This window comes from Stegodyphus dumicola, chromosome 4 (genome assembly GCF_044657685.1).
Source record: "Stegodyphus dumicola isolate Sdum_Otavi_A_Nest chromosome 4, ASM4465768v1".
Classification (NCBI taxonomy): domain Eukaryota; kingdom Metazoa; phylum Arthropoda; class Arachnida; order Araneae; family Eresidae; genus Stegodyphus; species Stegodyphus dumicola.
The window spans coordinates 262,766,169-262,910,347 of record NC_140771.1 but is presented as its reverse complement, the minus strand read 5'-3'; the positions used below and the strand labels follow the sequence as shown (position 1 = coordinate 262,910,347).

General features: G+C 35.4%; 1 long non-coding RNA gene across 4 annotated transcripts; it reads left to right on the top strand.

Moving 5' to 3' along the window:
* The first annotated feature begins 54,478 nt into the window (after positions 1–54,478).
* LOC146997882 (uncharacterized) lies at positions 54,479–124,414 on the top strand. Of its 4 annotated transcripts, none has more exons than XR_015040558.1 (6): positions 54,479–54,639; positions 62,215–62,333; positions 63,254–63,375; positions 78,687–78,974; positions 123,646–123,974; positions 124,113–124,414. It is a non-coding gene; the product is annotated as an uncharacterized LOC146997882 (long non-coding RNA). The 4 variants fall into 4 exon arrangements; XR_015040561.1 differs by having other exon boundaries at positions 124,107–124,414; XR_015040560.1 differs by lacking the exon at positions 63,254–63,375 and having other exon boundaries at positions 54,482–54,639.
* The last annotated feature ends 19,765 nt before the right edge of the window (positions 124,415–144,179 follow it).

Here is a 144,179-nt window from a genome sequence, read left to right as displayed (position 1 = left end):
CTTTGACCCTCATATCTCGGGCCCTAATTGTCCGATCGACTTGAAATTTGAAACGTGGCCTAACAGGGTTTCGGCCTTCCTCCCCATGCTCGCCAATCGCGGCTCACCATGGGGGGTCCGGGCTTTTTCGCCGTAATGTTAAAACAAAAACTCGCGAATATCTCCGAAAGGGTTCGATAGAATGTCGGAAATTTTGGTGTGAGAGGGCTCCCTATTTTTACCTACAAACCCTCCAAATTTGGTGGTCCTAGCTTCCATAGTTTTTTTATGGCGAATTTTTGAAGGTTTAAAAAATAGCCCAAAAATCGAACGGAAATTCCCTACAGAAACTCCATTCGCGAATTTTAAAAATCCGAGATAGCCAAAATGTTGCTCTCGAAGAGTACATCAATTTAAAAAAAAACGTTTCTCTCTAGGCCCATTAGGACCCGACTTTCATAGGGTCAAAATTCACGAATTTGACACATTTCGGCCGCGACAATTCCCTATAACCGTTGCACCGAATTTCAAACCGCTCACACAGTGATTGTGACACATGAACAATCCCCCGCAAGCGTTTTCTCGTAGCTCACTTTTTGACCCCGGCGCAAGCGTCCGAAATTTCGATGGGGTCACGGAAATGGGCCAGACTTTGACCCCCCATATCTCGGGCCCTAATTGTCCGATCGACTTGAAATTTGAAACCTGGCCTAACAGGGTTTCGGCCTTCCTCTCCATGCTCGCCAATCGCGGCTCACCATGGGGGGTCCGGGCCTTTTCGCCGTAATTTTAAAACAAAAACTCGCGAATATCTCCGAAACGGTTCGATAGAATATCGCAACTTTTGGTGTGAAAGGGCTCCCTATTTTTACCTACAAACCATCCAAATTTGGTTGTCCTAGCTTCCATAGTTTTTTTATGGCGAATTTTTGAAGGTTTAAAAAATAGCCCAAAAATCGAACGGAAATTCCCTACAGAAACTCCATTCGCGAATTTTAAAAATCCGAGATAGCCAAAATGTTGCTCTCGAAGAGTACATCAATTTTAAAAAAAAGTTTCTCTCTAGGCACAATAGGACCCGACTTTCATAGGGTCAAATTTCACGAATTTGACACATTTCGGCCGCGACAATTCCCTATAACCGTTGCACCGAATTTCAAACCGCTCACACAGTACTTCCCATTGAGACACATGAACAATCCCCCGCAAGCGTTTTCTCGTAGCTCAATTTTTGACCCCGGCGCAAGCGTCCGAAATTTCGATGGGGTCACGGAAAGGGGCCAAATTTTGACCCCCCATATCTCGGGCCCTAATTGTCCGATCGACTTGAAATTTGAAACCTGGCCTAACAGGGTTTCGGCCTTCCTCCCCATGCTCGCCAATCGCGGCTCACCATGGGGTCCGGGCATTTTCGCCGTAATTTTAAAACAAAAACTCGCGAATATCTCCGAAACGGTTTGATAGAATGTCGCAACTTTTAATGTGAAAGGGCTCCCAATTTTTACCTACAAACCCTCCAAATTTGGTGGTCCTAGCTTCCATAGTTTTTTAATGGCGAATTTTTGAATGTTTAAAAAATAGCCCAAAAATCGAACGGAAATTCCCTACAGAAACTCCATTCGGGAATTTTAAAAATCCGAGATAGCCAAAATGTTGCTCTCGAAGAGTACATCAATTTAAAAAAAAAAGTTTCTCTCTAGGCCCATTAGGACCCGACTTTCATAGGGTCAAAATTCACGAATTTGACACCTTTCGGCCGCGACAATTCCCTATAACCGTTGCACCGAATTTCAAACCGCTCACACAGTACTTCCCATTGAGACACATCAACAATCCTCCGCAAGCGTTTTCTCGTAGCTTAATTTTTGACCCCGGCGCAATCGTCCGAAATTTCGATGGTGTCGCGGAAATGGGCCAAACTTTGACCCTCATATCTCGGGCCCTAATTGTCCGATCGACTTGAAATTTGAAACGTGGCCTGACAGTGTTCGGCCTTCCTCCCCATGCTCGCCAATCGCGGCTCACCATGGGGGGTCCGGGCCTTTTCGCCGTAATTTTAAAACAGAAACTCGCGAATATCTCCGAAACGGTTTGATAGAATGTCGCAAATTTTGGTGTGAAAGGTCTCCCTATTTTTACCTACAAACCCTCCAAATTTGGTGGTCCTAGCTTCCATAGATTTTTATGGCGAATTTATGAATGTTTAAAAAATAGCCCAAAAATCGAACGGAAATTCCCTACAGAAACTCCATTCGCGAATTTTAAAAATCCGAAATAGCCAAAATGTTGCTCACGAAGAGTACATCAATTTAAAAAAAAAGTTTCTCTCTAGGCACAATAGGACGCGACTTTCATAGGGTCAAAATTCATTTGACACATTTCGGCCGCGACATTTCCCTATAACCGTTGCACCGAATTTCAAACCGCTCACACAGTACTTCCCATTGAGACACATGAAGAATCCCTCGCAAGCGTTTTCTCGTAGCTCAATTTTTGACCCCGGCGCAAGCGTCAGAAATTTCGATGGGGTCACGGAAATGGGCCAAAATTTGACCCCCCATATCTCGGGCCCTAATTGTCCGATCGACTTGAAATTTGAAACGTGGCCTAACAGGGTTTCGGCCTTCTTCCCCATGCTCGCCAATCGCGGCTCACCATGGGGGGTCCGGGCCTTTTCGCTGTAATTTTTAAACAAAAACTCGCGAATATCTCCGAAACGGTTCGATAGAATGTCGCAAATTTTGGTGTGAACGGGCTCCCTATTTTTACCTACAAACCCTCCGAATTTGGTGGTCCTAGCTTCGATAGTTTTTTTATGGCGAATTTTTGAATGTTTAAAAAATAGCCCAAAAATCGAACGGAAATTCCCTACAGAAACGCCATTCGCGAATTTTAAAAATCCGAGATAGCCAAAATGTTGCTCGCGAAGAGTACATCAATTTTAAAAAAAAGTTTCTCTCTAGGTCCAATAGGACCCGACTTTCATAGGGTCAAAATTCACGAATTTGACACATTTCTGACGCGACAATTCGCTATAACCGTTGCACCGAATTTCAAACCGCTCACACAGTACTTCCCATTGAGACACATCAACAATCCTCCGCAAGCGTTTTCTCGTAGCTCAATTTTTGACCCCGGCGCAAGCGTCCGAAATTTCGATGGGTTCACTGAAATGGGCCAAACTTTGACCCCCCATATCTCGGGCCCTAATTGTCCGATCGACTTGAAATTTGAAATGTGGCCTAACAGGGTTTCGGCCTTCCTCCCCATGCTCGCCAATCGCGGCTCACCATGCGGGGTCCGGGCCTTTTCGCCGTAATTTTAAAACAAAAACTCGCGAATATCTCCGAAAGGGTTCGATAGAATGTCGCAAATTTTGGTGTGAGAGGGCTCCCTATTTTTACCTACAAACCCTCCAAATTTGGTGATCCTAGCTTCCATAGTTTTTTTATGGCGAATTTTTGAAAGTTTAAAAAATAGCCCAAAAATCGAACGGAAATTCCCTACAGAAACTCCATTCGCGAATTTTAAAAATCCGAGATACCCAAAATGTTGCTCTCGAAGAGTACATCAATTTAAAAAAAAAGTTTCTAGGCCCAATAGGACCCGACTTGACTTTCATAGGGTCAAAATTCACGAATTTGACACATTTCGGCCGCGACAATTCCCTATAACTGTTGCACCGAATTTCAAACCGCTCACACAGTACTTCCCATTGAGACACATGAACAATCTCCCGCAAGCGTTTTCTCGTAGCTCAATTTTTGACCCCGGCGCAAGCAACTGAAATTTCGATGGGGCGCCCCAATGGTCACGGAAATTGGCCAAACTTTGACCCCCCCATATCTCGGGCCCTAATTCTCAGATCGACTTGAAATTTGAAACGTGGCCTAACAGGGTTTCGGCCTTCCTCCCCATGCTCGCCAATCGCGGCTCACCATGGGGGGTCCGGGCCTTTTCGCCGTAATTTTAAAACAAAAACTCGCGAATATCTCCGAAACGGTTCGATAGAATATCGCAACTTTTGGTGTGAAAGGGCTCCCTATTTTTACCTACAAACCATCCAAATTTGGTTGTCCTAGCTTCCATAGTTTTTTTATGGCGAATTTTTGAAGGTTTAAAAAATAGCCCAAAAATCGAACGGAAATTCCCTACAGAAACTCCATTCGCGAATTTTAAAAATCCGAGATAGCCAAAATGTTGCTCTCGAAGAGTACATCAATTTTAAAAAAAAGTTTCTCTCTAGGCACAATAGGACCCGACTTTCATAGGGTCAAAGTTCACAAATTTGACACATTTCGGCCGTGACAATTCCCTATAACCGTTGCACCGAATTTCAAACCGCTCACACAGTACTTCCCATTGAGACACATGAACAATCCCCCGCGAGCGTTTTCTCGTAGCTCAAATTTGACCCCGGGTCAAAGTTCACGAATTTGACACATTTCGGCCGCGACAATTCACTATAACCGTTGCACCGAATTTCAAACCGCTCACACAGTACTTCCCATTGAGACACATGAACAATCCCCCGCAAGCGTTTTCTCGTAGCTCAAATTTGACCCCGGCGCAAGCGTCCGAAATTTCGATGGGGTCACGGAAATGGTCACAAAATCAGGACAAACTTTGACCCCCCATATCTCGGGCCCTAATTGTCCGATCGACTTGAAATTTGAAACGTGGCCTAACAGGGTTTCCGCCTTCCTGCCCATGCTCGCCAATCGCTGGTCACCATGGGGGGTCCGAGCCTTTTCGCCGTAATGTTAAAACAAAAACTCGCGAATATCTCCGAAACGGTTCGACAGAATGTCGCAAATTTTGGTGTGAAAGGGCTCCTTATTTTTACCTACAAACCCTCCAAATTTGGTGGTCCTAGCTTCCATAGTTTTATTATGGCGAATTTTTGAATGTTTAAAAAATAGCCCAAAAATCGAACGGAAATTCCCTACAGAAACTCCATTCACGAATTTTAAAAATCCGAGATAGCCAAAATGTTACTCTCGAAGAGTACATCAATTTTAAAAAAAGTTTCTCTCTAGGCACAATAGGCCCCGACTTTCATAGGGTCAAAATTCACGAATTTGACACATTTCGGCCGCGACAATTCGCTGTAACCGTTGCACCGAATTTCAAACCGCTCACACAGTACTTCCCATTGAGATACATGAACAATCACCCGCAAGCTTTTTCTCGTAGCTCAATTTTTGACCCCGGCGCAAGCGTCCGAAATTTCGATGGGGTCACGGAAAAGGTCACGAAAACGGGACAAATTCGACCCCCCATATCTCGGGCCCTAATTGTCCGATCGACTTGAAATTTGAAAGGTGGCCTAACAGGGTTTCGGCCTTCGTCCCCATGTTCGCCAGTCGCGGCTCACCATGGGGGGTCCAGGCCTTTTCGCCGTAATGTAAAAACAAAAACTCGCGAATATCTCCGAAACGGTTCGATAGAATGTCGCAAATTTTGGTGTGAGAGGGCTCCCTATTTTTACCTACAAACCCTCCAAATTTGGTGGTCCTAGCTTCCATAGTTTTTTTATGGCGAATTTTTGAATGTTTAAAAAATAGCCCAAAAATCGAACGGAAATTCCCTACAGAAACTCCATTCGCGAATTTTAAATATCCGAGATAGCCAAAATGTTGCTCTCGAAGAGTACATCAATTTTAAAAAAAAAGTTTTTAGGCCCAATAGGACGCGACTTGACTTTCATAGGGTCAAAATTCACAAATTTGACACATTTCGGCCGCGACAATTCCCTATAACCGTTGCACCGAATTTCAAACCGCTCACACAGTACTTCCCATTGAGGTACATGAACAATCTCCCGCAAGCGTTTTCTCGTAGCTCAATTTTTGACCCCGGCGCAAGCGACCGAAATTTCGATGGGATGCCCCAATGGTCACGGAAATGGGCCAAACATTGACCCCCCCCCATATCTCGGGCCCTAATTGCCAGATCGACTTGAAATTTGAAACGTGGCCTAACAGGGTTTCGGCCTTCCTCCCCATGCTCGCCAATCGCGGCTCACCATGGGGGGTCCGGGCTTTTTCGCCGTAATGTTAAAACAAATACTCGCGAATATCTCCGAAACGGTTCGATAGAATGTCGTAAATTTTTGTGTGAGAGGGCTCCCTATTTTTACCTACAAACCCTCCAAATTTGATAGTCCTAGCTTCCATAGTTTTTTATGGCGAATTTTTGAAGTTTTAAAAAATAGCCCAAAAATCGAACGGAAATTCCCTACAGAAATTCCATTCGCGAATTTTAAAAATCCGAGATAGCCAAAATGTTGCTCTCGAAGAGTACATCAATTGAAAAAAAAAGTTTCTCTCTAGGCACAATAGGACCCGACTTTCATAGGGTCAAAATTCACGAATTTGACACATTTCGGCCGCGACAATTCCCTATAACCGTTGCACCGAATTTCAAACCGCTCACACAGTCCTTCCTATTGAGACACATGAACAATCCCCCGCAAGCGTTTTCTCGTAGCTCAATTTTTGACCCCGGCGCAAGCGTCCGAAATTTCGATGGGGTCACGGAAATGGGCCAAATTTTGACCCCCCATATCTCGGGCCCTAATTGTCCGATCTACTTGAAATTTGAAACGTGGCCTAACAGGGTTTCGGCCTTCCTCCCCATGCTCGCCAATCGCGGCTCACCATGGGGGTCCGGGCCTTTTCGCCGTAATGTTAAAACAAAAACTCGCGAATATCTCCGAAAGGGTTCGATAGAATGTCGCAAATTTTGGTGTGAGAGGGCTCCCTATTTTTACCTACAAACCCTCCAAATTTGGTGGTCCTAGCTTCCATAGATTTTTATGGCGAATTTATGAATTTTTAAAAAATAGCCCAAAAATCGAACGGAAATTACCTACAGAAACTCCATTCGCGAATTTTAAAAATCCGAAATAGCCAAAATGTTGCTCACGAAGCGTGCATCAATTTAAAAAAAACGTTTCTCTCTAGGCCCATTAGGACCCGACTTTCATAGGGTCAAAGTTCACGAATTTGACATATTTCGGCCGCGACAATTCCATATAACCGTTGCACCGAATTTCAAACCGTTCACACAGTACTTCCCATTGAGACACATGAACAATCCCCCGCAAGCGTTTTCTCGTAGCTCAATTTTTGACCCCGGCGCAAGCAACCGAAATTTCGATGGGGCGCCCCAATGGTCACGGAAATGGGCCAAAATTTGACCCCCCCATATCTCGTGCCCTAATTGTCAGATCGACTTGAAATTTGAAACGTGGCCTAACAGGGTTTCGGCCTTCCTCTCCATGCTCGCCAATCGCGGCTCACCATGGGGGGTCCGGGCCTTTTCGCCGTAATGTTAAAACAAAAACTCGCGAATATCTCCGAAAGGGTTCGATAGAATGTCGTAAATTTTGGTGTGAGAGGGCTCCCTATTTTTACCTACAAACCCTCCAAATTTGGTGGTCCTAGCTTCCATAGTTTTTTATGGCGAATTTTTGAAGGTTTAAAAAATAGCCCAAAAATCGAACGGAAATTCCCTACAGAAACTCCATTCGCGAATTTTAAAAATCCGAGATAGCCAAAATGTTGCTCTCGAAGAGTACATCAATTTTAAAAAAAAGTTTCTCTCTAGCCACAATAGGACCCGACTTTCATAGGGTCAAATTTCACGAATTTGACACATTTCGGCCGCGACAATTCCCTATAACCGTTGCACCGAATTTCAAACCGCTCACACAGTACTTCCCATTGAGACACATGAACAATCCCCCGCAAGCGTTTTCTCGTAGCTCAATTTTTGACCCCGGCGCAAGCGTCCGAAATTTCGATGGGGTCACGGAAATGGGCCAAATTTTGACCCCCCATATCTCGGGCCCTAATTGTCCGATCGACTTGAAATTTGAAACCTGGCCTAACAGGGTTTCGGCCTTCCTCCCCATGCTCGCCAATCGCGGCTCACCATGGGGGGTCTGGGCCTTTTCGCCGTAATTTTAAAACAAAAACTCGCGAATATCTCCGAAACGGTTTGATAGAATGTCGCAACTTTTGGTGTGAAAGGGCTCCCAATTTTTACCTACAAACCCTCCAAATTTGGTGGTCCTAGCTTCCATAGTTTTTTAATGGCGAATTTTTGAATGTTTAAAAAATAGCCCAAAAATCGAACGGAAATTCCCTACAGAAACTCCATTCGCGAATTTTAAAAATCCGAGATACCCAAAATGTTGCTCTCGAAGAGTACATCAATTTTAAAAAAAGTTTCTCTCTAGGCACAATAGGACCCGACTTTCATAGGGTCAAAGTTCACAAATTTGACACATTTCGGCCGTGACAATTCCCTATAACCGTTGCACCGAATTTCAAACCGCTCACGCAGAACTTCCCATTGAGACACATGAACAATCTCCCGCAAGCGTTTTCTCGTAGCTCAATTTTTGACCCCGGCGCAAGCAACCGAAATTTCGATGGGGCGCCCCAATGGTCACGGAAATGGGCCAAAATTTGACCCCCCCATATCTCGTGCCCTAAAATTCAGATCGACTTGAAATTTGAAACGTGGCCTAACAGGGTTTCGGCCTTCCTCTCCATGCTCGCCAATCGCGGCTCACCATGGGGGGTCCGCGCCTTTTCGCCGTAATGTTAAAACAAAAACTCGCGAATATCTCCGAAAGGGTTCGATAGAATGTCGTAAATTTTGGTGTGAGAGGGCTCCCTATTTTTACCTACAAACCCTCCAAATTTGGTGGTCCTAGCTTCCATAGTTTTTTTATGGCGAATTTTTGAAGGTTTAAAAAATAGCCCAAAAATCGAACGGAAATTCCCTACAGAAACTCCATTCGCGAATTTTAAAAATCCGAGATAGCCAAAATGTTGCTCTCGAAGAGTACATCAATTTTAAAAAAAAGTTTCTCTCTAGGCACAATAAGACCCGACTTTCATAGGGTCAAATTTCACGAATTTGACACATTTCGGCCGCGACAATTCCCTATAACCGTTGCACCGAATTTCAAACCGCTCACACAGTACTTCCCATTGAGATACATGAACAATCTCCCGCAAGCGTTTTCTCTTAGCTCAATTTTTGACCCCGGCGCAAGCGACCGAAATTTCGATGGGATGCCCCAATGGTCAAGGAAATGGGCCAAACATTGACCCCCCCATATCTCGGGCCCTAATTGTCAGATCGACTTGAAATTTGAAACGTGGCCTAACAGGGTTTCGGCCTTCCTCCCCATGCTCGCCAATCGCGGCTCACCATGGGGGGTCCGGGCTTTTACGCCGTAATGTTAAAACAAAAACTCGCGAATATCTCCGAAACGGTTCGATAGAATGTCGGAAATTTTGGTGTGAGAGGGCTCCCTATTTTTACCTACAAACCCTCCAAATTTGGTGGTCCTAGCTTCCATAGTTTTTTTATGGCAAATTTTTGAAGGTTTAAAAAATAGCCCAAAAATCGAACGGAAATTCCCTACAGAAACTCCATTCGCGAATTTTAAAAATCCGAGATAGCCAAAATGTTGCTCTCGAAGAGTACATCAATTTAAAAAAAAACGTTTCTCTCTAGGCCCATTAGGACCCGACTTTCATAGGGTCAAAATTCACGAATTTGACACATTTCGGCCGCGACAATTCCGTATAACCGTTGCACCGAATTTCAAACCGCTCACACAGTACTTCCCATTGAGACACATGAACAATTCCCCGCAAGCGTTTTCTCGTAGCTTAATTTTTGACCCCGGCGCAATCGTCCGAAATTTCGATGGTGTCGCGGAAATGGGCCAAACTTTGACCCTCATATCTCGGGCCCTAATTGTCCGATCGACTTGAAATTTGAAACGTGGCCTAACAGGGTTTCGGCCTTCCTCCCCATGCTCGCCAATCGCGGCTCACCATGGGGGGTCCGGGCTTTTTCGCCGTAATGTTAAAACAAAAACTCGCGAATATCTCCGAAAGGGTTCGATAGAATGTCGGAAATTTTGGTGTGAGAGGGCTCCCTATTTTTACCTACAAACCTTCCAAATTTGGTGGTCCTAGCTTCCATAGTTTTTTTATGGCGAATTTTTGAAGGTTTAAAAAATAGCCCAAAAATCGAACGGAAATTCCCTACAGAAACTCCATTCGCGAATTTTAAAAATCCGAGATAGCCAAAATGTTGCTCTCGAAGAGTACATCAATTTAAAAAAAAACGTTTCTCTCTAGGCCCATTAGGACCCGACTTTCATAGGGTCAAAATTCACGAATTTGACACATTTCGGCCGCGACAATTCCCTATAACCGTTGCACCGAATTTCAAACCGCTCACACAGTGATTGTGACACATGAACAATCCCCCGCAAGCGTTTTCTCGTAGCTCACTTTTTGACCCCGGCGCAAGCGTCCGAAATTTCGATGGGGTCACGGAAATGGGCCAGACTTTGACCCCCCATATCTCGGGCCCTAATTGTCCGATCGACTTGAAATTTGAAACCTGGCCTAACAGGGTTTCGGCCTTCCTCTCCATGCTCGCCAATCGCGGCTCACCATGGGGGGTCCGGGCCTTTTCGCCGTAATTTTAAAACAAAAACTCGCGAATATCTCCGAAACGGTTCGATAGAATATCGCAACTTTTGGTGTGAAAGGGCTCCCTATTTTTACCTACAAACCATCCAAATTTGGTTGTCCTAGCTTCCATAGTTTTTTTATGGCGAATTTTTGAAGGTTTAAAAAATAGCCCAAAAATCGAACGGAAATTCCCTACAGAAACTCCATTCGCGAATTTTAAAAATCCGAGATAGCCAAAATGTTGCTCTCGAAGAGTACATCAATTTTAAAAAAAAGTTTCTCTCTAGGCACAATAGGACCCGACTTTCATAGGGTCAAATTTCACGAATTTGACACATTTCGGCCGCGACAATTCCCTATAACCGTTGCACCGAATTTCAAACCGCTCACACAGTACTTCCCATTGAGACACATGAACAATCCCCCGCAAGCGTTTTCTCGTAGCTCAATTTTTGACCCCGGCGCAAGCGTCCGAAATTTCGATGGGGTCACGGAAAGGGGCCAAATTTTGACCCCCCATATCTCGGGCCCTAATTGTCCGATCGACTTGAAATTTGAAACCTGGCCTAACAGGGTTTCGGCCTTCCTCCCCATGCTCGCCAATCGCGGCTCACCATGGGGTCCGGGCATTTTCGCCGTAATTTTAAAACAAAAACTCGCGAATATCTCCGAAACGGTTTGATAGAATGTCGCAACTTTTAATGTGAAAGGGCTCCCAATTTTTACCTACAAACCCTCCAAATTTGGTGGTCCTAGCTTCCATAGTTTTTTAATGGCGAATTTTTGAATGTTTAAAAAATAGCCCAAAAATCGAACGGAAATTCCCTACAGAAACTCCATTCGGGAATTTTAAAAATCCGAGATAGCCAAAATGTTGCTCTCGAAGAGTACATCAATTTAAAAAAAAAAGTTTCTCTCTAGGCCCATTAGGACCCGACTTTCATAGGGTCAAAATTCACGAATTTGACACCTTTCGGCCGCGACAATTCCCTATAACCGTTGCACCGAATTTCAAACCGCTCACACAGTACTTCCCATTGAGACACATCAACAATCCTCCGCAAGCGTTTTCTCGTAGCTTAATTTTTGACCCCGGCGCAATCGTCCGAAATTTCGATGGTGTCGCGGAAATGGGCCAAACTTTGACCCTCATATCTCGGGCCCTAATTGTCCGATCGACTTGAAATTTGAAACGTGGCCTGACAGTGTTCGGCCTTCCTCCCCATGCTCGCCAATCGCGGCTCACCATGGGGGGTCCGGGCCTTTTCGCCGTAATTTTAAAACAGAAACTCGCGAATATCTCCGAAACGGTTTGATAGAATGTCGCAAATTTTGGTGTGAAAGGTCTCCCTATTTTTACCTACAAACCCTCCAAATTTGGTGGTCCTAGCTTCCATAGATTTTTATGGCGAATTTATGAATGTTTAAAAAATAGCCCAAAAATCGAACGGAAATTCCCTACAGAAACTCCATTCGCGAATTTTAAAAATCCGAAATAGCCAAAATGTTGCTCACGAAGAGTACATCAATTTAAAAAAAAAGTTTCTCTCTAGGCACAATAGGACGCGACTTTCATAGGGTCAAAATTCATTTGACACATTTCGGCCGCGACATTTCCCTATAACCGTTGCACCGAATTTCAAACCGCTCACACAGTACTTCCCATTGAGACACATGAAGAATCCCTCGCAAGCGTTTTCTCGTAGCTCAATTTTTGACCCCGGCGCAAGCGTCAGAAATTTCGATGGGGTCACGGAAATGGGCCAAAATTTGACCCCCCATATCTCGGGCCCTAATTGTCCGATCGACTTGAAATTTGAAACGTGGCCTAACAGGGTTTCGGCCTTCTTCCCCATGCTCGCCAATCGCGGCTCACCATGGGGGGTCCGGGCCTTTTCGCTGTAATTTTTAAACAAAAACTCGCGAATATCTCCGAAACGGTTCGATAGAATGTCGCAAATTTTGGTGTGAACGGGCTCCCTATTTTTACCTACAAACCCTCCGAATTTGGTGGTCCTAGCTTCGATAGTTTTTTTATGGCGAATTTTTGAATGTTTAAAAAATAGCCCAAAAATCGAACGGAAATTCCCTACAGAAACGCCATTCGCGAATTTTAAAAATCCGAGATAGCCAAAATGTTGCTCGCGAAGAGTACATCAATTTTAAAAAAAAGTTTCTCTCTAGGTCCAATAGGACCCGACTTTCATAGGGTCAAAATTCACGAATTTGACACATTTCTGACGCGACAATTCGCTATAACCGTTGCACCGAATTTCAAACCGCTCACACAGTACTTCCCATTGAGACACATCAACAATCCTCCGCAAGCGTTTTCTCGTAGCTCAATTTTTGACCCCGGCGCAAGCGTCCGAAATTTCGATGGGTTCACTGAAATGGGCCAAACTTTGACCCCCCATATCTCGGGCCCTAATTGTCCGATCGACTTGAAATTTGAAATGTGGCCTAACAGGGTTTCGGCCTTCCTCCCCATGCTCGCCAATCGCGGCTCACCATGCGGGGTCCGGGCCTTTTCGCCGTAATTTTAAAACAAAAACTCGCGAAAATCTCCGAAAGGGTTCGATAGAATGTCGCAAATTTTGGTGTGAGAGGGCTCCCTATTTTTACCTACAAACCCTCCAAATTTGGTGATCCTAGCTTCCATAGTTTTTTTATGGCGAATTTTTGAAAGTTTAAAAAATAGCCCAAAAATCGAACGGAAATTCCCTACAGAAACTCCATTCGCGAATTTTAAAAATCCGAGATACCCAAAATGTTGCTCTCGAAGAGTACATCAATTTAAAAAAAAAGTTTCTAGGCCCAATAGGACCCGACTTGACTTTCATAGGGTCAAAATTCACGAATTTGACACATTTCGGCCGCGACAATTCCCTATAACTGTTGCACCGAATTTCAAACCGCTCACACAGTACTTCCCATTGAGACACATGAACAATCTCCCGCAAGCGTTTTCTCGTAGCTCAATTTTTGACCCCGGCGCAAGCAACTGAAATTTCGATGGGGCGCCCCAATGGTCACGGAAATTGGCCAAACTTTGACCCCCCCATATCTCGGGCCCTAATTCTCAGATCGACTTGAAATTTGAAACGTGGCCTAACAGGGTTTCGGCCTTCCTCCCCATGCTCGCCAATCGCGGCTCACCATGGGGGGTCCGGGCCTTTTCGCCGTAATTTTAAAACAAAAACTCGCGAATATCTCCGAAACGGTTCGATAGAATATCGCAACTTTTGGTGTGAAAGGGCTCCCTATTTTTACCTACAAACCATCCAAATTTGGTTGTCCTAGCTTCCATAGTTTTTTTATGGCGAATTTTTGAAGGTTTAAAAAATAGCCCAAAAATCGAACGGAAATTCCCTACAGAAACTCCATTCGCGAATTTTAAAAATCCGAGATAGCCAAAATGTTGCTCTCGAAGAGTACATCAATTTTAAAAAAAAGTTTCTCTCTAGGCACAATAGGACCCGACTTTCATAGGGTCAAATTTCACGAATTTGACACATTTCGGCCGCGACAATTCCCTATAACCGTTGCACCGAATTTCAAACCGCTCACACAGTACTTCCCATTGAGACACATGAACAATCCCCCGCAAGCGTTTTCTCGTAGCTCAATTTTTGACCCCGGCGCAAGCGTCCGAAATTTCGATGGGGTCACGGAAATGGGCCAAATTTTGACCCCCCATATCTCGGGCCCTAATTGTCCGATCGACTTGAAATTTGAAACGTGGCCTAACAGGGTTTCGGCCTTCCTCCCCATGATCGCCAATCGCGGCTCACCATGGGGGTCCGGGCCTTTTCGCCGTAATTTTAAAACAAAAACTCGCGAATATCTCCGAAACGGTTCGATAGAATGTCGCAACGTTTGGTGTGAAAGGGCTCCCTATTTTTATCTACAAACCCTCTAAATTTGGTGGTCCTAGCTTCCATAGTTTTTAAATGGATAATTTTTGAACATTTAAAAATTAGCCCAAAAATCGAACGGAAATTTCCTACAGAAACTCCATTCGCGAATTTTAAAAATCCGAGATAGCCAAAATGTTGCTCTCGAAGAGTACATCAATTTAAAAAAAACGTTTCTAGGCCCAATAGGACCTGACTTTCATAGGGTCAAATTTCACGAATTTGACACATTTCGGCCGCGACAATTCCCTATAACCGTTGCACCGAATTTCAAACCGCTCACACAGTACTTCCCATTGAGACACATGAACAATCTCCCGCAAGCGTTTTCTCGTAGCTCTATTTTTGACCCCGGCGCAAGCGACCGAAATTTCGATGGGGCGCCCCAATAGTCACGGAAATGGGCCAAACTTTGACCCCCCATATCTCGGGCCCTAATTGTCCGATCGACTTGAAATTTGAAACGTGGCTTAACAGGGTTTCGGCTTTCCTCCCCATGCTCGCCAATCGCGGCTCACCATGGGGTGTCCGGGCCTTTTCGCCGTAATATTAACCCCCCGAGTGTTAAGGGTTTTTTCAGGAAACGACGTAAAAATAATCGTGTTTTCTTACCAGGACTGTCGCAAAAGTGGCAAGCATTTTTACTCAAACTGCTTCAAAAGCGGGCCCCCCTTACCATGTGGATATAATTAAGCTAATTCTCCTGACCGTTGAATTCAGCGAGTGAAATTAGTTTTTCTCCCTATGGTATCTTCGTCACGAGACTGGTTGCTAAAATAGTATTTTATCTCCTATTTGGCTACTTTATAATTTGCACACTAACACATATGCTGTATATTACTCGTACCTTAAATCAAGATGTGTGCCGAATACAGAAAGTTAGTCAATATACATCAGTAAGAGAAACTACGTAAAATGCTTTAAATTTTCAGTTTCTTTAATGAATTGCTTCGATAATGGTGAAAAATTAATCTTGCATTTTTTTATCCTTATTTTCTGAGGAAATACTTTTTAATATACAAAGGGAATTTGTGAGAATTTTTTTCTCTCGTGTTCCAATTTTTCGAATACAAATTATTCGCAACTTATTTTAGTATTATGTTTATATTTAATTTTCAAATATTATAAGTTTATTCCAGTTTAAAGTGTTAGATTTAAATAATTCTTTAGATTGCATCATAAATTTATTAGTAGTTAGTTATTTATGACACCGTTTTGACTTGTGAGAAACAAATAAAGTATTGTAATCGCGAAACATTTCTATTTTCATATTTCAAAGGAAATTTCCATTTTGAATAGCTCCATCATGACGTTTACACGTACGTATGTCGCATAACTTAACATAAAATGATGAAATTTTATATTTGGGACTTATGACTAGTTTTAGCGCGACATATGTCTGTACGTATGTATGCATGTATATCGCATAATTCAAAAACGTTAACCGTAGAATGTTGAAAGTTTCTGTATGGGGCATCTGTATAACATCTAATTGTGCACCTCCCTTTTTATTGCTTTCGGCAGTGCCAAAGGGGCATTTTGAAATGGAAGATCATATCTCATTTTCAAACGAAATAGGTTTAAATGAAGTTTAGCAAAATTTGCGTTTCATTTATTTGTCGTACAAGGAAGTCATGTGGTGTCCGCGTCAGATTTTTTAAGATGTTACAAAATAAATAAATATATGGTTTGAATATCAAATGATCTCAAATGTATCAGCTTTATTTGTTTGTAAATATTCTACAAGGAAGTCAAGAAATAATCTAAATAGCATACCTTGAGAAGAAACACATTAAATACATTTTCTTTTCAAGGAAAGTTGAAATTTTAAAGAATAACTGATTAAATTTTCTTTAAATCCTTTTATAAAATATTATATATAAAACCAGTTACGGTTTTCAGAAAGACAATTTAAGGAGGAAAATATTATTTTAGAATGCATATCGCACAATATTTCCACCTTAAATTGTTTTTCTGAAAAATATTTGTGTAATATTCATTCTAAAGTAATATTTTTACTCATAAATTTGGTATGCTTAAATTTATGTTATCTACCTGTATATAATATAAGCAGTCAGTTCAACCACAATTTAACAATGATACAAGCTCTGTGTAAAGATCGATTTCTATCATCTATGTCCATCTGTTCTATAATCTATTTCTAACTCTATAATCAGCCAAAGTGTTATAATTATCCTTTTGAATATTGGAACGGGTAAAATATATCAATATGAAATATGCGATCAAGTAAAATTATCTCATTGCTGTTACAGGAGGATGTTGTGTGTAAAACGTCCTTTAAAAGGTGGCAAAAAAACATAAGTGTTTTAGGTTTTGTTTTATTTATTTGATTGCGGCAAAACAAGTATTCATATGTATTATCTGTCTAATGAAGGCATGCTTTCGTGGAGAACTGCTTAAGGAAAACTAGCTGGCACTGACGTTAACACATAAGGAAAACCATGAAAGCCTCCATGGAGTCAGCCTGTTCGCCAAAACTAGACACTGGCTCGAAGTACTAGTGTTCAGAGATATTACCGCTGTACTATGTTAGAATATTAAATCTATGTCATCTTTAAGTTATTTAGCAGATACTATGTAACAACAAATTATTAAATTCTCAATGACTTGATTCAAGTAATTTTCTATAAAACTGGGCCTTCTGATAGGCGATTGGATAAGCCCAAAGAATTTGAGTTTTCGACCTGGGCCAGAATCATGGCACCTGGCTGCATTTGTGGATTTCTCCATAGGGAGTACAAATGTGAGGTAGGTTTCCTTACAGAATCCTTCACGAAAGCATTACGCTCTTTAGGCAGATAACCTTAGTATTTTTCATCGATTACTGTTAAATCAAATGAGCTTCCGATAAAGTGCGGTGTAAAAGTAGGACCGAGGAAGTACGACAGTCCTCTATATACATATATCGTTCTGAGAAAGTACGATATACATACACAGAGAAAGTATGACATAAAAAAAGGCAGTAAATACATTTGAAGTGTTGAAACGTTTTTTGAAGGAGAATAAAATGCAAACAATATTTTGCTTCTAGACACACTTTCCAAACTGGGATAAATCAGAGTGCAGAATGCACTTAAAACAAATTAGCTTGAATAATTTTATCAAAAAACTTATTCATGAATGAGAAATCATAAACACAATTTTTGTTATTTTTTACGTTGTAGAGACGTTAGGTATTTTGGAAGCAGAAAAATGAAAAATAAGCAATGCCGGGAAGCGAACCATGGGCCTTTCAATTATGCCCTGAGCGTGCAGACTACCACACCACGAAGGCATACCAAGAAGGTGGGATTTGGCAACTGGGTTTTTAGGTCGCCAAATCCAGGGGGAGGAGAATCGTCATCCAACACCCTTTTAGTTCGGGTGCCACTGTAGAGAAATTAGGTAATTTTTGGAAAGCAGGAGTGATGAAAAATATGCAACGCCTTTGCCGGGAATCGAACCCCGGACCTCTCAATTACGCGCTGAGCGTGCAGACCACCACACCACGAAGGCGGGAGAAATACCTTATAATGTAATGAAATTTATAAGTATTAAAAATTTTAATACAGCTAAATTAAAACTGTATATAAAATTAACTGCGATAATTCGATTCTTCGGTTATCGCCGTTTCAATTATGCAATTTTAATGTAATAACATAATTACAAAATATTTTTGCCGGTTTTTCAGCCACCTTATAAAAAAGGAGCATATGATATGACGTGATTTTCTTCACTGCTTAGTTGTTCGATATATTGCTCATTAGCTGTTTATTTATCTGATGTCTCACTATATATGTTATTATATTAAGCAGAACTTTATGTATAATGCAACTTAATATTTGCCTATAGCAGTTCTGTAACAGATCGGACATACGTACATATTATTTATCTCATCGGTATATCATATACCTGGGAGTCTAAATTCCCTTTTCTCATTACTTAAAATCTGATAAAATTATTACCTTTAAGCTGAGGTAATCTGGAATACCTTGTCACGCAAGGAAATTTCCCTTAAATTGTGCATTTTACATCCATTCGGTCTTCTTTTTTAAGTCCAAAAGTGCAGGTTGGCTCTGAAGGACTATTAATTTCGTTTTGGCATTTTGCTAAGAGGCTGAATCACTTTTGAAATCGTTGCCACCATGTATTATCTCCCTTTCTTATATTTAAAGAAATTAAACAATGAAGAATCTCAATAAATGTAGGTATGTTTCTCGCATTGTGATAAAACAACGGTACTTAGAGCCACCCAAATTTGAATAACATAATTTTCCATAGAATATAGGCACGTGGAAGCCCTAATTTGAATTTGAAATTTATTTTATTATCGATTTCAGATTTTGTAACCCTTCAACGAATTTTTGATTAAAAAAACGAAACGATTTCAAAGCGAGCAATAGCAACACTGTACGGGAAAAAAAAATATCTCCAGCGCGAGGCTCTGTATCGGAAATTCTAAAGATATGTAATTTGAGATATTGCTGTTGAACTGAATTTTATAGTTTGAGTATGTTTTCCCCTGTATAATATGCTAGTTTCTCTCAGAATGTCCTCCACGAAGGCATCCTTCCTCATAGGCAGGTAGCCCTCGCAGCTTTGCTTATTTAAATAACTGAATCGATCATGATTTTGATCCTTCCAAGGACGTTTTGAGTTTACCTGTTTCATGGCTTTACTATTATTAATGAATTCCTCTCATGTTATCCAAAAATTATGTTATCCAAATGTTATCCAAAAATATATTAACAACTCAGATTATTCGAGAATTTTTTTTTCTATCCGAATACCCAGTAAAACACCTTTGTTATGCATGAAAACTACTATGTGAGCTTTAGTATGGAAGAAGAAAGATACTAGGATGCTGAAACAATGAAATTTTTATTAATTACATAAGAATAAACTGGCGGTTCTAGCTTCATTAATCGTTCACATTATGCTATTTGTAATTATTCAACTTAGAGTGGATCACTTAATTTTAAAAAAACAAGTGATTTATGCATTTACAATTACCAGACAAGGCATTTTTTAAAGCATAAAGATAATTAAATGTATTTTAAAAATTGAGTTTGTAATCAAGCTTCGCTATCTAGGAATAAGATATAGCGCTGCAGTTAAGTTATATTCTTTCTTAAAAAATATTTCTTTTGTTCACCTATTAAAAATAACAATCAGCAGCGTGTGTTTTTGAAAATATCCCTAAATGCAACATAAATACAAGTCAGATTTCTTTAGGGAATCCTTTACGAAGACATTTTACCACTTAGGTAGAAAACGTTTTGCTAAATTAAACTCTAAATTTACAAAGGCGATTTTATGAGAAAACAGAAGGAGGACTCTACATTGGACTAATAATTAGCAAGTTGCTCATCAGGGAAAAATAATGGCAATCTTGGATAAAATAAAAATCAGAACGATATTATTGCAAATTCTTCAATAAAGCATCTAACATATTGCAAATTAAAAATTTAAAAAAGCGTTCTTTATTTTGTGAGTTTATTTGTGAAACTATGTGAGAAATAACTTCATTTTATCTTGTAATATTGGGAAATGTTTTCAGCTGTCATTATCTATCACAAATTAAATACTTTGGATTCATTTTAAGCTGTTTAAAATATTATTTGTGTTCGTGCTTAGGGTGAAGAAATGTTTGTGTGCTGTGTTCATTCATAAGTGTATGTATTTCGCCAGGATTTTGATTTTGTACTTCCCAGTTTTTATCAAATAACATAAAATTAGCATTTCATGGGGAGGAAAAAACAACATTTTTTGTTTATCTTTAATTTAAACAGCAAAGGGATTAGAATTTTTGTTACTTTGCAAAAAGTACTTAGTAAAAAGATGGATTTCGAATTTGAAATGTTTTTGCTATTTGGTTAGTAAATTAATTAATATAATGTAGTATACTACTTAGTTAACTATGTTTTTATTGGGAACCGTTTAAGGACATTTTATAACAGTGGAAATTACTTTTGCTCCTTTTGAAGTTCCTCTATACATTATAAAATTAACCAATTGATCAAAATTTGCATTATACAATAAAATAAGTACTGTAACACAACAACAACGATAAATAGCCTTCTTATATAACAGCCCCAATTAAAATTGCTAACTAACTAAAAACAACGAACGTGGAGACATTTCTATTATGTAGTAAAGTAAGCTTTAAAATATTTTGGAAGAACTGGTCATAAATTATGTGAAAGAAAGTGAATCCAATTTTCATTTAAAAAATTTTTCTTATAATGTGTCAGCTTATTTTAAGCCATTTTATCTAGTAATAACAACATGATATTGTTTCAGATTAAAAATAATGAATGCTATATCATCCATATTTCGAAATGGGCTTATTTAGTTATGCTGTTATAACTACTAATAACTGTTGATGAAACATTTCCACAGCAACATGATTTTGATCTGCTATGCAAGTTTATTTATGTGTTTATTTTTTTGAATAAATATTGAATCTCCGAATGTAAAAGAAAGCATTAATAAAATCTTTAAATGCCTGTCTTTGAGTCTGAGTTCGAGCACAGCATATTTAAAACGAGAGACTATTACAAGACTTTGCTCGGATCCTGCTAGCCGCGCAAGACGCTTTGTTAGAAGGAAACAACTGATTGAAAGCATGTGTTCAAATATCACATCTGTCATTTATCTGTCGAAGAAAAGGTAGGACTTTTGTATGAGTATGTTTCAAAGCTTGTTTTTCCGTTCCCTAAGTACGCCAATCCCCAGGGGTGTAATTAGTCTTTTACGACAAATCTGAACTACTGCAGTTCTTAGAATATACTTATGATGACATTACTGAATGATCTGAAAGCCATCTGCTACTCTGAACTATTTTGTACTTTCTTTAAAAATGCAGAAGTTATAAGTACAGGTTTTTTGCGCATCTACAGTTATTGTTTTCTAATTACTGTCATGTAACATAAATGCAAAAGCATTTAATATTTATTTAGTCTTTCACAAAATATGTCAAAAAAAATTTCTCTTAAGTCATCTGTTTATGGCTGAAGTTGCTATCTGTATTTCTTTAATTTATGCTATGGAAGTTAAAAATACAGCGATCAATAAAAAATATAAAAATTCTGCACATGTGAAAATAAAATTATGGTAAAATGCTTGAACACCATCTCCAAAACAAGAGACTAAATTAAAAAAAAATCATGTTTGAGCTAAAATATTAATGTCTTGCAAAATCTTTTCTAACATACGTGACAATTTTCTATAGAGGGACAAGCTTTTTTTTACTGCTTAGACCTAGAGTACTATTTTTTTACTTCTTACTAAACAATCATAGATCCTTTCCCAGATTTTACTAATCAAGTCTTGCTGGCCTAAGATGTAATACTTTGATAAAGAAATTCTAAAAAGTTTAGCTTTTTTTATTTCAGTAATTCTGAATACTTATAAAAATTCGGAATACTACAAATTTTATTAAAACTCATCCTATGATTCAAAAAGGTGCTTCAGACCGCTGACGAAGTTTTTAAATTAAAAAGAAACTGTATTTGATATGGTAATGAAGTTAAAATATCATTGCACCTGCTTAGACAATATTCAATCTAAGAATGCTACTATTTTAGAGAATTCTATGCATTTCAAATAAAAAATAGCACAAATAATTATTATATATTCAGATTATACACGACTACTGCGTCATTCGCCAACAACACACATTCAAAAAACAATAAAAAAATTTTAAAAAAATCTGACAGGTTTCAGATTTTAAATTACGTCCAAAAGGACATTTCTTTAACGTTTTGTATGGTACCTTTATTTATTAAATATCATGTTCTTTGCACTTACACCATAAAATTCAGTTCAATAGGAATGTCGATAATTAATTTTAAAACGAACATATATTTAGAATTTTCGGTACACAATTCCGCGCGCTGGAGATAAAAAGGTTTCCACCCCCGTAGAGTGCTGCTATTGCTTGCTTTGAAATCGTTGAGTTTGTTACTCAAAAATTCGTTAAAGTTTCACAAAATATGAAATAGATAATAAAACAAATTCCAAATTTCAAATTTGATCTTCCACATGCCCATATTCGTAGGAGGATTACGTCATTCAAACTTGGATGGCCTTTTTTCAAACCTTTTTTTTATCACAATGCGAGAAATATACACACATTTACGCAGATTTTCATTATTTAATTACTTCAAATGTAATGCGGGACTCTAACATTTGGTGGCAACAGTCTGAAAAGTGATTCGCCGTTTATAGTGATTCAACGCAAAATTGCAAAAACGAAAACAGTATTAGTACTTAAAACAATAGTCTCTCAAGGATTATTGTTTTAAATACTAATACGCCCTTTTGAACTAATAAATAAAAATATGAAAGGTTTCAGATTTTAAACTATGTCCAAAGGAGTGTTTTTAACGTTTTGTGTGTTACATCATTAAATATCATGTTCTACGTACTCAAACCATAAAGTTCAGTTCAACAGCAATATCTCAAAATTATTTTAAAATGAGAGTATCTTAGAGTCTCTCGCGCTGGAGATAAAAATGGGATTTTTTCGTACGGTGTTGACATTACTCGCTTTGAAATCGTTTAGTTTTTTAATCAAAAATTCGTTGAAGTGTTATAAAATATGAAATCGATAATAAAACAAATTTCAAATTCAAATTAGGGCTTCCACATGCCCATATTGTATGGAAGATTACGTTATTTAAATTTTGATAGCTCTAGGTACCGTTGTTTTATCACAATGCGAGAAACATGCGTACATTCTTGCAGATTCTTCAATATTTAATTTTTTTAAGTATAATACAGAGCGATAATATTTAGCGGCAACAATTTGAAAAGTGATTCGCCGTTTATAGTTTTCAATGAAAAATGCCAAAGCGAAATTAAAAGTCCTTCAGGGCAAATTACCCCTTTGGACTAAAAATAAAGTAAGTAAATATAAAAAAATAAATTTTCGTGCTTCTTTTCTTAATAGTATTTCGTTTTATTTGTTTATTGCGGCTTTTTTTAACTGAAATTTGTTACTTTTAGAAAAGTTGCGGGTTATATTTCGGACATTCAGTTGTTAGGCTGTAGGTTGGTTATTTTAATAATTTATATAGCAAAATACAGAAATTTTAACACATCCTTGCCTTTCTGCTTGTAGTTATTTTGCGTTGAACAATGTAATTACAATTATGTAAGAAAATCAAACTCATTGAATTTTTTTCTAATAAAAATCGCATTGAAATCAATGTATAAATTCATTTCAAATAATGGAATATTTGAAATGAATTTGAACAGAACTTCATCAAACCAGTATAAGCCACGAATATTGTTCCAAAATGAATAAATAATTCGCCATTATTATTTTTACTATCAAATTAGATTATGCTTCATAAACCCGTTCAAAATACGCTTATTATAAATTACTGTTGATGGCTAATTTTTATTTGAATTATTGCTTAATTATGTTATTCTTTACATGTAATTATATATAATTCATATTAAATGCAGTATTAAATTAAATGCAGTAATTAAATGCGCTATTCGCTTAGCTCGAATAATTAAAACTTATAACTTGTCGGTTTTAATTATGTATCTATATATCCATAAGTAAATTTGTTTAAATATTTCCTAATGCTATTTTTTAATTGAATTCACGAGCATTTCGCATATTTCTGAACATTCAATTTAAAAACTAAAGGATATTTTATGAAAATGTTATCTGTTTAAAGAGAGTATTGAAAAAACATGCTTACATGCTACTTTTTTATTTCGCGAAGAATGTCCACGTTTGTTTGTTGTTTATAAACCACTACATGCTCAAGCGTTTTCTTGGCGATTAAACATATCGGTCTAAAACGAAAAAGAGCAACCCTCTTTCCCTCCTACTGAGAACTGTCATTTAGAGATCTCCAGGGTTCCAGAAATAAGGGGGGCAGGAGACATCTGCACGGCCGCTTTAAGGCGGTCATAACGCTTTCGAGGTCTTCACCACTGACCGCCTAGAACCGTCAGTAACGCTTTTGAACAGTTTTCGAGTGACCGCCTAGAAGCGTCCGTAACGCTTTCGAGGTAGGTCGTCTTGACCGCCTAAACCCGGTCATAACGCTCAGAGGGTTAACTGACTAATAATCCTGCATATTGGGCAGGGGGTATTATACCGATATTGATAATAACTCCAATAAAAGCCCAAAACTCATCCTCTTCCACCGCACGCCACGTTTTCCAAATAGAATTACTAGATATTTCTTTATTCTTTAGAACATTTTCTGCGTCATTGTTGGTTTCTTTTATAATTTCATTTACCAGTTCGTTTGTGAAAAATAATTTGAAATATTGTGTCGGCTGTACAATATTTGTAGGAATTTGTGGTCCAATGACCTTTGGCGATACACTAAAATTTATTCTATCCGGAATATCTAATACTTCCGTGACATCAAGCCGTTCATCTAAGTCTTCCGGCGACTCTTCGCTTTCACTTTCAATAACTACCATTCGTCTTCTCTTTGGTAGTATAATTTCTGAACCACTACTTGAAGTGTCAGAATTATAAACAACATTGTCTTCCACAATATCTTCTAACGATGAAAAATCAAACACATCTTCACTATCACTCAACTCTATATTCTCACCCCAATAATTATTTTTCTCCATGTTGCTAACCATAAAATGGGTCAAATAATGTTTCAATGGTAACAGTAGCGAGACTGACCACGTTTTAACTACAGATAACAATTTCCAATGCCGACGATTCCGTAACATCTTAAGCCTAATCATGCTAAAAACATTGGGCTCCGCAGTGGAGCATACCGAGTTACGGAACAAATGACGCACGGCCCCGTAACGGAGAGCTTATGGTTAAGTTCTCCAGAATCTCTCCAATTCTGCGTATCTGTTAAAAAGCATATTTCTTTCACTCAATGATTATGTCTGTTGACCACTACTAAGATCGGAGGTGGTGGCCACATTTTGCGGACCTAACAGGCACCTAACAGGTGGGCCACTGTTATCTCCTATAAAAGGACAGAGAATTATAGACATGCTTTCTCAGTGGTCCGAACCCGGGCCCTTCGGTACAGCATTAGGCTCCCTTAACCACTTAGGAGGGTAATCCAGATCCTTTTGTGTTCCCCTGCGCAAACACAGCACTTAACAGCCTCAAGCAACCAGGAGCCAGATTCTGGCAAAGTTAGTTCCAGAATCTACAAAGTAACAGAGTTGCCCAGCGGAAACTGAAAACAATAATTGACTACTATACTATCAATTACTCTTCTGACACTGGAAGATAGTAGTCATAAAAGTCTGTATAAACTAGTTCAATATGTCAGCAACAGAGTATGCGATATGTATGTTCAATATGTAATTTGTGTTTATGCTGTGCCATGTTCTTGGAGATGTAGTCTATATAAGGTTTATGCTGTGCCAGGTTCTCATATATAAAGTTCGTACTGTATCTGAATGCTGTAATGTATCTGTACATGTTTATATCTTTTATTTATGGTACCTAATTTATATTAAGGATCACGCGTACCTCAATGGCATGCTTCTTGCAAACTTTAACTATCATGATAACGTATATGTATGGGTGCATATATCAATATGAGTGAGAGTATGTATACTTTTATTTGTTTCGGAATATCTATGTATGTAAGTGTGTATATATATCTATATATGAGCTTGTATTTATATGTATATACATATATTTTGATTGTCTTCTTCAAGTGCCTTGTATGCCACATGTATATATTTCTTTGTACATTGTTGTACTCTTCTTCAAGTGCCTTGTATGCACATGTATATCCATCTCTTTTTCGCATTTTATAAATGTCGTCTGCTCAGCCGGGGCTGCCCAGGGCTGCGGCCTGGTAGCTAGTGGTTAACTCCCGCCGAGTTGGTAACCAATTCTGCATGGATATATCTATACCTGGGTCGGAAGCCAACTCAGCGGTTTACCTCCCTTAAACACTATACCGTCTGAACGGCAAACTTTCCCGTATAATCAACTTAATAATGTTGAAATAAACGAAATGTTAACGTTAAAATAAACCAAATTACATTTTTCCATAAATGTTGTTAAATATGGCTTTATCGGAAAGAGAAATCCAAACGTATAAAACAGCTCAAGTAACACACACGAACAAAGATATATAATAATAATAAAAAAAAAAAGAACAGACATTTAAAGTGAGAATCAGAATAAATGAATATGGGAACAAAAGGAAAAGCTTAACAATTTAAGCAACAACGAAAGGAACATAAGAGATGTAGTCTTTATAAGGTGTTCATGAAAGCTCTGGAATTCCAGTATCTCACCACGTTTCTGAGACTCTTTTTCTTCCATTAATAAAAAGACCAACAATAAACTATGATAGAATTTCCAAATTAAAAAAATAAAAGAGATTAATATTAGTTAATTTTTTGCGCTTACAATTATTTTTTGATTTATATTAAGTAAATAGTAAATCAAAAAATAATTGTAAGAATTAATGCCAAAACTGTCATATTTGTTTTGCTATACAAAATTACATGTTTGAAAACTATTTTTTTTAAACTGCAACTACATTTTTGAAACTTTAAACTATCGTCTGCTACTTGACAGTTTAGTTTTCATGAAAAACGTCGCTTTTAAAGAAGCAATGGATGGAAGGTTATATTAATTCAGAAATCAAACAACACAAATTAGCGCCTTATTTGCAAATTTCATAGTGAAAATTTGCTGATTTTTGTTGTTTGACTTCTAAAGTAATATTTGTTCGGGGTGTTATTTTAGCCTAAACTGAAGGAAGATTACGTTTGTGCTTTTTCCGAAGAACATGATTCGCATCTAGTTGTTGAAAAACGCTGTGAAAGCCACGGTTTTTCGATATCTAAAGCTACGATTGGTACTATTCTCAAAAAAAAAAAAAAAAAAAAAAAAAAGGAACAAATGTCACAGTTTGGCTTCAAGTAGAAAAAATGTTCCAAATACATATCCAAGGATAAAACAAAATGCTCAAAACCTTGCAAAGATAATTTTAACGTTATAAAAACCGCCAAGGGCAGATGCAAAATCATTAAAATGCTCCCAGTCAACTGTAAACAAGGCGATTAATGCCGATTTAAAACGCGAAAGAACATAATGCACATCGTCGTTTTGCACGACATATCGAAGAACGCAGAATGCGCAGCAGGATTCTTTATGAGAAACATCTATCCAGACAAAAACTATAAAATATTGTCACAATAGACGAATCTTTGTATTTAAATGACCGCAATACAAAAAGATCCATTTATTACCATCAAAAGGGAGAAAAATCAAAATGTTTTCAAATGGATTTAGGATTGCTGCTGGTTTTTCAAATAACAGCAGACTAAAAATAAAGAAAGTGGAGTAAAATGTTAAGATCAACTCTACATATTATCAGGAACCTATTTTAAATGCAAAATACCTTCTGTTCATCCACAGTGCCACACATTAGTAGAACCGCATCAAGCCCAAGCAAGCAGCCGCTCCGCAAAAAATTTATCACGAAAGGAACATCAAGGCGGTAACCTACACACATATCCTTACTGGGTTTTCTCCCAGTCTATCCAATCTATTTTTGCTTTTTGGACTTTTAAAAAGCGGGTTGCCCAAACTTGCTTGGACTTTGAAAATGGGATCAAATATATTTTTCACAAAGGCTTTAATTTCTTGAAAATTACCGTGTATAAAGATAGTGAAGAATAAGGATTATTCTATAGAACGTTTAAAACACAAAAGTTCTAAGCAACGTATTTCTGTCAATACAACGAAAATCATCTAAAAATGTGCAAACAGCGTCTGCGTATCTAAAGATATTTTTTAACTACTTTTTATATCAAAATAGTAGACCGGGTTAACCATCATACAAATTAAGAGCATAAAAGTATATAAGATGCACTATTTTAACATTATATTAATGAAACAAAGCTTTAAATATGAAGCAAGTGCATTAAAGACACGTTTACATTACTTGGACTATTGAAAACGAGCAGTTCCCACATCTGAAATCTGCTGTCGTGTATTTTATATGATATGTGAAGAATTTCGACATTTATGTGTATGTTGCGGTGAAACACCGAAATCTGGAGAATGTCGACTTTCACCGGTGAATATCAACATTCACATAGTCGCTTGGTGTACGTCCGAAATATTTTCCAAATACTCTTATTTCTGACTTACACCGGTAAACGTCAACATTCACCATGTACTAATGGTGAATGTTGAACATATAAGAATAATATATTTTCTTCTCTGTAATTCAGTTGCAAAGAAACGCATTTGAAACTTAAAATAAGAACTTAAGAATATAAGAACTTAAAACACACAGTACATTCAAAATGAGAAAGGAAAATAATAGAAGTTAAAAGCTTACTAATTTATGTGATTCAGATCTTATTTATTGCAACAGCTATTATAGCACTTTGGATTGCACAAGAGGCCCTTGCTTTTACAACTGCATTTATTTGTGGAACACTTCCTTTTGCAATGACAGCGTGTACATATACTCCTCTCTTTTTGACGTACACCAAAGCATACTATCTGTGATTGTCGACATACACCGGTGAGGGTCCGAATGTACAAGAATGTAATGCAATATTCGATCTTTCACCGACGTATTTGGTGAATGTTGATATTCTTTGGTGAAAGTCGACATTCTCCAATTTCAGTCTTTCACGGTAACATATGTAAATAAAAAAACGTCCTTTTGAGCGTAAAGCTTTCAGATTATTATTATTATTAATGTATGATTTCATTCTGTACGTTCAAGATTTTCCGCTGCGGAATCAAACTACATTTAAATATTTACGATTTAGGTGGCTATATTCTAAATTAGATGTTTAGGGTTCAACACGAGCTGCGACAGGGGAATACAGCGGAGAAGAATTTATTTTGTGACATTTTAAATAAATTCGTTCATCAAAGAATGATTTATTGTTGAATATACCAAGTTACAAATTTAATAATCTATAATACTTGTAGCTCCACTAAAAGACTTTCTTTGTTTAGTTCGCTTATAGTTTCCCAAGAGATAATTATTTTTGTTACATTCCCAAGTATTGCAGTGCTAAGCTCAAAAGCGTCTGTTTTGTTACAAAAATATTTTACTCATAAGAATTAATGCTCTCACACGTACAAGGCTTGAAAATGAAAAAATTTTAAAGATAACAGATACCACTTACGATCTAAAATGTAATATTGTAGTTTAAATTCGATCGGTAAGGGAATATTGTGACGCAACACCCACATGCAGTTTCCAAGTTCCTTCACTGCTGCCCTTTTCCAAGTTAAAATATTGTCTTATTACTAATCATATTATTGCTTATTATTACTACTTATTATACTACTTGTATGTATATTTTTATTCAAGCATACTATCTGTGATTGTCGACATATACCGGTGAGGGTCCGAATGTACAAGAATGTAATGCAATATTCGATCTTTCACCGACGTATTTGGTGAATGTTGACATTCTCCGATGAAAGTCTACATTCTCCAATTTCGGTCTTTCACGGTAACATATATAAACTTCTAATCATAAGTTTAATTTCTTAACGGTTTTGGTTTACGTGACAACTTGAAAACCTCGAGAGCTATCTGCCTAAAGGCCTATAATTACATATTGTATAGGTTATAATTCAAAATATTTTTCGAAAATTTTATAAAAATTATTTAAAAATACAAATTTTAAAAATAAACCATAAAAAATGGGCGACTTTTATTCGGAATGAACCTATGAATAATGAATGTGAAAGGAAGAATCAGATATGTTTAGTAAAAAAAGACAGATTAATAAATATATACCAAATTCAATTAACATGGAGCAGCTAAAATTTTGAGAGCTAATTTTTTAAAAACTACTCGTACGATTTTTACAAAACTTGGTAATTTGAGCCGTAGAATTGAAATATGGAAAAACATTGGTATATTACATTTATAGAAACGGGAGACTTAAAACTTTTTTTTTTTTTTTTTCCCAGTGTACATATTTATTTTGCTCCCTTTTTGCCAGGTACCGTATATTCCCGCTCATAACGGGCACCTGTAATTTCAGATTACATTTTTTTTTTTATTTGTAGGTATATTCGCTGCATAATGCTCTGTAGAGTTGTTGGGATTTTTGAAGAAGGATACATATGAAAAATGAGCGGTGCCCTCTCCCGGAGGCGTAGCTAGGATTTTGAGCGCTCGGGGACAACTGAAGATTTTGCGCTTCTTTCTATGTGCAAGAATGAAACAAATTTCATTCTAAAATTTGGTAACATCAATTTGGAGCTCCCTGGTTCCTGCGCCCGGTGACAGATGTCTCTCCTTGCCCCATCCTAGCTACGCCACTGCCGTCGCCGGGATTCGAACCTGAACCTCTAGATTACGCACTCAGTAATTCAGAGCCTCTAGGCCAGTAATCTAGGACCTCTACGTAAACTTCATACTACAAAAGGAAAAAAGAAAATTTGACATTGTATGTTAATTAGCACAAGTCACAAAATGCGTTCTAAACCAGTGTTTCTCAAACGCCGGTCCGCAGGAAATATTTGCCGTCCGCGAAATATCCAGCTATCTGTCCAAAAATTGTGCCAATGGGTCGAACTATTAAACTTACCTGTCCGCGAGAACGTACCGAAATGTTCTTCCGGTCCTTGGAGTAAATCCAGTTGAGAAACACTGTTCTAAACTACATGTAGATATTATTTTTATTATCTTACTTCTGCAAATAAATCTTTCCTTTTATGTAAATTAGGTTCAGAAATTCGATGAATTTCAACAGGCTGGTCTATTTAACATGAAATTAACGGTATATGTCTTTAAACAGATTTTATTCAGCGAAATGTTCGGTAAAAATTTGCATTAAGTTCATGTTTATTATATTCATACAAGTGTTTGTGGCTGCAATATCCCTTAAAATTCATAGCTTTACTTCTTGAAAATTGTTAATTCCTCTTTTTAATTCAGATGTTTTTTCCTTAAACTCTCATTTAAGAAAAGTTAATTTTTTAAAAGAAGAACTGGGTCTATCTCTAATGTTTTATGATAGAAAATTAAACTGTAATCATATAACTGAAAACTATTACCGAAAAAAAAAATAATAATAATAATCTCCAGCGCACGAGACTTTCTATCGGAAATTCCAAAGATATGCTCTTTTAAACATTTTGTGATACTGCTATAATGAATTGATTTTTATGGTTTCAGTAAGAAGAACATGATATTTAATAAAGAGTAAAGGTAATGCCAAAAACGTTAAGAAACGCCCCTCTGGGCGTAATATAAAATCTGAAAACTTTTCAGATTTTTTTTTTATTTGAGGCCAAAGGGCATTAGCCCAGAAGGGCTATTAACTTCGTTTGGCATTTCGCGTCGAAAACTTTAAATGTCCGTTTGACTTTTCAAGTTGTTGGCACAAAATGTTATCGCCTTGTGTTACATTTAAATAAATTATATAATGAAGAATTTACATAAATGTATGTATGTTTCTTGCACTGTCTTAAAACAACGGTACCTAGAGCCATCCAATTTTGAATAACGTAATCCTCCACCGAATATGGGCATCTAGAAGCCCTAATTTGGGATTTAGAATTCATTTTATTATCGATTTCATATTTTGTAAAACTTTAACGAATTTTTGATTAATAACTGAACGATTTCAAAGCGAGCAATAGCAACAATACGGAGGGGGGGAAGCATTTTTATCTCCATCGCGCGAGACTGTGTATGGGAAATTCTAAAGATATGCTCATTTTAAAATTATTTTGCTATATTGCTGTTGAAATGAATTTTATGTTTTAAGTGCGAAGAACATGATATTTAATAAATAACGGTGACAAACAAAACTTAAAAAAAAAAAAAAAAAAAAAAAAAAAAAAACCTTAGGGCGCAATGTAAAATCTAAAGGCTTTTAGATTTTTAATTTAAAAAAAAAAAAAATTTCCAAAAATATTTTTGTTTGCCTGATTCCTAGAAATCAAATCAGGAGTAATAATCAGTATTTGAAACAGTACTTGAAAATAATCAGTACTTGAAACAGTACTTGAAAATGCTGTTTTCCTTTTACGAAATCATTTATATTTAGCGTATCTAAAAACAAAAAATTTTAATTTAAAAAGTTAAACATTATTGATGCTATAAATTTTCAAATAGTTTTATAAGGTAAGCTTCGTTAAAAAGTATGATGTCAAGCAGAATGTAATTGTTTAGTTCTTTAAAATAACCGCACTTCGAGTTATTTATTCATCCTCAAGAACTAATAACTTTAGAAAATATTTTAGGAATATAATGATAACAAATTGCCATTTCCTTTATCAGACTGGTGTGGAAAACAAAAAAAGTTCTAGAAATACAATTTCGGAACAGGTTTTTTATATTCAGAGGCTTTATTCTCACGTCAATATATAAGGCATAACTGCTTTTGATGAAGTAAAACATGTTAGATAGAGTATTAATAATAAAATGCTGTGTAAGAATTTTTTGCAAGCCCTTTTTTATTCCGTAAGAAAGAGAAACTGTAATAATAAAAAATCTGAAAGCTCTCAGAATTTACATTGCGGCCAAACGGTCGTTTTTTTAATGTTTTGTGTGTTACCTTTATTTATTAAATATTATGTTCTTCGCACTCAAACGATAAAATTCAATTCAACGGCAATATCGCAAAATAATTTTTTAAATGAGCCTGTCTTTAGATTTGCGATACACAGTCTCGCGCGCTGGAGACAATTAATCCATAGGGGCCAATTTATTCCCTGAAGGACTATTGTTTGCGTTTTGCGATTTTGCGTTGGTTCACTATAAATGTCCGTTTCACTTTTCAAACTGTTGCCACTAAATGTTAAAGTCCTGCATTATATTTGAATAAATTAAATAATGAAAAATCTGCATAAATGTATGTATATTTCTCGCGTTGTGATAAAAGAACAGTGCATAGAACCATCGGATTTTGAATGATGTAATCCTCCTACGAATATGGGCATGTGGAAGCCCGAATTTTAAATTTGTTTTATTACCGATTTCATATTTTGCAAAATTTTAACGAATTTTTGATTAACAAACTCAAGGGTTTCAAAGCGAGCCATGGCAACGTTCTACAGAAAAAAGACATTTTATCTCCAGCACGCGAGACTGTGTATCGGAAATTCTAAAGATAGGTTCAATTTAAAATTATTTTGCGATATTGTTCTTGTGCTGAATTTTATGGTTTAAATGCAAAGAACGTGATATTGAATAAATAAAGGTAATAGATAAAATGTTAAAAAAGGCCCCTTTGGACATAATTTAAAATGTGAAGCCTTTTAGATTTTTTTTTTTTTTTTTTTCTCTGTGCAGTGTTACCCTTTCTTTGAAGTCGATGAGTTTATTAATCAAAAATTCGTTAAAATGTTAGAAAATATGAAATCCATAATAAAACAAATTCCAAGTTTAGGCCTTTCACAGCCCACCAGCGGCCGAGCGGTAAAGACGCTGAACACTGGTAGTTCGGTCCGAGGTTCGAATCCCGCGAACGGGCTGGCTGCATGGGTGTTTTCGTGGTTTTGCCCATGTGTAACGTGTATACGAGCCAGTTTCCCTTAGAAAGTCCTCCACGAAGGCATCCCTCCCTTTAGGCAGATAGCCCTCGTGTGCTTTGCCATAACTGAATAATCCAATCCACTCTAGGCCTTTCAGATGCCCATATTCGCAGTAGGATGACGTCATTCAAAATTGTATGGCTCTAGATACCGTTGTTTTATAACAATGCGAGAAAGACATATACATTTATGCAGATTCTTCATTATTTAACTTCTTTAAATTTAACACAGGGTGATAATATTTGGCAAGAATTTGAAAAGTAAAACGGACTTTTGAAGTTTTCGACGCAAAATGACAAAACAAAATTAACGCCCTTTGGGCTAAAAATTCAATTAATTCGGCACCTCTGAAAAATGCATCTGTTATAGATGATATTAAATGAATCTGACGAGAATTATTTTCAGTACCACACTGACGTGTATTCAGACAAATTTCTTATCCTGCAGTTGTAAGTTAAAATTGCTCCATTTAAGACTTCTTGACCGAAAGGGAAATTCACCCCACCTCATAAATTATTCACTTCCGGGGTTGGGTCGTATTGCTATGTGGGTCCAAGCTTTGTGCTTCCCAGCGTGGTTAGTTTTTACAGCAGATTCGCTGCTTCTGACGTAAAGGGAGGTGCATCACTCGTTTTCCGCTGATTCCATCCCTGACTATAGTTTTCTTGAGAAGAGTGATAGATCATGCGTTTTGAGCCTAAATCTTCAAGGTAAGTTCAAATTTTAAATTCTGAGAAATTTTTTCTTTTTTTTGTTTTCAGATGTACAGGAATATTAATTAAAAATACTGACAAAAGTGTAAAATATCGAATATTAACGGTACTCTTCTATTATCGGGACTGGCTTCAGAAGTGTATATATGCTTCGAAGTATCTGCATCACCATGTAGTATGTGTGGACGTATATGTGTATATGTATGTGTGGACGTATGTATGTATGTGTTTATATATGTATATGTACGTGTGGACATATGTATGTATGTATGTGTTTATATGTGTATATGTATGTGTGGACGTATGTATGTATGTGTTTATATGTGTATATGTATGTATGTGTGGACTTATGTATGTGCTGCATGTGTTCGTGTATACACAGACATGCATACGTTTTTACACTGCACAAAAAAAGGGGGGACAGGTCTTTATACCCCGTTCTACTGGGCCGATTGACGAAATTCAGCTTGGCGTTTTTCATGTCTCGAAAGCGCGACTTAGGATGTACACTGCTCAAAAAAAAAAAAAAAAAGGACAGTCCCATATCTCCCGATCTACTGGGCCGATTGACAAAATTCAAATTGCGTTCTTCGTGTCTCGAAAGCGCGACTTAGGATATATATTAGATTTATATATAGCACTATTCTAACATAGGTATTTTGACACAAAATCGGACTTTTTCTGAAGTAACATACCAATGTTTTTACATGTTTCGATTCTACGACTCAAATTACGCCTAAATATGAAATTTCGTAAAATTTGGAGCGAAATTTACGGAGAAATTCACAAATTTATGTTGGCACTTTTTTGTCAGTTTGCGCCAAGAATACTTCACTTGGCGAACTTCTTAATATATGGCAACCTAGTTTCCTTAGGAAAAAAAGTCACCATCGTTCCTTTTTTCCAAATAATATTCTTTATATTATATTTTTAATTATAACTTATTATTTTAAGTAATTTTTTCTTTTTCGAATTTCATTTTAATTGTTTAAGTTGCACTTTTTTTTTTTTTTTTTTTTTTCGAATAACTGTTTTAAAAATTTCTATTTACCTATTCGAACTGCGTAAATAAAAGTGCAGCGTTTATTTATTTATTTTTTTTTTCAAATAGTTTTCTTTATATATATTTTTCGTCATAGCTATTATTTTAGGTCATTTTTAAATTTTTATACTTTTATTTTAATTGTTTGTGTTGCATTGTCTCTTCAGATAATTGTTTTAAAATTTTCTATTTATTCCTTCGAACTGAGCATTTTAAATATATTTATTAATATCAATTTTCCAGAATTTGATTTTATTTATTTGAACTGCGTTTTTTTCGGAAGAATACTTTGTAACCCAGACTACGGATGCGTTTGAAAACTGCATACTATATTAAAAGAGAAAATACAGTAAAGCACAGTTTTACACGCCTTTCAATGTTCCGTTCAGAAAAATATATATATATAAATAAGAGAGATGTATAGCCGATATTTTAACTTAGGATGACTTGCATAGACTGCTTTAAACAGTTTTATCATTGTGCCCATTGCTTTACACAATTTTATCCTACATTTGGTTTCTTAAAATGTTATTCATATTTTAGTCAAATATTTTATTTTTGAAATCGCAAGAATCAAATATCATAAGATTGAAAAGTTTTCAATTTAAAAAAATACGAATACTAAATTTTACAAAAAAATTTATTTTTCTTCTCTGTTTCTTTAAGCATTCTGAAAGTATATTGAAAAGTATCCAACTTTTCGAAACATTTTGGTATTTCTGACAATCATTTTAAATAAAGTTATCGCCTTCCATTTCATAAAGGCCCACAAACGGCCGAGCGGTAAAGTTTCTGAACACTGGTAGTTCACTCCGGGGTTCGAACCCCGGTAAACGGGCTGGTTGCACGGGCGTTTTCGTGGATTTTCTCATGTGTACCGCGTATGACAGCTGGTTTCCCTTAGAAAGTTCTTCACGAAGTATTTCGTCAGAGCCTTTATCAGTCTTTAGAGGCTAAACATTTTGAAGCTGTGAGATGAAAGGAAAGACTGGTTTCATCAAAAGGTTTTGGTTTATTTTATTATGACAAAGCACACTACGGCTATCTGCCTAAGGGGAGGGATGCCTTCCTGGAGGACTTTCTAAGGGAAACTGGCTCGCATACACGTTACACATGGGGAAAACCACGAAAACGCCCATGCAGCCAGCCCGTTCGCGGGATTCGAACCTCGGACCGAACTACCAGTGTTCAGCGACTTTACCGCTCGGCCGTTGTTTCATCAGGAAGGGAAAAAAAACATCTTTAAGTGACATCCACATACATCACTGGATAAACTCCTGAATCTTCAAATAATTCGACTGAGGAAATCATGGGATTTACCATTTATGATACGATATGATGTTCTATAACGTAATTTACACAACCATATAGTTTAAAACCAGTCGCTCTTCACTTTAATCTGCAATGATATCGTTTTGTCTTTTCTATTAACACAAGCTCAATTGATGGTATTTGCTGGTGTACTCGTCCAAGTGTTTTCGCTTTGAACACCTAAATTCTTTGAAGTATCCTGAAAGTATATTCGAAAGCGTCCAACTTTTTGAACATCTTGGTACGTCTGACAGCCAAATTTCCCTGCAAATTTTTGCTTACTTTTCTCCCTAATTTTCTTTTTTCCTTCTACAGTTATTTTCAGTGCTCACCCAAGAAAATTAAGATTTTTCGACTGCTAGACTTCCATACATTTTGCATTCTTGTCAATTTTTTAAAATATCAATTATATGAATTGCGTTTCAGCTAAAGACAGCTTTTCATTTTCTAGTCATTTTAGCTATAAATAAAGTTTAAAGCGAAGTCCAAAGGATAAATATTTTAATTAAAAGATTTTTGCTAAATGACAAAGAAATAAAACAGTCCAGCAGGGTTTATTCTGTACCACAGAGTAACCCGATTCTTATATCGGCTGAAACAATCTAAATCATATTAAAGATCATGTTTTTTTTTTTATACAATCTATAACGCGAGAGAAAAATTAGCTTCTTAAAACATGCTTTCTAAGAGAATTAATATAAAAATTTATATTTATATATATATTTTTTAAAGTTGGGACTTGAACCAAACTGTCAGACTTTTAAAGCTTATTTTACATGGTGGTTATTATTAAAGTTCCACTTTAAAATGGTCATAAAAGGAAAACTACCGGACCAAATGTTATCAAACTTGGGAATCGTGTGAGGGAGGTTATGAGAATTTATTTTCGGCGGAAAAAAAAAGAGTTCAAAAACTCACCATCAGGGGGAAAATGGCGCTGTATACAATATTGTTAAATGAAATAAGACACGAAAACATCTGTTTAAAATGTGTTTAATATTTTCCGAAACGTGTTACAAAGCATGTTCAGTGTAGCATCCAGCATTTTCCGAAAGCAAGTTAAATCATGTTACTGCATTCTCAACAGCAGCTCTTAGCATATCAGGTTTGGTTTTGATTTGGTTTATTAGATTACGGCAAAGCACTCGAGGGCTATCTGCCTTAAGGGAGGGATGCCTTCGTGGAGGACTTTTTAAGGGAAACTGGCTCGTATACACGTTACACATAGCATATCAGGAGGAATGTTATCAGTGTATCACATTTTTCATTTCTGCCAAATTGTTTAGATTATCACCATAAACAGTGCTTTTGAGATAACCTCATAGACAAAAGTCACAGAGGTTGAGGTCTGGTGGGAAGAGGGGAAGTGTTGGCCTATAAGACGTTCATTCGTGAAATGTTGCCTAAGTAACTATGCGACACTCTTGAGGTGCACAGCCCTGCATAAAAATCGTAGTATCTAAAATGCCACGTTACTGCAGTTCATGTATCACGAAACATTTTAATACTGGCTCAAAGTGAGCTGCAATCGCAGTGATCCAGCTGTCGACTGCTCTTCAGAAAAAATGGTTCAGTTATAAAACTAGCTGTCATTCAACAGTAAACGGTGTGAAATGACTGTTATGCAATCGAATGCAGTAGGAGGATGCTATGGAACTAGATAGATAACATGAGAGATTTCTTTGGCCCAAATCGATTAAAAGCGTTTTGAATCAGTATCTTCATGTTTTAGTGCCGAATTCAGGCTTAAAAAATTACAAATTAGCGATCTGTAAGAAAACGATTTCCAGATTGTACGCACTTGTGAGAGTGATTTGCGATCTCACATTTTCTAATCGCTAATTCGTGGTTTTCACGGACGAAATTCTCACTTACAGGGATGGCGCTCTCGACATTTATCGAATTTAACGTCTTTAAATAATAATTTGCCTACTTCAAAGTTTCTTAAGGGTATAAAACATATTAAACCCGTTTAACAAAAGGTTAAGTTAGATTCCGACCCATATTTCGTTTAACAATATTGCATACAGCGCCATTTTCCCACCTGGTGGTGAGGTTTCGAACTTCCTTTTTTTCGCGGAAAATAAATTCCCATGACCTCCTTTACACGATTTCCAAGTTTGATAACATTTGATCCAGTAGTTTTCCTTTTATGACCGTTTCAATGTGGAACTTTAATTATAACCACTCTGTATATTATTAAATTTTAATTTGAAGCTATGCGTTATATGTATACCATGCGTAAAATTTTCGCTTTTATGGAAAAATAAAAAATCGAAGCAAATATACTTAGTATAATGGACCAAAACTGAAAACATTTCCCCTCCCTCCGAAAATAAAATATTGAAATTTCGAACTTGAATTTACTGGGTTATCGAACTATTTAATTTGACCTATCTTCTAAAACCTAGTTCCGACAACAATTCCGTCAAAAATTCCGAATTACTTAAGCTAAAGTTAAAGATTTAGTATATATTCACTGTATGTTAATAAAGTAATCAGAGTGTAATAAAAATAGATTATAGAATTTACGCTGATGTAACTTTTTGTCTGACTGCACAACATGTAATGGAAGAGAAGGTTTGTAGAGATCTGTTTTTCACATGCCTCTAAAAGTAGATGTCATATTAATTTTGTCTCTTCAATGTCAAAAAAACTTTCCTTTGAGAGGCAACTTTAGTTTTTGAGAAAGAAAAAAAATCACAAGAAGACAAATTTGAAGAACATGCAGGACGATTGAATATACATACTTATTTTCCGAACACAAGCGGTTCTCCGACTGGTTATTGAATAATGAAAAGATGCATTGTCATGCAATACAAAACATTTGGAATACGTTTTCTGGCTGAATAACGTAAGATTAAAAGTCATCTGCTTAATTCACATCCATTTACAAGTCAACTACTCGGGCAATTGCAGAATCGTTTTGATCCTGAGCTTGTAAGACAAACTTAATATCACTGGATTTAAACACTTCTTTAATCTTCCGAGAACGTTCCTTCTTTAGCTCATATTCCAAGAATATTAAGTGAATACAATTATTGCCAAAGAAATTTAATATTCATTTGCACTACGGCTTGGTAGTTTACTAACGAGTTAACAAAATTTAAATTCTGCTTTTTATGTCAAAGAATACAACAATATTTTAAATATTTACAAATAAAATATTAAATTGGAGATTTAATTGGAGCCTCATCAGTTGCCTAGCATTTGAAAAAGAAAAGATTGTTAAATACTAATTGTTTGTTGCGAAGTCTAACTCAGGCTGCATGGTTGGTTTTCGTAGTTTTCTAGGTTCTCTTTACAAAGGTTCTCTATGAAAGCATCTTAAAATAGCTCCCATGTTCTTTCTATGTTCAAATAACCAACTAACCTAATTTAAGCGCGATTTCCAAGTGAAGTTACTAGTAAAATCCGAATACTCATTAAAAATCATGTAGCTAGCCAATCGGGAGTAACATGAAAGATACGGAACCAATAATTGAAATGTTGTTACGGTACGCTGTTTCTTAACTTAGATGGTCGTTCCTTAATTAAATAGCCCACCAACAGCCGAGCGGTAAAGACGCTGAACACTGGTAGTTCGGTTCGAGTTTCGAATCCCGCGAACGGGCTGGCCGCATGGGCGGTTTCGTGGTTTTCCCCATGTGTAACGTGTATACGAGCCAGTTTCCCTTAGAAAGTCCTCCACGAAGGCATCCCTCCCTTTAGGCAGATAGCCCTCGTGTGCTTTGCCATAATTAAATAATCCAATTCAATCCTTAATTAAATATAATTGATTTGTAAATTCTCCTAGAACTGACGGTAAGAATTGAAGTGGAAATAAGTAATATGGTGTGCAATCTTGATTAATATAAAATTAAAAATATTAAACATAGAAAAATGTTTGCATTCAGACAGAAAGTTTTTTGAAATATTTGCAATTACTTTATAAGAAGGATTTATTAATAACAGTAATAATTACTTATTATATTACTGATGATTAGGATTCAGTTCTTGACAATTACATTCTAAATTAGAATTTTAAGGATATAATGAAAATACGCTACGCACAAAAATACATTTTAGGAAAAAAATGAGTTGATTTTTTATGTTTTAAAACTTCTTAAATTCATTTAGTAAACATCGTATCCTCGTTGTTTATTGAATCCAGAATGTTGGTGTCGTTTATATAATTATTCTTACTTGTCCACAGAATCTACTGACTTATCTAGCCATTAAGTAGCTGCAGATCATTTCTACATAACCATTGAACTTCCATTAATTCAGTCTCTAGAGGGTTGTATGTTTATATCATAATTTGACTTTTATAAAAATGATTATTCTAAATATTATGTTTCTATAAAAATATATTGTGCTTTAAAAATATGGATAATAGTATCAGCCGCTCTTTCAGCCACTTCAAAAGCAACAGTTTGTTTAGAAATAAATTATGCAGTTAATGTCATAAAATTCAAATAAATATCAAACGAAAATTCTCAGTTTTAGACAATTCGATTTAAACGAAGTAAAGTAGCAGACGATAAAACGCCGAAGGTAAAAATTTACTCTTACAAAAACTTACTCTTAAATTTAAAAAAAAAAAAAAAAAAAAAAAAAAAAAGGAAAGATACGAGAGAAATTAAAAAAAAAAAAATAGTTAAAAATTTGAATAATATCATCTATAATTTAAAAAAATAGCCTTTCATATAGTATTAATAAATATTTATTACGAATCATTGAGGGAAAAAATGTCATATAATTAATTCTCCATAAAATTTTACTTGAAGTTTAAGGTTAAAAATAGCTGTGGCAGTTCAGTATAACAAAAATCCATAGACCACATTTGGCGTTATTATCGCTCAAAAAAAAGGTGCCAAATTTCAAAACGCGAAATTATGTAAATTCGTGTATATCTTAGAAAATTTTGAGTAAAAAAGTCTAATTTTTTGCAGATATGCTTAAAAATACACCTACTTTAAGATGATGGTAAAAATTTTGTAGGTTATAATTCAAAATATTTTTCGAAAAATCTATAGAAATTATTTAAAAATAAAAATTTTAAAAATAAAACGCAAAAAATGGGTAAATTTTATTTGGAATGAACCAAAATTTCGAAATGTGAGAGAAAAAATAAAAAATGTTTAATAAAAAAAGAGATATTAATAAATATTTGCCAAATTCAATTAACATTGAGGAGCTAAAATTTTGAGAGCTAATATTTTAAAAACTATTCGTACGATTTTTACAAAACTTGGTATTCTGGCATAATTTGAGTCGTAGAATCGAAATATGTAAAAAAATTGGTATGTTATTTCAGAAAAAGTCCGATTTTGTGTCAAAATACCTATGTTAGAATAGTACTATATATAAATCTAATATATATCCTAAGTCGCGCTTTCGAGACATGAAAAACGTACTTTGAATTTTGTCAATCGCCCCAGTAGAACGGGAGATATAGCACTGTCCCTTTTTTTTTTTTTTTTTTTTTTTTTTTGAGCAGTGTACATAGTGCGTGAGCGGAAAAAAAGACCCAATCGTTCCTTCTTTTAAATAATGTTCTTTATCTTATATTTTTAATTATAATTGTTATAAACTTTAAGCAATTTTTTTTTTCTTTTTCGAATTTTTATTTAAATTGTTTACGTTGCATAGTTTCTTTCGAATAACTGTTTTAAAAATTTCTATTTACTCATTCGAACTGCGTAGTTTAAATCAAAGGTGTACCATTTATCTTTTCAAATAGTTTTCTTTATACTACATTTTTAGTCATAGTTACTATTTTAGGTTTAATTGTCTTGTAAAAACTTTCAATTACTTTTGTAAAATTCATACCCACGTAAAAATTACTACACCTAAATCAATTGATTTCACAGTGAAACTTTCCTAAAACAATCAACTCCACAGTTCTAGATAATGCCAGTTTCCTGTAGCCTGATAAAACTATGACTGATTTTAAGTACTATTATTTAATTATCCTGACAAATGTGTCACTGTCAGAGGTGGTCATTTAAGAAAATAACCACTATATGAGGTTTCACTTAATGTAAATTTTTTCAAATAAATAATTCACTTTTTATACTCCCAAGACTAGTACATTTAATATTACATAAATCTTATTCACAAATCTATTTCAAAAGACATTTATGGAAAACACATTTGAAATTTTCTTCATCAAACTAATAATAATGAAAATTAAAGTATGCATAAAAATGATTATATGTGTTTTAACAAAATAGCACAAAATATTTAATGTAAAAATGTGGTTCTAGTCTCATACTTGTAAAGAAAAATAGACCCAAAAAAAAAAAAAAAAAAAAAAAAAAAAAAAAAAACAATGTAAGCTACTATGATCATCTAAATTTTCACATCATTTTAGTAATAGAAAAAGGTTCCTTAAGCTTGTATGTCTTGTCTACCCTATCCTAATAAACACATTAAATATTTCAGTGTTTACTTCATGAATAAAACTTACGTTTTTTGCTCGCGAAATAAATTAGTAGATTTTTTAAGACATATAGAAACATTCTTTTTGCTCAGCCACATCACATTACTCGAAAAATTGAAAATTGAATCATGCAAGATCATTTTTAAGTAAGGTATGCTCAAATTTATTAGCACATAATATTCCAAATGATAAAGCAGCTACATGAACAAGCTTTAAAAAGTATTTCTAAACTGTAATAAATTTTTTTTTTTTTTAAATTTCAAAAATACAATTTCAGTAGAATGCAAAAATTATAGTATTTGTGCATCTGATCTAAACACACTGAACCAAATTATCACTTTTCAGACTTTAAGCACTGCTTTTCAGGATAAAAGTAAAGATAAAAAATCAATTTCACGCACAGAAACTCCATTTCACAACTAATCAGCTATCCGCAAAGTTCTCTCAAACATTAAACACGATTACACGTGCATGGCTTAGTGGTATTATTTGCTTTCATATTCATAGTCAGTGCTGGTATTTTATTATTTATTACTAATTTCTAAACAGTAAAGCATAGTAAAATTTTTAATATAGTAAATTATATATTGCATTACTACATCCACGAAGAAAATAACACTACCACCGCACAACAATAACTAGAACGGCGCCATATCAAAGAATTTGCCATATTGCTTGTTTGAGGAACTTCTGAAAGTAGGGGAATTTTTTTTTTTTCCTCACATTAACGTTAACACGGAGAAAATAGTTTTGCGATTGTGAATGAACTTGTTCGCGTTAAAGAGATGTTGGTTGATACAGGTGTTTATTTGTAATATCAGAAATGTAAGTGCTTTGTGTGTGTGTGTGTGTGTGTGTATTCAGAGAACCAACTCGTAGCAAAAAACCACCTCCCTAAGACGACCGCCTCTGAAAGAGACCAGTATTTCCGAAAACATAAGTATACTTTGGTATTTAATATTCCCTCTGTAAGGCTACCATTCACAAAGAAAGTTCTGCAAGTGTGGCTGGTCACCTTAAAGGGATTCATTCCGTAGATGCAATCTCCCTAAGACGACCACCTCTAAAAGATAAACGTATCTCTGAGAATGTGAGTATATATAGGTATTGAGCATCACCTTTCTAAGGCGACCACTTGCAAAGATTAAATTTATTTGCGGCTGGTCGCCTTAGAGAGACCTCGTTGTGTGTGGTGTATATGATTACTGTCATTGTTTCCGGAAAAAAAATGTTAATCAAATAAATAAGCATATTTAGTAAAAACCCTCTCTAAAACGACCACCTGCGTTTCCAGGTTATTCTGATGGTCTTAAAGAGATCATATTTTCATTCTGTTAATTTTATTGTTTACAAGAAGTCTATTAATGTCAGATAAAAAAATAGCATAAACCCATATAAACCAACAGAAGATTTATTATTTTATTCATACCAGTAAGAAAACCAGTAAAAGTCAATATAAACCTATACAAACCAGTACAAAGTTCTGCCATTGAAAAAAATGTTGGTTGTATGGGTGTCAATTGATACCAGTAAGAAAAAACTACAGAGATCAATAGAAACCAGTAAAAGGCAGTAGAGACCATCAAAAATTCTACAGGTGCCAGTAGAACGTTTTACTGGTTTCTATGGATCATTTTGAAACCAGTAAGAAAAATCCACAGAGACCAACAAAAACCAGTAAAAGTCAATAGAAACCCATAAAATCTTATGGGTACCCATAAAAAGTTTTACTGGTTTCTATGGGGCATATTTAGAAGGGATCACTTTTCCTTTTTAATGTAATGTCGTTTCGTGGGAAATAGGCAAATCTACCGATATCTAGCATTTAATTAGTTAAAAAAAATCAGTATAATTGAGTGTCGTTTTTTACTTCCTTGTATCATCCGTGTAACCTTTAGGTTCCTTTCGAAGGGCTCCCGGACTGAAGAGTCCTATCCCTATCGATGCTGAATCGCTTTTCGAACGTTGGAAGCATTAAGTGCGTTCCGGCAGAGTGTCAATAAGCAGAAAATATGTCAGTAAACAGAAAATATAGCAGTCGATGATGAGATGGCGATACTTGCACTTGGGGAGAAGTAACCGGAGGCTATTTCCCAGGAATCAGGTCGATGCGTTGAGAAACAGAGTTGAAGGCGGTGTCGGTGGGCGGAGAGAAGGCTGGAGGTGGTGGAGAATCATCAGGTCAGGTGGTATGGAGTAGCCAATGGTTGAGAAAGTGATTTTTTTTTGTAAGAGAGCTGAGAGAGCTCATGCAAACAGTGTATATATTTTCAATATTATGATATATATATATATATATATATATATATATATATATTTTTAATTAAAGATATTTGCTTCTTCACACATGTTAAATAAAATGAGTAGTTTTTCCATGGGTGTATCAGCTGATTTAAGTTGGTCTATATTATTTTTAAGAATGGAGAAGAATTTAAAGATGTTGCTGTTTCCGAAAATGTTGTTTAGTTCTTTTAACGTGGAAAATATGTCTGTGAAAGTGTTGGTGTTAGGTGTAGTGTTGGTATTCTGGTTTCTAGTGCCTTGTGTGTTGTTTGATGTAACTTGTGCGTAGGTTCTGCCTTGTGTATATGTAGGTGCGTGTGAAGTGGTGTTTTTTGGGGTGAAAGTGTAATTTGGTGAGCTGTTGGTGTTTCTGTTTCTAAGTAATTTCTCGCAGCCGCGATAAGAAGCTGGGTGATTTTTGTGGCAGTTAGCACAGATGGGATTGTCAATTTTTCCTTGTGTAGGGCAGTCTGTGGTTTTATGTTGTTGTGCGCATTTAACACACCTAGGTAGAAAGAAGCAATTCTCTAATGAGTGGTTAAAGCGTTGACAGTTGTGGCATTGTGGTGTAATGTTTTTGTTTATGTATTTTTCAACTGTAATGATGAACATACCTAGGTGTGTTTCACTGTAGATTTTGTCAATGTTGGGTGTTTGCATAAGTTGTATTTGAAATAGTGTCATGGGTTGTTTAGTTTTAAATCTTGTGAGCTGAACTACTTTATGTACTGTGTATCCTAGGTTTGTAAGTTCAGTGGATATTTCATGTGTGTCTGTGGTGATGGGTAGGCCTCTAATGACTACTTTAACTGGACGTTTATGTTTAGGTGTAATGACATAGTGTTCGATGTTATGTTTTTGTAGGTCTGGGGTGAGTTGTCTGTGGTCGTCTGTTGTTGAGGGTAGTAATTTTAAGTATTCGCCGCTGATTTTGCCATAGAAAGTAGCTTGTGTAAGTGTTGTGAGTTTTTTGATGTATTGGTTGTGTGTGGCGCCATCTGTCGGCTTAACCATAATCGGTGTAGGTGTACGGTAGTTTGGGAGTCTTGCATCTGGTGATTGTGTGCTGTTAATTTGTTGTGTAGGTTGAGTGGAGTGAGTGTTAGGTTGCGAGAGTGCTATGAAGCTGTTTTGGGTGGGAATAGTGTTGGGTGGAATATCTTTAGGAACCTCTGCGGTTTTAGTTGGTTTTTGAAATCCATCCGAATCGTCTTCGCTGTCTGAGTTATCACGTGGTTTGCGTTTATGTTGTGCTATTGGCTGTGTAATGCTTGCATGAGTAAGAACAATATTTAACTTACCCCTCAGCTTATCCAGTAGAATCTTCTTCGCTTCTATCTCCTTTTCCATGATATCCGAATGATAGTCTCTGTCCGTAACTGGTCTTTTGGCCGATAATTCCTGAATTATTCCGTTGAGGCTTGAAATAGCAATTTCTAGGTCGGCGATTTCCGTTCGTAGAGTAGCGATTTCATGTTCCGTGAGAGCGTGATCAGTACCCTGGTCCATATGAGTGGCCGCCGCCGTATTCGAGCTGTCCGAGACCGGATCCGTGCCTTTATCAGGTGGAACCGCTTCATTACGAGGAGTCTGCTTAGTACGTGCCATGACGACGACGACAAGTCACGCTTTCATTAAAAAGAAAAAATGTACTTCGTACTTCCTTGTACGAAGTAAAAAGGAAGGGTATTATTCGGTTTCGAGGGCCGTAAAATATCGCCAAACTATTGTTGATGCCAATGCTGCCAAAAATAATTGCGGCAACCCTAACGCAAGAAAGGAAGTATAATAGCGAATAACTATTTAAGATTGATGTTTTAATTTAGATGAAAAGTTCCTTTCATATAGTACTATTTTATTATTATAATTTATATAAAAAAGGCTAAACATGACTGAATGGAAGCATAAGAGTAAATAACTGTTTCAGATTATTATTTTAATTTAGATAAAAAGGTTAATTTCACATCATACAATTTATTATTATTATTATTTATATAAAAAAGGCTAAAATAACTGAATGGAAACATATTCATTACAGGTTTCTTTCCTGCACCGCCATTTTGCTTCCGAGTTATCGATAGAGCATAATTTCATCTCATGATTGTTCAAACATAATTTTCTATCATGAATGATGCCTTTCTTTTTTTTTTTTTTTTTTTTTTTTTGAAAAAATTCTATTGTAGACTTTTCTTCACTCGGCAATTCCCAAATTGTAAAATCCATAGCTTTATCATAAAGAGAATTAAAAAATTAAACTAGTATTTCAATGGCGACTTACAAATATAGAACTATCTAAAACTTACGCAATTTGAAATCAGCGCGTTCGCGAGATTTGGCGCGCTGTTTAATGGGCGAGTTTGCTAGATTTGGCGCTTTTGCGCATGCATTTTCGCTGCAATTTTTTACGGTCTCCGAAACCGAATTGTACCAAAGGAAGTATTGTAATCGCGAAAACTTTCAGGCAGCATATTTCAAAGAAAATATCCATTTTGACAGCTATCGAATGCAATTTAACGATGTTTTTGCATGATATCTGTACGTAAGGACAGAATAAAAGACTCTTTTCCTCCAAAAAAATTAAAAAACTGCTTTAAAATGAATTCTGAAGAGAATTTTTCGTGGCGTCTGTACGAACGTATGTACGTATCTCGCATAACTCAAAAACGAGTAGCTTCAGAACGTTGAAATTTTGTATATAGGACTGCAATAACATGCAGATGTGCACCTCGTATTTTGGTTTCAATCGACCGCAGCAAACGTATATAAATATATTTATATATACATCCACTCTGATACCCAGCTCAGTGATCTCAGTTTCTTTACTGTATATGTTTGTAAATTGTACGTTTTTTGCTTTAAAAATGATTGAATTATGTTGTTTTTATCTTCCGGTTAAGGTTTTTATGCGTTTAGTAAATCTGTATGCAATAGTTTTAGAATTATCAACAATTTTAAAGTTGTTTAAGTGCCGCTAAGACTTTTTTTTATGGCGACCATTGATTGTTTACATTTGAAACAGCAGACTAGTGGATTTGTTGCCAATCTAGAGAAACTTAGCTTCGCAACAAAAAAGAAAACGCCTTCATTTATTATTGCCAATTAAATCATGCTTAGTCCTTTCTGGAATTTTTTCGAGGAAATAAGTGTTTAAGGTTTACTTCGTAATTTTTAATACAGATATTTTGAGTTTTTATGTATTTTTGCCTTGTCGCGAAGTAAGAACTGAATTAATTGAATGAAAAATACTCAATCGTCTGTGAAAACTTTCTTTTTTGTTTTGTTTGCTTAATTTCTTTTATACATTGTTCTAGTTTTATTATAGTATTTGAATAGAACATGTGGCAACGATTAGATAATTCTTTAAATGATATAAATTTTGTGCATTCTGAATTATAATATGAACGAAATATAATACTGTTAAGTGAATCTAGCGCCAGTGTATCGCTATGGTATGGTAAACAAATATCTTGAATTTTAAAGAATGCCTTTATTCTATTGTGGTTTATGCGCTGTCGGCGAAGTAGATTTAATTCAATCCAATAAGTTTAAATGAAATGCAAGAAAAAATGCGTATAATGTAATATTCCGTATAAGGAAGTCATGTGGTGTACACATCAGATTTTTTTATTACAGTCTTCTGACCGCGTTTCTCGCTTCGTGAACATTTTCCAAATCTTCGAAAAAAGTCTGTTATTTTTTCAAGTTTTTTGTAACCCATCATTGGCAACGGAAGAAAATTTTTCCTTGTATATATCACGTAGCCAAACTTCTACGTCTTTTCCTGTAGGAGTCATTCTCAACTTTAGTGCAAAATACTGTCTCCGTAATAGGTGAAGGAGTATTAAATACAGTAATAAAAAGGCGTAGCGTATTCGGGTGGTAGTAAAGAATTCGCCATGGCCCTAACCGTAACTGAATAAGTGCGTGGACGAGTTTGTAGCTTAATGGCAATGTTCGCTCGGAGATTGTTACAATGACAGAAAATGAAAAATTTGGAGAGAAACTGGTCCATGGATGTTCCTTCTTAACGCTAGACACGGTTTGGATTTGGAGTGATTGATGAAGAATCAAAATACAAGCAAGGTTTCAAGGTTACCGGGTTTCGGGTATTTTTGCTTGAAAAGCAGTTTAATTCTGGGAAACACCACTCTAGGAGATTTATTTGCATATCTTTCTAAAGTACGTGCGCTTCATTGCGTCCTTTCTTCCTCATATGCTTAATACTGAGATTTTTTAATTCGAGGTGATAAAGATGGTAATATTTCTTCGTAAAATATTCCGTTAAATTTTTGTTCTTTTAATTGCTTTTTTAAACAAATTTAAATTTATATCCTAGCTCAGTTTAATTTTTATTCTTTTAACCGGATGTTGTAAAATAAATTCATTTCTCCGTCCATTTATTGTATATTTAAAGTTATGAAGTGCAGAATGATTTTGGGAAGGATAATGAGGATTGGTTATTCATAATAATGTTATGTATTGTTACTAAATGCCCAGCTGCTGTAAGACAGCTACCCCACAAAGCGGGTTTAGGTTTTCCAGAAAATTGTTAAAAAAAAGGCAGGGCTGGCAGATGACAGAATTGGCGATATGCTATAGACAGAGCGAGAACATTCTAGAACGAATTCTTACCGGTTTACCCTAGAGCCTACAATGTTCTCGAATTCAGGTGAAAGCTATATAAAATCTGCTTGAACGCGGAGTAGTAGTGTATCGTCGAGTTTTATCTTGAGAGCGTCGAGCTCCAACAGTGATCTACCGAGTCGGGAGCTGTACTTTGGTGTTTTGCCGTGAAGCCGTCTTCACCCATATACGAAGGTAAGTTGAAAAATAAGTTTCCCCTGTCGACTGTGGTCAGAGTTGTGTATGAAAGTCAAAAAATAGAATGAGACATTAAAGATATGACATACCTTTATTTTTCCACATAGGTACCAAGTACATTGAGACATTTGTCATATCGCTTGATAAGCTTCAAAAAGCCTTCCAGGAAAAAATCAGGGTTTTGCATATGGAAGAAGCGTTGAACGGCTTGTTTCACTTCAGTATTGCTTCCAAAGCGCCTTCCCCCGAGATTTTTCTTCAAAGCCGGAAACAGATGGAAGTCGCTTGGTGCGAGATCAGGACTGTATGGCGGATGGTGTAGGCGCTCCCAATCAAGAGTTGCAATATGGTTTTGCGTTGCCGTCGCCGAATGTGGTCTGGCATTGTCATCCAACAGCAGAAGGCCAGGCCGCTTTTTCAACGCTTCTTCCATATGCAAAGCGTTCCATATGCAAATCGTTCAACGCTTCTTCCATATACAAAGCGTGAATTTTTCTTGGAGGACTTTTTGAAGCTTATCAAGCGATATGACAAACGTCTCAACGTACTCGTACGAGAGTAATAAAATAAAGGTATGTCATATCGTTAATGTCTCATTCTATTTTTTGACTTTCATACACAACTCTGCCCACAGTCGACAGGGGAAACTTATTTTTCAACTTACCTACGTATTATGTGTTGCTGATCGTTTCAACGTGTTGTCCTAGTTTTTCGACGACTGTAAACGAGTAATACTGGCTAAATAAATTATGTTTTGATTCTTCATCAAGTGTTGTCATTAATCACTCAAAATCCACTCGCCTATAGTTAACTCCAACAGTATGAATGAATCCTGCATGAAGCATCACGAAATAGATATTGGTTAGAATTCCGTTATTAATAATTTGGGCTTTGTTATCATGAAAGACCGAGCTTTAGAGGCCGAGCGGTAAAAGTCGCTGAACACTGATATTTTGGTCCGAGTCCCGCGAACGAGCTGGCTGCATGAGTGTTTTCATGCTTTTCCCCAAGCATAACGTGTTTATGAGTCTGTTTCCAGTAGAACGTCCTCCACGAAGGCATCCCTTCCCTCGAGGCTTTGCCGTAATAACATAACCCAAACCGTTATCATAAATTCGTTACCTTTTATTTCAAAATCATTATTTTAGTTTGTTTGTGATTATCAAATCCCAAGTACAATGCAAAGTACCCAAGTACTTTGCATTGTAGATACTTGGTGAAAATATTTAATGATAAACGTATGATGGTTGATTTGTCAAAATACAGAACCTTAAATTGGTGAAGTTATAAATACATTGTTCTCAACTAGAGTGTCAATAATGCTGCATAATAATAAGGTTTTTATGCTCTCGCTGGGCTGATAGTTTAGCAATCTACTTTTGGATTCACTCGCACTAACACAATTTTTTCTTTTCTTCTAAACTTTATTCATTCAGAATTATTTTCTTTGCACTTAAGCCGCATAAAACTCAATAGTAAAATGAACTCAACAGTAAGTTGTTTAAAAATAGAGAAGTTTTAGAATTCTCGATTATAGTGTCAAGTTGTATACGACTTGTATACGCCATATATACGAGGCGTATTCGGAAACTAAGTACCGTTTTGAAAAAAAAAAAAAAAAAAAAGTAAAACAATTTTTTCGAATCCAATTTTATTTTTACATGAAAATACATGTCTTAAACTATTTTTCAACATAGTTTCCGACAATGATCAAACACTAGTCACAGCGGGTGACCAGTTTTTGTATACCATCGTCAAAGAAACTTCCACGACTAAAGAACCACGTCAAAGAAACTAACCACGACTCCACAGCATTTTTCGTGTCATCGTCAGATCCAAAGCGTTTGCCACCAAGCTCGTGCTTCAGGTGCAGGAACAAGTGATAGTCGGACGGCGCCAAGTCCGGGCTGTACGGCGGGTGATCGAACTGCTCCCAATGAAACTGTCGAATTAACGATTGAGTGACACCAGCAGTATGGCTCACTCAATCGTTAATTCATTAACATTGTCATGGAGCAACACTATTCCTTTACTGAACATTCCTCTTCGTTTATTTTGAATGGCACGCCTAAGTCTCACGATATCGTGCCGCATTAATGGTTTCACCTCTGGGAAGAAATTCAGTAAGCAAAACGCCTTTCCTATCCCAGAAGACAGTGCACATGATTTTTTGTGATGACATTATCACTTTGAACTTTTGTTTTTTCGGAGAATGAGTGTGTCTCCACTCCATCGATTGTTGTTTCGATTCTGGTATGAAATGACACACCCAAGTTTCATCACCTATCACAATTTGGTTTAAAAAGTTTTCTCCCTCATCACTGTACCGCGTGAGAAATGTCAGGGCACTACCAAGTCGCTTTGTTTTGTGAACATCAGTCAGCATTTTTGGAACCCATCGGAAACACAGTTTGCGATAATTCAAGCGGTCAGACACAATTTCGAACAAAACAGTACGTGAAATTTGTGGAAAGCTTCATCAACTTTCCTTACCAAATCATCGGTGACAACAGAAGGCCGACCACTCCGAGCCTCGGCGTGGACATTTGTTCGACCTGCATTAAACATTCTTACCCACTTTCTCCCCATTTCATCACTTATCGCGCATTCACCGTAAACTTCTGTCACTTGACGATAAATTTCGGCCGGTTTAACATTCCTCCCGTTCAAAAATTTAATCACGTCACGAATCTCACAGTGAGCGGGAGAACTAATTGTCTTAAACATTTTGAATGTGCACAGCAAACTGAAAACACAACAAAGAGCAACCAAAATGGCGACAATTGAAAGTCAGTGAACAAGAAAGACTCGTGCGCATGCGCGAGACGCCTACCAGAGCGCTGCGACGGCGCTAGAATGAAACGGTACTTAGTTTCCGAATATTTATGTTCGTTATATTATTTCTTCAAAAATAATACGTGGCGATAGAATTTGGTGCCAGCATCTTTTCATTTGAAAATTGATACGTACACAAAAATTATACGGACGAAAAGGTGAGATTAGAATCCAATGCTAAAAATAAATCTTTGGTTAGATTATTTAAGTTAAAAAATATCCATTGAATTTCGTAAGAAAAATGATGAATTATCCTTGTTTTTCGGAAACAAGTGTAATATAAATTAAAGCATTCATAAACAAGTGTAATATAAACTAAAGTTTATTAGTTTTAAATATGACGAAACAAGAAGTTCATGATAATCCACATATTAGCAATAGAAGCTATATCTGTATAACTTAATCTAAAATTATCTGATATGGAAACCACATGATTTCCTTGTATGGCGTATTAAATTATATACATTTTTGCTGCCGCGCATTTATACTTATTTCCTCCAATTATTCTAATTAAATTAATCTAACCTCAAGGCGTTTTGAAACGACATCAAAAACTGCAAATTTTGAGATTAAATATGCGAGTCAATTTTCTTCGAGTCAAACTTCTTATTCTTTCATAATGAGTATTTCCTCATTTTAAACTTTAAACACTCTGCAACTGGAAGTATATGTCTACGACCAAAGATAGCAAAAATAAATCGTGGTTACGGTTTTGAGTCAACATAACTATGTTAGAATAGTGCTATATATAAATCTAATATATATAATTTTGAGTCAACATAACTATGTTAGAATAGTGCTATATATAAATCTAATATATCTTCTAACCTCAAGGCGTTTTGAAACGACATCAAAAACTGCAAATTTCGAGATTAAATACGCGAGTCAATTTTCTTCGAGTCAAACTTCTTATTCTTTCATAATGAGTGTTTCCTCATTTTAAACTTTAAACACTATATCATCTGGGGGGCAAATATTATAAATTTATTTTAATAGAAAAGTTATTTTAACATATGTGCGTTTAAGAAAAAAGAGCAGCGAAAATTTCCCCAAAACGCAAGCACATGAATTTTGGCAGCATAGTTTCGTCGAAAATTGCGCGATTTGGCAACACTGCGTTGCAACGTAAAGCTGATTTGCTGGTTGTGGTAGCGCCGAAAAACAATTGCGTAGTTTACCGTGTGCTTTTGTTTTTAAAAGTTCCGAGACTTGAATGGATATGGAAGCGGTTGATGAAGAAGAACGCTTCAAAAGGCTTCCTTCGTATGTATTCACTTATATATCATGATTAAACTGAAATAAAAAATGATTTATTATCAAAGATGACAGAATAGTTTGACGCATAACCATGGTCATCAAAATTAGCAAACCAAGGAATATATTGTTTTTTGTGTTAACTGGAATTTAAGACAAATTGCTTTCGTTTATCACGTTTAACCGAGTAATTTCAGTACATTAATACTAATTTATATTTTTTATATCCGTTATAAATGCTTATATATTGTTTTCTGTGTTAACTTGAATTTAATACAAATTAATTTTCGTATATCACGTTTAACCGGTTAGTTTTACATCTACATGCTTATTATCTGTGAATTTTTATAATTGCTTAATATATTGTTTTGTTTGCTAACTTGAATTTACATGCACTAAAAATCACGTTTACGGCCCGGATCATCGTCGATGAACTGCGAGCTTGGCGAGTAAAAATGCAACGGCGCCAACGGGTTCTCTGCGAATGAAAACCCACATATTTTTCAACTGGTAAAAGTTTACAATTGGGTGCCCCTTGTTTTTTGGCGATTCTTTTTTTGATGACAAGATCGGCACCAGGAAGGTACAATTTCTTTATGGTCGCTACACAAAACCAAAATAAGAGGTCAAAGAATTGCACAGACTCTGTACACATTGATCTGTTTTCACTTAAAAAAAAAATCCTAGAATTGCACAAACTAGGCATTGCACAGTGCCTTAAATTTGTCCATGTACACATCAATCTATTTTCATTTAAATAAAACCGGGAAGCTAAAACAGAGTTAAAACTATCATGGTAACCAGAAGTGAGGTTTCATCGCCAAAATTTAAAAAAAAAAAATTGTCGCTAATTGAAGAGGCACCCAATTCTACACTAGAGCCCTATTTTCATTTAAATAAAATCAGGAAGCTAAAACAAAGTTAAAACTATCATGGTAAGCAGAAGTGAGGTTTTGTCGCCAAAATTTTTTAAAAATTGTTGCGATGCGAAGGGGCACTCAATTCTACACTAGAGCGAAAATATTTATATTCGTGATCCATTTGTACATAGGAATTCAGTATACAAGTAATTTTCTCACACCTTTAACAAAGGTTGAAGATATCTTATGTGAGACACTTTTTTGATTACATGATCGATCAGGTTATGTTAGATTTTTGTCAGGTTTCCTGACTGTTCAAGTTCACGAACTGGCAATTTTAATGTACACGAAGGGTGGAATCACCAGTGGCAGCGATACAAAGCATTACCGAGATTTTTAAAAATTTCTTATTAAAATCTGATTCTTGCATTTCTTAAGATCTTAATCTTGCATTTGAACCATCAGGAAATCCAGTCTGAATGACGTAGAAGTCAGTACATCCGTATACGCTGAAATAAACATGCTACTTTCAGCACAATCAGTTCTTTTTTAGATTGTGTTTCACTGTATTTTATTGAGTGTCACATTCTCTCCAGAAGCCGTCTTGGATGGGCAAAATCTGGATTCCTTGGGAAAGAAAGCTTGGCTCTGCATTTGTCCAATCAAAGCTTGGATCCATTAGAAGATTTTGCAGCTGTGTGACATTTTGACACCTGTTCAGAGGGACCATTATTAGCAAATAAAGTTATTCTTTGAAGTGGTGATTTGTGAAAGACATTCACCAGTATCTCTTGGAACCAAATTCGGCAGTTACCACTTAGTTTACTTGAGTATTGGTTGGTAGGAACTGTTGATGACTGGCTTTCCATCTTGGTGTGCCTCATCATATCATATGATGTTTTAATGCAAAGTAAAATGTTTGATATCCAAATGTAATCGAATATGTGTAGTTTCCTAAAAAAGTGCCAGAATATTTAAATGTGCAAAACTAAAAGTATAAAATGTTAGTTTCCTTGAATTATGCGTTTTCTTAGTCTTCATTTTATAATAAATCCAGATGTAAAGTACGAGTTGAAAAATAGGCTGATCGCATTTTCGTCATATCACATATTATATTAAGTTGACCATTATTCTTCAGAACCGTATGTTTAGCTTAAAATGCTCGTTAAAAATGGGGATTTTTCTGTATATTAGATCATCAGTTTAAATCTAACTAAATTTTCTAAAACTGAAAAATATAAGAAGGCGTAAATGAAACATGCAACAAAAGTTATCGTACACCGAAATATTTTCGTAAAATTTCATAAATAAAAATTATCGTCTGCAACATTTTTACCCTGCAAAGGGCTATTCATTTCGTTTTGGCATTTTGAATTAGTTCACTATAAATGTCAGTTCACTTCTCAAATTGTTGCCACCAAATATTGTCGCCCTACGTTATATTTAAAGAAATTAGATCAAGGATGTCAAATTCGCGGCCCGAGGACCGCATGCGGCCCACAACAAATATTTTTGCGGCCCGCCCAATATATCGGCAAATAATAATATATAATAATAAAATAACATATCGACAAAGAAAAAAGTGAAATGTTTACTGCTAAGTAATTAACGATAATTTATTCAGTGTTGTTAGATTACTCACAGCGAGCTGACACACACACACACTACTTAAATTACAAATGCGTGTGAGTAGCTTGCGTTCAGCTACCTTCGGCTTTTGGGGGACACGTGCACTCAGAACTTGTACGCATCCACCGATAGCCGAATGTGGCCGAACTCATGGTCTCAGTTTTCCAATCACACTTATGATATATTGGTGCATGCACTTTGCTTTATTATTTTTGCGGCCCGCCTAAAGTTAAACCTTGTTTGTTTGACCCAAGTGTACCTATGAGTTTGACATCCCTGAATTAGATAATGAAGAATCTGTATAAATGTACGTATGTTTCTTGCATTGTGAGAAAACAGCGGTACCTAGAGTCATCTAATTTTGAATAGCGTAATCCTCCACCGAATATGGGCATCTGAAAGCCCAAATTTGAAATTTGGAATTTCTGTTTTGTAAAACTTTAACGAATTTTTCATTAACAAACTCAACGATTTAAAATACAGCAATGGCGACACTCTATGGAGGAAAAGAAACCTTTTTATCTCCAGCGCGGAACTGTATATCGGAAAATCTAAAGATATGCTCATTGTAAAATTATTTTGCGATATTGTCGTTGAATTGAATTTTATGATTTAAGTGCGAAGAACATGATGTTTAATAAATAAAGGTAACGCACAAAACGTTAAAAAAACGCCCTTTCCGACGTAATTTAAAATCGGAGACCTTCAGATTTTTTTTAAATTTATTTATTTTTAATTTCTGCAGTTTGATGACGTTTAAAAACTCGCTTGTCTTTATTCTTTGCTTGCTTACTTCCTCATATTTTATTTAATATTTAAAAATGTGTCGTAGTCGTAAGGAAACAACAAATATCATACGAAAATGGATCATTTTTCATCATAAGGGGTGGAAAATCGATCCGGGATATCGCTTAATTAGTACATTTATCCCATTCTACGACGCAGTATATGATAAAACGCTTTAAAAAATCGGATCGAAAATAAAGTAAGAAGAGGTCGTCCGGCAAAGTTAACGTGATCAGAGATTTGTAGTTAGAAAATTTGTGAAGAACGCACGTTTGAGTGCTGTAGAGATTTCTACAGAATTTATTGAAAAACTTTCTACTTCAGTTTCACCTGAAACTGTTCAACGAATACTTAGATGAGCTCATTTATATGGAGGCTTCACTCGATGAAAATTTTTCTGTAAGTGCAAAAAATGGAAAGGTTATATTCTTTCGCAAAATCAATGGTAAATAAGCCCGAAACGTATTGGAACCGTGTCTCATTTGCAGATGAAAGCAAATTTAACATTTTTGTTTCCGATAGGCATATAACAGTATGGAGAAGAAAAAATGAGGAACTTAATCCCAAGAACTTAGTTGGAACTGTAAAGCATGGCGGTGGGAGTGTGGGTGCATGTCAGCATTAGGATTAGATAGTTTGGTATTTATTGATGGCACAATGAACCATGCTCTTTATTTAAAATATATTAGAAGATAATTTAAAATTACCCAACCAAAATTTTGGGTATTGGAAACAACTTCTTTTTACCAGGGTAGCGATCCTAAGCGCATGGCCGTCAACGTTTGCCTTTGGTGTGTCTAATATTGTCCACAAGTTCTGAAAATACCACCTCAGTAACTTGCGATGCAGATATTGCAAAAAATATATAGAAAAAAAATTTTTAATATGAAAAGTTTCAGATTTGAAATTACATCCAAAGGGGCGTTTTTTTAATATTTTGTCTGTTATCTTTATTTTATTAAATATCACGTTCTTCGCACTTAAACCATAAAACTCAGTTCAAGAGCAATATTGCAAAACAGCTTTCAATTGAGCATATCTTTAGAATTTCCTATACAGAGTCTCGCGCGCTGGAGATAAAAATGTTTTTTCTGTACAACGTTGCCACTGCTCGCTTTGAAATTCTTGAGTTTGTTAATGGAAAATTCGTTAAAGTTTTACAAAATATGAAATCGATAATAAAACAAATTTCAAATTTGGCCTTCGCACTAGGATTACGTCATTCAAAATTCGATGGCTCTATGTACCGTCGTTTTATCACAGTGAAAGAAATATTCATACATTCATGCAGAATTTTTCATTATTTAATTTCTTTAAATATAATGTAGAACTCTAACAATGGGTGGCAACAGTTTGAAAAGGGAAACGGACATTTATAGTGAAATGCCGTATTTGACGGCATATAAGACGCACCCTTATTTAGAAGGCCACACACAAGGAAAAAAAGTTTCAATAGTCCGCCCTACAGCGCGGCACCACAATAACTTAAAATGTGGTTTCTTTCTCTTTCATCCATATTTCCTATTTGACTGAGTTTAAAAGAAGTTTTCTTCCGTGCATTTATAACAAACCTATGAAATGCTAGTATTTTTTCTTCATAATCTGCTGGCATTTTCTGTGCAATAGTTGTTCTTGTACGCATTGATAAGACTTGCCTTTTCATGAACCTGTAGCACCAGCCCTCAGACCCTGAAAAATTCTGATTCCCACGTTTTTCTGCAAATCCTTTGGCCTCATTGATTATCATTTTGGTTGCAACACTTATCCCAGATTTCCTCTTATCTATCACCCACATTTTTACGGCATTTTCAAGTTCAGGCGGAGCTGGGCATCGAAGGTTATGTTTTTGTTTTTTAGCAGTCTTCAGTGGATCTTCCTGCAGTCGCCAAGTACGTATCATTTTTTCGGTAGGTGGTGGACCGAAATGCCTTACTGCTCCTCTACACCCCTAGTTTATATGTGGCCGATTTAAATCGGCTAGGGGGGCCGGGGCTGCGCCCACTTTTCTGACCCCTAGTTTATACTGAATTGTATAGCTTAATCTCCTGTTTCCTGTAGTCATATTTTCCAGGGTATTTTTTTTTTAAACAAATAGTTTTAAGCACCGATACCGACGCGTTTATACACAGTAGCACCGATACCGATACGTGTGTCGGCTGAGTCAAAGAAAGTCTATGTAAAGAAGGAAAGGCTCCATAGACGTAATGTGACCGTCGAACCTGTTCGAACTTCGACATCAGCTTCGAGCTTTGGCGCTTTTTGGCGACAGATATTTCACGCATGCGTAAAATAATTATGGCAGATGTAGGAAAAGTTATGTGTGTCTAGACCAGTGTTCCGCAACCGGTGTGCCATGAGTAGGATATAGGTGTGCCGCAATCAAATACATGTATTTGACATTTTGCAATTTTTTATCATAATTATCGCAAAATAATTATGACAGATGTAGAAAAGGTTGTGTGTCTAGACCTTTATCCGGGCTAAAAATAGCATTCAGTATTGAAAGTTAACTTGTGTCCTTCACGTATAAGACGCGGGTAACGTTTTTGAGACCAAATTTAGGAAAAAAAGTGCGTCTCATATGCCGTCAAATACGGTAAGGCTAAATCGCAAAACGAAAACAATAGTCCTTCAGGGACATAGCCCCTGCGGACTAATAAAATTAAAATAAAGCTGGTCAGCTCTATACCCAGACGTTTGAAAGATGCCATAAATGCTGCAAGGTAACCCACAAAATGTTAACAGAAATACTACATAATATGTGCAGATTCTCTTAAAGAGTACAAAGAGGTAAATTTTCTGTTACTTTTTGATTATTGATTTCCCCCCAAAAAATTCATATGTTCATAAAATAACTAATCTATTTTTGCTAAGCGAAATTTATAGATATTATGAAAAACTTCTCATTCTCAAATATTAATTTTTATTAATGAGCAAAGCAATATTTTGCTGAAACTCGTAAGTGTACGGACACTTTTAGGAGCCACTGTATGAATTAGAAGAAAAAAATTTTATTCAATAAAATTTATTTATTGCAAATTTACATTAACAGCAAACGATTAAAATGAAGTAATGTTTCTGTGTTTAAAAAAGGGTGGATATGTGTTTTTCTGTAAAATGTAAAAATATGTTAGAGTGCACTGTACATTTTGATTTGTAGTGCTTCTAAGTGATTGCTCATTTTCGTGAACTGAAATGCCGCTAATATCTGTATTAATTTTTTAATATTTCCGAATTAATGTACTTATAATTAAAGTAAAACAGAACTCCGCTAAAGTATTTACACTCTGTGAATATCAAGATGCGAATCACAGCGTTCAGTCTGTTAGAAGTTTTCTTAAGAAAGGTTTCTTAATTCTTTCTATATTCTCTCTTCATTAAATATACAAGATATGGGTTGAATCCTAGCAGAGCCCACACCCTTGGCGCGAATAATTTTGGTTATAGCGCGCATCGTACATAGACAAAGGGAGTGTGCAGTGCCAAGATTGTGCAATTCTCTGATCTTTTTTAAATGAAAACAGGTCGATGTTTACATGGATATCGAGTTTGTCCAATTTTTGTATTATTATTTTCAAGTTGGCGATTTTGAGAAACGCGCGAACCAGTGCGCACTTTCTCAGTTTGTCGCCAAGGGTGTGGGCTCTCCCAGGATTTTACCCAAGATATGTAGGAAATGACTGAAAAATTGAACTTAAGTTTTCTGATAATTCTGAAATATTCTTTATTCTAAACGTTCAGCAATTAAATTCGGTAGTTTTCCCGTTTATCTCCTCGCGGTATCGTATAAGAACATGTAATATGATATAATAGCACTCGATAATTAAAAATAAGACAATGAAAAAATTAGAAGCGACGTTGCTTATGTCATTTAGTGTTTATTTCACATGGAAACTGTTTGCCTATTGCCGGCAGCCATACATTACATCACCACGTAATCCTTTCATTGGTGATATATAGATTCATATCATGAATATTTGAATATTTTCGATTACTTGGGAGAACTTCACGGGGAAAGTGCGGAATCACCCACTGCTTGGCGCGTATTTAAGAATTGCACATACTCGGTATTCATGTACACATCGACCTATTTTTCACTTTAAGAAAAATCCCAGAAATGCACAAAAATGACGCTGCGCACTCCCTTTATCTATGTACACATCGACGTATTTTCACTTAAGTAAAAGAAAACTGTCAAAAATCCAATTCTTCCTACCCTTGTAAAAAGCGCCATACAAATAAGTGTGCGATTCTGCACTTTACCCGAATTCCACATTGCTGAAAATATTCTATCGAATCTTTTTTTCAGTGGATGGTAACTCAAAAGCGCATGGCGAGACCAAACAACGCGAGACTCAAAAAGAGAATTTCGAGAATAAAAATGGACACCAAAACATAATGAGATACGATTGCCAGATTTGCGGGCAGGTAAAGTACCTTAAATTCATTACTTGTCTTATCTTGTGTTTACATTGTTTCTTTTGGCACTAAATGCCTTCGCAGGTTATGTTATATATAAAATTTTAAATTTAGGTTATGTTATATTTAAATTGCTTGGTGTTCCATTTAAATTCGCAATTATTTATGGATGACACACTTTTTTTTTTTTTTTTTTTTTTTTTTTGTCTGGACTTTGAGCGATTTTGTAGTATGAATCTACACAGCTTATATAGCAGTTTGATAAACCTCTTGTGGTTCGGGGGGGGGGGGCGATAGTACGTTTGCAATCGTCTGATATCATTTTCCCGGCAGAACTTGCATTCAAAGTTTATGTTAAGAATTTTTAGAATTCTGAATGTAACGTATACTTTTTGCTTACTACGTTTAATTTATTCTTAATTCGTTTTCTCTGGTTTACCTGATTAATTATATTTGGTTTATAATTCAGTCTAATATGTTTATGTAGGAGTCTAAATTCTGTATTCAGTCTAATATGTCCATGTGTTAAGAATTAAAATTAGAAAAACTTGGACAACATGGTCTTCATGCGAGAATCACGTTTATTTCTTTAGTGTAATTTATTTCAACGTGGGCTAAAAAATTATCGGTCCATAAGAAAATTTCGAAGAGTTGGTGGTAAAAATTCAGCTTTTTTTTCCAAACTAATTTTTTTTATTGCTCTCTATTTAAATACCATGCTAAATCAAAAATGAGAAATAATATTAAATAACACTAATGAATAAATGAAATATTTTAAACAACTTGCTTTTAAATATGAAATTAAGATAAAGTGTTTCATCATTGAAGTACAAATATTATAAAGAATCAGTTCTTATATTATAAAACCCGTGGAAAAAGGATTTTAAACATGTAAAAGTTGCAGTTTAACACCTACTTTATTAACTTAGGTAGGCCCACCATCAAGCGAGCAGTAAAGCTCTCTGAACACTGGTAGCTCGGTAGAATTTCCAACAGAAATATAGCTGGAGAAAAACCACGAAATGGTAAAAAATAGACTCGGCGAATTCAAGTAAGTCCAATACATTATTATAGCAATTTTTATAGAGTTTTTATTTTTAAATATATTTGTGTGCCCCGATAAAATTTTGACCATTACTTTCTTGTTTGCACGCGAAAAGTACAAAATTTAATATTTATTATATTTTTAATTAATTTTTTGATTTCTCGGTTTCGTTCGTCTCTACGATATTGCATTTAGTAAAAAATAATTCCAAATTAAAATTTAATTATTCTTTCTAAAAGTGTGTGAAGTCTTGTTCTACGCGAATACTACTTCATTTAATTCCCTGTTAAGTCTTCCTTCTTTTCAGCAAGACCATTGGTATTTAGAGGTTTGTCAGAATATTCTTGGTTTTATTCGGCCCGAAGTTTGGAACATTTGTCAATTATATAAGCCATGGGGACGAATTTATTAGGTTACTTAGTTTCTTTTTTGATTTCTAGCTTACCAAAGGTTATTATGGTCCAAATTTAAAAGCTTCATAAATTAAATGTTATTGATGATAGGAGAGCTGCTGGCTTGTTTTTGAGATCAGAGCTTTCATAAACCAACGTATGAAAGCCGACTAGCCTTATAGTGGCTTAGAGTTAAAAATCTGAGGTTTACAGTTGATCTAGAGATTTGTTTAGTCTGACTGTGAATGAAGCTGTTAGCTCCACGTAAGTTTGTAGAAGATTCAGATCTATCTGCAGCCCTTGATAAAGATTGCACTTAGTTAGGTCTACGCGAAAAAGTTCTTTCCCGTTTAAGCTTTATTAGCCTTTTGAGGCCGGGGCTTTGGTAGCAGTAAAAGCTACCAAAGGACGGGGAATCTTGAACCGCGAATGCTTTTTCCCCTTTAAGAAATCACCTCCTATTTGCAACAAAGATTCTTGTGTGTAGTTTAGTTTAATGTATTCTCAGTGAGGTGCATCTATGTCGCACAAGGAAGACCTTTGAAAGAGATAAGTGATTAAAGATAGATTATAAAACAAGTTCGAAATTCAAAAAATAACAAAATAACTTGGGCTTCCAGGTGCCCATGTTCGGATGGAGGACTACGCTATTCAAAACTGAACAGCTCTAGGTATCATTATTTTTTCCCAATGCAAGACACATACGTACATTCATACAGATTGTTCATTATTTTATTTCTTTAAATACAATACTGGCATTTGTATTTTATATTATTTATATATATATATGTAAGATAAAAATGTATGAATCAGAATTATAATATAACTATAAACATTAATTCTTCCTCTATATTCTAAAATCGTAATAACTTCTCTGTATTGCGTCATTTCTAGATCATTCTATGGCCCGCGCAACTCCGATGACGTAATAATTAAGAACTGAAACTGTCGTTGTAAACCAAAACTTTTCGTGTGCTTCCATCTTTCATAACTACGCACTCCAGCTTTTGCTCTGTGCTGTGCTAAGATGTAATTTCGCTGGCTTGCTTTCTATCTCAACAATATCAAAAATGTAAATCTTCTGTGGAAAGGCACGACTAGAGTGCCAAGTGATTGTGGCCACAAATATCAATTGGAAATAAAAATGGAATTAAAACTGCTTCGACTGCCAAGTTCTTTAGATATTACCAAGTTAGCATTACTAGCATACTACGCAATCAAATTCTTCTTCAATATGGGTCTAATCACGCATCTACAGTGTTCCGTTTTTCCTTTGCTTTTATTATGACATATATATATATATATGATGTACCAGCTTTTGTCAGGAATAAATAGATTGTTGAAGAATCATAAATGTAGTCGTAGCTTAAATAATCAGACGATAAGTTTAAAAAACAGGATCCATTTATTATTATTCAGGAGAAATAGCAGTTACAAAAATCAGATATCCGGAGTAAATAAAAAGAATTACTAATAACTTTTTGTATGAAGTTTACTGCATCGTGACATTTAAGAAAAAGCCCCGATATTCCTTTTGCGAGTCTTTTTATAGCCTCTGGAAAGGCGGAGCTTCCATGAAATAACGTCAGCCTCGTCATCCAATCCAGTTCGTTTGAAATATCTCGAGAACATTCTATAACTGTACGTGTAGAAAAGGCGGGAAAAACAACTTGACTACGGGGCTGTGAATTTAATTCCACGTACTTTCAAATAAGAGAACGTCGCCATTAAAAATAAAAAGAACATAAGTTAGAATTTAAGTGTAATCTTGACTATGGAATTTTATTATTACATATATATATAGATATATATATTATTTTATTATTATATAATTATATATATTATTATTTTATTTTTATATATTTATATTTTATTTAATACTGCATTTATATTTGGTGGCAACGATTTGAAAAATGATTCTACGCAATATGCCGTTTGGAGATGAAGAGTTGGGCTAAAAACATGAAAGCCTTAATCCTGTATCCCGCGATTATAAGGAGGAACGTAGTGAAATTCTGAGACGTAATAAAAGAAACTATTTAAAAAGCTTACAATGTGTTCAAAATAAAATTAAATAAGTTAAAAAATTGCAGCCTTAAAAAAAAAAACTTCTTAAGGAGATGTCTAGTATTTACGTTACTCACCGGACAAAATATGCATGCCGTGCATTAGGATTTCAATCCACATCAAATGTCTCTCACTGCCAAACATAAAAATGTCTCGACTGCTGGTGGCGTTAAGTTTTGAAACTTTTGTAATTTCATTTAGCTCACTAACTACTAACCGGCGTAAAACAGATTACTATTTTGATAAATATTAGTAGATAGAATATGGGGGTTTGGAGCCATGTAGCGCTGTGGCGCTCACAGACGACGGACGGGGGAAGAGGAAATTTACGGAGGAGCCCGTGTGGGTTGATACGTCATCAACCACGCGGCTTAACCCCGGACGTGCTGCATCCTATTCGTGACGTCATCACGCATTATCAGCTCGGATTATCTTGCTACGTCAGACACATGTTTCATCCTTTTTGTGTTTTCATGTCCTCACTTATCGATTGACATAGAACTCGCCGCTGCTTTGATGTCATACTAAATCCGCAGTCTGATTGCAACTTGTTAGAATTTCTAGCGCATTCTTTTTAGTTCAGCAACGACCGCTAGAGGGCAGTAGTCGTATCCATAGCGCTTTTTGATTGGTTCTCCTGGATCCTGACCAAGTTATTAACCATTATTTTTAATTGATTATACTATTTGACTTAATAATTAATATATTTAATGAAAAAAGTTCATCTATTTACCTGTAAATTTCAATTATTTGTCCATCTGTGGCATGGGAAACCTGGACGATAACAAAAGCCGTGCTTTTATCTCATGAATCATACTATTTAATCTTATCTATCCCATCGTATCTATCCTCTTTGTTCATCTTTGTGCAGCGGAAACCAGCATGAGGCTGATGGATTGCATATAGGGAATTCTGTTCCATCTTGCTCAGACCTTTGAACATCCTCGATAATGAATGAATTCATAACTTTAAATTTATTTTGTTTCTATTTTATGTTAAGATATTTTAAATTTCTCATTTCTTTATCTCACAAACATGATTTAAGTATTTTTCTTTTCTTCTCGCCGTTAAATTAAATGTACTAATTTTCACTCCATATGTTTTATATACAAACATAAGATTTTCTTTTTTTCCTCCCATTTTTAAGTTTTACATTCTTTTCCCCTGCGTTTAACTTGCAAAAGTAATAGATTTTATAAAAGTAATATGTTTTCACAATTTTAATTTTTTTTTCTCTTTTTATTTTACAAAAGGTTTTTTCCTCTTCAGTTTAATTTTTCTTTCCGTGTTTTACGTTCTTTACTTTATTTGTTTTACAAAAGCTGTGCTTATTTTCATACGATTTTTTCTTTCATTTTACGAACTCGGTCTTTTTTTCCTATATTTTACTTCAAGAAGTAATTTTTAATTTTTCTTTTATATTATCAGGTTCAATGTTTCTTCTAACCTTCTTCGGAAACATACAATGACCTGACTAGAACAGAGAGCTTACTAAAGCTATGTTCACTAATTGTAGTAAGTAGACAGGATACAGACGAAGGGTATACAAAACCCTTTATTTTTCTTTATATACAATGACTTCCGTACTTCGGAATACAATGACCCTCCACTCGGGGTCTAACGTAAAAGATATAAAAAATAAAACTAAACTCTAATTTAACTTTAGAATAAGATTGGCCTTATAATAACAGGAAGCGTATGTAGCACAGAGACTGTGAACACTACAATACGTTTAATTTATCAAGAGGATTAAAACCTCTGGCCTGGAAGGCAAATAGCAACTGCGTAACTTCTAAGGTAAGCGGCCTGCTTCGAACTCACTGCTTCCTCTCTCACTCTTGGCAAAAAGGCCACACTTAAATACTTGGCGTTCGCCAGACAACTTTGCATAAACTCCTTCACGCTTATAATTCTGGCCGGAAGTAGAAAATAAGAAGTGATAGTAAAGATTTAAAATAAAATAAACGTTAGTAAAACTTAAGATCCTTACAATATAAAAGCATTTTTTTAATTCTTTGAAGAATTTTCTTCTCTCATTTCTTTTTTCTTTCTTTGATTTTCCTCTTAATAGTTCCATATAACTTACTTAGCATATTCTATTTCTTATTATTTTTTACGCTACTAATACTTAAGATATACAAAACTTTCTCTTCTAATGTATTACACCATACTACTAACACTTAACAGGTGATACTCCGAACTTTCTCTTCTAATGTATTATACTAACTTTTTGAAACATTATACAAAACGTCGCGGATTCTCTTTTACACATCTCATTTTTGTTCAAAGGATTCATAAAACGTGTCAAACAAATGTAAATTTTAAACTTTCTATTTTCCATTTAGACGCTTTGCCTTACATTTAACCTTTATCAGGTTTTTAAAACATATATCTGTTAATATTCCGATTCTTTTTTTTTTTTTTTCCTAAAAATAAATGCATACCTATACGGATTTTTTAAAGATCTACTGTGAATTAAACTTTATAATTCAGACAAAATACATTTTCACAACATAAAATCTACTTGAACTAATGTATGGACATTTCTAACCAGTTTAGTTCAAATACATACGAAATTTCTTATTATTCTCTACCCCTGTCTAATACGTATCAACAGCATTTCATTTCCTATTATTTTACGCTACAGACATTTACATGAATATATTCAGAACGTTCCCTTTTATTGAGCAGGAGGTTTCAGATATATTAGTAACACAGATTGACTCTTTGAAATATTTTACAAACATATCTTGGATTTTCTTGTACACATTGTATTTAAATACGTTAAATTTTGATTTCTATCATGTGAAAACTTCACCCGGATCCTTAATGTAATCCCACCATTTACCACAGACCTTCATAAACACTGCTATATTTGAACTTAACACAGCCATAATTTTTTAACAATCTACAGAATTTTTAACTACACAGAAGAATATCCGCATTGTAATGTAATATTTTAAATTCACTATAGAGCCATATTTGTGTAAAACATCTAAAAAGAAAGGATGTCTGGACATGGAATTAATGTTAAGTCACGGAAGTGAAACTTTATCATCTTTTTCCCATCTTAGAACATAAAAATTTCTCAGCTAGGAATGTACTCGTATATATATATATATATTTTTCAATCATTATTTTTACAAGTCTCAAAGCTTTTTAATATATTCCTTCTAATCTTACAGCTTTTTGAGAATGATTTTTATGTTATGACACATATCAAATAAAATCCTACATTACAGGGAATATTGACATGAATTTCGAAATAATAATACAACTTAACTTCAATATATTCAATTTGACTGAAGATATGCATTTCAAACTGATATTACTTTGCTTAGAGTTCTTACAGCTCTTTGAGTACATTTTATATTTAATTTTCCAATAATATGAGAAACATTTTTGCATAAGTACCATACAAAACATATAATATTGACATGAACTCCATGGTCCAACGTTGGTCACTTAAATGAACACTTAATACATTTTAGTATGAATTAATTTTAAAAAGAAAAATTCAAATGCAAGTATTCAAACAGAAATGCTTCACAAATTTACATATTAAGCAAACATTCAAGAGAATACTATATATCTAGAGATATTATTTACACTAGTTGGTAATGTAATTTATGAGAACAGCCGCAGACGCATATGAGAGGTATGCAATATCCATGAAAAAACTTCCTACCAAGCCAAAGAGCAATAGTGAAACATAACATATAAGAAGGGGAAAAAAATGTCTGAGTATGGAAAACATGAACAAGAAATGAATGTGTTTTCTGAAAATGTGTCGAATGGGATATGTCGGGAGTAAGAACCTTAACCAGTTTCAGGAATAGGGTCTGAAAAATAATGAAGTATTTTTAATCTTATTTTTTGTCTATAATGCATTTATTTGTACTAAAATATTCTGTTTGAAGACTATATTCTACACTTAGAAGGAATTTAATAAATCAGAATGATTTCGTTTTCTGAAGATTTAGGTTCAGAAATATTACAACTCAAAAGAAAAAAGGTTAGAGCAAGAATGACGTATACCGTAACCAATAAAATTTTTTTTCTTCCTAAAAAAATTAAAGTGAAACGTTTTCCACCAAAAAAAAGTAAATGAATTTTTTTTCGACTTTTCAAAATCAAAGTGGAGATTTTTCTCCCTAAAATAATTAAAGTGAAATTTTTTCGACCTAAAAAAATCTAAATGAATTTTTTTCGACTTTTTAAAATCAAAGTGTAAATTTTTCCCCTTACATTTTGAATTTAAACATGGGTTTTCCCATAGACAAAATAAAAGTGGAGATTTTTCTTCCTAAAAAATTTAAAGTGGAACTTTTTTGACTTAAAAAATCTAAACGAATTTTTTTTTCACGTTTTTAACCTCAAAGTATAATTTTTCTAACTACATTTTGAAATGAACATGGGTTTTACCATAGACGAAATAACAGTGGAGATTTTTCGTCTTAAATTATTAAAGTGAAAATTTTTACCAATATACTTTTCTGCTTTTCATGCCATTACATTTCCAATGAAATTTGATTCATTGCCAGAAAGTTAAATGTTTGTTATTTGTTTTCACATCCGAACGCATTTCGTGTCTCACATATGCTCATTATAACCAAGTTAGAAGTTAAGTGGATTCTTCCTGAAATACTGTACATTTCATTACGGAAAGTATCTTGATTTTGAATCCTCTAATGTTTCTTTTTTTCCTACATTCCAAGTAAATTTTGTGCATAAAGTTTTCAGTTTCGATGGGAGTTATTTGCGGATGACTATGATGTTATCGTGTTTCCATAAACCTTTTAAAAACTTTGAGTATTACCAATTTTTAATGTTACGGCCACAGCAAATCATTGAATTTTCAAATATTTTCTTATTTGTCTTTTACATTGCCATGTAAAGATTTGGGAATAAATTTTCATTAAATAGATATATTGTTTAATAACGTTTGGAAGATTTTACTTCAATAGCACTACCATGCTGAATCAGAAAATTAAGAAAAGAAATGGAATTTTTTTATCTTAGCATACTATGGAAATAGAGACTGTTAACCCAGCTCATAAAGAATATTTTCTCGAAGTTACCAAGAATCACTGACTTGCACTATCATAGGTTTTTCTCATGAAGACTATTTCTTTCTTAAAAGAAGTTTATATACTAATTTCATTAGAAACATATCTAAGAAAATATATGACATTCATGAGAAACATCAGCACCTTGATTTAAATTACTAGGAAACTAAGAATCATTGTTTTGTAAATATGTTTCTCTTTGACTCAAAAGTTTCTTCTTTATCATATTCTAAATGAACAACTAACCGTACATAAGTAATATATTGTTTTGATGAACCAGTGTTCTATTTTAACTTATTGTATTACATTTTAAAAGACTATGAGAAGAAAGTCATGTTTTCCCCTAAATGCTCATTTTCCAAGTAGAATTTTATTATCACACACATGTGTTTATTGCACTTTTTGATAAAATCTCAAAGGCTGAAATGAGTGTTTCATTACCAAATTTGTATTTTCCGACTTCATTCTACTGAAACTGAAACATTCATAAGTTTTTACGAAGAAATATTTCTACGTGTTGTACTTTTTGATTAATTTTCATACCACTTGATTATCTTTGAAAATTTACTTCTTAGTCCAGTGCTAACACTATATTGCTAATTTTCGCTTTTTCAGTGCCTTTCGTATGTGACATAAACTCAGTTTACAACCTTTTCTTACTTAAACACCTTGCATTGCATTGCTGAACCAGGGCCATGCTTTCATTTTTATTACATATCATCCGAATATTATAAAAAAGGCACATTTTTTCCTTCTGTTAGCAAAATTTGAACGAACATATTACTATTACAGAGACTTCTTTAGTAAAATTTCAACGTTAAACTGAACGTTTCATTACTAATTTTGAAGATTCTGGATATATCCTACTTAAACGTTCATAACTGGTTAGCAAAATAGTTTATACATGTACTCCGTTGTACTCTTGGTTAATTTTAAATTGGTTAATTTCATCTATAACACTTGATTTCTAATGAAATGTCGAAATGATTATTAACTATCTGCTTTTTGCAAAGAATTTCGTAGATACATGTGTTCAATACAGAAAAATTTTCTAAATTATCAGTATTATTACCAAAATAGAATGCAAAATTTCCCTAAAAATGTATACATTTATTTCTTTAAAAACACGTACAGAATACCCACATTTAATAATTTAATGAGTATTTTTCTATATCAGAACGAAAGGTTTTAAATAATGTCATGTTCCATAAAATTTATGAATTTCTGATGTCATTGGCTTTTTGCAAACGCTTTGAGAGAGTGTGCTCTCGGTACTCTTTTAAACACTTCGAAACAGTTTTCTCTTTGCTATTGGAAACTATTTTATCTTTGCTATTGATATATGCCAATGAATTCTCGATACTTTTTCTCTTGGTTTATCTTCAGCTTATGAATAATTTAAATACTTAAAAATATATTTGTAGATCATTTATGTTGACACTTGTGATAGATTTCCTGGATGTGTTTTTAGAAAATGTATTTTTTCCCGTAAATGAAACTAATCTTTTCTTAAAATTTTATTATTCAGAGTATTACTCAATTATGACAGAATGCCAGATTTGTTCCCAGTATTCAACATTCATATTAACTTCAGTATTCCAAAGCTCTCACATAAATTTATATTTTTTTTTATCAATAATAAGAAGACGAATGGAATAAATGCAGGTTATGCAGACATAGGGTAAAAATCTGGATGTAAAAGAACTTCTTCAGATCTAGGCAATTCAGTAAAATGTGCAAATATTCATCCTATTCGAAGCTTATTTTTTTGGAATTACACAGCATAAAAATGTACATTTACTGAAAATAGATGTAATGAAGATCAAGTACTCTGCAAAAATCTGGACGGTAATTATACAAATCTAGTTATATGGAAGATTTCCATAAAGTGGTTCAAGCGAAGGAAACACGCCAGCAGTCTCCTAAAACTTTAAGTGAGCACCTGATCTGGGCTCTTACAAAAGTTAAGTAGAATTGAAGATTCTACGTAAGAGCGAAAATCAAAAGCCATTCTTATCAAAAGACTTCTTCATTACGTCTATCAAAAGACTTCTTCATTACGTCATTCTTGCTCTAACCTTTTTTCTTTTGAGTTGTAATATTTCTGAACCTAAATCTTCAGAAAACGAAATCATTCTGATTTATTAAATTCCTTCTAAGTGTAGAATATAGTCTTCAAACAGAATATTTTAGTACAAATAAATGCATTATAGACAAAAAAAATAAGATTAAAAATACTTCATTATTTTTCAGACCCTATTCCTGAAACTGGTTAAGGTTCTTACTCCTGACTTATCCCATTCGACACATTTTCAGAAAACATATTCATTTCTTGTTCATGTTTTCCATACTCAGACATTTTTTCCCCTTCTTATATGTTATATTTCACTATTGCTCTTTGGCTTGGTAGGAAGTTTTTTCATGGATATTGCATACCTCTCATATGCGTCTGCGGCTGTTCTCATAAATTACATTACCAACTAGTGTAAATAATATCTCTAGATATATAGTATTCTCTTGAATGTTTGCTTAATATGTAAATTTGTGAAGCATTTCTGTTTGAATACTTGCATTTGAATTTTTCTTTTTAAAATTAATTCATACTAAAATGTATTAAGTGTTCATTTAAGTGACCAACGTTGGACCATGGAGTTCATGTCAATATTATATGTTTTGTATGGTACTTATGCAAAAATGTTTCTCATATTATTGGAAAATTAAATGTAAGATGTACTCAAAGAGCTGTAAGAACTCTAAGCAAAGTAATGTCAGTTTAAAATGCATATCTTCAGTCAAATTGAATATATTGAAGTTAAGTTGTATTATTATTTCGAAATTCATGTCAATATTCCCTGTAATGTAGGATTTTATTTGATATGTGTCATAACTTAAAAATCATTCTCAAAAAGCTGTAAGATTAGAAGGAGTATATTAAAAAGCTTTGAGACTCGTAAAAATAATGATTGAAAAAAAAAAAATATATATATATATATATATATATATACGAGTACATTCCTAGCTGAGAAATTTTTATGTCCTAAGTTGGGAAAAAGATGATAAAGTTTCACTTCCGTGACTTAACATTAATTCCATGTCCAGACATCCTTTCTTTTTAGATGTTTTACACAAATATGGCTCTATAGTGAATTTAAAATATTACATTACAATGCGGATATTCTTCTCTGTAGTTAAAAATTCTGTAGATTGTTAAAAAATTATGGCTGTGTTAAGTTCAAATATAGCAGTGTTTATGAAGGTCTGCGGTAAATGGTGGGATTACATTAAGAATCCGGGTGAAGTTTTCACATGATAGAAATCAAAATTTAACGTATTTAAATACAATGTGTACAAGAAAATCCAAGATATGTTTGTAAAATATTTCAAAGAGTCAATCTGTGTTACTAATATATCTGAAACCTCCTGCTCAATAAAAGGGAACGTTCTGAATATATTCATGTAAATGTCTGTAGCGTAAAATAATAGGAAATGAAATGCTGTTGATACGTATTAGACAGGGGTAGAGAATAATAAGAAATTTCGTATGTATTTGAACTAAACTGGTTAGAAATGTCCATACATTAGTTCAAGTAGATTTTATGTTGTGAAAATGTATTTTGTCTGAATTATAAAGTTTAATTCACAGTAGATCTTTAAAAAATCCGTATAGGTATGCATTTATTTTTAGGAAAAAAAAAAAAAAAGAATCGGAATATTAACAGATATATGTTTTAAAAACCTGATAAAGGTTAAATGTAAGGCAAAGCGTCTAAATGGAAAATAGAAAGTTTAAAATTTACATTTGTTTGACACGTTTTATGAATCCTTTGAACAAAAATGAGATGTGTAAAAGAGAATCCGCGACGTTTTGTATAATGTTTCAAAAAGTTAGTATAATACATTAGAAGAGAAAGTTCGGAGTATCACCTGTTAAGTGTTAGTAGTATGGTGTAATACATTAGAAGAGAAAGTTTTGTATATCTTAAGTATTAGTAGCGTAAAAAATAATAAGAAATATAATATGCTAAGTAAGTTATATGGAAGGGACATCGTACTTATTGGTTTAAATTTACAGAAAATATTATCCATGAAAGCCTCTAGAGGGAAATTATATGCGTGTAAGTTCCAGCTTAAATTTCATAGACAGAGAAATATATATGTAACTTTACGCTTCGAGAAATGGAGGTGTAATATCAATAAGTATTTAAAACATTAAGAAAAACTTTAAGAGGAAAATCAAAGAAAGAAAAAAGAAATGAGAGAAGAAAATTCTTCAAAGAATTAAAAAAATGCTTTTATATAGAAGAAAAATTAAAAATTACTTCTTGAAGTAAAATATAGGAAAAAAAGACCGAGTTCGTAAAATGAAAGAAAAAATCGTATGAAAATAAGCACAGCTTTTGTAAAACAAATAAAGTGAAGAACGTAAAACACGGAAAGAAAAATTAAACTGAAGAGGAAAAAACCTTTTGTAAAATAAAAAGAGAAAAAAAAAATTAAAATTGTGAAAACATATTAGTTTTATAAAATCTATTACTTTTGCAAGTTAAACGCAGGGGAAAAGAATGTAAAACTTAAAAATGGGAGGAAAAAAAGAAAATCTTATGTTTGTATATAAAACATATGGAGTGAAAATTAGTACATTTAATTTAACGGCGAGAAGAAAAGAAAAATACTTAAATCATGTTTGTGAGATAAAGAAATGAGAAATTTAAAATATCTTAACATAAAATAGAAACAAAATAAATTTAAAGTTATGAATTCATTCATTATCGAGGATGTTCAAAGGTCTGAGCAAGATGGAACAGAATTCCCTATATGCAATCCATCAGCCTCATGCTGGTTTCCGCTGCACAAAGATGAACAAAGAGGATAGATACGATGGGATAGATAAGATTAAATAGTATGATTCATGAGATAAAAGCACGGCTTTTGTTATCGTCCAGGTTTCCCATGCCACAGATGGACAAATAATTGAAATTTACAGGTAAATAGATGAACTTTTTTCATTAAATATATTAATTATTAAGTCAAATAGTATAATCAATTAAAAATAATGGTTAATAACTTGGTCAGGATCCAGGAGAACCAATCAGAAAGCGCTATGGATACGACTACTGCCCTCTAGCGGTCGTTGCTGAACTAAAAAGAATGCGCTAGAAATTCTAACAAGTTGCAATCAGACTGCGGATTTAGTATGACATCAAAGCAGCGGCGAGTTCTATGTCAATCGATAAGTGAGGACATGAAAACACAAAAAGGATGAAACATGTGTCTGACGTAGCAAGATAATCCGAGCTGATAATGCGTGATGACGTCACGAATAGGATGCAGCACGTCCGGGGTTAAGCCGCGTGGTTGATGACGTATCAACCCACACGGGCTCCTCCGTAAATTTCCTCTTCCCCCGTCCGTCGTCTGTGAGCGCCACAGCGCCACATGGCTCCAAACCCCCATATTCTATCTTTTAATATTTTTACTGCATTTTCTTTTGGGCTATACATTCCATCCATTATTAGAATATTTATTATTATGAATCGTAGTAGTAGTGCTAAAATGACAAAATAGGAGTCATCTTTTCCACATTAAAATAATTCCAGATTTTCTAGTATATTCATTTAATTTTTCAAGGATTAAATTTTCATGACTTCTATTAAATCTTTTATTTTGAATGAACTGACCGCCAAAATAAATCTGTTTTAAGTCCAACGAGGCAATTTGCCCTGAAGGACTATTAATTTCGTTTTGGCATTTCGCGTTGATAACTTTAAAAGGCTGTATCACTTTTCATATTGTTGCCACCCTATATTATCACCCTGTCTTATATGTAAAGAAATGAAATAACGAAGAAGCTGCATAAGTGGATGTATGTTTCTCGCACTGTGATAAAACAATACTTAGAGCCATCCAAATTTGAGTAACGTAATCTTGCATAGAATATGCGCATGTGGAAGCCCTAATTTGAATTTCAAATTTGTTTTATTATCGATTTGAGATTTTGTAACCTTTCCAACGAGTTTCTGATTAAAAAAACTAAATGATTTCAAAGCGAGCAATGACAACACTGAACGAAAAATAAAATTTTTCGTACAGTTTTCCACTGCTCCAGCGCGCGAGACTTTGTATCAGAAATTCTAAAGATATGCTCATTTTTAAAATTAAATTGCGATATTGCTGTTGAAATGAATTTTATATTTTGAGTACGTAGATTGCGATATTTAATAAATAAAGGTAAAGCACAAACGTTAAAAAAAAAAGCCTTTTTGGACGTAATTTAAAATCTGAAACCTATCATCAGATTTTTTTTTTTTTTTTTTTTTTTTTTTTTTTTTTTGCGTGAATCGATCAATTTTGGGGATGATTTTTGAAACCTACGTTTTGAAAGTTTTAAATTTTGCTGGAAGAGAATAAAATAAAAGAGCGCAGAGTCTTCAAATCTCGTTATTCTTTGCAATTTTTTGTTTATCATTAGAGTATTAGCAGCTAGATTTTTTACTGTTACCTAATTTTAAATGTTATATTCATAAGTATTTTTTGAGAAAAAATGAGAAATCAAGTTTGGAAGACCTTCCTTGTTAGAAATTATTTCATAATATCATTAGAATAATTAAATAGGATGTAAGTTGCATTTAATTTACGAGAAAGGGGGGGGTCACCTTCTTTAAAATAATATTTAATTGTGTTTATATAGTTTATGCAATTTCACGTTTAATTTACCAAAATAAGTGATGTGACATTTGTACTTTTATAATGAAAGTTTATAAAAAATCAGTATAATTTAATTCTTAAATTGAAAATTAAGGTAAAATAAAACAGCTTAACCGAATTATTTGGCACATGGGAATTTTACTCAAGTAAATACAATTATTTCTTTGAGTTTTATAGGTATGTTTATGTACAGCTGCTACGACTATCTAAAGCAGACGCACAACCAAGCCCGAACCCAAATTATAACCTCAGTATTGGGCGGGAGGTGGATCTGTCGGATAATTAATTAGCTCCTATCGAAAGCTTAAGAAAATTGACTACTTCATCTCTGAAAACTCATGGCTGAACTTGTCGACCGGGATCACCATTCACGGCAATCAGAGACCAGAAGTGAGGCTGTATTTGGCCTGAAGATTTGACTTGCCGTCAAAGTGTTCCTGCCAGTTCTATGCACTAGACCGTCAATCTCGGAACGCCTGCTATTGTGAGCTGGGCGAGTTCAATATACGCAGGTGAGAGGAATAGAAAGGAAAGGTTCCGGAATGGTTTCCAACGGAAATAATTAGATCGTGGAATGGCTTTCAGTGGGTACTACGAAAAAAAGGGATATTTTCGCTGACTTATTTCCGAACCGTGAAAGGAGTTTCACTGCTTATTTTTATGCTCCATGTGTTATTGAACATTTTGTTGTAGGACAAATTAATTGTTATCAATTTATGAAACAAAAAAAAAAAAAAAAAAAAAAAAATACTTCGTAGAAAAATACGTGTTTGCAATGTAAAACTGTACGCTCATTTAAAATTTGCTTAAAGGCATAACGTTTTGGCGAAAATACATAATTTTGTTTATTCCAACGAACATGAAGTTACAATACGTAAGTGTAAAGTTTTTATTTACTTAACGTATTGCAGAAAATTGCAACTGTAAAAAAAGGGGCAGACAATCAATAAGAATAATAAATAATACACATACTAACGAAACGCTAGCTACCCTCACAAAGCAGGAGCCCGTTCATAGTAGGCGCTCAATGAGGGAAAGACTGAAATTCCCTATACTCAAAATCCCTTTCTCTTTCTCCTCTTAGCTCATCCCTACTTTCACGTACCATACCTACTAATCTTGGACTCTTCCGGCAAACAACAGAATTCGTTCCGGGATTGAGCGCCTACTGTTCTATGCGGGGAGGTCCGCGCTGAAGGAGTGACGCAGAATGACGGTGTTAAACAACCGGAATGGCCGCTTGCACCGCTACTGATACCGTGGACTACGGCAAGCCATGCCCGCTACCCAGGGCAGTTCTTAGCGGGGGTTTCAGCGCGTAAACTACGCGGTACCACGACTAAATATTTTAAATTCATTATACCTGCCATGTGTAAGTACTTTTTATACAATTTGTAACATGCAAGTACTTCATGAATATGAAATAAAAATTTTATTGATCATTGATCATTGATCTTTTTTTTTTTTTTTTTTTATTTTATTTGGGGGGCGACAATCTTCGGAAAGTTCGCGGGCAGACAATGGCTTAGGGACGGCCCTGCCACTAACGATACCACCAGACTGGGGAGCCCCCTTTATCTAACCGTGTAAAACAGGGTTTCTTAAACTGTGGGTCTCCCAAAATTTTAGCAGTTTTGATATTTCTTTAACTTATTATGATAATTTTACAATTAACAAATATTTTGACACAGCGTATCTGAAAATAGATAAAGATAAGACAGCACAGACAAAGAAAGAAAACGAAAACGCTTCGACGCATTCTTTTTATAAACGTTCTTTTTACTTTCTTTGCATCTGATGTTGTCATTTCGTCTGTTACTTATTTAAAATGTTCACATTGTTCTATGTCTTAAAATTAGAAATTAAAGTGAATGACCTAAAACTGCAATACAAGAGAAAAAGTTGACAGTTTCACTCACGCGTGCATCTGATTTGCGCAATACTTATGGGGCCCAACAAAATGGGTCTCGAAAAAATCTGTGATAAAAAGGTTATAGAAACCCTGGTATAAAATGATCTTCCCCCAGTGTTCTGGAACCACCAGGTTCGTAATTATAGTCCCCCGAGAGTGCTACTGTTGTGATAAGATACCCAGTCAGTATTTTATAGGTATCTAGCACCCACAGCGAATAGGTTCTTAGGTTTAAAATAAAATAATAAAAAAAAATTCATGCTTCATTTACGGAATTTCAGTGCCTTACAGAATGACGCGCATTTTTTCCATCCAGAAATTTTCCGCGATTTTGAACGGCAAAAGTAGTTGTATTTTTATAGTGAACAATATCGGTTTTATCTGAAAATGAAACATGTCATTTTTTTACTACTAGTTTTACGTCTAGTTTGAGTTAATGCAAAAATATTCATTATGCAACGTTTTTCGTTGCACAGATTGCCTGAGGTCCATTATTAAAGTTGAACATATTCGCCGGAAACCCAGTTACAAAACCCGAAGTATTTCCTTCACCATTTCATCTCTCTCTCCCTTTTTGCAACTTGCAGTCCCATAAAGAAAATAGCAGTGCTATAACGCTTAACCTGCTAATGTGTGTCTTTTGGAGGATGAAAACGATATGAAGATACGATAATCGTCGGGCTTTAAATAGAATATTGATTCGTCTATGAAGCGAACTTTTGCCACTCTACTACGTATAACATATAGAATCTTTACTGGCCCGGTTTCCTTCTTTAAAAAATGTAGGTCTACATGTATACAAATGGCGATTTTGTACAATTTCATTTACTCCTGAATCTCTTTTTTCAGGTTTTCTTGCTTTGCTTCAATGTGCCGAATTAAGATCGATGTCTGGGCCCACCAGCGGCCGAGTGGTAAAGTCGCTGAACACTGGTAGTTAGGTTCGACGTTCTAATCCCGCAAACGGGCTGGCTGCATAGACGTTTTCATGGATTTTACCATGTGTAACGTGTAAATACGAGCTAACTCCCTTAGAAAATACACCACGAATGCAAATACTTTCAGTCACGCCAAGCGAATTCGTTACTTGCTTGTATGATTCATGAGTTTCCAGATCTCGTCAATCATGGATCCTTGTAAATCAAGAAGCTGATGTAAATTGATTAAGAGAAAGCCATTCGAAGGTTATCGCTGTCTGGTCTTTTTTATTTTATTTTATTTTGTTTATAATTTTTTATTTTTCATTATTTATTTTATTTATTTTTTTATTTCATTTTAATGTTCCAACAGTTTCATTTATCTACGCAATGCTGATGGACGGAAGCTCCAAAGACTTGCTTATTACACCTTCCGCCTTAGAAAAGACATTTATTCTTACATTTATGCTTTTGGAAGCATCAGTTGTTGAACTTTTCAAGGACAGTCTTTTCTCAATATGATTTGTGTACACTATTAATACCAGAACTCAGTTATCTCAGAAAGTCCTCTCAAGTGGTTGATGAAAAAAAAAAAAAAAAAAAAAAAAAGGAGAGAGAGGGGCGGGAGAACCTCGGACCACCCCCGGGGTGTTCTCCCTCAAAATTGGTGTGGAAAGTTTAACAGTTAGCTAGGTTCAGCAATACCTCAATTACCTGTGGTACTACGGAGGTGCTGGCCTAGCTTCTACCTGTACCTGTCTGGGCTGGAGTACCTTCGTGCAGATATGTTTTAAGGGAAACTAGCTCTTATCTACATTAATATAGGAGAACAACCACGAAACGTTCCATGCAACCAGCTCGTTCGCTAGGATTTAAACGTGGATAGAACTACCAGTTTTCGGTGACTTTAACGCTCTGTCACTAGGGAGCCAAGAGGATGAGATAGAGTTCCAACTTTTTCTGCAATTACGACGTCGTTAAGAGACGCGGAGAGAAGCAAAAGCATATAAAATGGGAGTCTCGATCCAGAATCATAATTTTAAACTCCGATATTTAACGTATTATGAGATGAGAAACTGGCTCGTATACACGTTACACATGGGGAAAACCACGAAAACACCCATGCAGCCAGCCCGTTCGCGGGATTCGAACCTCGGACCGAACTACCAGTCTTCAGCGACGTTACCGCTGGTGGGCAATTTTCAGGAATAACCAGGGCTATTATTAATATCTAGCTCTTCCGTCAGAATTTGCTTACTCAATGATTCATGCTGTTGTTTATATCAGGCACGCCCATCATGTAACCCATCGTTTCCTTTAAGAGTTAGCACCTTACTAGAACAGTATAATATGACTATTACAAATACACAGCTGGAGAATCCGTTTGAGATGTCATTATGGGAAGACAGGAAAATTCAGTCTCTAGCTACCTTCCAACACTGCGATAAATCTAGTACAAGTGATGTCACTGACAGGCAGATCTTTGCGTAACATAGACAGTAATACAGAAATTATATCCTTCTCTATACAGATGGCACAAAATGCCGAGATCACGTTGGTGCAGCCTTTGTAGTAGGAAAAAAACTATTCTTGGGGTTTCGATTATATCCGGCTTGCTCTGTCTTTACCTCTAAACTTATACACTTTATCAGTATCTTTAACGTTTCTGTCAGAACATCGTTACAAGAATTTCATTATCTATACGCATTCCTTGAGTGTCCTAACTTCATTCAAAGACCCTAAGTATAACTCACATCCCAACATTATCAGGATTCTGAAGCATAACCAGACTATAAAATAGTGGGGATATCAGGTTCTTTATTCCTGGATCCCTGGCCACCTTGGCATAAAAGGGAATGAACTAGCAGACGTTACAGCTAAAACTGCTATTATAGTATCTAATCCCGAGATTCCACTTACAGATATCAGTACGATGATCAAACATAAAATTCTTAATAAATGGCAGAGGCATTGGGACGATCAAACGAATAACAAGCTCCGAAATTTTAAAATCACAACTGAATGCTGGCCGACCACGGCCAAGTTATTTTGACTCGGTTGAGAATAGGTCATTGTAGACCAACTCACGAGCATTTTCTGAAAGGCGAGAGGAATCCTCGCTGCACAAACTGTCATAAAGATTTGACAGTCCGCCATATTTTATTATAATGTCGTAGTTTTAATTATCTTTTCCAAAAACATTTTAAATGATTAAAATTGGATTTAAACCAAATTAGAGAAAAGCCATCATCACAAATTGTTCCAGTTTTTAAAGGGCACTGACTTATATTAAAGTTATAAACTGTGATCTGTTCTTACCTCACCTCAAATGTATAGTGATTGTTCGTCCGAAACTTATAACTACCTTGTATTCATTGTTCTTACCTTTTGTTTGGCGCAGATAACCTCGTTGGGTTTTGTGCCAAGAACTACAATCAATCCATCAATTGTGAGAATTTGCGCACTTATTTAGAATTTTCGAGAAATTTCTATGTCAACATCTGAGGGTGTATGTTGTTTCTAATCGGCTGTCATTCATTGGAATTATAAAACACTAACTGAATTTATGAAAGGATCTGGCGAAATTCCTGTCAGGAGTTGCGAAAAGCGAATTGAAGACGGAGGGCTGAGGATTAAACAGAAAATAATAAATTAAAATAACTAATTTACGAAACACCAAAATTAACGAAGAATTAGCTATAAAATAGATCTGATGCGTCAATAAATGCAGTTACATTTACGAGTGCTTAATGAATACAAATAAAGGTAGATGGCGATGATGTGGTTTGCGAAAATTCATACAGATCTGGTAAGGGAAAAAACGCTCTGATTCAGCACTGTGAAGAGTGGTTCCATCCGTCCTGGGCATTTGGATAAACTTGAAATAAGGTTTGTCCAAAAATGTATCAGGTACCTCCTTCGATTGTTGCTGAATCAAGCGTTTTACTGGTTCGTGCCGAAAGGCTGCATGTCATGGCGATCTCTGTGTGCTTAAGAATTGAAATATTTCATTAAATAAAATTAAAGAATTGAGTTGTGCCTAAATTTTCGCTTACAACCTGATATTATTAATTTGTCCATTTCATAAAGCCAAGTTACAGCTTTTAGAGCAGTTCCTGCACCATATATTGAAAGCAGACTAATATAATAAGATGCTTTTCGCACAATTTTAGACGATTTTCATTGTAATTACAGAAATATTTTACCCAACATTTTTATGTTTTATATGTTTTGTTACATAATACTTATTCTTCGCTATCTTTGTACACCGTAATTTCCGAGACAATAAAGCCTTTTGTAGTATCGGAAGAGATACTTCAGCCTATTGCTTTCGAACAGCTTTCTAAAGACTAAGGTTTGTCAAAAGCAAAATTCTCAGCAAATGGCAGAAGCAATGAGATGACAAAGTATATAACAAGCTGAGAAATGTAAAACCCACCATTGGATACTGGCCATGTATGGCTAATAGAAGGGAGGATGTCCTCTTGACTCGACTGAGAATTGGCCATTGTCGCCTGCCCCATGAGTATCTTCTGAAGGGAGAAGAGAATCCCAGCTGCCCACACTGCAATGCAGATCTGACAGTCCATCACATCTTGGTGGAATGCCAGAGTTTTAATTATTTTCGCCAAAAACATTTTCATTGTTCAGAATTGGAAATTTGATTGGAAAAACACATCATCGTAATTTGTTTCTGTTTTTAAAAGATATTGGCTCTTAAGAATAGACTTTAACCTGTTTTTAAAAGATATCAGCTTTTATCATAAATTGTAATCTGTCTCTTTTTACCTAAGCTGGAAGTTTTTACAAATGAATAATTGCATTGTTACCATTTGTCTGGCGCAGATAACCTTGACAGGTTTTGTGCCAAATTACAATAATCCAATCCAATCCAAAGACTAAGGAGGTTGTAGGTTGACGTTTGGACAACCTGCTTTTTTAAAATCCAAAAACACAAAAATATATTGGTGATAGATTAGGAGATTTAGTACGATAGGAGTGAAGGAATTTGGCCTTGATACCCATTTCTTGTTCCATTGTTTTCCCAAGAAATCAGCACTAGAATTTCACATGTGACTACTTGCTTTGTCTTGATGCAGTTCTACTGATGGATCGCACTGTGTGTAAAGAGCAGGTATTTCATATTTGAAAATTGGATATAAAATATGTTTTTGATAATATGTGGAATTGATCTAAACATTTTTCTCTCCTCTGTTTATCTTTAATTTGCCGTTATATCAAAATTCAACAACAATCGTAAATCCCTTACAAAAACTTTCTTTAAATTCCTTGAAGCATGTTTTAAGAGTTTTTCTTATCTTTGATGACAATAAATGGATTTTTTTTAGTGCAATCATTTAAGCGTACTAAAACTTCGTCTGTTATGATAATGCTTCTTCATTTTTGTCCGGATCAATATTTCGCATAAAGAATTCTGCAGCGGGGTCTGCGTTCGGCGATATGTGGTGGAAAAAGACTATGCACATTATGTTTTCCCGCCTTTTCAAGATTCAAATTAGCATTAATCACTTGTTTAAAGTTGACACCGAGCATTTTATTTGGCAACTGTCCTTTAACCCTTTCCAGCAAGCTACCTTTTAAAGTCGGCGTTTTGATTAAAAAAAGGTAGGCAGTCTAATTCGGCCTATACAAGTAAGTACACAAGTAAAATTTTGTGAAGATAGCACTTATCATTTTAATTCTGTGAATGTGCCCAAAGTGGGCACACTGATTGAATAGAGCTTCGAAAAGAGTGCTGAAACGAACAGTGTTGTCAATGAACTGACCGATGAGATGCGGAGAAACAAAGAATACAGACTCTAAGTTGTCCTAGATGATCCGTGAGCCCGGTCTAAACACACGTATGGTTCGCCGTTTGATTTTAGCCAAAATTTAAAGGTAAAAATTTAAAACTAATGTAAAATAAGGAGATTAGCATACAGCCAAAAAAATAACATAGAAATTTCTTTTCAAACAATTCCTTTTATACCCTAAAAAAATCTGGAGGATTTCTTTGAAAAATGAGGGTCTTAAAAATTAAACATGGCTGAAATATATGGACTGGTTTGTGATGAGCTACCATCTACTATAAATAAAGAAGGTTTAGAGTAACTTATAGTAACTTATAAATCCTTTTTCATTCATTTTTTTTTCGGTGCGTACAGAAGGAAATTTTTAGATGTGTCCAAACCGGAGACACTGTCCCGCAAAGGGTTAACTTGGAGGATTTCCTTTTAACATTAACGAGATTTGTTTTGCAAGATTCGAAACATTCCTTATTTTCCTTGGATACGTATTTAGAACAATTTTTCCACAAGCTACATTTTGACGTTTTTCTTCTTCGTTGTTGACAACATTACCTTTCGAAGCTTTAGCTATCGAAAAGCCATGGCTTTCACAATGTTTTTTAATAACTAGATTCGAATCATTTTCTTTGGAAAGAACACAAACATAATCTTCTTTAAAAGCGACCTTTTTTTTTTTTTTTTTTTTTTTTTTTGTCGCATGAAAACAACTGTCAAGAAGCAGACGATAATTTCTACCTTCAAACAAATAAATAAATAAATAAATGAAAGTTGCAGTTAAAAAATAAAATCATAAGCAGAAGATATTTTTTACAGCAAAACAAAATCGTCTGAAAAATGTGCGAACGGTCTCTGTATACTTTCAGATTACAGCTATAATTGAGCTTTATTGCTTAAACGTTCACTTTAAATTTTACGTTCAACCGAGCATTTGTTTGCCGAGGAAAGCGTGGACCCACACTTTGGTCAAAAGCTTTCCAAAATTCACCATAGGTTGTGACTTAGTGTTTTAAAGATTTGACTGAGAGCAGAGGGCACCGATCCAGTTAGCCAAATTAAAGCTTAGCCATGAGGCAGCTCGTTAAGAAATTTGAATACCAAGCAGCATTCTCTCCATACGAGTAAATCAAGTGGCTCTTGCGATAGCCTTATGACAGTGACTCGTTCTATCCGTAGACCTCACTTACATAAATTGAAAGAGGATCGTTTTCGGGAAATAGATGCTTTACATAATCAGGCCCGCTGCGACAATAGCTGCAGAGTCGTGCGCCGAGTCAAAAAGGCGCTGGGTCATCATTCAAACAAGCAGTCTGTTTCGCTGCCTGTCTGAACAGGAAATTTCTTGTCTTATTTGAACGTGTTTTGGTTTTGTCTTATTGATATTCAAGACATCAAAATGGAACCTATGAACTTTTAACGCTTTTCAATAACTCTATAAACTCCTAAGGATTCTAATTCCAATGTACTCATTGAAATTATGTGCTTAATATCTTTATGAACTCTCATTGTTATGAACTGTTCATAAACACTTATGAACTCATAAAAACTCTAAATTCATCTCCGCAGCTATTACAGAACTTTCAAATTAGAATTAATTAATTTTTATGCAAATATCAAATTTTTTCTCATAACTTTATTTGATGTATATAATTATGTATAATGATTTAACGCATATATCCAAATTTCGTAAATTCTATAGATAATGAAATTTAAATAAACAGGGTCCCACTGAGTGAACAATAAAGCTGAAAGTCTTCATTGAGCTCAGCTGCTCACCGAGTGGTCTCCTGCCTCCTGTCGTATTTGAACGCCCTTCTGGGGCTCGACTGGAGGTCATCGCTGGCGATGGCTGTTTCAGGCCCACCAGGGACCATATGGTACTGTTTTGTCCGTTCCGTTGGTCCGTTTTGTCCGTTCCGGTGGAGCTATATAGTCAGATATTGATGGTTGTCCGGGACGAAACACCCCCGTCGGTGGAGTTGTCGAATTCAGCGGGCCTGCTTGAGGTTTCCAGTGGGTGCCTGGAGCCTCAAAACTACATATTCATATCCCTCCTTGGTTTCTCACTGGGGGCGCCTAAAGCCGACGTCTGTATACTATAACGTAGTGTTAGCGAGCCGGATTGGTGGTGGCTCAGTCTGTCTGACAGCGTTTAAGTGACTTTGTTCTGCTGTCCGCAGTTGGGGCCCCTGTTGATGCTAAATGTTTTTACCATCTCTCCAGGACGGGACGTGGAATGTGAGTTGCTGAGTATTTCTGTTGACTCGGCTTAGCTCGTCGGCTCAACCGAGAGGTTAGCGGTCTCTTGGATCGACTCTAGGGGTTGGGGCGTTTAACTCTGTTAAAGCAGCTTTGCGCTTGCCAGGTCTAAGTGCCCCTTCCTCCTTCTTGAACGTGAAAATACGTTATGCCGATGGGTATGTAAGAGTAGACGCATTCAACAAATTGCTTAATCCTTATTTTGTGTCTACTGTTGCAATCGCAGTAATTTGTACAACATTTACATTTTTTGTGATTGCTTGTTGTTATTTTTATTCTACATAAAAAGGTAAGTACAGTTATATATTATGTTAAACTTAGGTTAAGTTTTTTAATCGGAAAAGCAACGATTTGAGCTGATTACTCGAAAAGTGTTGACCTCCCATTTTTGAACCATTGTCCTATTCTTGGCCGCGTAAATTACTGATATCTAAACTATTTCCCTCTAAAGTCTTTAACATATAGTCAGCCTTACAGCATCTTTGGGGCCCTGTTGCAATCACAGTTTGAACTTTGTCGTAAACTACAACTTATTCGGTGCTAACAACAATTTATTTTAACAATATATTTATATTCGCACAATTCAGCAATATATTTGGTATCCAATGCGTTGAGTATACTATTTCGCTTCGCTTGCAGTGTTGCTTTTGGATAACATGTTATTTTTGACTAATGCTGACTTGCCTGACCTACAGTCAGCCGAAGCCCACGAAATGCTTCGTGGCAAGGAACTCAAGATACGCCTGTCGTTCGCAACAGCCTTGAGCACCTTACAGGTGACAGTGCGATTTAGCTCAGTTTCGCCCCCCGATTTTGATGGAGAGCATTCCTGGGGTGGGCGGGTCCGAGCCTCTCGTACCCCTCTTCCCTTACCCACAACCTCTCCAAAAGACTTTTGGGCTCGCCATATATTTAGAGAGCTCTCGTGTCGCACGGACACTGTACATTTACAAACAACCATGCCTTCTCCGGTTGTTTGTAATGTACAGTTTGAATTCGAGCCCGGCAGTCAGCAACGCTAACCTCTATACCGGTTGGGCGGCTTTTTATAACCTAATATAATTCTACAATAAATATGTTTGAGTGTGGGTTTTAATAAAGCACAAAATGTTTGCATATTTAGACAAATTAAAAGATAAAATTAATTTTTTTTCATATTATATTAATAATGCTGCATTTTAAGTCTTAACCATAAGCAGCTTCCCTTTAATATCGTCACTGCGTAAAGGCATCGCTAGTGATTTCCACGACGACGCCGATTAGGCTTGGCGCGGGCTTGTACATAATTCGAAAGAAATCTGTGAAACAAATATACGATTAGAAGCAGATCCTTGTATATATATATAATAAATCCTCGTTCAAAATAGATCTGCTTGATTTATTCTGTTTCGGAAAATCAAACGTTGTACTTTTATCTTAGTGAAAAAAAATTACAGATCTTTGAAGTAATGGTCCCTTTGTTTATTTAAATTCTAGCATGTAATTAAAAAATGTGATGTCTACACTACATGACTTCCTTGTGCGGATTATTAAACTATACGCACTTTTTCTTGCATTTCATTTAAACTTATTGAATTGAAATTAAATCTGCTTCGTCCTTAGCGCATAAATCACAATAGAATAAATGCACTCTTTAAAATTGACTATATTTGTTTACCATAGCGACATTCTGGCGTTAGGTTCACAGCTTTACATTTCATTCATTTGCAAAAAATTTATATCATCTGAAGAAATTATCTAAGCGTTGCCACATGTTCTATTGAAATATCATAATGAATCTAAAACTATTTATAAAAGAAATTAATCAAAGAAGAAAAACAACAACAAAAAAAAAAAAAAAAAGAAAAAGAAACAGTTTTTCACAGACGTTTCAGTATTTCTTCTACGCGACAAGGCAAAAATACATTAAAACTTAAGATGTCTGTATTGAAATTTACGAAGTAAATCTTAAACACTTATTTCCTCGAATAAATTCCAGAATATCTAAAGAACTTGGCAGTCGAGGCAGTTTTAATTCCATTATTATTTGCAATTGATATTTGTGGCCACAATCACTTGGCACTCTAGTCGTGCCTTTCCACAGAAGATTTACATTTTTGATATTGTTGAGATAGAAAGCAAGCCAGCGAAATAACATCTTAGTACAGTAGAGAGCAAAAGCTGAAGTGCGTCGTCAAGAAAGATGGAAGCGCGCCAAGAGAAAAGTTTGGGTTTGCAGTTGGGCGATTGGTTAAGAGGCATCTGCATTAAGGGTTACGTAAGATCGCATGATTCATTTGAATGACGCAGTTTAGACTTACAGCTCTATTTTTAGGATAGAGCGATGAAGTTTTCAAATGAAATAAAAAGTAAAAGAGGTTATAGTGAGTTAAATTTAGAAGTTTGCTTTCATATTTTTTATCTTACACATTTCCTCCTTTCAAAAGAAAAAGGCGAAGCAATATAGAAGCCTTTTTTGAAAGAAAAAGCTTTAGAGTAGCAAAACATGAGATATATAATTTTGAAACATACAAAATATAATATTAGCTTTCGAACAATAAAATTATAATACGTAAATTTTTGAGTTAAATAAAATTTTTTAAAGTCCTGTTATGATTTGAGTCCAGTCTGTAGAGAGTTCTTTTTTTTCTGGAACATTTACATCACAATTTTGATATTTCAAGGAAGGATTTTCAAAAATTTTTACACACAAGATCACAATTATAAAAATTTTATATACCCATTAGTTGTTACGAATGATCATACATCTTAAAATTTACACCAATTTTCACATTTATAAGTAATACTTTATCATCTGTAATAGCAGGATTGAAATTATGGTTTTCACTTTTATTACTACATTTTACAATTTTGACATTTTACGCAAACTAGAAGACCCCACAGCTTTCTCCTAGTTACACACATCCAGCTATTTGTGGAAATCCACTATTTTTTTGGTCAATAACTTCGAATTTTATATACGATGTAAGACAGTTCCTTAGCATTATAGATACCGATGTATATGCGTATGAAGTTAGACACATTAGATGGATTAAGAGCTGCGGTTAGTCTGACAATCAGTAATACTTTAAGGCATTCATTACTATTTGTGTGCTTTCTTGCTACAAAATTATCAAAAATGTAAAGAACAGGCATATTTAATGTGCCGACTTGTGTGTAGCCGTAACAATTTTCTGAAAATAAAAATGAAGATTTAATCTGCATTCGCCTCCAATTTCCTAGTCATTATGTAGTAACACATCTACGCCATCTAAATTCCTGACATTGAATATATTACATATATATATTCGTAATAATAAAATTCCATAGTCAAGAATACACTTAAAATTCTAACTGTATGTTTTTTTTTTTTTTTTTTTTTTTTTTTTAATGGCGACGGTCTCTTATTTGAAAGTACGTGGGATTAAAATTCACAGCCCCGTAGTCAAGTTGTTTTTCCCGCCTTTCCTACACGTACAGTTTTAGAATGTTCTGGAAATATTTAAAGCGAACTGGATTGGCTGACGTCATTTCTTGGAAGCTCTGCCTTTCCAGAGGCTATAGGAATATCGGGGGCTTTTTCTCAAATGTCACGATGCAGTAAATTTCATACAAAAAGTTATTAGTAATTATTTTTTATTTACTACGGAGATCATGTTTTTTTAATTGCTATTTCCCCTGAAATATAATAAATGGATCCTGTTTTTTAAACTTATCGTCTGATAATTTAAGCTACGACTACATCTATGATTCATCAACAATCTATTTATTCTGGACAAAAGCTGGTACATCACATATACATATATTTATATACTTTTGGTGCGGCCGATTGCCACTAAGATAGGAGGTGCACATGTGCATGTTATAGCAGTCCTATATACAAAATTTCAACGTTCTGAGACGACTCGTTTTTGAGTTATGCGAGATACATACATACTGCACGTACACACAGACGCCACGGAGAATTCTCTTCAGAAGTCATTTTAAATCAGTTTTGTGTAATTTAATCAGGTTTTTAATCAGGTTTTTAAGTAAAAGAGTCCTTGATTCTATCCTTACGTACAGATGTTGCCTATAATATCGTTAAATTGCATTTGATAGCCGTCAAAATGGATATTTTCGTTGAAACATATAATACCCGAAATTTTTCGCGATTATAATACTTCCTTTTTACTTCGCACAAGGAAGTAAAAAGCATTGTATTTAAAGCAGAAAACAAAAGAGGAAAAAACAAGAGTAACAAATAAATCTGATGCAGGAAATGGATGAAAAGGTTCTTATCCCAAGACTTTAAATATTCTGTTATATAATTTATCTTAAGATACAAACTTTTTGTATGAGTTTTAATTATTATTGTTTACTTGAGTATAACATTGTATGAGCTATAAATTTAGTACCCGTCAATCGCGAGACGTTAATGAAATTTCAGTGTCTGTTTTATTATTGTAAACATATGCATATATAAAAGGAAATTTCCGAAAACAACATAAACATTAAGCTAAAAGCAAATAAAATTTTCTTATGTTGCTCACAGATATAGCAGCAAGAAGATAAAAATTGCAATTTGGTAAATGGAATGAAAATTAAGAAAAAGAATAGACTACCTATTCTTGTTCTAAATGCGTTTAATTTCGAATTTTTTGAGAAAATAAGGCATTTAACTTTCTCAAAATGCAAAAGTATAAAATTTTTCTAGCAGCAGTGCGAAAATGTGCACTTTGAACAAAAAAAAAAAAAAAAAAAAACATTTTGAAAAAAGTAGCAAAAAAATCTGAATCGATTTTAAATTGCGTCCAAAGGGGAGTTTTTTAGCATTTTGTGTGTTACCTTTTTTTATTAAATATCATATTCTTCGCATGTAAATCATAAAATTCAGTTCAACAGCAATATCGAAAATAATTTTAAAATGAACATACCTCTAGATTTTCCGATACAGAGTCTCGCGCGCAGGAGATAATTTTTTTTTTCCGTACAGTGTCGTCATTTCTCGCTTTGAAATCGTTTAGTATGTTAATAAAAAATTTTAATGTCTGTCAAAATGTGGAATCGATAATAAAACAAATTTCAAATTCAAATTAAGGCTTCCAAATGCCCATATTCTTTGGCAGATTACGTTATTCAAATTTTGATGGCTCTAGGTACCGTTGTTTGATCCCAATGCGAGAAATATACAATAAGTCATGCAGATTCTTCATTATTTAGTCTTTAAATATAATACAGAGCTATAATATCGGATGGCAACAATCTGAAAGTGAAACAACGCAAAAGGAAATTAATAGTCCTTCTGGGCAAATTGCCCCTTTGGACAAAAAATTAATTAATCATCAGATTTATCAGTTACTCCTGTTTCTCCTCCTATACGTTTTCTTTTTTCACTGCTCTGTTAATTATACGAATATGGGAATGTTTAACTATTAAGGGGTTGCATGGGTTTCACGGGTTCAAAAAATCGATTTTTTTTTGGCTTGTTAAAATCTACATCATCTCTCGAATATTTTCCGAAAATTTGAAGTTGATCCGAGTAATACTTTCGGAGATACAGCCTTTTGAAGTGGCACGCTCAGGGCTACCTGGGCTCCGCTTGCCGCAGGTATAAAAGAGCAGCTGCTGGCCTATTGTTCATTTGTCCTTTATGGCTACTTTTCTCTTTTTCTAAGGCCAACTAGTTGAAATACTTCATTTGGTGATCACTTGTTGAACCACGAGGTTTATTTTGAGGTTATAAGTGTCCAAAGTAAATTGTATTTAAAAATGCCCAAAGTTTCAAGATCTCAATTAGTGGATTGGATTGGATTATTAAATTATGGCAAAGCACACGAGGGCTATCTGCCTAAAGGGAAGGATGCCTTTCGTGGAGGACTTTCTAAGGGAAACTGGCTCGTATACACGTTACACATGGGGAAAACCACGAAAACGCCCATGCAGCCAGCCCGTTCGTGGGATTCGAACCTCGGACCGAACTACCAGTGTTCAGCGACTTTACCGCTCGGCCGCTGGTGGGCCCTCAATTAGTGGATGGTGCTCATAGAAAAGATCGACCCAAGAAACGGAGACAGTCGTTCAATCCTAAAAATCCTGAGCAGCATGATGATTCTTTCATGAGCCCATCAGCAAAATTTGAAAGGTGAAAATAAAGAGCACGTGCCAGAGGAAGCCACGCTCCAATATTCCATCATCGATTTTTATCTTGTTTTTTCATCGCTGTCGTGCTTTGTGCGGTGTTCAAGCGTCACTGAAAGTGAAGGTGAAGAAAAATTGTGTAATGGAAAAGTAAACTAAACAATGCTCGAAATTTGGTCTGGGATATAAAATTGAGGTAGCATGTGAACGATGAGAGCCGAAATATGTCTTATCTTGTCAAAAAATTGGCAGAATGTATGAACTAAATAAGCGGTTTATTTTTGTCATGAGATTATTGGACTTGCCGGATGCAAGAAATTTTGTGGTCACTCAAAACTTTAAACGCGTTTTTCTCAAAACTATGCTTTTAAAGTGGGTTGTCAAGATTTCTCGAAGACTACTCCACCGATCTCGATGAAATTTTAAACAGGTCTTCGAGATACAATTTACAAGGACTTACTTGGACGAAAGATTTTTTTTTTCCAATTAAACTTTTTTTTTATTCAAAATGCCACGAAATTTTTATCGAATTTTGCATTTTTATGTAAAAACCGCTGTCAAACATTTAATTTTAATTTTTTTTCCTTCGTCCAATTTCTAGTTTGAAGCCTTAACTAAAACACGGATTTTTTTTTTTTCACTTCAGATGATCCTGCTAGGAGTTCTGCTGTCAACGCGAATGCACCTTTTTTCCGAGGGCTCGCCGGGAATGACGTCACAATGGCGGAGTTTCTAGTATTTTATTCAAAAATTTCAGAAATTGTTTATTAAATATGTACTTTTAAGATAATAAAAAATTGAATTAAATATTTCATTTATTATATGAAAAAAATCTTGAAAATACGCCGTTTTTACTCGGATAAAACCCATGTAACCCCTTAAAAGAATTGATTCATTGGTAATAGTATAGTACAAAAAGAAAATTTCTGAATAATGAATGACCAGTATTATTTAGTAGTATTTCATCTAGCATTTTTTTTTTTTTTTTTTTTTAAATTTCTCGATTATATTCACAAATATGCTAGTTTTTGAAATAGTTTCTAAAATAAAGGAAATCAAAAACGAAAAGAAAATTTTGAATGAAAAACTATGACAAAATTGTTCCGGATTTGGACAGAAAAATGCACTTTTTCCATAAATTCAGCGTAGCTTTTTAAAATACGATATTTTGGCTTTACATAAGATATCGCGATTATCAGAAAACTAAATTAAATCATATTTTTAAGAATTTGTTTTAGAATCTGTGAAATTTCCAATGCTTTAATGCAGGTACTCATTTCCTACTCTGAAATTTTAAATTAAGGGTGTGTATTTAATTAATTAAGGCAAAGTACACTAGAGCTATCTGCCTAAGGGGAGGGATGCCTTCGTGGAGGACTTTCTAAGGGAAACTGGCTCGTATACACGTTACACATGGGGGAAAACCACGAAAACATCCATGCAGCCAGCCCGTTCGCGGGATTCGAACCTCGGACCGAACTACCAGTGTTCAGCGACTTTACCGCTCAGCCACTGGTGGGCCTTTAAATTAAGGAACATGCAATGAGCAATTTTTAAAAAATCGCCAAAATATTTCGTTGGTAATTTTGAATTTTTCAATGTTGGTTTGGATTATCGAATATCCAATTTTTACATTTATTAGCATATACTTTACTAATTTAAATATTTCTGGATTTTCAAAAAATAACCAAACCTATTAATTAATCTGGCGATTTCAAATAAATTTATTTAGAAGATTTATCTTTGCTATCTTCAATGGCGCAAGCAATGAAATTCTGAGATTATTGTTGTTTTCTTTAAGGTATTTATTATTTCTGTAATCCTTTCTATTATTATTTACGTGTTCCGCCCTAAGGACATCTATCCCTGCACGGAAGGAAGAGATGCCTTCTTGGATGAGTTTCTAAGGTAAACTGGCTCGTATTAACCAGTTGCACACGGCGGAAAACCAGGAAAATGTCCATGCAGCTAGCACTTTCGCGGGATTTCAACCTCGGATCAAACTACCAGTGTTCAGGGACTTTACCGCTCGGCCGCTGGTGGGCCTTCTTTTAGGTATGTAAAAAAGATTCACAAAACAAATCTTTCAACATAAAATAAAATACTGACAGGAATTTTGAAGAAAAGAAAAATCTCTTCGTGACCACAAGAGCGTGGAAGTAACCTGTGTGACAAATGTCATAGCTTGGCACCTATCTCTCTCTGCGCTATGAGGTACATATACATACAAACACACAGAGAAAAATCTTTCTTTTATAAATCATAAGGAGATTGGTATAAATTAACCCTCTGGCCACCAGAGGATTTTTGCTAAGAAAGCCCATAGTACCCGAAACTGCCATGAGAAAGAAATATTTTCTTGATCTTAATGCCAAAATACTACTGGTATTTTATACCCGAATTTATGTCTTTTTCATATATTTATATACACTGCCCCCCCCCAAAAAAGGTGGGACAGTTCTATAGCTCCCATTCTACTGGGCCGATTGACGAAATTCAAATTGCGGTTTTCATGTCTCGAAATAAGCGCGACATAGAATATGTATTAGATTTATATAGAGCATTGTTCAAACTGCCAAGCTTTGTAATAATCGAAAGAGTAGTTTTTAAAAAATTAGTTCTCAAAATTTTAGCTTTTCAATGTTAATTGAGTTTGGTGTATATATTTATTAATCTCTTTTTTATTAATATTATTTGATTTTTCCTTTCACATTTCGAAATTTAGGTTCATTTCAAATAAAATTCGCCGATTTTTTATGATTTATTTTTTAAATAATTTTTATAAATTTTTCAAAAAGATTTTGATTTATAACTTATAAAATTTTTACCACCGTCTTAAAGTAGTTGTATTTATAAGCATACCTGCCAAAAATTAGAGTTTTTTATTCAAAATTTCCTAAGATATATGGGAATTTGGATTTGGGCGCGTTTTCAAATTTGGCGCATTTATCATAAGCGATAATAACGAAAATGTGGTTTACGCACTCTATTAAAATTATTTGAAAGTATGCACGGTGACTTCATCCCGCTCGTTAACAGTGAAAAAAAGGAAAGGAAAATAGGTTGCTATAAATTAAGAAGTTCGCCAAGTTAATTATTCTTGGCGCAAACTAAAAAAAAAAAATCCGCGAAGATAAGTTTTTAATTTCTCACCAAAAATTACAAAATTTGGTACTTTTCCGTTTAGCCGGCGCAAATCTCGCCAAGCACACTTTATTGGCGACAACATACATTATACACACAAAAAATATTAAAAAAATGCTAGTCCTAAGAATTCTTTTTTGAAGGCATAAACATTTTAATATCGCTTAAAATTTTATAAAAAGCCAATAAATAAAGACAATAAATTTATAAAAAGACATTAATTTAAGAATTTACTATGCTTTCATGGTTCAACATCCTGTTTCGCCGGTTCATATCACGTGACCCCAAGCGATCTCATCTCACGTATACTACTCTACGAAAATATAATGCTCTCAGTAATTATCTACATTAATTTCAAGTTAAATCTTAATTTGGAACACAAGTTTAAATGCAAGAAATACTTCAATTCGTACGAATAACTTACTCAGAAATTATGTAAAACTGCAGTGCTTTACTTCGCTAATGCATTCTCATTAGAATTGATGAATTTAACCCTTTACTTTACCTTTTCTATATTTTCGGCTTCGGGTAAGCGCTATGATTGCATCCTAATTGATTTAATTGCCGAAAATGGCCTTAGACATAAAACTAAACTATCTGAATGAGGCGTAAAAGGTTACCAGCGAGAATATTCCGTTTGGCATCGGTTGTACCATTATTGGCGACTTTATCGCTTGCGCCGGCAAAACGGAAAAGTACCCAAAATTTACTATCTAGGCATAATTTGAATCGTATAATCGAAATATGGAAAAATATTGGTATATTATTTCAGAGAAAAAGTCCGATTTTGTGTCAAAATACCTATGTCAGGACAATGCTATATATAAATCTAATATACATCCTAAGTCTCGCTTTCGAGATATGAAAAACTCAATTTGAATTTTGTCAATCGGTTCAGTAGAACGAGAGATACAGAACTTCCCCCCTTTTTTTGTGCGCAGTGTACTTTAATATTTATATACTTTTGATATACTTAATTTTTTGGACACTCAGATAGCAGACAGAGAAATAAAGATATATAATTTAGAATAAATAAAAGAGTTCTGAAACGAATAATATTGTTGCGTGCGTATGGGTTCGTTAAGTATTGAATGCACAAGTCTGATGAAGAATGAATAAAATTTATTATTATCACAACAAATAAAACAAAAACAAAAACAAAATGCTTAAATTCCCTCAGATATTCGTACAACATCTCATAGCAGTTATCTTTTAAACTACTCAAAACGTTCAACAGAACACTTAATTCAAAACAGAGAAACGTAAAGAAAGCTACTGTAAAACAATTCGCTACTATAAAACAACTGCAGTTTTCTAAACAAACCTGATAAAACAACCAACCAACGAACGAATTGAGAGATTTTCATGCCGCTTATATAAATAAGCTTTTTAAATGCACGAGAATGTTCTAGCAATTTCTCGAAATCGAAAAGAGATTTTTATTTATTAAATGTTAAATGCACGCGCTCTTGTACTTTTAATTTTCCGGCTTAAGATGATGAGCTTAGCTTTCTGTTAATATTCGTCACGCGCTGCTCTGTACGGGGAATAATACAATTTAATTTATAATTCTACTAATATTAGCTATTTAAATAAGAGATCCGTAACAATATTGATAATAAAGACTCAAAAATTTAGAATAAGAAAAACGGATTACCTTTTGTAATTAAAGTTACGAAAATCAAACACAGAAGAGCTGTATACGAGCCATTTTAAGCTTTCTTCCGTCCGAAATAGTATCCATCTACTCCCTAACAATCGGAGTTAATATAGCTAAAACATTTTCCCTTATAGCAGCTCGTTAATAAAAGGATGTACCATCAGCTGCATATTTTTGTTAAAACGAAAGGCAATGGACCAGTAGGTATTCAACATTGGTCATTAACGCAACTGAAATGAATGTGAAGTATTGAAATGTTCTGGAAGACTATAATCATCGATTTATATTTGCTCCTAAACTTCTGTTTAAATACAGATATCTAGAAAACGAAGCCATAATATAGCATTTTATGCACGTTTTTGGCCATAAGACAGTTTCATGTCGGGGTATTTTTATCTACTGCACGAGAAATAAGTCGCGACAACATAAATTAAAAGTTGTGGCAGAAGTTCTTGCTGTAAGGTTTGGTTTATTTAATTACGGCAAAGCACACTAGGGCTATCTGCCTAATGGGAAGGATGCGTTCGTGGAGGACTTTCTAAGGGAAACTGGCTCGTATACACGTTACAAATAAAAATGGAAAACCACGAAAACGCCCATCTTGCTGCAAGGAAAAAGCTTACGTTTTTCATACAAAATTACGTAATTTCATATTCAGTAATTTTATATTCGAAATTTCGTAATTTGATATTTTGGTATGAAATAATTTGGCACAAAAAATTCATGTTTAGCGTATGAGAAAAGTTGAAATCCGCCTATGAAATATTCAGCGTAATACTGAATTAAGCGAAAGATTTAAATTTGCTTCACCAAAGATTAACATTTTGAGCAATAAACATTCAAAACTAAAGTTCGATGTTTTCAACATTTTCAAGATTAAAATGATAGGCATACCAACTTCAGTAAATTTAATTTTTTCAGTGATATAATAGAAGCGATAGAATCAAATCTTCCAGTCATTTCTTTTATTAGCCGAAAGAGGTGTACGCCCAGAAGAGCTTTCAGTCTCGAAACGGCATTTTGCGTCAACCACTAAGCGCTGAATCACTTTTCTAATTTTTATCGCCCTCTGTTTAAAGAAATTAAATAATGAAGAAAAGATTATTTATTTAAATTATAATTTATTTAAAGAATTATTTATTTAAAGAAATTAAATAATGAATTTATTTAATTTCTTTAAATAAATTCATTATTTATTTAAAGAATTATTATTCTTCATTATTTATTTAAAGAAATTAAATAATGAAGAATCTGCATGACTGTATGCAAGTTTCTGGTATTTTGGAAAAACAACGGTACTTAGAGCCATCAAATTTTGAATAACGTATTCCTCCACCCGAATTTGGGCACCTGGAAGCCCGAATCATTAAATCTGCCTGTTCCAAAAGGCTTACATTTCTGATAATTTTGTAGCAAGAAAGCAGAGCAGACAGACAGCAGTGTAGCTAGGCCAAAGCGTGGAAAGAAAGTTCGTCGTGTTCAGGATGAAATCTGAAGTTACTGAGTTAGTTTTGGTTCTCAATACATTTTGATCGGACAGTTAATATTGCTCTAAAATTACTATTGGCTGCTTGAGTTTTCGATCCATTTACATCACCAAGATTACGTAAGAGTCATATGACATAGAATAGTCTCGAAATGATGCAGTGCAGAGAGGAGTTACTATTTTTAGAATAGAGAAGGGAAATTTACGTTGCAAATTTAATATTTATATATTCTTTATTTTTCTTATATATACATACATACAGGGTGCCCACGAAAGTTCGGTACAACCCGTTTAATTGCCGAACGGCTGCATCTATAGTCATAAAAGGGATGTCGAGGTAAAGTGGCTATGCGCTACTAGATGAGATAGCTTTCAGCGCCACTTGGTGGAAAACAGCAGAGTTAGCGTCCCTATCTCGAAACGTTTCCGTATCTATATCCCTTAAACGTTTCACAACCTGTAGGGTGGTTTTGTATGAAGGACGCGGTTCTGCAGGAAAACGTTGCCGATGCAACCACGCTGCCGATCTTGCCTTGCGCTCACATTCACCGTAAGTAGAATAATCTCAGAATAATCATTTTTTGAAAATCGCTCCATGACCATGAGCTTCAATATAGAACCACGAGGAGATATCACTTTTATAGCTGTCTCAGGTGAACAAGTGTGACGTTTCATACACCATTTCGCACACCGTGGCATCAACCGTAACTGTCGGCCATTATGTTTGCTGTGTTTGTCTAGAAAAGCTTATATATTTGTGCATATTGACTTTTGGTGTCTAAACGTGCTGTATTTGGAATCTACAGGCCTTCCGGTTTGTGAAGATGTCTTACGTTTGAAGATTCGAGGATTTTTGACCGAGTTACAAGCATTTTAAGATTTCATGCGTATTTGCATATGACTTTGGAGTTTTGGCCTGTATTCTTTTACATCGACTTGGTAAAGTACTTTTGTTTTGATTTTTAGTTTCTATACATCTTTTACTATCTGTATAGTGAATATGATTCATTTTCATGGCCTATTTTTAAAGTTATTTGTATTTGAAAATTTGATACTACGTTTTGTTTACGTTTGAATCTTTGTGATTTTGCACCGCGGGCATGTCAACTTTTAGCCAACTGGAAAATATTGAAATTTCGGATTTTTAAATGTTATGCCAGGAGAGACTTATATATAAGTTGGTGCATTGATTTTATATGTTTTTCAGCCCGTTGGACAATTTTTGGATTTTTCGCATGTAAGATTGATTTTATATTTTACTATGAATGCTTTTGAGAGTTGAGGTGTTTTTAAGTATTTTTGATTATTTTAATTTGTAAATCTCAATATTTTCAGCTTTTAAGGAGCTTTTAGTTTTATTTACTCCTGATATTTATAAAATTGGATTTGTTCGGATGCTAAAGCTGGATGGATTTAATTGTGCTGTAGAAACATTTTGGATGCGTTTTGCAATCATCTTAATTTTGTAGAATGTATATGTTTTTGTGTGTGTTTCTGTTTATGTGATACAAACCACTCTGTATTTTACTGAATTTTATTGTATATATGAGAGTTCTTGCCATTTTAACTAATTTTAAATTGTAATTATTGTAAATCTTATATTTGTATATATGTTTTTATTCTGAAAATTTTAATACGGCCCCGTCGCAGTTATATTAGTGAATAATTGTGTGAACTTTTCGTGATTTTTGTGATGAGTCAACTGAAGAGTAATAAGGAGAGTAAACTTGTGGAAGACTTTGGAGAGTTCGGATGAAATAAAAGAAATTATGGACTGTAGTAATGATAGACCTAACAATGAAGGAAAAATTGCGAGTGTACTCGTTGCTGTTAGATCATTATATGATTTTGTAGACAAGTTAAAAGCTAGACGAGTCTCACGGGAAATTACCGATGGTTTAGCTAGAGGTATAGATAAAGTTTTGGATTTGCTTGTCTCACAGAATTTAAAGACTATTGAAGAGGACATGGTGCAATCAAGAACCAATATTTTATTTGATATTAAACAGGATATAGATGAAATTAAGGTTATTTTGCAGAAAGATCGAGATATGTGTGAAATGAGGGATAGAAAGAATAAAGTATTGGATGTAAATGATTGGAGAGAAAATGAATTAATAGTTAAACCAGCTGCAAATGGCGTTGATGTATACGAGGAGTTAATTGCTAACGTTAGACCAGAGGATGTTGATATAAAAATAATGAGTTCCTATACGAGAAAGAATGGTGATTTGGTGATGAGGTTTAAAGATAGCAGAGAAGTAGACACGGTACAGAATGTTATTGAATCCAGGGAAAATTTAAGGGATAAACTTTATACAAGGAAGAAAAGGTTTATACAACCGAAGATTATTGTATATGGCGTATGCAATTTAATAGATGATAAGGAGATTATGGATAAAATGAAGGAGGAGTGCGTTTGTGATGGAAGTTGTGTTCGTCCTCTCTTTAGACAAAAATGTAAAGAGTCCGACTAGATTTCTCATCGCGTTTTCCGTGTAGACCCTCGATGTCAAGCTGTTGTCCTGGAAGACTGCAGAGTTCGTATAGGTTGGAAGGCATATTCGGCTAAGCTCTATCTTAATCCAGAGAGATGCCTGCGTTGCTTTCGATTCGGGCATACTACCAAAAATTATAAAAATGAAATTGTATGTTTTAGATGTTCTGAACCACATGAAGTTAAAAAATGTAAAATGGATGTAGAGATTTGTGTAAACTGTAAGAACTCTAACTCGAAATATGGTACTCATTTGGATGTTCATCACCATGTTTTACCACGAGATTGTGAACTATACAAACGTGAAGTTATATTTATTTCAGAACATATAGGTTTAGTGAAATGATTTATTTTAGGTTTTAAGGGTTAGAACTGCGATTGGGCTGTTTTATTATATTTTATACTGATCATAATCTTATGGTTTATAATTTTTTGTTGTTTATTATTGGCTATTGTACTGTTCTCTTGATTATGAAAGTGCTAAATATAAACTTGAATCACTGGGCGGTGGCAGCTTGCCAGTTGGCTGCTGTTGAGGATATTTTAGAACAGAAGTTTGACTTGATAACTGTCCAGGAGCCCTATTATGTAAATACAGAAATCCCACATTTAAAAAAGGGTTGGAGAGCGGTGCATGATGTAAGGAGAAGATCTGCCATAATTGTCATCAAAGAAGAGATTGAATTTATTATTTTTTATAAAACAAATGAGATAGTAGCCATCTCCTTGAGAATGGAGAACTTTACACTGGGTGTTGTGTCGGTATACTTCTCCCCTGCGGAAAACTTGAATTTACATTTGACAAGACTTGAAGACGTTTTGAATAAGTATACATTTCATTTTATTGCTGGAGATTTTAATTCGAAACATTTTAATTGGGGTTCTTGGACTGTGGATGATAGGGGTGTTTTAACCATGGATTTTTTTAATACAGAATAATATTGTTTTATATAATCAATCAGACTCATTACCAACTTTTGTTTCCGCAGTAGGGAAAGGTTGGACAGACTTGATTCTCAGTTCTGCCTCTCTCTCCCCGTTTCGTATTGAACTCAAGATACATGAAGAGGAGAGTCTTAGCGACCATAGATATGTTGCTGTTGATAATGATGATGTGAGAAATGAGAGTACTGTTTTTACAAAAAATCTTGTTAGAATAAATAAATTTTGTAAAAAACTTAAACTGGATATGGAATTAATGACGGATAGACTGAGATCAATTGATGATGAAAATAATTTGGAGAATTTTGTGGATGACTTTGAAAGGTTGATTGTCTAGAGGGCTAAGAGGTACCTGACTATACGTGGAAATAAGGTCAAGAAAACCTATTGGTGGAATACGAGTTTGCAAAAAATGAAGCGACGGACGAGAGCATTGAGAAAGAGTTTTCAGTTCAGAGATATTGATGAAGAAACAAGAAATAAGAGAAAAGTTTTATATAAAAGAGAGATGGCACTTTCTTGAAAGCAGATAAAGAAGAGTAAATATGAGAGTAAAATCAAACATTTTTTTGGAAAATAAGGTATATCATGACTGTTACTTTCGTTTTGCCCAGGGAAAGCGTCGGCTACCACAGATAATAAGTAGAGTCTCGGAGGGTGAACATAAGGAATGTACTGAGGTGATTGAGGAATATTTTAATAAGAATTTTGACTGTGGTGAGTTTGAGGATGGGATTATTGATCATGAATTGTTAAAGTTTTCAAATTGTTGTGCTGGTGATTTGCCTTTTACTTCTAATGAGATCGGATATGTAATTAATAAACTAAGAAATAAAAGTGCTCCTGGACTGGACAATATTTCTGCGGTGGTTGTGAAGTGCCTTTATAAGTATTACGAAGAGTTTTTTGTTTTATTATATAATACATGTTTCCGCTTGTTGGTTTTTCCGAGGGCGTGGAAAATATCAAGAATTATATTTATACCGAAAAATGAACAAGCGGTTAGACCAATTTGCTTGTTAAAGTTTTTTAGTAAGGTCCTGGATAGACTTCTCACCAATAGATTGTATCATTTTTTCTACAGAGAAAATTTTATTTCGGATAGACAGTTGGGCTTTATCGCAGGCAGATCAACCAATGATGCTTTGTATAAATTGATCAATATTATTTCTGAGGAAAAAAAAAAAAAAAGAGATTATCATGTAACTGTTGTTTCATTTGATATTTCAAAGGCCTTTGACTCCATTATATGGTCAACGCTGCTCTCCACCCTCGTGAATTTTTTAAGATTCCTTGCAATATATTAAAAAATTTTTGTAGTTACTTTCACAATAGGAAGGTTGTTTATTCATATGGTGGGGATTCTGAAGTGGTTAAATCAGTTTATAAAGGTTGCCTACAGGGATCCTCGAATGCTCCGCTGCTCTGGGGTGCAGTTATTTACAACTTGCTGAATACGAGTCTTCCAGAGGGTGTTGAAATCATCTGTTATGCAGATGACATACTTTGTGTGGTATACGATGTGTCTCTTGAAAAAATTAGAAAAAAGATTTACATTGGTGTGTGATGTTCTTGAAAGATGGGCCATATTCAACTTACAAAAGACATCTTTTTTGTTTTTCCCAAAGGGGGGAAAAAGACTAGCCTTCCCAAATTACGATTCCAGGAAACATTATTAAAAAGAGTCGAACAATTCAAATATTTGGGAGTCATAATAGATGATAAACTGAATTTCGAGTCACACTTCAAGGAAATTCAAAGGAGAACAGATTCAATACTCTTATTTTATAAGAGAAATTTTCCAGCGGGTGTTATCGACCTTAAGAGAGATAGGTACTTTTCCGTTTCGCCGGCGCAAATCTCGCCAAGCAGACTTTATTGGCGACAACATACAGTATACACATAAAAAATATTAAAAAAAATGTTAGTTCTAAGAATTTTTTATTTTGAAGGCATAAACATTTAAATATCGCTTAAAATTTTATAAAAAGCCAATAAAAAAGACAATAAATTTGTAAAAAGACATTAATTTAAGAATTTACTATGCTTTCATGGTTCAACATCCTGATTCGCCGGTTCCTATCACGTGACCCCAAGCGATCTCATCTCATGTAAACTACAAAAATCTAATGTTCTCAGTAATTATCTACATTAATTTCAAGTTAAATCTTAATTTGGAACACAAGTTTAAATGCAACAAATATTTCAATTCGTACGAGTAGCTTACTCAGAAATTATGTAAAACTGCAGTGCTTTACTTCGCTAATGCATTCTCATTAGAATGGATGAATTTAAGCCTTGACTTTACCTTTTCTATATTTTCGGCTTCGGGTAAGCGCTGTGATTGCATCCTAATTGACTTAATTACCGAAAATGGCCTTAGACATAAAACTGTACTATCTGATAAAAATCCTATGTAATTATATGCCAGTATTGAAAGAAACAATCAATCTGATAAGAAAACGCTGCGACTTGTTTCTAAAATGAGGCGTAAAAGGTTACCAGCGAGAATATTCCGTTTGTAATCGGTTGTACCATTATTGGCGACTTTATCGCTTGCGCCGGCATAATGGAAAAGTACCGAGAGATATTATTAGAACTATTTATAGAGTAGTTGTTGTTCCTATTGTGTTATGCGGTATTGGTTGTTGGGGCTCCAGAGCGGCGGAGTTTGATTATTCAAAGATAACGTTAGAAAAATTTAATTCTGTGTTTCAGGCTGAACTTGCTGCTATTTATTTTGCTAATAAATGAATTAAGAAAAACCTATCTAAGAGTTATAGTATTGTAGTTTATAGTGATTGTTTATCTGGATTACAGGCTTTGAAAAGCTACGATTGTAATAACTCTTTAGTTATGGATATTAAGTGTTTATATAAAGAAATTGAAGGTTTGCATGATATTAAATTTAGATGGGTTAAGTCTCATGTAGGTATTGAAGGTAACGAGAGGGCCGACGTGTTGGCCAAAGAGGCGACTTTGGATATTTCCGGGGAGTGTTCCGTTGTCCAGCCCTCAAGAAAAATGGTTATTACTAGAATCAAACAGTATTATATTGATTTGTGGTATGATAATTGGAATAATTCGAATAGAAGAAAAGAATATGCCTATTATTTAAAACCTATGTTTAATAAAAGTATTTCTTGTCATTTGGATTTTAATCAAATCGTTACTGGACATGGGCGCTTCCCGGTGTATCTTAAAAGATTTGGCATACAAGAGAATGAATATTGTCATAATTGTGGAGTTGTCGGATCGGTAAAGCACTATGTAGAAGAATGTTACTTATGACATACGAAACTTACTTATGACATACGAAAAAAATATGATTTTATTAAGATTTTTAAAGGTGCTGAAAAAGAATTTAAATTTGCAAGGGAACTTATGCGTTTTTTAAATAATAATCGTTCTGATGTTGGTATTTTTATTTGATAAAAGTTTGTTTTTAAATTTTGTGTTACAATGATTTTAGATATAGATTGGTGTTTATATGGAATTTAGACATAATTTTATTCAGTGCTGTATGTGGTGAATTTTATGCTTTTATATAATTGATGTATTTTATACGTATTTCATTGTTTTTGATATATTTAATATATCTTGCGTAAACAAGGTTTTTAATGTATAGTTTATAAGCTTAAGGATTTTCAAAGTGTTGCAGCTCTGGTAGAACAAAATGATTTGTCTTCTGGTGTCTTTTATTGTATAATTACGCTTCCAACCACACATTTATTTTGAGGATTTAACATGTTCAGTTTAAATCTATTATAGTTTTGTATGGTTATCACATGGAGTAATTACCAATGTTAATTGTTTTGTATACTATTTGCTACTGAAAGAGAAAACTTTTAGATAACGTTTACCTTAATGTACACATTGAAACTTTACATACTGCCATTAAGTAATTATTAAATATTAATTTAATATGCCGCTGAGAACTAGTGTCTCAGCGGCTTGTTGGTATGATCCTTCCTCTGGTCATATTTAGGCGGATTATTGGTAGTGGCGGTTTCTAGAGTTCTGTGATTTTATTTTTCCGGTTTTGCTGATGGTTTTGTTGGTTGGAGGTTTTTACACTCTACATCGATCGATTTGAAGTGTGCTGATTGGACTTTTGCTTGTTCTGAGAATGAGTGGTTTGTAATTGTTTTGTCCTTTCCTTATATTTTGTTTTTACTAACCACCATTTTGATTAGTTTTTATTTTTCTTTCTTCTTGCTTTCCTGTTGTGATGTTTTCTAGTTTATTTTCTTGGTTTTCTTTACATGTTTTTTGTTACCCGGAGCCCCTTAACACCCTTTGGTTTCCCTATTATAGTGTTTTTAAATTGAAGTTTTTGAAGTTTTTAGGTTTGTTTTTAATTTTACTGCCTGTTGCCGGGACATGCCCGGGTTGCTGGATGCCCTCGTTTGTGGTTTTTGCTTGGCGCAGCCCTTGTTTGTCATAAAATCTTGTCGATTAGGTGGATGGGGCTGCGCCCTATTTGTACCATTTCGCACATCAATGCACCATTTCGCGCACCAAGCTCAAGCTGCATTGAGTTGATGCGTTTTGCGCCACGATTGTGCACGATCTGTATGTTGTCTACTCTGTAAAGACAATCAGTATAAGGATGTACTCCGCGGAGTTCGAACCTCAGTCTTCTTGAGTGTGAATTACAAGCGACATCATGGCCGCGATCATAGCCGATTTCTTCGCCCTTAAATTATAAAATTCAGTTCGACAGCAATATCGCAAAATAATTTAAAAATGGGCGTACCTTTATAATTTCCGATACACAGTCTTGCGCGCTGGAGATAAATGTTTTTTCTCTGCAATGTTGCCATGGCTCGCTTAGAAATCCTTGAGTTTGTTAATCAAAAATTCGTTGAAGTGTTACAAAATATGAAAACCATAATAAAACAAGTTTCAGATTCCAAATTAGGGCTTAAACGTGTCCATATTCGGTGGAAGATTACGTTATTCAAAATTGGATGGCTCTGGTGGTTTTATCACAATGCGAGAAACATACACACGTTTATGCAGATTCTTCATTATTTAATTTCTTTAAATATAACACAGGGCGATAGATAATATTGGGTGGGAACAATTTGAAAAGTGAACCGACATTTAAAGTTTTCAAACGGAAAATGCCAAAACGAAATTAATAGCCTTTCTGGGCTAACGCTCTTTGGGCTAAAAACTAAGAGATAAACAAAGAATAAATAAAAATTTTGTGTTTTTTTCATATGAATGATATATTTAATGATAAATTTCGCCAACGTGTCATTGATCGGCGGCGGATCTTTTTTTTTTTTTTCTTTTTCTATTCTTAATATTGTCGACTTATACGCGGGTATATACGGTATATGGAATCCCAAATTTGTAAACTTTCAAATTATTTAGCGAAGATTTTTTCATTAAATCGGAGGTGATCAAAGAACAAGTCCCTTAAATGCATTTCTAATTCAAAGCGATTTGATCTAGAAACATTCAGAACAGAAATAACGTCGCTCTTCAAGTAATAAAGTATTGTCTTCAAGTAATAGACACAAGAATTTGTTAACAATACTTTGCCTGAGATAAAAATCGATGACTCTTAAAGTGGAAAAGAGCTTTACATGGCAATACAGCTGAAAGCAAAACTTAACATCCATGGAAAATTGTCATAAATAATAATTGCTAAAATACATGCACAAAGTTAAGCAAGTTGAAATATGAGTAAGATTAAAATTATAAACTAATTGCATAAATACAAGAAAATTTTTAATTTCAGTACGATAACTTGGACAGCAAACTTGTCAGTGTTTTATAATTTTCATTAAAAAAAAATTGTTCTGTGAATGTCCTAGAAGCACTTATTTCCAGAAAGCTATTTAAAAACAGACAATCTCGGAAACAAGGACCACTGGGACTTAATAACAGGTCCAATTTTAAAATCAAATCAATATATTTACTGTTATGTGAATAATTTTTAAACATTAAATATCACTATTCACAGTCAGAAGACTGGTGACCATTCAATTATTAACTACTTTTCCGCATCAGTAGGTTTTTGTAATGGTACTTACTATACAGGTATTTGTTTCTTTATTGAAAAAAAAATCTTCTTTGCAATTTAACTTTTTTTGTTTGGTGGTTTTCTTGTTTTACAGGTTTTGAAGTAGACTTAGACACACTTACTTGTAATAGAATTAAAAATAACCTGATATCAGAGTAATCAATTCTATTTGTTACACAAAATTACAGAACATCCAGAATCAAATTCATCTATGATTAATAATGTGGTTAAATGAAAATCATAAGGACTCGTGCCTGTGCCACGAGTGCTATCGACACATATGCCTAACTTTATTATTATTATACATTTAAATGCATCTCATTCATTCTTCAAATTTAGTGATGAAATAAGTTTAGAAATTATGCAGATTTCTATTTCAAGACAAGTAAGTTTTGTTTCTTCAAGATGCATGACATGTACGCTACAAAAAAAAAAAAAAAAGATGGCAGTTCTATGGCTTTCCTTCTACTGGGCCGATTGACGAAATTCAACTTGCGGTTTTCATGTCTCAAAAGCGCGACTTAAAATACGTATTAGATTTATATATAGCATTGTTGAACCATACTACAACCTACAAAAAATAAAAATTTGCTTCATAATATTTCATGTAAAAGAAAACTAAGCAGCGGTTAACTAAGATTCATTCAATCATATAATTTCAGTTTAAGCATGTCAGAATTCAATATAGGTATTTTGACACAAAATCGGACTTTTTCTGAAATGACATACCAATTTTTTTTCCATACATCTATTTCTTTATACATATATTTTTCTGTAACGAAATAATGGATTCGAGTCTAGAAAAACCTTTTATTCCCCACGGTCAACGTGACATTTCCTTCATCTTTGTACATTCGCTCAAAGACAAAGTGCGTACATATTTTTACCCTTCAGTTCGTCTGCTGTGTAATCCAACAGTTGTGACACTCTGCGAAGAAGCTTTGGCAACAGTAATTACTGAAATTTATTTTCAAGTTTATTATTTCGGTTCACAGTGTGCCACTCGAAATTCGAATGCGAGATGCGTCACGAACATGTCGGCTCTCCAATCTTTCTTCGTTGATAGAAGGTAGTGGTAATGCAATGGCCATAGCCACCATTTCCATCACATTTGCTGATCTCTGTTTCCTGCCGTTAGAGAAGCTGTACTAAGTCCTCAAATGAGAAAGTATTAGTACAACCTACGAAAAATAAAAATTTGTTTCATAATATTTCATGTAAAAAGAAACCTAAGCAGTGATTAACCAAGATTCATTCAATCATATAATTTCAGTTTAAGCATGTCAGAATTTATATGCTGGGTGTTTCGCTTTCTTTGACTACAACTTTAAAAAATTGTTTTTGGCTCGTTTTCTATCGAAGTGGACAAAATATGTGATAAACAAGGTAAATTTAGCATTTGGGATTTTTTTGACAAATGGTTATCTAGCCAAAGGCTGGGACACGTATGTCCCAGCCGTAGGTAACGGTAAGATACGTATGTCCCAGCCGTAGGTAACGGTAAGATACGTATGTTCCACACGTAGCGATCGACTTACTGTAAACACACCTATTATTCTGGAAAACATTATTATATGAAATAGATTTACATCGTATGGTACAGGGTAAAAATCATTCTTTGCATAACCCAACATTACACATTGGGCAGCTCATATTTGTTCTTTTCGCTACGTTCATTTACGTGTAACGAGCACGGCGGCGTCTTGATTTTCGAACTATTGGAAGACGATCCCCAACAGTGAGAAAATTCTAAGTGCTTTTTATCCCAACAGTCATTTTTTAACTTTCAGTGGGACATACATATTCCGAAAGTAGTCAAAGGGTTAATGAAGGCTTGGTTGCAAATGGGCTTGCAAACAATGATTCCATACCAAAATATGTTATACATGGTGTAAGAAAAATATTTTATTTATTTCAATAATGCAAATGTTTATGAATATTTTCACTTTGTGAATTACAAATCACGAGAGCTTCATGTCATTTCCATGTATTATAAATTACACGGTTACAGATATTACTAAAGATTAAATTAAAATTATTAATAAGTATACATTGCATTTAAATCAGCAAATTAGGTAAGCAATGCAATGTTTCAATTTAACACACGCATTAAAGATCTCGTAGAGCGTCGAATGGCAGGCTTTTTGTAAGCTGGCAGTTTGCCAAGTTACGTCGATGACAAACATTTTGCTAGAGCGAGTCTGTCGGTTGACACAGAATTCCTCTTAAAGCGCGAAATTGTGAAACTTCAGAACTTAACTATTTAACTTATTTAAACTTAACTACTACTTCACCTATGATTTTCAACTTATACTTTTATTATTACTTTTCTTGTAGTTGAATAGCAACGATTATTATTGTTAAGAAAAATATTTTTTTTTTTTTTTTTTTTTTTTTTTTTACGCAATGTTTAGAACGCAAGGTTCTCAGCTTATTTTGATGATGTTTATGTTAGCAATGCTAATTTAAAGCTGCATTTTAACTGAATAAAATAGCTGTTATTCTTTAAAATTATCATATTCATTCATCTGGAGAACTTGTAGTTCATTTGAGTGATTTTAAAGGCGTCTGTAACTTTTCGTTTGCAGTTGTTTTTTACGTCTGATAACAATAAAAGGCTTGTGTCAATCAACTCTGCTGCAGCCTCAAAGCAGGATGATGAGATTCTTATTTATGTTTATGCTTGCAGTTGTTTTATTTATTCTTTAAATTTTTGGATAAATTAATGGAAAATTGCAATTATTGTTTTCCGACCAAATCTGAGACAGCATAGTAGGTATAGGTTATGTTTAACTTCCAGTCTACTTTGCTGCTTCATTTTCATTTGCAAGGTAGTTATATCTAATTCCGTTTAAAACGTCTGATCCGCAAAGATACATCAACACAGATGGAAGTAGTGCACATACAACTAACCTTATTCTACGACTGTCATCATCTTGAAATGAAGAATAAGCCAATATTTTGATATCCATGACCATACCGCTCATCGTTCCTTGGTCTGTATTCTCTAATAATGAAACTGGTGCAAGTTTTATACCATTTCATTCCTCAATTCTTCGGCGCGTATTTGAAAGGTCCGTGGTTCAAGCCTCGGCGAGGGCATTGCTCACTTTTCATCTCTCCTACTTTCAAAAAATGCCTAATTGTCTCTGCGGTGGCGCCCGAACTGAAAATGGGGGTGGATGATGATTCTCCGGCACCAGGATCTGGTGATTGGGTCCCTTAATCTCCAGTCGCCCTTTAAAAGCGGGAAGTATATAAGGTATTTCTCCCGCTTAGCATGCCTTCGTGGCGTAATGGCCAGCACACTCGACGCGTATGAGAGGTCCGTGGTTCGAGTCCCGGCGAGGGCACTGCTCATTTTTCATTTCTTCCTACTTCAAATTAACCTCTACGTCTATTCGGCATATATAATCTTTCAGTTTATGCACCAGAAACTCCACCGCATCCTCAATCTATCAATTTTCAGGTCGCACGGCTTGATTAAATTTTCCTCAGTTTCTGTATGTTTTTGTCCTTGCTTTGTTATCTCGAGAGCTACGATACAGGAAACTTCCATAGTCTCATGATCTGGTTCATGGAATCATGCGCCATCTCTTTTAAAAGAAATTACTTAGCGAGCGAAACAAACTTCTGTCTTTATATTCAGTGAGAACATTGTAAACATAAAACTGTTGGAAAAAAAAAGCAATCGAGGAAAAACAGAGCCAGAACTTCGAAAACACAGTATGCAAATGTGGTTTGTTAAGTTAAGTAAATGATTAAACTTGCAGCAACATTCAGAATTGTGGAGCGATACAGTGTGCGTGTGAAGTTTACAGCTGGTAGAATGTTAAAGGGCAGGTGTGATGAGCTGGTAGAATGTTAAATGGAGCATAGCAGCATTTACAACCGCTGCTATGCTGACGGCTTGGATAGATTGTAAAAAGTTTGTAATGTGGCATTGCAATGAAAAATGCCTTTAAGACGTACTCGACGACGTTACAAACATTTGTCAAACTTTGAGAAGGGTCGCATCATAGGGCTAAAAGATGCTGGTTGGCTAAACAAACGGATCTGAATATTGGTCAAAGTGATGTGGTCGTGGTTACGTTATGCTATCAGCGATAAAATGCCATTTGTAAACTCGCAGGGATTCTGGGATATCCGAGGATACGATTCTCAGGAGACTATGGGACGCTGGGGTTAACACGTTGAGCGCGGCTGGGGTTAACACGTTGAGCCGGTCTCTTGGGACTAGCCGGAGTCGGTTCTTGGGCACTGGCAGTAAAATTTCCGTGTGGCCGGCGTCGGTCCCTGGGGACCGGAACTGGAATTTTCGTTTGGCTTCGGCCCGCGGAACCGACAGTATTAAAGTTAAAAAATAAATATAGTCTCAATGAAATGTGATCAAATTTAGTTTTAAGGAAATGTATTAAAATATTCTAAACAAAAATACGGCTTAGCTCGCTACCGGCTGAACGGAAAGGACAGCAAATTCGGCGCCGCGCTCAACGTGTTACGATCTTGACGTCTATTAAGATGCTTACCATAAGCAGTTTGACACTCCACCATAAGCAGCATCGTCTTGCATAGTGCCGCTGTCGCTCAAGCTGGACAGTATCTGATCGGAGAAAGTGATAATCAGTGATTAATCCCACTTTTTTGTCGATGCTTGATGACCGCTGTATACGTGTCCGAAGACAGAGGTGAGCGGTCTGATGTACCATTTGTACGAGCAGAATATAGGATGTGTGATAGTCTGAGGAGCGATTAGATGAAACAGTCGTTCACCATTAGTCATGCTGCGAGGTATTCTGACTGCTCAAAGGTATGTTGATGAAATTATGCAGTCGACCGTACTGCCTGTGCTAGCTGATGGTCCAGGTTATGTTTTCCGACAGGACAATGCTCGGCCACATACAGCATGACTTTCCAACAATGTCTTCAACATGTCCTTGACTGGCTTGACAGCTGTCGCTCATCAAACATGTTGGGCAAATAAATTCAGCCATGTAGAAATACGAAATACTAAATAAAATTATAGATTTGTATGAATTACAAACAAAAAGACACTCTTCTTTATATTATTATCTGCGCACCGATGATAGCTTGTTAAAATTAATTTTTCCAAAAGCAGTTTAAAGTTCTGGAACTTCAGATTTTTCTGCTCATTTAGCGAAATAAAATTTAAATAGTAAAATAATACTACAAAAGTAAATCCATTATTATCATTAAGAGTGCAAGCCACTTTTATGACCGTTAATATTACAAGCTCGCAAAGTGATCTGAGCTAAACTCTATAAACTAAATTGAAAAACTAATGCTTTCTCCAATTTTATATAGTTTTACCCTGTCCGCCGAAAAATTTCCAGTACCTTCGATTTTTTGAAATTGCTGTAAGGTTTACACAGTTAAGAATTACACAGAGATCGAAACAATTACAGTTACACAACAATCGGGCCAAAATGTCGCTAAGCTTGGCGACAATACTTCGTGCTATTTCGCCAGTTTGGCAAGGCAGCCAAACGTTATAATGTTAACGTTATGATGTTAAATTGGACTAAACCTTGTAGCCGTGTTCTCGTGACGATGCTTCGCCCTCTGAGGCCTTTCTTGTTACAATTTACAGGAGGTACTACAATTTACGCATAGGCTCATTAAAATTATTTACCATATGTACAAAATTCATAGCATTTTCCCTTCCCAAAGACTGCATATCCCGGGCAGTGAGACTCCCGGACAGGTAGCCATAATTACAACTAAGGAAAATCAATAACTGAACATCAACGCAATACTAAAATAATAATTTCAATAAATAACGTACAACAAATCAAACACCAATTCAATAAATAAATGAACGTAATGAACGATTTATACTTAGAATCTGATGACGTAGGGATCCGAACTACATCGCCGTTCAGCTTGGTTATTTCCAAACATCGGCACAGAAATTAGAAGCTCCAAGCTCTTCCTAACTTATTACCTCACCGGTCATGTCCCATATCCAGATTATTTTCTGAAAAGGAATCTCTCCAATAGCGAAAATGGCGTGTGTGGAGTCAAAGGAGGATGCAGACCATTATCTATGCTTCTGCCGTCTCACACATTCGGAAACCCACCAATCTAGATTCTAACTTTAAAAGACTGGAAATTTTCTCTTTCGACTTCCCTGTGGGTACTGCGTTTGACGGTGGAATTGATGCGATTTGCACAGCTCTGTACCAGCTACCATGCCACTTGGAAAAATTCACAAGAGTTGTTATACTCAGTGATTCCCGAGCTGCTCTGTTGGTTATCGTTTCAGATGAAAATCCTATATCGCAGGATATATTGGATTGTCGACATTATCTGCAAAACCTGCTTCACTTGAGAAAACTATAGTCCTCCAGTGGGTTCTTACCCACTGTGGGATTCCAGGTAACGAAAAAGCCGACTTCTTGGCAAAAAAAGGGTGCTTTTATCGGGAATAATATTTCTCGTCCTTTGCCTTTCCATACTGTTAGGGACCTTATTAAAAGATCTATCAATGTACGTGCTCAGGAAGATCTCTATAATCGTGTTTCTCATAAGTCTTGGAAGAATGCTATCCCGAATTTGTGTAATGGCCCAAGGCGTAGAGCGGTCGCTGAATTCCGCCTTGCCACCGGACATGACTGCCTACAATATCATCTTGATAGATTCGATATTAGACTAGAAGAGAAACACGCTAATGTGACAATCAAAATCGTAAAAAACAACCTTATATTTAGCGTAGGTATAATGAAACACTCAATCGATTTCGAGGGCAGCTAAAGGTCCCTCCTCATCAGGAGAAAGAAATACATAGAAAGAAGAAAATAGGAATCATAGAAACACGTGGTGCTTATCAGCACTGCACGTGGTTATAACTAGATTTTTAATCAGAGTTGCACTGGCCGCCTACTTTTACTGAGCCAGGCTGTCTGATCAAGCATAAAGAAATATTAGCGAAGTTAAAATAGGGAGCGAGGGCAAATGCACATTACGCTGAAAATCTGAACTTCAAATAATGGAAAGCAACCACTGAACGGATTTTTATACCCTCTGGTAGTACCAAGTGCGAGGAGGTAACGCCATCTATCGGCAAAAATAATTGAATTAAGACAGTAGAATTTTAAAGGCATTAGGAAGGACTGGATTGGACTTCAAATCATTAACTAAACTTTTTAAATCTTTGTGAATGTGAAAAGCCTCAAGAAAATCCAATTCGCCTATGGAAGAAGCCTTTTGGATGATTTTTGCAGACCCAAAATCAAAATTATGGTTAAAAGTCCAGCTATGATACGCTATTGAAGACTTGTTAATTTCCCCTTTTTTGACATAAGATTCATGTTCCTTGATACGAAACTTCAACGCTCTTTTTGTTTGGCCAATATATCTTAAACCACACTGACATGATATACTATAAATTCCCCAAGAATTCAAGACAGAAACGCAATCTTTTAGAATCGAAGGGTGAATTTTATTAATAGGGGAGAAACCGACTTGAAAATTGAATTTCTGGAGAATCCGTGCAATTTTATAGCTAACAGAAGGATAAAATGGAAGCACGACAAGGTCATTGATATTATTTCTAACAGTGGAATGTCTACTTTGATGGGAATCTGAAAATTTTTTGACGGCTTTATCAATAATCACGGGAGAAAATCCACGGTCAATCGCAACTGCTCTCAAATAATTAAGTTCATTGGTAAGCAAAGATTCAGAGGAACAAACTTTTAGCGCGCGGAAAACATAATAGTAAAAAGAAGCCATTTTTTGCTTAACAGGGTGGCATGACTTGGCATGGGGTGGTAAACAAACTGCAAAGGGTTTACGGTACACAGTGGTGCTAAAATCGGTTTCATTGCGGATTATAAGAATATCGAGGAAGGGGAGGGAATTGTTGGATTCAATTTCAAGAGTGAATTGGATGGCTGGATCAGTTGAATTCATAATAGATAGAATCTCGGATAAATCCTCTTTATAACCGTCAAAAAGTGCGAAAGTGTCGTCAACATACCGAATCCAAAGACGAAAAGATAATTTATCAAATAATTTCATCTCAAAATAGTGCATATAAATGTCAGCAAGTACCGGACTGAGAGGATTACCCATAGCCAATCCTTCAACTTGACGAAAATATGCATTTTGGAAAACAAAGTGGGTTTGACTTAGAGAAACTTTAGTAAGCGAAACCAACTCATTAATTTCAGTATGTGTGAAGTGAAATTCCCGAAGCCTAGTTTCAAGACAATTTAGTGCTCCTTCGACCGGAACATTAGTAAACAATGATTTGACATCAAATGAAACCATAATGGAACGAAGTGGGGAAATATTTTTAAGTTTATCAATGACTTCAACAGAATTTTTTACAGTGTGAATATTGTTATCAAGTAGAGGAGAAAATCTGGAAACTAAATATTTGGCCAAAGGATATGAAGCAGTGCCTATGTTGGAAACAATTGGTCGAAAAGGAATACCGGTTTTGTGGACTTTTGGAAGAGCATAAAGTCTAGCGCAATTAGTAATAGGCGGAATAAGTGATTTCTTCAACTGAGTTGGCAGAATGTGGGAAGATTTAATAGCACTTTTTACTTTCATGAGGTCCGAAGTTGAAGGATCTTTAGGGATCGAGCAGTATGGGCCTTCATTTATCAATTTAGAGACTCCAGTAATATATGTGTGTTTGTCCATAACAACGATCTGTCCGCCCTTATCAGCTTTAGAGATAATGATATTAGTATCAGAATGAATTTCACGTAAGATCTCATTTTCCTTTTTGCTAAGATTAGAACCCAAAGATTTATTGTTAAAATTAACGTTATGAGTAATTAGGTGGCGGATTGTATCCTTCTGCGTTTCGGAAATTTTGGAGAATTTAAAGGCTTTCTCTATAGGGGCGATGATTTGAGGAATTGAAGGTTTAGATGTCTTAGAAAAGTTGAAATTATATTTTAATACTTTTAACTGATCCTCCGAAAGATTCCTATTGGAGATATTAACGATGGAGTTAACGTTTACAGTGGGAAGATCAGCTAGATAATTGGGACTATCCGACTGGTGTGTGAGTTTTTGAAGGTTTAGATGTCTTAGAAAAGTTGAAATTATATTTTAATACTTTTAACTGATCCTTCGAAAGATTCCCAAAAACTCACACACCAGTCGGATAGTCCCAATTATCTAGCTGATCTTCCCACTGTAAACGTTAACTCCATCGTTAATATCTCCAATAGGAATCTTTCGGAGGATCAGTTAAAAGTATTAAAATATAATTTCAACTTTTCTAAGACATCTAAACCTTCAATTCCTCAAATCATCGCCCCTATAGAGAAAGCCTTTAAATTCTCCAAAATTTCCGAAACGCAGAAGGATACAATCCGCCACCTAATTACTCATAACGTTAATTTTAACAATAAATCTTTGGGTTCTAATCTTAGCAAAAAGGAAAATGAGATCTTACGTGAAATTCATTCTGATACTAATATCATTATCTCTAAAGCTGATAAGGGCGGACAGATCGTTGTTATGGACAAACACACATATATTACTGGAGTCTCTAAATTGATAAATGAAGGCCCATACTGCTCGATCCCTAAAGATCCTTCAACTTCGGACCTCATGAAAGTAAAAAGTGCTATTAAATCTTCCCACATTCTGCCAACTCAGTTGAAGAAATCACTTATTCCGCCTATTACTAATTGCGCTAGACTTTATGCTCTTCCAAAAGTCCACAAAACCGGTATTCCTTTTCGACCAATTGTTTCCAACATAGGCACTGCTTCATATCCTTTGGCCAAATATTTAGTTTCCAGATTTTCTCCTCTACTTGATAACAATATTCACACTGTAAAAAATTCTGTTGAAGTCATTGATAAACTTAAAAATATTTCCCCACTTCGTTCCATTATGGTTTCATTTGATGTCAAATCATTGTTTACTAATGTTCCGGTCGAAGGAGCACTAAATTGTCTTGAAACTAGGCTTCGGGAATTTCACTTCACACATACTGAAATTAATGAGTTGGTTTCGCTTACTAAAGTTTCTCTAAGTCAAACCCACTTTGTTTTCCAAAATGCATATTTTCGTCAAGTTGAAGGATTGGCTATGGGTAATCCTCTCAGTCCGGTACTTGCTGACATTTATATGCACTATTTTGAGATGAAATTATTTGATAAATTATCTTTTCGTCTTTGGATTCGGTATGTTGACGACACTTTCGCACTTTTTGACGGTTATAAAGAGGATTTATCCGAGATTCTATCTATTATGAATTCAACTGATCCAGCCATCCAATTCACTCTTGAAATTGAATCCAACAATTCCCTCCCCTTCCTCGATATTCTTATAATCCGCAATGAAACCGATTTTAGCACCACTGTGTACCGTAAACCCTTTGCAGTTTGTTTACCACCCCATGCCAAGTCATGCCACCCTGTTAAGCAAAAAATGGCTTCTTTTTACTATTATGTTTTCCGCGCGCTAAAAGTTTGTTCCTCTGAATCTTTGCTTACCAATGAACTTAATTATTTGAGAGCAGTTGCGATTGACCGTGGATTTTCTCCCGTGATTATTGATAAAGCCGTCAAAAAATTTTCAGATTCCCATCAAAGTAGACATTCCACTGTTAGAAATAATATCAATGACCTTGTCGTGCTTCCATTTTATCCTTCTGTTAGCTATAAAATTGCACGGATTCTCCAGAAATTCAATTTTCAAGTCGGTTTCTCCCCTATTAATAAAATTCACCCTTCGATTCTAAAAGATTGCGTTTCTGTCTTGAATTCTTGGGGAATTTATAGTATATCATGTCAGTGTGGTTTAAGATATATTGGCCAAACAAAAAGAGCGTTGAAGTTTCGTATCAAGGAACATGAATCTTATGTCAAAAAAGGGGAAATTAACAAGTCTTCAATAGCGTATCATAGCTGGACTTTTAACCATAATTTTGATTTTGGGTCTGCAAAAATCATCCAAAAGGCTTCTTCCATAGGCGAATTGGATTTTCTTGAGGCTTTTCACATTCACAAAGATTTAAAAAGTTTAGTTAATGATTTGAAGTCCAATCCAGTCCTTCCTAATGCCTTTAAAATTCTACTGTCTTAATTCAATTATTTTTGCCGATAGATGGCGTTACCTCCTCGCACTTGGTACTACCAGAGGGTATAAAAATCCGTTCAGTGGTTGCTTTCCATTATTTGAAGTTCAGATTTTCAGCGTAATGTGCATTTGCCCTCGCTCCCTATTTTAACTTCGCTAATATTTCTTTATGCTTGATCAGACAGCCTGGCTCAGTAAAAGTAGGCGGCCAGTGCAACTCTGATTAAAAATCTAGTTATAACCACGTGCAGTGCTGATAAGCACCACGTGTTTCTATGATTCCTATTTTCTTCTTTCTATGTATTTCTTTCTCCTGATGAGGAGGGACCTTTAGCTGCCCTCGAAATCGATTGAGTGTTTCATTATACCTACGCTAAATATAAGGTTGTTTTTTACGATTTTGAGATTCGATATTGTTCCTTCTCCGATATGCACTCCATGCAGCTCTGGAGAGGTGATGGATGCCGCACATCTATCCCACTGTCCTGATCTTCTCAAAACTTTTCTCGCCGCGCGTTACTGGGAACTGGGAGGCAAGAGATATGTTAGATTAATGGACTATGTTACAGCTGGTTTTTTTTTTCATTGTGATGTTGTATTCTATATATTTTTGCCTTCTGCTGTAACTGTTCATAATCTGCCATTTTGGAGGGGAAAAATAATAAAAAAAAAAACCTTTAAAAGACTGGTGATAGCTCAACACAACCTACATCCAAAAATTATGTTAAGTATACAAAAGCTCGGTGCTTTAGGACTGGACCTATGCCGAAGCACAAGTTATATCCGAAAACGATAAAGCCGAAACGAAAGAGCAATGTATAGGTTACACACCAATAATTTAATCCGTGCTAGAATAACAATTTCCATACTGCTCCAAAATACCTAACTTATTAAGCTGAGACCATGAGCTTTATTTATAAATTTTGGACTGAAAGATCTGAGGTCAGATCTGATTACCTGTAACAAATGTCACATAACAAGATTCCAACTAACAAAATATTAGCAAAATGAAATCGCATATGTATTTCCATAAAAATGCAAAATTTCCCGTACAACGATCTCCAAAATATCAGCTCTACGATATTTACGTAATCCAATATTTTAATGAGTATTCTAAACAGTTTGTGTAATTTATGTAACTTTGTATGTAATTTTATATTATTATCTTCTTATATTTAAATTAACAACTCCGATGTATAACTTCAGTATTACTCAGAAATAGCATATACTTAGTTCAAGTATTTCATACTCTAGCTCGTTAGTGTATCTTCTTATCTCATTGGGCCAATACCTGTTTGATTCGATAGTGAAGTTTTAGGAGCTCCCATGCACGTTTACTTGTTTACCTGTTCAGGATTGTGTAAGGACCGTCCGAGGGTGACTGTAGTTTAGGAGAAACTCCTTTCCTTCGAATTGGATTCCATAACCACACTTTGTCATTTTTGTTAAATTGATGTCCTGTAGCTCTCGTGTCGAACTGGGCCTTCATCTTCTCCGTCACTTGCTGTCGAGCAAAATTGAACATGATTTGAAACCGTGCCTGGAGAATGGCACCTCAGGCGATCCGAAGAGCAATCAAACAATAAATCACGAAGGTGACGACAAAAGAGCGTCTGAGATCGAGATAGCACTACGGTGGGCCAGTTAACGTGTGGTCCCAGTACTGTTGATTTCTGGAAAGAATTAGCGAGTGGTTACTAAAGGTAATTCGGTCAAACCTCTTTACCATGGCTGTGGGTGTAAAGTATTCCTTTGGGTTTTGTCTATGCCGAGTAAATTATAAAGGTCTTTTATTATAGTTGAGATAAAATTTCTTCCTTCAGAGTTCATACATCAAGGAACAAAAATGGAATTTGTCGCTCGTTCCTTTGTAATCTGGATAATTCATTGGTTGGATAAGACTTCTTATGGTGGTCGGCAGAAACGCAACACAGATGTTTTCCATGTTTCTTAGCCCATTCTTTTATATATTAGTAGCCAGCTTATTTTCTTCTTATCCCATTTCATATATTTTTATCTCACAGGCCTAAATTTCGGATTTAAATTTAGATCTTCGAAAGTACCTTTATTTTGATATTGGCAGTTATGAGGGATTTTATAGTACTTGATTTAAAATCACCATGTTTCCCAATTGATCAATCTCAAAACATTACATTTTTAGTCGTATTTATAGGAACCGACAGAGAAATCTTTATTTAATATCTGGTATGGTGACTTCGGACAGAATACGGGATCTTCACACAGTTTAGTGAATTGCTTTGGAATTTCACGCCAGTCTTTAGAATGTGCATTATTTAGATCCTGACAGATATCAGGCTCGGTGCAGTTTTCTTATCCAATGCATGCTTAGTAGGACTGAAGTGTGTTGAATAGACTGTTCAGTCCACTTCTGTTTCCGAAAATTCTGAGAACAGCGTTATTAGTCATTACCAAAACGTCTGGGCCAATAGCATCCCTAAACAGCCTTACATACGATTCCAAGACGTCGTTCATATATTTGATGTATGAATATGTTTGATGATTCCACTGCAAACCATGCAACTGCTTCCCTGGATTTGTATGAACAAGGTAAGGCAAGTTTCGTGTTCCTGGTTCTTTCCAGTTGCCTAGAGCTGCAATTCAGGTTTTTACCTGGAGTCGTTAATAAACAGTGCAAGCTCCCATTCCTCTTGGCTGTACAGAGTATGATGAGGGTACCATGTTAAAGGGATAGCTATAGAAGATGGAGGGAGTGAGACGCAAACTATCCGTGTTTCAAGCATAACGTCAAACTTCATGCAGCGATAGAACAGATGATTGGAATTTTCGGTGTCACCAAATCTTTTTCAATCGCTTCGACAACGAAAGCAAATGTTCTTCGGATTAAATTGTTAACACTGCAGATCTTTGATGACGCTGTCTATTAATTGAATGATTGCGGTTTGAAGTGACTGAAATGTATATTGAGATTTTGCGCCACCTCTATGTGCGTACGAATGAAGTGCGAGTTTTGTCTTTTATTTGACAGCTTATGATAAATAATAATCCTCAAAATCTAAATTTAAACATTCAGATTTCAGTATTAGTGCCTTGCGGAACATGTTAGCTGCGTACGTTTGAGCGTTAAAGTACTGAGGGGAAGAAGGTCCGGTTTTAATTTAGTTTCCACATAATCTAGATATTCGTTTATAAACTTAACCACTAATAACAATTTTCTTTTTCAGATTGCTGAAGAGTGGAAGAAAAAAAAAAAAACTTACTTTACATGCAGAGCTCTTGAAGCGAGAACCTCCTTTGGGTAGGGTAGATTTCATCTGTATAGAAGAGGGTATGTTCGTTCCTTTATAGGACGTATTGTTGTTCAAAGTGATGATGGAAGCTGGAGAAAAAATAAGAATTGTACACGCCACGTAGGGAAAGTATGAAAGATAAGGAAAGGGTACAAGAAGCGGTTTAAGCTGAAGTACCTAAGAGAATTAATTTTTTCCGGGGCCCCAGAGACAGGCTGGCAAGAGACTTCGCTTCTACAGAGAGATCTCAAGTTCTATCCTCGGTAAGTAAGTGACATTGAATTATAACTGTTAGATGTAAAATAATGTGTGATATGAATATGTTGAATTATAATTGTAAAAAAGTAATGTAAATGTATGAGGGCGGGAGCTGTAATAACGAGATTTGTCGTAAGTTATAGGTTCGACGAAAGAGAAAGCCGAGAAAAGAAAAGGGGCCCCCTAACTAGAAGAACGAAGATAGGAAATGGAAGGAGAGAAGAAAATATCCGGGTGGCACATGAAATAGCCCCGAAAAAGAGAAAAGAAGGAGATTAATTTGGGAGGAAAACGGTGCCACCCGGGAAGGGGCTATTGTAAAATTTTTCCATCTCCAGAAATGCATGTCGTAAACTTTAGATTTTGTTTTGAAGTTTATTTCTAGTACAAATGTTGTTATAGTCATCTGGTGTGTACAAGTAAAAATAAATTTCTTTTACGGTTTTATGAGTCTTTATTGTTTATGTTTGGTGTTGGTGTATTTAATTATGGCAAAGCACACGAGGGCTATCTGCCTAAGGGGAGGGATGCCTTCGTGGAGGACTTTCTAAGGGAGACTGGCTCGTATACACTTGTTTATGTTTGAGTATTCATCAAGATATTTTTTCCCGTCTAAAAGTCAGTTTATCTCAGCGTTTAAAAATCAGTTCATCAAGATAATTTTTGGCGTTTACAAATCAGTTCATCTCGGCGTTTAAAAGTCAGTTCGTCAAGATATTTTTTTGCCGTTTAAAAATCAGTTCATCAAGGTATTGTTTCGCCGTTTAAAAGTCAGTTCATCAATATATTATTTTTCCGTTTAAAAATCAGTTCATCTCGGCGTTTAAAAGTCAGTTCGTCAAGATATTTTTTTGCCGTTTAAAAATCAGTTCAAGATATTTTTTTGCCGTTTAAAAATCAGTTCATCAAGGTATTGTTTCGCCGTTTAAAAGTCAGTTCATCAATATATTATTTTTCCGTTTAAAAATCAGTTCATCTCGGCGTTTAAAAGTCAGTTCATCAAGATATTTTTTTGCCATTTAAAAATCAATTCATCTCGGCGTTAAAAAGTTAGTTCATCAATATATTTTTTTTGCCGTTTAAAAATCAGTTCATCAACATTTTTTTTTCTGTTTAAAAATCAGTTCATCTCCGTATTTAAAAGTCAGTTCATCAAGATATTTTTGTGGCGTTTAGAAATCAGGTCATCGTCGTTTAAAAATTTTACACATTTGCCTCTAATTTCTTTAGAATATATTAACTTGCTTTATTTATGCAAGTAATTATAAATTAATTTATGAACTCGAAATATTTACATTTTTCCTATAATTCAATTCATTCTTCACAAAATCCAGCTCTTTTGTATATTGTTAACCCTCTGGCCTATAACGGCCTATCCCGAGTCTGTCTCGTGATAAAGAATTTGTGCCATAAGCAAAAGCTACGAGTCTGACTCGTGGTGAGGAATTTGTGTATAAAATGCCAAGCAATTGGAGTTATTCTACATCGAATATTTTTCATTTCATTGTAACGTATTTTGTTTTTTTCAGTTGTTTCTGACGAAACTGGGTGATCTGTTACTTCCTCGTATAGCTCCGTTACGTTCACACGTTTTCAGGTATAATTTCGTATAAAGAATTAAAAAACTCTTATATCCATCATGCCAAACTCTCACACCATCATGCAATTATTTTTCTCAACTGATTATGATTACACCCTAGACTTCTTAAAATGATTATTTGTACCTCAACATTGTTTATTATTTCACAATTCCTTTCGTTACACGAAAATATATATGTCATGAAAGGTTTAATCTTTGGATCATGGTAACTTGGAGATTTTTTGGCGAAAATTTGGCGACCAACCCTGCTACAGCAAGCTGCTAGTTTTGTTCTGGACGCCATTTTGTTTTCACGAAGTAAAGGCAATTTTTTTTTTTACTCAACATTTTTTTCCAACAATCTGCTAGCCGAATTTCGCTTATGCTAGAACTTTTATGGAACAAAAGTGCTTAATCATGACGAAGATTAGGTGCGAAATTGGGAGAAAGTGCAGAATCGCCCACTGCTTGCCGCGTTTTTAATAATTGCACATACACGGTATCATCCATGTATACGTCGACCTATTTTCACTTTAAAAAAATCCCAGAATTGCACAAAAATGGCATTGCGCACACTGTTGACTTTATCCATGTACATTGCTAAAGTCCTAGCTAGTAACCTTTATCGCCTTACCAAAATGTCGCCAAACTACCTGCTACCATATTCCAAAGATTAGCCCATGAAAGTATACATTTTGCACCAGTTCGGATATACGGATGAACAGTTGAAAGGCACAGCGCGGGACCGACTTTCTTGTTTTCTATAGCTCCCGTAATTGGCAGATATCGTGTAAGCCAAGGGGTTAAGGAAATTTAATGATTAAAACAAATTACCTTTGTAAGCATATTGAGGTCTTCCATTTATTACGAAACATTTATTAAGAGCATCCGCTGTCTAATGTTATCTGATAATTACTGACGTTCGTGCAAATCATGATATTCAGAAATATATCTCCAATGAACTTTATCTTATGAGCTTTATTTTTTATGAACGTTACGTTACTTCTATACTGAACTTCTAAAAATAAGATTTAAAGAACTCTGCGGATTTCTATGAATGAAATTTTTTTATGAATTTTTTCAGAATTTCTACACCTTTTAACTAAAAGCATTCTTACTCTTTAAAAATCATCTAAATTTTGAATGTTAGGAGGCATGTCTCCCCCCACCCAAAATTAAATTACGCGATTATACATTCCAAACAAAAGCTAAACTGAGCAGATACAATATCTGCTTTTTGGAGAACCAAAATACACGTAAACACAGTTTGCGACACCAAAGAACTTGAATGGGATCTCTCATTCCATTCAAGGTGCTTGGATAAGCTATTCACACAGATCTCTGTTCAAAACTGTTCAGAGCTCAAATTGTGCCGGAGCCCATCGGAGGTCAGCTCCGGTACTTCTTAGTTTTGGGGATAAATTCTAATTTTAGCCGGAGTGCACCGCAGCCCTAAATAAGAAGGGTTCACTTCTTTTATATAACTGAACAACAATTTCAGTAGAAATGGAATCTCGAAAAATTTTTTTAGCAATAAAATTATATTAAAAATGGATCATTAAATTTTAATATACCTCTTTGCGTTTAATTTAATTACTTTAATCCTTAATTATTCAATGAATAAACAATATTAAATTAACTATGAATTCAATAATAATTATCAATTAAATAATTATTAATAAATATTCATTGTTAACATCCATTCTACAATTACATAATTATTAATTAACTATTCAGTTTTTAAATTGTTAATGATTTTAATAGTCATTTTATTCCTTTATTTGCTCTTGGTTTCTCTTTCCTGCCGGTCTTCTATAGGGCTCCGGTACTTCTACTTTTAGAAATTAAGCCCTGAATCTGATGTTATGGCGGAAATTTTTGCTATTTAAGAAAAGAAGAGCTTGGGAAGAATAAAATTTTCTACATTCATAAAATACATAAGGCATTTCCAAGCAATAAAAATAAATAAATATATAAAATAAAAATACCACCATCAACCCAAATACATCCTTAATTCTAAATTAAGGATGAAATGCAACCTTATCTACATCTCTTCTTAGAACAGTAGGATTTCCTGAACCAGTTTCATGAAGAAATAATAAATGTAAAACAACAAAAACAAAATTACAAACTGAAAAATTAAATGAAAAGCAAAAAGAATTCGAGTCAAAGTAGAATTCCCTGTTGCAAATCTATGTCAAACTCGCTCTACTAATATTACTCCAACATAAGGCACAGCAGACACAAGTTATTCATCGTTTAGGAAATGAAAATTTTGTATCGTTATCAGTTTGTTTTAGTTCGGTGTTTAAAATGCTTATTAAGTCCTTTCTTGTGAGGGGAGGAGGGGATTTTGCATTCCTTAGGTCTTTTGCAGAATTTTCGAACGTTATTTAGAATTTAACAAATATTCGAGAAACAGCTAATCCACTGAATATATCTTTCCATGCCTAAATAATTTTTATAATGCCAGGAGAAGTAGCAGTTAAAATTAAATACGCAATAACAAGACTAATCTGGATATCAAGTACCAGTTCAGGCATCATATTTCAAAGCCCAACACAGCAAGCCCACACCAATTCGGTTTCTTCTCCAATAAAAGCACTGTACCTGCAATCAATGAAGTTCTACAGCAGATGAAAAAATAAAGTGCAGAATCAGGACTCGGCTTTGATGTGCCTACACATCCAAAAAACGTTCGATTCGTGCTGCTGGCCGGAGGTTCTAGGAACATTAAAAAATATAAACTGTCCAAAAAACAACTATGAAAGTGTTCAAAATTACTTCACTAACAAGCGCAGTGTAATTATAACTAACAACCACGGTATGACTGAAAATATCAGAGTCTGTCCACAGGCCTCATGCCTAAGTGCAGATTTTTAGAATCTGGAATTTGACAAAATCACTAAGCAAAAATGGCCTTAACACTCTGAGCATAGCTTTCATGGACGATGTGGCTTTTGTTATGAGTGATAGTTCGAGAGCCGAGTTACAAAGAAATGTAAGCAACACAGTAGAAAATTGCAATTCTCTACGAAAACAGTGAAAGTTAATAATTTCTCAAGAAAACTCCCACCCCTTAATTGTTCACAGACCCTCATAAAACGTAGCAAGACTTCCACGATTCGAAATCGAAGGAAGCAGAATGAAAATAGTTAACTCCCTAAAATACTTAACCCTTTCCAAGCACGCTACCTTTTAAAGTTGGAGTTTTGATTTAAAAAAAAGGTAGGCAGTCTAATTAGGCCTAGAGGAGTACACAAGTAAAGTTTTCTGAAGATAGCACTTATCGTTTAATTTTGAGGATGTGCCCAAAGGGGCACACTGATTGAATAGAGCTTCGAAAAGAGTGCTGAAACGAGCACTGTTCTCAATGAACTGACCGATGAGATACGGAGAAACAAAGAATACAGACTCTCAGTTGTCCTACATTATCGGTGAGCCCGGTCTGGGTACACTTAGGGTTCGCCGTTTGATTTTAGACAAGATTTCAAGGTAAAAATTTAAAACTAATATATAGAATAAGGTGATTAGCATACAGCGGAAAAAATAACATAGAAATTTCTTTTCAAACAATTCCTTTTATACCCTAAAATAAATATGGAAAATTTCTTTGAAAAATGAGGGTCTTAAAAAACTAAACATGGCTAAAATATACGGACTGGTTTGTGTTGAGCTGCCATCTACTTTAAATAAAGAAGGTTCAGAGTAACCTATGAATTCTTTTTCATTCAATTTTTCTGTGCGTACAGAAGGAAATTTTTAGGTGTGCCCGGACCGGACACACTGTGCCGCAAAGGGTTAAGCATCATCGTGCATGAAAAGCTTCTGAAAAAAAAGTTCCACTTATACTATTCCAATCGGAATCAGTACAGCTTCTGGAAGCAATAAAATACACGACAAACGGAGAAAATACTTCAAAAAAAAATGTATACCAACATTTAACACTGCATCGACTATTCTTAACACATGCTGCTTTTAAAATTATTGTAATTTTCCTGTTGAATTGCATATAGCATAAGTTCGAAAAAAAATTAAACTTAAAAGGTATTTTCTCCCTCCTTTCTGCATACCTTCGTGGTCTGACGGTTGGCATATCTCGCAAGTGCACATCTATGTAGCCACCGAAGGAGTTGGCTTCTAGGTTGGACCAATGGGCATCCAGTTATATTTCTGTCATATCAACATGACCTTTCACGTGCTTAAAGATTTAAGCAAGATGGTTGAAAATATTTTGCCACGCAATTTTCTGTACAAAATAATTAAAGCTTCCCCGATTTCTTCTGAAACTTTTCATTGCGTAATTAGATCAAATCTAAGCAATTGTGAGGATTTCACTACCCGATTGAAAGAATTTGAAAACAATACAAACACATGCTGGATACAGCTCAAAAATATCCATGTGATATTAGTCAATAAGTGGTAAATAAGATGAAATATGTGAAGAAAGAAATATGTGATAAACATCTGAGCTCAAATGCTATCTTTAGATAAAACTATGCATAAGAGAAAAATATTTACACCAATTATATACGTAAATAGAAGTCCGCACATTTTATTGAGGTCTGTCTGTAATAATAGCCAATGCAGAATTTTATTCAAAGTGACCATTACTAATTTGCATTCGTATATATTTATTGTATTAAATTTCACATTTAATAACTGTTATTCTTAAATGCACTGCCTAAACAAGAAATACTCATCAAACAAAATGAATTAATCTTATCCACAACGAATATATTCAGTTTATTCACATATAATGGATATAATCAGATCATACACAATATGTATTCTGAATCTTGTAGGGTTTATATTTATTTTAAGTAACATTTATTTTAAGTTTAAACTATCTTTCCTGCCAAGCCTTACTTTCCCCTGGAACTGCCAATGCCAGAGTATGTAAATTTTAGTAGAACGCGCAAGGATTCAAATTATCAGCGGAAGTATTCTGAGTTAAATAGAAAGGAAACGAGTTCGAAGTGTGCTGTTCGTACTTCACGAGCGCGGAGGTAGTTAGCCAGAAATTGAAGAACCCCGCGTTTAGGCCTGTGTGCTTGCCTCGGAGAATTGTTAATCGTTCAAAGTGATATTCAAAGTTTGCTGAATTAGCAGCGGTATTCTAAAACGCGGTGAGGTTAGTTACTTTTAGAGAGCCTCGTAGTTAGAGTCTTGTTATTATTTCTTTTCAGGTTCTTATTTTTATTTTACCGCCGGGTCGGAGTAATTTGTGAGCGTCAAGAGCACGCAATTGTAAATTCTTAAGTTGAATAAAAAGGGACTTAAACCCTTAGCAAGACTCTGTCTATTTTCCAGTTTCAACAGTCACCTCTTGGTTGCGTGCAGGTTGGAGGCGCGCAACTCTACAATCTTACACTTTAAAATTCAAAAGAATGCTAGCGCTGAAATAAAAAATCTGATGTCATGACTTCCTTGCACAGAATATTAAACTATACGCATTTATTCTTGAATTTCATTTAAATTGATTGGATTGAATTAAATCTACTTCGTCGACAGCTCATAAACCACAATAAAATAAATGCACTCTTTAAAATTCACTATATTTGTTTACTATAACGACACTCTGAATACACAAAATTTATATCATTTGAAGAATTATCGTTGCCACATGTTCTATTCAAATACTATAATAAAGCTAAAACGATGTATGAAAGAAATTAAGCAAACAAAACAGAAAAGAACAGTTTTTCACAGACGATTTAGTATTTCTCATTTAATTAATTCAGCTCTCACTTCGCGACAAGGCAAAAATACATAAAAACCCAAAATATCTGCATCAAAAATTACGAAGTAAATATTAAACACTTATTTCCTCGAAAAAATTCCAGAAAGGATTAAGCATGATTTAATTCGCAATAATAAATGAAGGCGTTATTTTTGTGTTGCGAAGCTTAGTCTCTCTAGATTGGCAACAAATGTACAATTCTCCTGTTTCAAATTTAAACAAATATGTCCGCCATGTTATTTAAAACTTAACCGCACTTGAACAGCTTTTAAATTGTCGATAATTGTACAAAAATTGCTTCCAGAATTACGAAAGGCATAAAAACCTTAACCGAAAGATAAAAACAACATAATTCAATCATTTTTAAAGCAAAAACATGGGAAAAAATTACCCCGACAGGGGTGCGAAAAAAATTGCCCCAACTGGGTGGAAAAAATGCCCCAACTGGGGTGGGGAAAAAATTGCCCCAACTGGGGTGGGAAAAAATTTCCCCAACTGGGCTGGGAAAAATTGCCCCAACTGAGGTGGGAAAAAAATTGCCCCAACTATTGTGGGGAAAAATTGCCCCAACTGGCGTGGGAAAAATTGCCCAAAGTAAGGTGGGAAAAAATTGCCCCAAGTAAGGTGGGAAAAAATTGCCCCAACTGGGGTGGGAAAAAATTGCCCCAAATACTTTTTCCCCTTCGCAATAAAGGAAATGCTTGATAATTTTAGCTGGTCATAACGAACACAAGAGATACTAAACATGCAAATCTAATAAAACTTTCGTTTTAATATGCCTTTCACAAAATATACAACAAAATCGTAAATTTGGATGTCAAAAATGTATTGCCAAAGATCATACAACAAAATGAGGAAACAAAATTTAATATTTTGTGTTTATACCTTTTGCACTCATAGCGGCTTGTAATCTATTTAAAACCAAAGTCCTGATGGAAATTCTGTGACACTCGTGCAGGAGTACCACTCCTCATTATACAAGTTCATTATTACGAAATTTTATGTTTACTGACTTCTATGTCCAATTTGTGCCATAAATTTTAAATTGAATTTATGTCGGACGATTCAGGTAGTATCTATAACTCGCGAGTAACGATTGCCAGGTCAAGTTCACTATACCTTTAGATACACCATCCAAAATTCGTCTGATAAATTAACATGAATGAGGTTTAACAAAATCTAATCACTTTCTCCTATTTATTTCTGAAATGAAAGGTTTCTTTCTAGCTGCCCTTACGTAATAACTTCCTCCATGTCAGCCATTCCGTACAGTCTGTACACTAAAAGTTTGATGTGAAGTATTAGCAACATCTTTGGCCAACTGCATATAATGAAGAAATTTATTTCTTGACCTCTTTGATAATGCAAAGTTTTCCCTTGTAGAAAACATTTGGAAGTCGTCCACTTTTAATTTTATTTTCTGTCGATAATGCCTCTTTGAACTTTTTGACAAAATAATCTGTGATTCGAACTGTGTAATCCTCAGATTATTGCTAAACTCCTAGCTAGTAAGCTTTATCGCCTTACCAAAATATAGCCAAACTACCTGTTACCATATTCTTAAGATTAGCCAAAAAATTGCCCCAACAGGATTGGGAATGGGAAAAAATTGCCCCAACTGGGGTGGGAAAAAATTGACTCAACTGGGGTGGGAAAAAATTGATCCAACTGACGTGGAAAAAAATCGCCACCACTGGGGTGGGAAAAAATTGCCCCAACTAGGGTGGGAAAAAATTGCCCCAACTGGGGTGGGAAAAAAATTGCCCCAACTAGGGTGGGAAAAAATTGCCCCAACTAGGGTGGGAAAAAATAGGCCCAACTGGGGTGGGAAAAAAATTGCCCCATATGGGGTGAGAAAAAAATTTCCCCAACTGGGGTGGGAAAAAATTGCCCTAACTAGGGTGGGAAAAATTGCCCCAACTGGGGTGGGAAAAAAATTGCCCCAACTAGTGTGGGAAAAATTGCCCCAACTAGTGTGGGAAAAAAATAGCCCCAACTGGGACGGGAAAAAATTGCCCCAAATGGGGTGGGAAAAAATTGCCCCAACTAAGGTGGGAAAAAAATTGCCACAACTACTTTTCCCCCTTCGCAATAAAGGAAATGCTTCATAATTTTAGCTGGTCATAAGGAACACAAGAGATAATAAACATGCAAATCTAGTAAAACTTTCGTTTTGATATGCCTTTCACAAAATATACAACAAAATCGTAAATTTGGATGTCAAAAATGTATTGCCAAAGATCATACAAAAAAATGAGGAAACAAAATTTAATATTTTGTGTTTATACCTTTTGCACTCATAACTTTCTCATAGAGAAAACCGAAGTTCTGGTTGTTGAGAAGGTTCTATTGGGAAAAACCCATAGTCCTGATGGAAATTCTGTGACACTCGTGCAGGAGTACCACTCCTTATTATACAAGTTCATTATTACGAAATTTATGATTACTGACTTCTAGGTCCAATTTGTGCCATAAATTTTAAATTGAATTTATGTCGGACGATTCAGGTGGTATCTTTAACTCGCGAGTAACGATTGCCAGGTTAAGTTCACTATACCTTTAGGGTCCCCACCGGGAGTCGACGTAGAGAACTCTGCGAAGCTACTGGCTAGGATCTGTACCTAGGCAGTCTCGGCCACGGGGGTATATCATTTTTGAACTTGGCGGTTCCAGAACCCCTGAGGGAAGACTGTTTGTACGGTTGGACCAAAGGGGGGAAAGGCTATAGGCCACTGGGCAGGTAGCGTCGCTTGCGAGCCATGGTATTGGTAGCGGTAATGTGGTGGCTATTCGACTACGACTCTGGTATTCCATGTCAAACCTTCTGCTTAGTGGACTGCCCGGTAGTACTGGTAGGGGCGCAACCGACCGGTAGAGCGGCCAAGATTATAGGACCACACCTCATGGTGGTCTCGGTTCGCGGGGAGTGGTGACCCCGTTGACCCGTTCAGACGTGAGGAATGAGAGCAACTTTTTGATCCGTCGCCCGTAAGTGTGGGACGAGGGGGCGGTGTATCGTTACATTTCTAAGCTCTTCGTGGGCACTTTAGTCTGTTAAACCACCTCCCGCCTGATACGGAGACATTGACGGTGACAGACCCGGTAGTACGGTTGGAAGGCGACTGTGGAACCGGTAAATTTAAATACCTTTAGGGTCACCATCCAAAATTTGTCTGATAAATTAAAATGAATGAAGTTTAACAAAATCTAATCACTTTCTCCTATTTATTTCTGAAATGAAAGGTTTCTTTCTAGCTGCCCTTACGTAATAACTTCCTCCATGTCAGCCGTTCCGTAGAGTCTGTACACTAAAAGTTTGATGTGAAGTATTAGCAACATCTTTGGCCAACTGCATATAATGAAGAAATTTATTTCTTAACCTCTTTGATAATGCAAAGTTTTCTCTTGTAGAAAACATTTGGAAGTCGTCCACTTTTAATTTTATTTTCTGTCGATAATGTCTCTTTGAACTTTTTGACAACACTTCTAACAGTTCTAACACTTCTCATGTCCAGTTGTATTCTTGGTGAATCTTTACATTATGGTAACTTGGCGATTTTTTGGCGAAAATTTGGCGACCAACCCTACTACAGCAACCTTCTAGTTTTTTGACGCCATTTTGTTTTCCCGAAGTAAAGCCAATTTTTTTAACTCAACATTTTTTTCCAACAATCTACTAGCCGAATTACGCTTATACTAGAACTTTTATGGAACAAAAATGCTTAATCATGACGAAGATTAGGTGCGAAATTGGGAGATAGTGAAGAATAGCAAACTGCTTGCCGCGTATTTAAGAATTGCTCATACACAGCATCCATGTACACGTCGACCTATTTTCACTTAAAAAAACCCAGAATCGCACAAAAATGGCATTGCGCACACACTTGACTTTATCTATCGACCTATTTTCACTTAAAAAGTCAAAGAAAATTGAGAAAAATCCAACTCTTCTTACTCTTGTAAAAAGTGCCAAACAAATAAATGGGCGATCCTGCACTTTAGCACCAAAATTGTTTCTAAGTATTATTAGCTAAGAAATCACGACCGGAATTTTCCGGAAAAAGTCACGTTACATGTCTCATGAACATTCATTTCTCTGAGACAAAATAATTTGTGATTTGAACTGTGTAATCCTCAGATTATTGCTAAACTCCTAGCTAGTAAGCTTTATCGCCTTACCAAAATATAGCGAAACTACCTGTTACCATATTCTTAAGATTAGCCAAAAAATTGCCCCAACAGGATTGGGAATGGTAAAAAAATTGCCCCAACTGGGGTGGGAAAAATTGACCCAACTGGGTTGGGAACAAATTTTATCCAACTCACGTGGGAAAAAATTGCCACAACTGGGGTGGGAAAAAAATTGCCCCAACTAGGGTGGAAAAAAATTGCCCCAAATAAGGTGGAAAAAAATTGTCCTAACTGGGGTGGGAAAAAATTGCCCCAACTAGGGTGGGAAAAAACTGCCCCAACTAGGGTGGGAAAAAATAGGCTACTGGGGTGGGAAAAAATTGCCCCAACTGGGGTGGGAAAAAATCGCCCCAACTAGGATGGGAAAAATTGCCCCGACTAGGGTGGGAAAAAATAGCCCCAACTGGGGTGGGAAAAAATTGCCCCAAATGGGTTGGGAAAAAATTGCCACAACAAGGGTGGGAAAAAATTGCCCCAACTAGGGTGGGAAAAAATAGCCCCAACTGTAGTGGGAAAAAAATTGCCCCAACTAAGGTGGGAAAAAAATTGCCACAACTACTTTTCCCCCTTCGCAATAAAGGAAATGCTTCATAATTTTAGCTGGTCATAAGGAACACAAGAGATAATAAACATGCAAATCTAGTCAAACTTTCGTTTTAATATGCCTTTCACAAAATATACAACAAAATCGTAAATTTGGATGTCAAAAATGTATTGCCAAAGATCATACAACAAAATGAGGAAACAAAATTTAATATTTTGTGTTTATACCTTTTGCACTCATAACTTTCTCATAGAGAAAACCGAAGTTCTGCTTGTTGAGAAGGTTCTATTGGGAAAAAACCAAAGTCCTGATGGAAATTCTGTGACACTCGTGCAGGAGTACCACTCCTCATTATACAAGTTCATTATTACGAAATTTATGATTACTGACTTCTAGGTCCAATTTGTGCCATAAATTTTAAATTGAATTTATGTCGGACGATTCAGGTGGTATCTTTAACTCGCGAGTAACGATTGCCAGGTTAAGTTCACTATACCTTTAGGGTCCCCCCCCGGGGGTCGACGTAGAGAACTCTGCGAAGCTACTGGCTAGGATCTGTACCTAGGCAGTCTCGGCCACGGGGTATATCATTTTTGAACTTGGCGGTTCCAGAACCCCTGAGGGAAGACTGTTTGTACGGTTGGACCAAAGGGGGGAAAGGCTATAGGCCACTGGGCAGGTGGCGTCGCTTGCGAGCCATGGTATTGGTAGCGGTAATGTGGTGGCTATTCGACTACGACTCTGGTATTCCATGTCAAACCTTCTGCTTAGTGGACTGCCCGGTAGTACGGGTAAGGGCGCAACCGACCGGTAGAGCGGCCAAGATTATAGGACCACACCTCATGGTGGTCTCGGTTCGCGGGGAGTGGTGACCCCCGTTGACCCGTTCAGACGTGAGAAATGAGAGCAACTTTTTGATCCGTCGCCCGTAAGTGTGGGACGAGGGGGCGGTGTATCGTTACATTTCTAAGCTCTTCGTGGGCACTTTAGTCTGTTAAACAACCTCCCGCCTGATACGGAGACATTGAGGGTGACAGACCCGGTAGTACGGTTGGAAGGCGACTGTGGAACCGGTAAATTTAAATACCTTTAGGGTCACCATCCAAAATTCGTCTGATAAATTAACATGAATGAGGTTTAACAAAATCTAATCACTTTCTCCTATTTATTTCTGAAATGAAAGGTTTCTTTCTAGCTGCCCTTACGTAATAACTTCCTCCATGTCAGCCATTCCGTAGAGTCTGTACACTAAAAGTGTGATGTGAAGTATTAGCAACATCTTTCGCCAACTGCATATAATGAAGAAATTAATTTCTTAACTTCTTTGATAATGTGACGTTTTCCCTTGGAGAAAACATTTGGAAGTCGTCCACTTTTAATTTTATTTTCTGTCGATAATGTCTCTTTGAACTTTTTGACAACACTTCTAACAGTTCTAACACTTCTCACGTCCAGTTGTATTCTTGGTGAATCTTTACATTATGGTAACTGGGCTATTTTTTGGCGAAAATTTGGCGACCAACCCTGCTACAGCAATTTTCTAGTTTTTTTGACGCCATTTTGTTTTCACGAAGTAAAGGCATTTTTTTTAACTCAACATTTTTTTCCAACAATCTACTAGCCGAATTACGCTTATACTAGAACTTTTATGGAACAAAAATGCTTAATCATGACGAAGAATTGGTGCGAAATTGGGAGATAGTGAAGAATAGCAAACTGCTTGCCGCGTATTTAAGAATTGCACATACAGAGTATCCATGTACACGTCGACCTAATTTCACTTAAAAAACATCCCAGAATCGCACAAAAATGGCATTGCGCACACACTTGACTTTATCTATCGACCTATTTTCACTTAAAAAGTCAAAGAAAATTGAGAAAAATCCAATTCTTCTTACTCTTGTAAAAAGCGCCAAACAAATCAGTGGGCGATCCTGCACTTTAGCAGCAAAATTGTTTCTAAGTATTATTAGCTAAAAAATCACGACCGGAATTTTCCGGAAAATGTCACATTACATGTGTCATGATCTTTCATTTCTCTGAGACAAAATAATCTGTGATTCGAATTGTGCACTTCTCAGATTATTGCTAAACTCCTAGCTAGTAAGCTTTATCGCCTTACCAAAATATAGCCAAACTACCTGTTACCATATTCTTAAGATTAGCCAAAAAATTGCCCCAACAGGATTGGGAATGGTAAAAAAATTGCCCCAACTGGGGTGGGAAAAATTGACCCAACTAAGGTGGGGAAAAAATTGCCCTAACTGGGGTGGGAAAAAATTGCCCCAACTGGGGTGGGAAAAAAATTGCCCCAACTAGGGTGGGAAAAAATAGACCCAACTAGGGTGGGAAAAAAATTTCCCCAACTGGGGTGCGAAAAAATTGCCCTAACTGGGGTGGGAAAAAATTGCCCCAACTAGGGTGGAAAAAAATAGACCCAACTGGGGTGGGAAAAAATTGCCCCAACTAGGGTGGGGAAAAAATTGCCCCAACTAGGGTGGGAAAAAAATAGCCCCAAATGGGGTGGGAAAAAATTGCCCCAACTAAGGTGGGAAAAAATTCCCCAAATACTTTTCCCCCTTCGCAATAAAAGAAATGCTTGATAATTTTAGCTGGTCATAACGAACACAAGAGATAATAAACATGCAAATCTAATAAAACTTTCGTTTTAATATGCCTTTCACAAAATATACAACAAAATCGTAAATTTGGATGTCAAAAATGAGGAAACAAAATTTAATATTTTGTGTTTATACCTTTTGCACTCATAACGGCTCGTAATCTATTTCTCATAGAGAAAACCGAAGTTCTGGTTGTTCTGAAGGTTCTATTGGGAAAAACCAAAGTCCTGATGGAAATTCTGTGACACTCGTCCAGGAGTTCCAGTCCTCATTATACAAGTTCATTATTACGAAATTTATGATTACTGACTTCTAGGTCCAATTTGTGCCATAAATTTTAAATTGAATTTATGTCGGACGATTCAGGTGGTATCTTTAACTCGCGAGTAACGATTGCCAGGTTAAGTTCACTATACCTTTAGGGTCCCCCCCGGGGGTCGACGTAGAGAACTCTGCGAAGCAACTGGCTAGGATCTGTACCTAGGCAGTCTCGGCCACGGGGGTATATCATTTTTGAACTTGGCGGTTCCAGAACCCCTGAGGGAAGACTGTTTGTACGGTTGGACCAAAGGGGGGAAAGGCTATAGGCCACTGGGCAGGTGGCGTCGCTTGCGAGCCATGGTATTGGTAGCGGTAATGTAGTGGCTATTCGACTACGACTCTGGTATTCCATGTCAAACCTTCTGCTTAGTGGACTGCCCGGTAGTACTGGTAGGGGCGCAACCGACCGGTAGAGCGGCCAAGATTATAGGACCACACCTCATGGTGGTCTCGGTTCGCGGGGAGTGGTGACCCCCGTTGACCCGTTCAGACGTGAGAAAGGAGAGCAACTTTTTGATCCGTCGCCCGTAAGTGTGGGACGAGGGGGCGGTGCATCGTTACATTTCTAAGCTCTTCCTGTGCACTTTAGTCTGTTAAACCACCTCCCGCCTGATACGGAGACATTGAGGGTGACAGACCCGGTAGTACGGTTGGAAGGCGACTGTGGAACCGGTAAATTTAAATACCTTTAGGGTCACCATCCAAAATTCGTCTGATAAATTAACATGAATGAGGTTTAACAAAATCTAATCACTTTCTCCTATTTATTTCTGAAATGAAAGGTTTCTTTCTAGCTGCCCTTACGTAATAACTTCCTCCATGTCAGCCATTCCGTAGAGTCTGTACACTAAAAGTTTGATGTGAAGTATTAGCAAAATCTTTGGCCAACTGCATATAATGAAGAAATTTATTTCTTAACCTCTTTGATAATGCAAAGTTTTCCCTTGTAGAAAACATTTGGAAGTAGTCCACTTTAAATTTTATTTTCTGTCGACAATGTCCCTTTGAACTTTTTGACAACACTTCTAACAGTTCTAACACTTCTCACGTCCAGTTGTATTCTTGGTGAATCTTTACATTATGGTAACTTGGCGATTTTTTGGCGAAAATTTGGCGACCAACCCTGCTACAGCAATTTTCTAGTTTTTTTGACGCCATTTTGTTTTCACGAAGTAAAGGCATTTTTTTAACTCAACATTTTTTTCCAACAATCTACTAGCCGAATTACGCTTATACTAGAACTTTTATGGAACAAAAATGCTTAATCATGACGAAGAATTGGTGCGAAATTGGGAGATAGTGAAGAATAGCAAACTGCTTGCCGCGTATTTAAGAATTGCACATACACAGTATCCATGCACACGTCGACCTAATTTCACTTAAAAAACATCCCAGAATCGCACAAAAATGGCATTGCGCACACACTTGACTTTATCTATCGACCTATTTTCACTTAAAAAGTCAAAGAAAATTGACAAAAATCCAATTCTTCTTACTCTTGTAAAAAGCGCCAAACAAATCAGTGGGCGATCCTGCACTTTAGCAGCAAAATTGTTTCTAAGTATTATTAGCTAAAAAATCACGACCGGAATTTTCCGGAAAAAGTCAGGTTACATGTCTCATGATCTTTCATTTCTCTGAGACAAAATAATCTGTGATTCGAACTGTGTAATCCTCAGATTATTGCTAAACTCCTAGCTAGTAAGCTTTATCGCCTTACCAAAATATAGCCAAACTACCTGTTACCATATTTTTAAGATTAGCCAAAAAATTGCCCCTACTGGATTGGGAATGGGAAAAAAATTGCCCCAACTGGTTTGGGAAAAAATTGACCCAACTGGGGTGGGAAAAAATTGATCCAACTCACGTGGGAAAAAATTGCCACAACTGGGGTGGAAAAAAATTGCCCCAACTAGGGTGGGGAAAAATTGCCCTAACTGGGGTGGGAAAAAATTGCCCCAACTGGGGTGGGAAAAAATTGCCCCAACTGGGGTGGGAAAAAATTGCCCCAACTAGGGTGGGAAAAAATAGACCCAACTAGGGTGGGAAAAAAATTTCCCCAACTGGGGTGCGAAAAAATTGCCCTAACTGGGGTGGGAAAAAATTGCCCCAACTACGGTGGGAAAAAATAGACCCAAGTAGGGTGGGAAAAAAATTTCCCCAACTGGGGTGCGAAAAAATTGCCCTAACTGGGGTGGGAAAAAATTGCCCCAACTAGGGTGGGGAAAAATTGCCCCAACTAGGGTGGAAAAAAATAGACCCAACTGGGGTGGGAAAAAATTGCCCCAACTAGGGTGGGAAAAAAATTGCCCCAACTAGGGTGGGAAAAAATAGCCCCAAATGGGGTGGGAAAAAATTGCCCCAAATGGGGTGGGAAAAAATTGCCCCAACTAGAGTGGGGAAAAAATAGCCCCAAATGGGGTGGGAAAAATTGCCCCAAATGGGGTGGGAAACAATTGCCCCAACTAAGGTGGGAAAAAAATTGCCCCAAATACTTTTCCCCCTTCGCAATAAAAGAAATGCTTGATAATTTTAGCTGGTCATAACGAACACAAGAGATAATAAACATGCAAATCTAATAAAACTTTCGTTTTATTTTGCCTTTCACAAAATATACATCAAAATCGTAAATTTGGATGTCAAAAATAAGGAAACAAAATTTAATATTTTGTGTTTATACCTTTTGCACTCATAACGGCTTGTAATCTATTTCTCATAGAGAAAACCGAAGTTCTGGTTGTTGAGAAGGTTCTATTGGGAAAAAACCAAAGTCCTGATGGAAATTCTGTGACACTCGTGCAGGAGTACCACTCCTCATTATACAAGTTCATTATTACAAAATTTATGATTACTGACTTCTAGGTCCAATTTGTGCCATAAATTTTAACCCTTTGAGGGGTGGTATATAAAATAATTTAAACTGTGGTAAAATTTTGCATGAACTATAACTTATGGACCCTAAGGACACAAAATTGAAACTTAAAAAAAATCTAGAGCGAAATCCTGAATTTTGAGAGCCGGTATATATTTTATACCGGCGCCCCTCTAGGACAATTTTTTTCCAGGTAGCTGCCAACTGGTAATCTTTGTTTTTTAAATTAATTTTGGGTACTTTTGATGTGCGTCTGTAGTGATGAGTGCTTGAATATAATTATGTAAGTCTAAAGACATTTTTTTTTTTTAAATTTCGGCAGAAATTTAAAATTTTAAATATAAAATTTATGTTTTTATGCACTTTGATGATTCAACCCAGCTGAACATACTTATGTAAAATATGGGTAAAAAGCTTTTCAACTTGATTTAAATTCAATATTATTTTATAAAAAAAAGTTAGCAAATATAACACTGCATGTGTAAATCGTATCATGCTGTAACTGAACTAGTATAATATTACAAGCAGATGTAACTCAGCCGAAAATTTAAAAAATTGGAAAATGAAGCACTACGACCGACTCAGTTGAGAAAGTATGTTGCATATTTGAAGTTGTATTTTATGCTTTAGATAATATGTGAAAAACACCATGCTTCATACTATGATACGAAGAATCGCCCCCCCCTCCACGCACACACACACTTTAGATCATCGAGGACCGTAAGGGTCCCTTATTTATTTTTTGTAAATATAGGGTGTAATATATCCGTTTGTTCAGGAAAAAACGCCATTAAACAATTTTATTATCTGATACACCTCAAAGCTCTTATTCTGATTTTCAACCCCTTTGGCTTCAAAGGGGCTCTTTTTCAACTTTTGGATAAATTTTAGTTTGCATCTAAAACGGGCCTTAGAAATATTTTTCCTCCTTTCACGAACTGTGAAAATTTATTTCCGAAACAATCTATTTGTATCAACCAGAGCGCAAACTTCTCTTGTATTCTCTAGTTTTTCATCTGAAATTAACAAAGAATTAAAAAGAATTTCTCTAAAGAATAAAAGCATGCTTTTAAACTAGCAATTTTTGTTATTACACTATGAGATGGACCTTAAGTACATTTCCATTTTAAGTGAGCTTTCCCTTTGTGTGATCTTATCCCACCTCACAAAGGGAAGAAAGCGTGACTCCCGAATGACAAATTTGGTTGTCAATCACATCTTTTCATTTTCTCGCATTCTAGGATTTTGGAAAACAGGAAGCAACAGGTGTCTTTTGGGGGCTAGCATGCTACGTTTAACCCCGACAATTGTGTAAAGTTTTGACCCCAGACGGCAATTTTGAAATCGATGAGTCTTTCTCTTGGGAAATGGATTAAGTGCTGAAATAAAAATTTTAGCTAAACACAGACGAATGAAACTTGAGCTGAGAACAAAAAAAGAATAAATGAAACTAATATACTTGTATTCAGTCCTAGCGCAGCGTCAGTAAACTCCCCATTCCTCCATGAACATAATATTTAATCCTAAATGACTTATAAATTAATCATGAAAAATTATTACATCACAAACTGTTACAATAATAAAAAAATTCTGTTATGTCACAGAGTAGAAAAGGAGAAGACTGGTGCTGCCATCTATTGGCGTGGTACCCTCAGTGTGGGCGCCGGTATATATTTTATACCGGTTTTAAAATCGTATAAATAATCGTCTGTTAATTATCACTTCTGACTGAAATGAAGTAAATATATAAGATTCAGCATGTGTACGTCATATATTTGCAGATTTTGAATTTTTTCTTTCCCTCCAATAGAATTTATCAATCTTCCAACATGATACCTTGGAACGAGGTATATTAATGTCATAACTGTAAAATATTGAGCATTCATAGGGTGATGTTGCCATTTAGAATCGAAAGAAAACACTAGACAGTTACAATTATAGCTTTTGGTGTAGAAAAATTAGCATTTTTTCGGAGGTTAAAAAATTGGCAAACAACCGGTATATATTATATACCGGTGCAGTTCAAATTGAATTTATGTCGGACGATTCAGGTGGTATCTTTAACTCGCGAGTAACGATTGCCAGGTTAAGTTCACTATACCTTTAGGGTCCCCCCCGGGGGTCGACGTAGAGAACTCTGCGAAGCTACTGGCTAGGATCTGTACCTAGGCAGTCTCGGCCACGGGGGTATATCATTTTTGAACTTGGCGGTTCCAGAACCCCTGAGGGAAGACTGTTTGTACGGTTGGACCAAAGGGGGGAAAGGCTATAGGCCACTGGGCAGGTAGCGTCGCTTGCGAGCCATGGTATTGGTAGCGGTAATGTGGTGGCTATTCGAC